At 50.5% G+C, this 121,896-nt stretch overlaps 5 protein-coding genes across 15 annotated transcripts; 2 read left to right on the top strand and 3 right to left on the bottom strand.

Annotated features, from left to right (window-relative positions):
* Positions 1-38,148: 38,148 nt before the first annotated feature.
* CUEDC2 (CUE domain containing 2) lies at positions 38,149-49,164 on the top strand. 4 transcript variants are annotated; one of them, XM_071563527.1, is made up of 10 exons: positions 38,149-38,233; positions 38,959-39,077; positions 42,164-42,257; positions 43,082-43,225; positions 43,543-43,604; positions 45,050-45,183; positions 46,009-46,179; positions 46,523-46,584; positions 48,226-48,286; positions 48,652-49,164. In XM_071563527.1, the coding sequence occupies exons 3-10, from the start codon at positions 42,184-42,186 to the stop codon at positions 48,796-48,798; spliced, it is 855 nt and encodes a 284-aa protein (XP_071419628.1). In that variant the 5' UTR covers positions 38,149-38,233; positions 38,959-39,077; positions 42,164-42,183; the 3' UTR covers positions 48,799-49,164. The 4 variants fall into 4 exon arrangements, with proteins under 4 accessions (XP_071419628.1, XP_071419625.1, XP_071419626.1 ...); XM_071563524.1 differs by lacking the exon at positions 48,652-49,164 and having other exon boundaries at positions 48,226-48,569; XM_071563525.1 differs by lacking the exon at positions 48,652-49,164 and having other exon boundaries at positions 38,166-38,233; positions 38,977-39,077; positions 48,226-48,569.
* Positions 47,479-53,624, bottom strand: FBXL15 (F-box and leucine rich repeat protein 15). Of its 3 annotated transcripts, none has more exons than XM_071563531.1 (4): positions 53,545-53,624; positions 52,009-52,251; positions 50,802-51,304; positions 47,479-50,434 (listed from the first exon to the last, which is right to left on the bottom strand). In XM_071563531.1, the coding sequence occupies exons 2-4, from the start codon at positions 52,186-52,188 to the stop codon at positions 50,245-50,247; spliced, it is 873 nt and encodes a 290-aa protein (XP_071419632.1). In that variant the 5' UTR covers positions 52,189-52,251; positions 53,545-53,624; the 3' UTR covers positions 47,479-50,244. The 3 variants fall into 3 exon arrangements, with proteins under 3 accessions (XP_071419632.1, XP_071419629.1, XP_071419630.1); XM_071563528.1 differs by lacking the exon at positions 53,545-53,624 and adding an exon at positions 52,994-53,075; XM_071563529.1 differs by lacking the exon at positions 53,545-53,624 and adding an exon at positions 52,363-52,713.
* Positions 53,625-53,868: 244 nt separating this feature from the next.
* On the top strand, positions 53,869-100,583 carry PSD (pleckstrin and Sec7 domain containing). The gene is made up of 18 exons (XM_071563832.1): positions 53,869-53,913; positions 56,420-56,536; positions 65,616-66,514; positions 66,596-66,698; positions 67,327-67,795; positions 73,367-73,810; positions 82,057-82,251; positions 82,778-82,858; positions 83,430-83,542; positions 84,347-84,405; positions 84,960-85,049; positions 94,223-94,266; positions 95,507-95,685; positions 96,466-96,536; positions 97,101-97,258; positions 97,579-97,723; positions 98,329-98,472; positions 98,744-100,583. Exons 3-18 carry the CDS (start codon positions 65,741-65,743, stop codon positions 98,981-98,983), a joined length of 3,309 nt encoding a protein of 1,102 aa, XP_071419933.1. The 5' UTR covers positions 53,869-53,913; positions 56,420-56,536; positions 65,616-65,740; the 3' UTR covers positions 98,984-100,583.
* A 175-nt stretch (positions 100,584-100,758) lies between these two features.
* Positions 100,759-108,660, bottom strand: NFKB2 (nuclear factor kappa B subunit 2). Of its 4 annotated transcripts, none has more exons than XM_071564472.1 (23): positions 108,577-108,660; positions 107,460-107,504; positions 106,979-107,057; positions 106,487-106,527; positions 106,295-106,393; positions 105,907-106,058; positions 105,192-105,298; positions 104,884-105,042; positions 104,687-104,791; positions 104,459-104,544; positions 104,196-104,334; positions 103,995-104,114; positions 103,711-103,893; positions 103,414-103,555; positions 103,162-103,276; positions 102,754-102,961; positions 102,496-102,665; positions 102,233-102,335; positions 101,871-102,100; positions 101,607-101,676; positions 101,333-101,505; positions 101,144-101,255; positions 100,759-101,051 (listed from the first exon to the last, which is right to left on the bottom strand). In XM_071564472.1, the coding sequence occupies exons 1-23, from the start codon at positions 108,619-108,621 to the stop codon at positions 100,936-100,938; spliced, it is 2,799 nt and encodes a 932-aa protein (XP_071420573.1). In that variant the 5' UTR covers positions 108,622-108,660; the 3' UTR covers positions 100,759-100,935. The 4 variants fall into 4 exon arrangements, with proteins under 4 accessions (XP_071420573.1, XP_071420572.1, XP_071420571.1 ...); XM_071564471.1 differs by having other exon boundaries at positions 107,460-107,570; positions 108,577-108,654; XM_071564470.1 differs by lacking the exon at positions 108,577-108,660 and adding an exon at positions 108,327-108,570.
* A 4,716-nt stretch (positions 108,661-113,376) lies between these two features.
* On the bottom strand, positions 113,377-121,598 carry TMEM150A (transmembrane protein 150A). Of its 3 annotated transcripts, none has more exons than XM_071564473.1 (8): positions 121,293-121,598; positions 120,839-121,027; positions 119,251-119,298; positions 116,949-117,020; positions 116,732-116,799; positions 116,465-116,592; positions 115,404-115,581; positions 113,377-113,621 (listed from the first exon to the last, which is right to left on the bottom strand). In XM_071564473.1, the coding sequence occupies exons 1-8, from the start codon at positions 121,370-121,372 to the stop codon at positions 113,377-113,379; spliced, it is 1,008 nt and encodes a 335-aa protein (XP_071420574.1). In that variant the 5' UTR covers positions 121,373-121,598. The 3 variants fall into 3 exon arrangements, with proteins under 3 accessions (XP_071420574.1, XP_071420576.1, XP_071420575.1); XM_071564475.1 differs by having other exon boundaries at positions 120,839-121,045; positions 121,293-121,591; XM_071564474.1 differs by lacking the exon at positions 120,839-121,027 and having other exon boundaries at positions 121,293-121,594.
* Between the last annotated feature and the right edge of the window lie 298 nt (positions 121,599-121,896).

Here is a 121,896-nt window from a genome sequence, read left to right on the forward strand (position 1 = left end):
TTCAAAACAACCCTACTTGTCACAGGGCAAGCTGTATGGGAGTGTGTCTGGACCAGTAGGAATGGCTCTGTGTTTGTATCAGCATTAATGAAACTGCTTTTAAAAAGTTTTTGAAAGGAAACCAAGGCTGGCAATAAGTGAAAAATATTGAAGTCTACAGTGGTACAATTGCACTGTTTCTATTAGAGGATTTCAAAGTGCTTTACAAGTTATTATTGTTCTGCTGTTGTTGCATTAGATGTTAGCCCCAGTGAATTTAATCAGAAAACAGTATCTCCCCAAGCTGGGCTTAACAAGAATGCTTCCCCCACACTCTATACCCTAGCCAGAGGTTATAATCTGATCATGCTAGAAAGCAGCTTAAAAACTGTAGTATATTTAAACATAAAGATCCTGAGATGCTGCATGTTTGCTTCCTTACTCGTTTGCTTTTATCCTCAACCAAATAGTCAATTACATACTTCTATGTAAAAGCCTTTTAAGATCACTACTTGGTTGACTTTCATAATAGTTTGGCTGCAGATCATATTCAGGTCATACCAAATTATAGGAGGAGCTAAAAACGAAACATGAAGGCAGAGCCTCTAGATGATCCAAGACATTGATATAACTATGCAGTCCACATAACCACCAAGTTTTATAGCCATCATGTCTCTGACCTGGAAACTTGCCGTGCCTTTCTGCAATGTTACTGCACAGTTGACCTTCCCAGCCTACATGTTAGAACAGCTGCCCTCCCTTCATCCCTCTCCACTGTGTTTTCTTTCTTTAACACAGCAATCAGAAGCTACTTGTCTTCCCTCTCGAGGACTTCACTGCTACCTATACTCAACATCTTTTATTTTAGGCAAGAAAACAGAGCCCTACCTCTTACCCACTCTACTCCCATACCTACTGTTAGTTGCTGGATCTCCAAATCAGTGTCCTTGTGTGCTCCCAGATTTGCCCTTTATGAAGGAATACAGCTCCTTACAGATGCCCTTAGATCATTTAATCAGTGTCTACCAGAAGTCCATCTGCAAGCTTCTTTATAATGATATTTTCAAAAAACCATCCCATTTGTTCATGGCTACTTCAGACAATCTCCATACTTTGCCCTAGCCATATCTTATTACCTGTTGTCTTTTATCTTAAAGTTCCTCTCTGCATCTACAGAGCAAAGACTGCCTTTTCTTCCCTGTTTTCAGGAGCTATTCAAGCAAAACATTGAGAGTTTATGGAATCACCTTGGAAATAAGGAGAATGCTACTGCTGGTTTCTGACTCTGCTCTTTCACTTGGTAGCCTTTGCTTCCCTCTCGAGTAATGGAACTGCTTACCTCCAGGAGCATCCATCATACGTGTAAAGTGTTATGAATTAAAGATCAGGTCCCACGGGTCTGATCCAGTTTATACTCAAGCAAAATTCCCTCTACCATCAGAGAACACTGCAGTGTGTGATTTAATCCCAACAATCACACACAGATTATTATTCCAGAGAACGAGGCTGCCTATTTGGATTCTTATACCTCCACTGTCATCGTGCAGTCAGACCAGATCAGCAGACTACAGATGATACAAAAGTACAAAGTCCCTTTGAGTAACTATCTGACCACCTCTGGCAGTAAATGGGCAAAACACCAAAGGCCATCACCCTGTTACAGCCTCTACTAAAAAGCTTCATCATCTAGCTCAGGACTTAAAAGATCCAAGTAAGAGCCAAAAGATCCACTGGCAGCTGACAACACATCGTCAGTATGGCATTGTATCAGCTGCATTAAACTATGTTTGTGGAAGTGCAAGAACCGCAGGATATTGAAGTGACTGGGAAAATGTAACAGCATTTCCCCTAATTTCAGGCACATGGCCCAATCCTGTAGATATTTCGCCTTAAGGTTTTTTATCTACTGAGATGGGTTAGAACTGTGCTGGCTCTCTCTTCAACTTTCTATCTGCTGGCTCTGCTTGCTAGATAAATAGCTATACTCATATAGAAAAACCTGCACTAATAAAAATGTAGACAGCCAGAAATCTGCTGCCAACAAGCAAAATATCCCATATTTCAGTGCTCTGCCATGGGAGAGTCATATCTCATTGAACAAATATTCATTCCCAAACATTGTGCTAATGCATAAAAGTCTCCAAAATATCTTGGAAAAATTATGGAAAAACAAGGCAGTTTGAGCTTCAGTTTCTCTCTGCTTTGTTTTGCCTCTCTCCTCTTTCCTACCCATACAGTCAAGACCATTTGAAGAGATTATTTTAGATTTTTCCGTGGGCTTCTGTTCTTTAACTCTTCCCTCTCTACAGATAGGTTGAGTGGATCAGTATTTTGACCTGGTGTTTTGTTGGGGGTTTTTTATTTATTCATTTTGGGATTTTTTGTTGGTTGTTGGGTTTGGTGTTTTTTGGTTTGGGGTTTGGTTTTTTTTTTGGTTTTTTTTTGTTTTGTTTTGGTTTTTTTGCCAAGTTTAATCAGAAGCAGAAGCACTGGCTTCTCTGATGTCAATTATAATCATATGGCCAGGTCATAATCTTCTGTCTTAGACTGCTAAAGCTTTAAAAGCATGGAATCATCTTTTGTTTTTTTCTGTGTTTGTATATTGCCTAGAACAGCAATGCCTTCACAGGTAATGTGGATCTTCAGCATTCCAGCAATACAAATATATAGTAAGTGATGCTTGCAGCACTGAATGGGTGGTTTCCCTGATTTAAATCATCAAAATCAGAAATTTTTTCCCAAGTCATGCTTGGACTTAAAGCTCTCTGGGACTGTGTTTTGTGACTGCAAGGCTCTTAAGCACATGGACATCCCCCAGTATAAATTAATACATGGAAACAAGTAAACTCCCGGATTGTGAAGGATCAGGAGGCCACCTCTGTCAAATTAATGATAAAGTCGTGCCCTTACATAATTTTTATAGCTTGGGACAAGCAAAAAGTTTTCTTTAGAATGACTAAGTTACAAGGCAACTATATTCCTAAATTCCTTTTCTGATTTATAACAAATAGATAATACTTTTCTGCTTGCTCACTAAAACATTTGTGTAATTCTATTGCAAACCCAAGCAACTTCCATCTTCTAGGCCAGCAGAGGCTACATTTCTGAATAAAAATCTCTCAGTATTTACTGATGACAAAGTCATATATTTGCATTTGTTCTCATAATTCAGGATGACTGTGTGCTTTGAGATCCTTCAGAATGACAGGACCTACACTGGTAATGCAATTAGTTATTATTTCCTATCTGGAAAGCATGAGCAAATACTGGAAGTAAAACATTTCTTAAAAAGCAACTGTTATTCTTTCACTTTCAAATCTCATGCTCCTGGCTGCATAGAGCTTTGGTAGGTGTTACCATGGTAAATAAAAAATGAAAAAAGAAAAAAATATATGAACAGAACCACTTGGTATGTAACAGAAGATAAAAGATGGAAACACTGACACGAATAGAAAAGGACACACACTGTTTATCTGTACCTCCCTCAGCTTCTCACTGGGCCCCTAAAGAGCTCAAGCTTTGCCTGAACATGGCAGACAGGGACCACTGTGTAACAGTCTCTCTGGAAACAGTCCCCATCTTATCCCAGCCTGTGTATGCAGCTGACACTGAGATATTTTGGGCAGCATTAAGAAGGTTGAGTCTAGCTTCTGTAGCTATCTGTGTATAGCAAATAGATACCAATCTTAGATACATTACAAGTAATAATGAAAATATCATTGCTGGGAAAGAATCAAAAACTTCCTTTTCATAATTCAGTTTTTCTAGTTGGAGTTAAGGATGAAAATCAAGTTCTCTTCCAGTTCCAAACATAATTCCACTAAGAAACACGTTTCACATCAACAAACGCTAATAGAAAATGTTCCCCACTGCTCACATGGAAGTGTTATGCAGATGAAACATGTTTCCTGCCAATAACGACGAGTTACCTACAGTTAAAACAGCAGCTAATCAGCTTTACTCACCATTAACGTGAAATGAACATGGTGCTAAGTCTACAAAATGTTGGATCAAAACCGCCATGGTGGTAAGTTGGCTACACCAAATGAGAGGTGGTCCTTAGCATGTTCTCTCAGCACTGCATAAGCACAAGTCTTTGAAGACTGTTTTGTTACACTAAGGCATCAACACTGGAAGATGCTTATTTGTAGTATGAGGCAGGAAAAGAGTTATCTGTGGTTTTCCCTTGCTTTCCTGCATTTCCTTTCCCTTTACCTTCAAGTAGCATCAGAAGCCCACAGGGTTGCCCTACCCAAAATCTGTTGGTGACCAACAGCCTCTCCCACTCAAGCCTGACTGCCTACTTGAAAATGAAATGGAAGTCATTTCATTCAAAAGTGAACAAGCAAATTAATGTTCAGTTTCTTAATTCAACATTTTGGTCCAAAATTCATGTACATCAGGTGGCATTTTGCCAAAAACGATGACATTTAATCTCAAAATTTAACAGTAGGAGTCCTGTGCAAAATCTAATTCCAGTGCCCCAAGTTCCGTGCTATGGCCATTCATGTCACCAATGGAATCAGCAGCACTGGAATAGGTCATGATCTGACATGTCAATGCCACTATATTTGATATTGAATTAAAAATAGGGAGATTTGCAGTTGCTCCTTCAGCTCCTCCAAGCACCATGACTCCCCACCTTGTTCTCCAGCTGCTGTTTCCACGTGCTAGCTCACACCCTTTGGCCTGAATAAAACATACACAAGCCTAGGAGAGGAATGGGATACAGACAACAGTACATATTGTTTACAGACCATTCTCAATTTTACTCAGCAAGGCTCTACACACATTTTTTTATAAAAGCACAAGGATCCTTTAAGCCTCCAAGCAGCATTATGTACTTTCTCTGGTAATGATCGATATGTACCAGACCAGAACTATCAACTAGCATAAATCAGCATCAGCTCCCCTTGAATACACAGAAATTAGATTATTTATTCACCACTCAAGGTGTGAAATCACTCACTTTTGGAAAACTGAATTTCCAGCTCTCTGTACTCAAATCATTGAATACACAGATTATCCACACCAGAGTCACTCAGACAGCTTGGGTTAAGTAGGGTCATATCTCAGGTGCAAGACTCTCCCTTGACCATGCAAACACAGCGCTCTGGTGTCAGCAGACGCAAATGTCTTATTCCTAATTTTGAAGTAAGGGAAAAGTGTTTGGTCTGTAGCAAAGGCTGGCGTTTTTGTCAGAAACAATATTAAAGAGCTGGACAGAGAGCTGGATATGTGCTGAATTCTGCAAAATAAAATAAGGCTAGACCAAGTGGATTCACATTGTCTGGTGGCAATGAGAGTATAAAGTATAATGCTTCTATGTTTGGGATTTTGAGTTACAATTAGGGACAGCAGGATCTGAAGAACCAAATTGATTACTGACCTCTGTCAGACCTGTAGAGGAAAGCCAAGGTCTGATACCACCAGATGAGAATGCCAAATTCTGGGTTTCTAAGCTGCCATCAAAAGTAGGATTAGAGTTGGGGATAGAGTCTGGAACAAGAGAGATTAGAAGAGCAAATTAATTGTCTAAATTTTTAAGACTCACAAAAGTGGATGAAAGTCAGTGTTGTTACAGTCAAATATTTATTCTTTATTTTTCAAATGATGGCAAGTGTCTGGGCAGAGGTCAGAGCAGGGTTAGGATTACAATTAGGCTCTAGCTTAGAATTCCAGAAATGAGGCTCTGCTGAACAACTTTTGGTGCTCAATTCTGCCAAACCTGCTCAGGGATAAGTAGATTAAAATGTATCATTTTTAATTGTCAGACAGAATGGGGTTACTGAGCCAGAATAGCATCATTGCTTGAGGTAAGATAAGTGGCAAAATCAGTATCAGCATATTTAAGCATCTTCTGATTAACTTTTGGACATAACTGAATTTTTGGGCCATCATTTGTGCCAGGAATAAACTGAGGACTAAAACGAAGATTTAACTTAGAGTTCTGTGCAGTCAGGTTTACTGATGAATTCTGTCCAGCCTGGAGCAGGATTGCAGCCTGCATCGGTGCATTTGAATTTTTCATAGTTAATGTTCAGAGATCAACAAGTTCTTTAGCCATAAATGATACTGCAAGTAGCTGACACAGGGCTTGGGACAAGAGGCTCTGCAGCACCATTGCACAACCCTCACAGCTCCTCAGTGGTAAGATAAAAGTCTGATAAGCTTCAAAGGCATGTTTAATTTCTGGGTAGCTTTATGTCCCTGTGTTGCAATGATCAGTAAGGTTATGGTTTGGCTTAGCTGCAGGATTCATCTTGGGTTTGGTTTTTGTACTTATTTTTCTGGTCCTTGAAGAAAAGTTAAAGGTAGCTGTCAGAATGTTTAAATATGTTATGCTAAATTATTAGAAAGTCATGACTCTGGACAACCCTAGGGTTATAGATGGCATGAGGGTTTAGATCTGGAGTTGAAGGCCATGGAAAGACAAGTTTATTGCTACATTTTACTAGATTCATAGATAAAAAAGAAGAGCCAATATCAATAAATTCATACACCTCATCCCTAAATTTCAGACAGAACTGAAATTCCACATTATCATAAAATCTTTCAGGATGGAAAAGACCTTTCAGATCATCAAGTCCTGCCTACTCTATCAGACACGAGTGTTTGGAAAAGCTTCAGAAGACAACTTTGGATAGGCAGGTGTGCAAAACAAGCCTTGTGACACAAACATCAGGGGTGTACTGCTTCAGTATGTGTAGCCTGGGGAAGTAAAAATGAGTGGTGACGTCAGAAGATTTGACTAAGCTTAATTTCCAAGCCACACAGGCTATGAAAAACACTACAGTAGGTTTCATATGGATTACTGTTTGGGATAGGATGCTCAGCACTGCACAGGAAAATACTAAATTCTGCCTTGTCTGCTGCAGCAATTTCACAGTGAAATATGAAAACCTGCCTTCAAAAACAACACTAAACCAACAAACAGCAAAAAACAAACCCTGCCGTTTTCTGTTCCCAGTGCCAATCATTTTGTTGTATTTGCCAAAATTTCTACCATTTTCTTTGGTGATGCATTTCTGCTTATCCATTTCATATCAACCTTAGCAATCACTCCACAAAATCACTTCTCTTTAAAACATAAATATACGTTCATGCTTCTGTATTCCCTTCTTGAGTGTACAATTGTTGCATGTGACACTTTGTGAAGGTCTTGTGAAGGTTTCACATATTTCACTGTGATGAGGCATTAGAGGACAGATCTATGCAGGGATCAATAACAGTCTGGCTTACTGCTAGTGTAAACCTTGTCTTGCTGAGACATAGAACTCATTTTTGTCTCGCACCCTTAAGCTTTGTTGGTTTTCAGGTTAGGCTTTTCTTCCTGAGCGACTTGCCCGTGACGCGGTACGTAACGGGACCGCGAGTTAGCGCGGGTTTGGGGTCTGGGCTGAGCCGGCGCCGGGTTGACCGTACCTGGCTGTGGGCGGGCAGCGGGCTGCGTTCCTTGGAGCGGACAGCGTGCCCACGGGCCGCACTGCGCGGCTCCCTCCATCCCCCGTCCCTCCCTCGCTCCGGGATCCCGGCGGACCCGCCGCAAAACGCGGGCTGCAGCGCCCCCTGCTGGCCCCGCCGACCGGACCCGCCCCCGGCCGGGACAGCGCCGCTCTCCGCGGGGCAGCCCTGCTCTAAGGGGGACCGGGTGCCCCACACTGCCTCCATTCCCCCTCCCCACCCGCCCCCACCGCCCTCGCAGTGCTAAAACAGCAAGTTTGCATGCAAAACCCCACCTGGTCCCATTTCACCAGATGCACATTCATTTCTATTCCTTTTCATTCTTCACAGAACATGTTATAATCTTTGATCATCATTTGTTTAAATTGTATAAGTAATCTGCCCGGTTTTAATAGGATTTTTCTATGAATCGGCAACAAACCATGAAATGTGATATTTTCACCATGACCGACCCAGGAAATTAGTCAACTTTGTCCTTGATTTACATGGGACCTGGCCAACTCCTCACACATCACAGTGGCAGCAGCTCACTGCCTGCTCCTCCTACATTTCATATTTCCATTCTTTCTTTCTTTCCTTCCTCTTTATAAGCAGGGTTATAAATACCACAGATGCCCAGATTTGCCACCCATAAACAGAGCCTGAATTCAGCAATGTTTCCATGGATGCCCAAATTAATGAGCAATGCCCCACAAAACAGAGATTGGAGAAGAGCACCAGAGATTATTATTATAAACAATACATGTGGGAGATTCTTGCTTTCAACCTCTGATTCTGATCCTTTTGAGGGAAATAACACCATTTCTTCAAGTTTTATGCAGCCAGTATAAAAACAGCAGCCTTCCTCAAAGAAAGCTAAAATTCCCCATTACAATAATTCATTCAAGGAGCTGGGGTTTACAGGAAAAAACAATTATTGTAGTACTCAAAATAAAATGACTTGACATTGTTGAACTGCTTTAGGGGCAGTGTCTGTTTGAGCCAATCCTTCCGTCTGTCCATCCATCCCTCTGACTGTTTTGCTTTATTTTAAATAATGTCCAGTTTCTATCCTAGTCTACATGAAAATCACTTTCATTTCATCCTAATTTCAGAGTCTGTATTTGTTTCTTCATTCCATTATTTGACAGTGTATGCACATACGAGCTTTTAATAGAAAGTGAAGCTGCAAGGAAGTAATTTGGCATAAAAACTGTAATGCAAAAACACTCAACATAATCTCTGCTTGGGTGGCAAGTTCCTCAGTTTGGGCACACAAGTTCCATCCACCCCATGAGGACAGATTTCCTGTTCCCATGCAGTTCTGTTCTTCTGGAGATTATGGCTGTATGGAGAACCATGATCTTCTGAAACGCTCAAGGCTCGTGAGCTACTTTCCCTTTCCAGAGATTGTGAAGACACTGAAAGGCAGTGTCTGCAAACACAATCTGCAAGAGTCCACTGGTAGCTATTTAAATAGGTGAGAGAAAGAAGAAAGCAGTTCTTACTGCATCCCCAAGGCAGCCACGGAACAGACAGCACATCTATATTGAGAGAACATGGGGACACATTGCCACTCAGGCTCAATACTGCTCAGCCTCTGCGATCCCACCCCAACAGGCATCCTGTGTGAACGGGCAAATGCTGAGAATGTCACCAGCTGCAACAGGTAAATATGATCACATTACAGAACGTACTACGGTTATATTCAAAGTCTTATCCCATCTATCCACACAGGCACAGTCCCCATGGGCATGTTCCCACACAGCATTTGTTCTGGATTCCCCAGTGCAGTGTCTAAGCCATTATGGCAGCTGTATCTGTGGTCTGGTAAATAGCTCATACAGCACTGGGGGAGTCAGGGTTCTGGGCCACACTTTGTTCCTAAACCACCTTCTGGCACCAAATCATCCATTTCCCCCCACTGTCTATTTCAGGTTTAAATCTCTTGCAGACAGGAGCTGTCTCTCACTGCATGTGTATTTGTTACACAGCAGGGTAAAGACTGTCCATCAGCTGGCTCTTGGGGTGCTTCTCTTATTCCTGAGCTTTTCTCATCTCACCCAAAAAAGCTACCATACTCCACATCAAACCACACCAAGATAGCTGCTGCCCCTTTCTTCCCAAGTTCAGCCTTGGCTCCTCAGGGCAACTAGATTCTCTGTCCTGGAGGCATTTATGCCAGACTTTCCAATCCAGGCCTCCCTGCCCCCACATCCCGTGCACTCCCCTGTACATCACCCCTCTCCACTCCCTGGCCTGTGAACAGCCCCTAAGGTTAGGTTTTATATTTCTTACTCACTGGCCCCTCCACTCCCACCAAGTCAAACTTCAACCAAACAAAAAAGAAAACAGAGGGAGAGAAAGGAAGAAAGAAAGGCCCCAAGAGGCTCCCGGTCGTTCCAATCAGGTCACTGTTTCCATACCAATTAGGACAGATGCAAAGCACATTATTAAAAATAGGTCTGCAGACCCATCTATGTTGATTATTGTCCTCCGTTTCCGTCCCCAGCCAACTCCGTTAATTAATAAAGAAACTGCCAGAGAAGGAGGGGGAGAAAGGGTGGCAGGGATTCCCCTGACTGGAGCCTCCTGTTCAGAGAGTTCAAGAGAGAAATTGGACACTTGAGCCTCTCTGCCATTTTCCATTGTGTGTTTTTCCTAATGAACGGTTTAGTGATGCAGGGCTGGAAGTCAGCTTTACCCCACCCCCACTAACTACCATCCATCATTAAGTGACCCAGTAAAAGGTATTTGGTACTTAACCCTCTCTAGAAGTCAGATTGTTGTATGGCTGGCTTTTCCCTCTCCAACCACCCCTTTGCTCCTCATCAGTTTGTCTGCCTTTGAAAACATCTCTGCACTTTTTGGAGGGGACTGTTCTTCCTCAGAGGAACAGTGGAAAGAAATAGCGGTAGCCACCCCATTGCCAGCCTTTGTACAGAAGAGGAAGTACCTGTGTTGGAAAACCAGGGATGAGATCCTGGCTTTGTTGACATTGTCGAGACCAGGATTTCGCTCTCACAACTGTAAAACCACCTGTCTCTGAGAGGGCAAAGAAGTTGATGGAGAGGTGGCTCTGTAGTCTGTGCAAGGGATATTGCTGATCAATATACACGTTGGTGATTTGCAAGAGGAGAAAGAATACACAGTCAGTAAAAGTTAAGGAGGGCTGAGAGAAACACAAGTGATAGATAATACTTGCAACAGAGAGCACGCTTGTCTCCTTCCAATTCTGCTAGCCCTGCAGGACTCTTCTCCAGCCAAAACTAATTTATCTTCATAACCCTTCCTCAAAAAGCAGGACAGTGTTATTAGTGCCATTTTGACAGTAGGGAAACTGAGTCAAGGACAAACTAACCTGACCAAATCATTAAATGAGTCAGAGCTAAAAATGGAACTGTGTAGTCCAAGGTTTCTCAGCCAGTGTGCCTTTGCTTTAGAGTGGAAGTTAGGGGGAGGCAGAGAGGTTAAATGAACCATTATCATAATTAGACTTGATGAAAGCAAATCTGGGGTTTGGCCCAAGATGGCAGATCACGTTTACCTTGAATGAATGTATGTCAGTGCATCTCCTAAAAATTCTCTATTAAAATGCCCTCGTGAGCTCTGAACCTGTGAGGTAGAAGTCCCAGATATAATTTAAGAGTGCAAAAGGCCCTGCATGATCTTGGTCACATCACTTATCTCTAATGACCTCTAAAGACTCTCTCCATCTCTAAAACAATGGCTGTCACACCCATTTGGACTGTAAGCTATTTTTTGCAGTGTCTGTTTCTTACTAACACACTTTTACAACACTCATTTATGTGATATTGGGAACTGCTGATACTTCTGGAAAAGGAACAGCCACAAATTGCAGCCATCTCTGCACCTCTGAGCTGACAGGCAGAACACATTCACAAGCACAAGCAGGAAGGAGAACTGTAAAGCATAAGCAAAACACCCACCTGCAGATGCCAGCAAGGCTGTTCATCTGCAGACTGACTGCAATTTCCAATTAAATACCAAGTTACTTTCGCACAGTCTGTTCTTTCGTTAGACTGAAGGGTTTTGTTTTCCTTTTCCTGAGTCACTCTTTACTAGAGACTTTCCACATCACATGTTTTATTTTTCACAAGGGCTCTAATGCACTGCATAATAAAAACTCATGTCATGAGTCCAGAAAATCCACTGCAGCCTTCAAAAATACACACACACACACACACACACAAAAAAAAAAAAAAACCAAAACCAAAACACAGGCTTGGATAGAAAAGAAGTTTGGGATTTTTTTTCAGCCTAATAATTTTTATTATATCCTCCAGCCCTGCAAATTGAACTGCTAGAAATATCAGATGATTGATATAACAAGAAGGTGTGAAAACATGCTTTCCTACACAACAAGAACTTCTGCGGTAGTATCAAGCCTACTGTCATGAAGGGAAGAGGCCATGAACATAGAACTCCTTAGTATATCCCCATTTCTCTAAGCATCACTAATAACTCAGGAGGTCAATCATTAAAAGCCAGAATAGATACATTTCAAGTTCATCACAGGAAAAAATATTGTGAGAAATAAGGCACTCCTAGAAATACAGAGCATCACCAGGATGCTAGGGAAGTCATCTGAGAACTGACTGCTGCAATGGACTGTACACTGGAAGCAAAATCCACCTGTGTATAATGAGACACCGTGTACAAAGGAAATGAATGAAACAAAAACTACAGGAGGTGTTATGTGGCAAGAAGCAGTCCTTTGATCCTACTGTAGTAGGAACACTGTATTTTCATGATTTTGGTTTCTGCAGAATACAAAATACATGAGGCCAGGTACTGTATGTTTAGGGACTACACTGGAAATGTGCCAGCTGGGCTGCACACCTGTGACTGAACCAAAGATACCCAGAATTAGAAATAGGACCTGTATTCTTCACAGGTCAAGTACAGAGACAAAAATCATCTCTAACACAGAGGGGCCACAGAAATACAGACTCAAACAAAAACTCAATCTCACCTGAAACATCCCAGCATTCCGCAAGTACCTTTTGCTCCTCCAAACCTATGAATCTGGATAGTGGGAACAAAGAATGTATCTGACCCACTCTCTTACCAGTGGCTCGTTGTATTCTGACAATGGAGAGAATACCCTTTTCCTTTTTCTCCATGCCACTGGTAGAGCCCTTGTACTGCAAGTGGGACACATGTGTTGACTTTTTGTTGGCTATCCACAAGGAGCAGGTCTATCAGAACCTCTTCTTCCTTGGGAAAACTTTGTATTTCATGTCACTTTTCCTGAAGCTGAGGCTCAGAGTAACCAAAATAGGACCTTAAATGAGTCAATGGGACACCCCATCAGCTGAGGAAATGGCATCATCCTGCCTCACATTTATCTTGTGGAGCCAATTTCAGAGGCACTTCATTTCTGAAGCACTTTCAGGCCCTGGTACAATTTACGCAGGGCACACTCTGCTCTCCAGCTAAGCAAACATTGCTTTGTTTTCTTTAGCCCTTGAGAGCTCTTGCCTCCAGCATCCCCCCAAGGGGAAAGGAATAGAGCCTCTTGTGTCGGTTGAGTGCTCACATGAGAGGCTAGTAAAGCAAGTGGTCCCTCTTGGCTCATGTACAGAGGAAACACAACCCATGATGCAGCACTAGATGAGGAGCTTATCCTGTATCTGGACCTGCTCACTGTCTGTTTGCTCCCCTCCTCCTTTACCAATTTGTGAGCAAGTTTCTGACCCAATTGGAACAAACCCTTGAGCAGATGCTTCCCTAACTTCCTGAGAGGCATGTTGGTGGCTCCTTAGATCAGGCTGAGAGCATCCAAGTGAGTCTGAAGCATGCAGGAGGGCCCTTCATCCACAGAGAGCCCAGCCATCCTCCAGCTGCTAAATAAACATAAGCAGCAATGACAGAAAGTCAGCACTCCACAGAATTGTTTATGACATTTGCCAAAGAAACTTAATACCAGCAAGACCAATGTAGAGCTGAGGGGGAAGGAAACTACTAGTAAAGGGCAAGGGAATGCTGGGAGTGAGCAGTGGTATTATCGAGAGGCAAGCCAGTGCTGAAGGGGCAAAAGCTGGCAAGAGCAGAGATTTGATAATATTGAATTTGCCTCTTCTCTGTCAGCAATTTGTACACCAACCACCAAAGAAAGACTGATGATAGAAAATAGTGAGAGTGCTAGAAAACAAATAAAATAATCAAAGTCAATGCAAATAGAGACCATTCAGACTTCACCTAAGATAGATCTGGTTAGTGCTGCATTCCAGAACAAGGAAAGTCAGAGCAGGAGAAAAGTCGAGCTGGAGAACTAGTCGGCATCTAATCCAATGACTAGCACCTCAACAAAAAACAGGGTACAACTCAAAAAGCATGTGAACCATGTTCAGTGAGATACGGGTAGGGCTGAACATGCATCATTCCCAAGATGCATCTTGCTCAGCACATGGAAGAGACAAGATGACCAAACATAGATCCCATTAACTGTTATATAACATGTAAATAGCTATTCATCACGGATTTCTCCTGTTCTGTGAGTTTGCCCTTCCTTCAGCCCAGCAACTTCTATAGCCTTTGGCCTACAGTGCAAGTCTACTGTTGTCTCCACAATATTTGATTATTTATAAAAAGTGGAAGACTCTTGCCAGAAGCCACACCATGGAAACATTCGACCACCAAGGATTTATGGCCTGCATCCAGTTTTGAGTCCTGTATTCATACAGGGGGAGCAGACCTAAACAAGGACATGTTTACAACTGTGAACCATACCTAAAGGCAGGTATCTTTCTCTCTAGGCAAGAGGCAAGTGCCCACCTGCCAGACTTGATATCCCGCCCTGCTCTTCAGCACTTCTCACTTCACCCACTAGCTTACACAGTTCCCCATTCCCATGTACTTACATCTACATGTGCCCATATTTAACTCAGATGTCTGGATTTCACTGCAAACAAGCTGCCTGGAAACCAAGCAGTACAAGGTCTAAGCTCATTTGTGGATTCCACCACTAAACTTTGTGTTTTGTTTCCCCATCTCTGAAATGGGAATAGCAGCAAAGAAAGATGGTGAAGTGCTCAGGTACTGTTATAATGCAATGAAACTGAGTAATTGAGCTACCAAGTGTAAGAAGGGAAAAATCAAAATCTCTATAAAAGCAGTTAGAGGAAAAATATTTCCTGATTATTCAACCACACCACAGCCTTTAGAGTTTACAGTCAAATCCCAGTTATATTCTCTCCAGCACTGCCTCTGCCATATACAAAGAACCACACAGTTTCCCACACTACTCTAGTGAAATTTTAATGATAAGACAAAATAGATGGGAAGCCAGAAGCTTTACTGAATGGTGCATTATGGCATTGACTCATGACTCATTTTACTACTCCAGTCCATAGAAATCTCTAAAGGCAGGTGCTTTCCCAACACATTCACGTTTTCACAGAATCCAGCAGTCTTAATGCCACCTATATCCCTAGCACATTCTGTCCTGTGTGTAAAGGATATTCATCCCTAATTTTTTAATACAATTTGAAAAATCCAAACCCTTTCTCTTCTTAATATACACAAGAAACATATGAATGAAATTGGCCTTGCAGTTATGTCCTGGACAGGATTGATTTTAGAGCCCTGATTCGGACACCCTCTGTAATACCAGGCAGATGATCAAGTTTCAAAGCTCCCCAGAGTTAACAGAGATCCTACTATTGTTTCAGTGGTCTTTGAATGAGACTCCTAAGTGTTTTTTTCCACTCAATCTGCACTGTGTATTTACACTGTAAGCTCCCCAAGGCAGAGACCGTTTCTCATTTAACTGTGCCTTTTGTCACAACTAAGATTTAAGTGACACTCTAACAATTATACCCTGGTCCTGCTAGAGCATATGACTTGGGGATGGGGAAGGGACCAGAAGAGCCCCCTCATGTTCAGTACACTTCCTGCCTTGAGTTGTAGAGTCCTTTTTTTTTTTTGTAACACATTAAACAAATACACATGAAAAGCAAGTTTCAAAGTGAGAGACAGAATTCTAGCACTCTAAGATCTACTTTCTGTGCTCAGAGCTTTAGATCCATAACTTCCAAAAGAAATCTGGGCTTGACATTGCTGCTCAGGAACTTCAGAAAAGACTTGGAAGTGTCTACTGTCAAAACTTGCAGGCCACAAATATACAATGGCCTTTTATTACTGGTGATTACAATGCTGATTCACTGCTCAAAACATAAGTCCATCCCTTGAAGGAAAACAGTTTTTGACCCTGTATCTGCATCTTTCCTCTCTGTTCTTGTCAAAAGCATGTGCTGTATCCAAGAATTAGCTTCAGCACACATCACCCCCAAGTTTATTTCAAGTATTCATGACTTCCTTCCTGTCCCAGTGTTACATCTTTTCCTCCAGAATTTTCCCTGTGTTTTGCTCTCCTTCCCACAAAGATCCCCACAAACACAGCTCCTGAAGTACTGCCAGGAGACACCAGGCTCAGCAAAGCATGGCCCACACAGCAAATCCCCTGAATAACTCCTAGGCTTCTTGCCACCAGCACCTGCCCCTGTGGCCCTAGCAAAGCTGGTGACATAAAAGCTGGAACATCCCCTAAATCTTCACTAATTATCCTAAGAGACTTCAATGTCCTCCAGAACCATGTGAAGGATCTTCCTAATTACTAGCCAGACAATGGAGAATGGAGTCGGGTCCCCCAGGATCCTCCAGCTTGCCAGCCCCAGCCATGCACGTTCCTGTTTGGCCTCTGGGGCTGACTGCTCCATATGGAGACCACCACCCCACACTTCCTCTCCTCCATCTCCACCCAGCTCCCTCCCTGCCTCCATCACCACCACCCCCAGCATGTGGATTTTATGAATGAAACTTTCTGACAGTTATGAGGTTGGCAGAGGCCTATTCAGCAAGCTGGGGAATGTGTGAACATCAGGCTTCATTAGAGACTTCTCCCAGTCAGCTGATAGCTCATTAACTTAAAGTGGCCTCTTGTTTTAAAACCTCAGAGACCAGGAGGTGGGGTGTAGGGAAGAGGGGGATGGTTCTCATTGTTCCTCTTGCCTCTCTCCCCCTCTGCCCCCTGTGAGATTAGGCGCCCTTGGAGGGGAGAGAGGGAGGCTAAAACAACTTTAATTAGTTATTTTCAAAGATTTTTCTCCCCCTTTCTTCCTTTTTTTGTGTATGTGTGGAGCAGGGGGGGTCTCTCAGCTGGGTTTTTCTGCATGGAGGAGCTCACGTCATTATGCTTAAATCCAGCTCCTCCGTCCTTTGTCTCCTGGCCAACAATAGAAGAAGGCTTGTAAAAAGCTCCTTCCAAAACTCCTGGAGACTGTCTGAAAAGGAAGATGGGGTGAGGACTACTCTCTTTCCTCCCTCAGTCACAAAAGTGACAGTCTGGTGCCTGTGCCAGCAGCTTTCCTGTGTTAGAAGCTGGTACCGGTGTAAGTAGGGCAAACAGAGTGCTGATTCCTAAACTGCTGCTGTGTCAGATGAAAAGTGGAGCCCAGACTCACTTCACAAATTGTCTGGTAGTAACTGTTCTCTGTGAATTTAAGGTCAGGATAGAGCTCTGGACATTGAGGTCAGTCTTAGGACTTTATCCCAAGACCTAATCCTCTTCTTTCTTTTAAAGAGACCATAAAGTAAGTGTAGCAACAAGACAAACCCTTCTTCATGACTCCACTTCAGAAGAACCTGAAATAAGCAATTAAAGCACCATTATTGTCACCCATAGGAAAATAGGTTGAGACCAGCACATTTATTACTTATAGGCAAACAAACTACAAACCACACTGGCTTTCAGCACCTCATGCTAGATGAAGTTTGGCAGAACAGAGAAGGTGTTATCCCCTTAGTTGTGGTATAAGAAGCAACAACAACCCCCCAAATGTCAAACAAACAAAAAAATCCAACAGACTACTTGTTCTTTGCTAGCACCAAAACCCAGAACAGTACCCTAGAGCAGCAGTTGCTACAGTGCCAATCTCCAGCTGCTCTTATAGTTCTTCTTTCAGTATTGCAAAGAAACATTTCTTTCCATAGATTTTTTTGCACCCATCCACAAAAGAGACATGTCTCTGAAGATGGTGTAAACTGAAGTTTCAGTGAGTAAATGAGTTCATGTGCGAGACAGAAAAATCAACCATTAATTGACTTTAACAGTACATTTAAATACTCTGTAAATCATACTTCCCAGCATCTCCTTTGCCTGTTTAAATCAGGAGTTCCCAAGAATTTGGAATAATAGACTGGTAGTTCTCAAACATTATTCTTACATTCCAGCACAACTGAGGCCTTGGTGGATGCTACAGTTGAAAGGTACACCAAGGAGTAGGTGCAAATTGTCTGCCGTAGCTTCATGAATCATATTCAAAAGCAACAATTTGGACTAAAGGCTTTTCAGGGTAAGGATTTCAACTGCAGTTTAAGCACTTAGTACCTGATTTGGTCAGCTTCCTTACATGAAACTAAATAGCTTCTGCAAGTTTTTAGAAACAAGGACCATTACTCCCTTCTACCTTCTGCAAAATCAGAGCATAAACCTGTTCCCTTCCAAGTCTCTGGCATTCACCTATTGCCTTTCTGAGGAAACAGAGGGTAGGATTTTGCCCCTGTTAAACATTGACAAGCCAAGCAGAGCAGTTTGGAGTCATTTGTGCTGTGATCCTGTCAGTTCTCACAAGAAAGTCAGCCTGGCTGGCTCGGTGCTCCGCAGTCCTCCAAGGAGTTGTGCTGAGCACCGCAGTGGTGGTGCTCCCAGCGCCACCATCCTGCAGGACAAACACTTTCCTCTAAGGCTTCAAACCAGAGGCTCTTGCAACATTTTTGTTGCAGGACTTTACAAGACTGTTCTTTTTGGCAGTGGTTGTAAGGATAACAACTCTTTCCCTCTGCTGCATCCCTCCACTTCTATTTTTCCTGTCCTAATTTGACCTCCATGGTTGGTGGGGATTTTTGGAAGTTAAACATCTCCAATACCTCAGTCTAGAAGTGACTGTATTTTGAAAGTAGTAAACATGATTCTTATGAACCAGTAAGAGTCAGAATCATGTTCTATCACCACTAGTCTAATGAGCCTGGCATTTTTGAATTAAATAAACTCTGCAAGTATTACTTTTTATTATCCTTTCATTAAAGTAAAGAAGTTTCTTCCCTTGCTGATTGCAAGGATTGTAAAACAGATTCATTTGCATTTGTGAAAATTTCTAATTCTTTGCCCTCTGCATCAAAGAATACATTACTTTTTGTGATGAGTCACAACTTTGACCTACCATGAACTAGCAGGTCCCAATGTTTCTAGACAAGGCCACTCCTCAGATTTTGTTATATCATTCTTGACTTTAAAACAAGAAAGCCTTAAAGCTCTTTGCTGCAGTTATCACCAGAAATGGCTGCACCCATCAAAATATTGGGTTTTCCCTGCAGGAAAGCTTCAGAATTACTCACAGGACATTCATCAATAGAATGAAGCCAAATTTATAACAAGAAAGCAAAGACAGTATTACAATAAAGGTAAACAAAAGGAGAGTGCTACAATACTATGTTTTGTTTATCCCTCAGTGATACAGAAGCATATGAGTATCACAATGCACCAAGTACTATCCATCTGCAGTTAAAAGATAAGCTAAAGAGATGCTTGAATAGGAGTTGCTTTCCAGCCTTTGGGTCTAAACCCAGAAGCCTGCACAGAAAAGCCTAACAGAGACAAGAGTAGCTCATCAAGTGAGGTTGTGGCTCACTGACTAGAAAGGGACACTGCACCAGCTAAGTCTACATTAGACAAGACAGAAAAGAATGCAAGAAGGAATTATTGTCTTCCTCACTTTACAGCTGGATAACAGAAAGGCAGAGCATGTTAACCCACAATCCAAATGCACATTTGGAACAGAACCAGAAATAAAAGCCACATTGCCAGACTACTACCCCACAGACTTAATTTAAAAAATAAAATCTTGTAATAAAACAAGACAAGGTAGCAAAAACTCCTTGCTTTCAGACCAATGGATATTTTGACAGTATTTCAACCTACAAACTTTGTCTATATATTTAGAGTGTTGCAACTGTAAAAAAATACTGTTTCATGGAAAACTGCATTAATCATTGCTTTTGGAACATTTTCCATTACAAAATGGAAGCTGGGAAGAATCTGCATAGCAGTCTGACAGCTCCTATGAGGCCAGCATTTCGAAAAGACTGAGCAAAAGATGGGTCAGAGTATTCCAACCACAGCAGCGGCAGTGGGCAGAAGCAGTTTTGTGCATAGCAATGGCATTCAAATAGAAATTTTCCAAAGACATACAGCAGTGACATTTTAAACTTCTTTCCCAGCATGAAGGCTGCATCATGACATGAACCAAATTTAACCTCGATAGGCTCTCTGCGCTCACAGCTGGGATGATCCCAGTACCCAAGGTAGCTAATGCAGGCTTTCCTGAATTGATTTATTTCTTGGCACCAGTCAGAAGCCCAAAGCACCTTTTACTTCTCAGTCTAATACACAATTCCTGCCATATGGAAGGAAGGCATAGGGTGCTGCATTACTGTAGAGTACCAACTCCCTAGCTGGATGCACATAAGAAGCAACACTTCTTTCTCAAGTTTGTGATAGGAATGGACTAAACAGGAAAAGTCTAGACAAATGAAGAGATTAAACAACTTGCCAAGATTGCTGGCAAGGACAATGTTTCATCTTGGATAGGGCTTGGTTTCCTGGTGTTTCTGCTTCTGTATTAAAGTGCCCTATGGAATGGAGTAACTTGGTGTGCACAAACTACTTGCACACTTGAAGATCTTTTCCCTTTATTCTTGTATAGAACAGTGTGGCACAATCATCTCCTCCATGTACATGGAACAGACTCCATGATTAGTACACTGCAACATCACAGGCTGTGTGTTATTGCTGTGTAGTGTAGTGTTATGCCAGATAAATTCACTTAGGTACTTAGGGTAGCTTTCTTAGGGTATGTTCGGTAAAAATATGCTAAAAATTTCCTACCAGCATCTCCCAGGACATTAGACTTCACTATAAGCACTTCTTTTTTCTCCCCCAACTTTTCAATTTCAAATCCCAAGTCAGAAGATATGAAGCAGGGAAAGTAAATTTAACAGCTGATCCAAAATGAATGGTCTTGTATGAGCTGTTAGCTGTCCTGTCACTTGCTAAGGCTACAAGTATTTGATTTTCAGTTCTCTGCTTTCACTGAGGCTCTGAAAGTGCCCCAGCAGATGCTGGTCTTTGGCTTACAGATACTGTCCCACATGTCTAAATAGGAAACTTAGGGCACTGAGTATTGCAGCTGACTTTTGTCTTTTATACCAAGATGTGACACAATCTCTACCTTCTTTTCCCCTCCCCTCTCATTCAGTAATGCCCAAAAAATAAGCATGGTACCAATTAGTGTGAATCCTGTTATCTCAGACAGTGCAATGTATTCATATACCCTAAAGATTAAAAAGTATATCTCTTCCCAGAACTGTCTGGAGGAGGAAGATGCTCTGCTCAGTGGAATACCTCCTGGCTGGTGAGAAATGACTTACACTCTCTGTACCCAAAACTACATTAGGATGAACTTTTGACTTCAACTCCTGCCAGGACCAAAGGACTTAAAACATCTTTGTCTTCTCTCCCTGTAAAACAATCCCTTTTTACTGTGATGCCTGTGTGAAGGTGGCAACTAAGACTCGGCCTTCTGTCATGGCCAATATCATTCCATATTCACCCTGACATCATCAAAGTTCATGCTGAATGGCCAACTTCTCTCCTCGTTTTCATAAATTTGGTGCTTTTTTTCTAAACATATCCATATGTCACAATTCCAACGGCATGCCTTTTCTAGCTGTCTTTTCCTACTCCACTGTCACTATTTCATTTATGTATATAAAGATTCCTAGATCAAATACAGATCACTCAACATCCTGACATTCTCAAGAGCTAGCTATGAATTCTGATTATCACAGAAATTTTTCCTAAAACAAATATCAAACAGTCTATTTTCTCTTCTCGGTGAAACCTCAGCCAGCGTAATCCTGAACTGATTGTGGAACTTCCACATGCTTAGCCACTGGACAATACTATGAAATAAGGAGACGGTGAGTCATTGCTCAGACCTTCAAGTTTCTGCAGGTGTGCTACACTGGCAGGGAAAGTCGACGTCATAGCTAAAAGAATGATATGTCACCAAAAATGATACTCAATTGTGACAGAAGACGACAGTGAAGCATTGCAAAATCTGGCCCACTAGTAAAATGCAAATAAATGCTATGTTCTCACTCCTCAAAAGTGATTTTGGTGAGCTGAGAACATTTCAGAGAACAGAGAAACCCAACAGCACAGCCCTTCAAGAACAGAACTAGTGGCAACTGCCACTAGAACAACAATAACAATAAGAGTGGTCATATAATGAAGGACTTACTTGTATTCCAGCAGCTAATATCAAGGTAGAGTGGAATGCTTTTTATTTTAGACCAACCCAGGCAGATTCACAGAACATTTCGATAGTTATAAAATTCTATTAGGCAAGAGGAATAACAAGTCTGTCACCAAAGACAGCATAAGAACAAAAAGGTTGCCATGAGGGGGGCACTGAAAGAAGGCACTAGCACTGCAACTGGGGAAAGGATTCTTGCAGAAATATCATGATGAGGGATCAGGAAGAAAAGGCCATCTACTTGATGCCTGTGCTGAAGGATGTAATGTTGTCAAGGAATAAAGCAGAGAAGGAAAGAAAGGAATAAATCAATATGAAGTTCCTTCAGGAATGCAATGAACACAGGGGGTGCCTCTATTTGGCAGCCCCAGGACACTGCAGCCCTGGCTCAGATTGTGTGGATATGTTTTTGACTTGTCCCGGTCAGCAGATTAATGGCATTAACGAAGTTTCCATTAGCATCGGAGATTGGGGAGGAGGGTGAAGAGACAGAGGCGTCCAAGCGGAAAGCCACATGACTGCAGAATTGATAAGGCTAAAGATGAAACGGAGCTTCATTGGCATAAGAGAGGCCAGGAAATGCCACTACAAATTAGCCCCAGGCCTCATTTCTTTTCCCTTCATTATCCAAACCCCTTCAGGAGAAGAATGGAGGAGGTTATGACCCTCTCCCAACACACACATACACAGATATTGAGTGAGTGTCTCTCAATGAACATAGACATGGGTATATCTGTGTGTGTCTAAGGGTCTGTGTGTGTGGTATATTTGTGTCTAGGCAAATATGTATTAATATATTAAGTAAAAGAAGAAATGTATCTGTATTTGCATCAGTATGTATCCACCTATCTGTATATGTAAGATATGTGTTCTCATATCTACAATCTTTGCTGCTCAACCATGTAATTTTTTATCATATTAGTGAGCTTTTCCTGAAAGTAACACCATTGAAAGCAAAATCCTTACACAATTCAGTCAGAGTTCCAGCACCTGAACATGCTAGATGTGTCCACAGTAGCTTGTACATTACTTACTGAGTTACTGGTCGTAAGTTTCTACATTCGTGTTTTCCTGCAGCCTTGTCCTTGTACCTGTTTCTGAATGTCTACATACAGGGTGTTTTCTGAGGGCAACTATGCTCTTCCACATGTATTAATTTTTTCTTTTGTGTGTGCACATCCTCTGTGTGCTTCTGCATTCTGCCAATTATGTGGTTGCTTGTGCGTGTGTCCCAGCTCTCTTTTCTGTGCATGAGTGCCTTTTTCAGAAGCCTGCGTACTTCAAATAAGTTCTGGTCTGTGCATACACGTCTGTGTGTCTTTCTGTTTGTGTATCTTTGAATATGTGTGCATGGGAGTACACAGCTGCATTTGTGAAAATTTATCTTTAAATTACATGTAAACTACTCTGTGTAAAACTATGGACAAGTTCTTCTGTCTTTTCCTGTGCATATGATTCTTGAAAATAAATTATATTTGTTGCTATTGACTACTTATTGCACCTGAAGATTAATGAATACACGTAAATACAAAGGTGAACAATAAAAAGTATTTGTCATAAAGAAAACACAAATTCCCCTATACAGGTATGAGAACCAGCTAAGGAGAATGGAACAGAGAATAAGATCCACTTTAGCCAGTCATTCATATCCAGTAAATTTAAGGTGAGGAAGACTATTTCCTACATAGATTTAAAAATAACATTTTTCCAAGTCTAATGACATGTCTGTTGTTAGTAAGAAAGGTAGGTTCTCTTCAAAGAGACTGTTAGCCACAGGCTACTAACATGAGAAACAACTTTGCCTAGGGGTAAACAAGAAAACAGCCTCCTTCTGAAAACAAAAAATAAAGGAGAGGAAAAAAGCCGGAGAAGGATGTGTAAATGGAGCTTTGTGCGATGGTGCTCTGTTATGTGAGCTGTATGTGACAATAGCCCTGAAACCCTACGCGAGCAAACTCATAAAAGAGGTCACTGTCTCTTTAATTAAAGCTCCCTGGTTTGAGGTTAAAAACAAACCCAGTGTTTTATGACCAGGTGTGCGTGTGAAAGAGATGGGAACCCGATCCCCAGCCCAGTGGCACAGCAGCAGAGAGGAGATAAGGGAGGAAAGCCTTTTATTAAGGTGTTGGTTGAATGCTGCACCAGGCAAGGCAAACGCTGGTGAGGCAGGACACACAAGCCCCCAGGGACCAAGGCTGCAAGAGGGCAGCACCAGGAAGGGGAATGATCCAGAGGCAGGACAAGCTCCCAAGACCAAACCTTCCAAACCATCAGAAACAGGAGAGGGGGATCTAGGAGTAACAGCTCAAGAGAGATCAGGAAAAGCACCAAAAAAGTACGGGGAAAATAGCAATCGTTACCAATCCCTAAGGCCTACGGAGGCAAAGACCGCAGTGATTGTGTAGTATCACTCAGTTGGCAAATAACAGGGGAAGGAGAGCAACTACAGAGCACTTGTTGGCATGCCTTGAGAGGGGGCACCCTTCCCAAAGCAGTCTGCAGGCAAGAGCCCCATATTGTTTGTGGGAACAATAGGGACTAGACTGATCCTAGCATCTAATAAAATGCTAAACCAAGATAAGAAGCAGAGAGGTTGCACCCTCTTCCTGAGCCTTTCTTGTCAGTGATATATATATTGTTCAAGACATTCATGCCCGTGACACCATTACTGACAGCAAATCACACCTGGAAACTGAGGCTTCCACCACTTGCTGTATAATCCAATCTTTAGATCTCACTTCTAAGGTACCTGCCACTATAATAATATTGAACTCTAATGAAGTGCCTATATCCCATGGGTAGATTTGGTTATGAGTCCTTTCTTTACAAAGACTCCAGTCCCTGTCCCTACAACTTAGAAACAAGGAAAACATCAGTTATCTTCTCTACTTGCATAGAGAGCTACAAATGTTCAGCTTGAAAGAGAAGACAATTCAGAACCAAGTTCCTGGGTTGCAGGACAGCTTCTCCTGGGTAGAAACATAACACAAGCCTTATATACCACTGTCTCTGGGCACTTGAAACCATGTGTTTTGAGACACAAAATCTGAAATCCAACTTCAGTATGGCATGAATATCCCAAAGGTTGGAATCACACAACTATGAGATCCTCAACAAGCAGATTTGCTACAGTAATTACTAAAACAAAGATGAATTGCGATATGAAATTAAAAAAAAAAGTGAACCTCCTATCTCATTACACAGCTATGTAAATAATTACAATACATGTTCTTGAAGAGGTGTATTACGAAAAAATGCAAGGCTAACCTGGTATTTTCTCTATTTGAATGCATGTGATTTTAGAGAAAATTGGTTTAATTTGTATTTTTCTTTAAGAAAACGTAGATAAAATTTTAAGTAGGTACAATCAAAAGGTAGTAGAAGGTGAGCTCCTCATTTACTGCACTCAGTAAAAACATCAGAGACCTATGGATGGAAAAAAGCAAAATGAGAAATGCAGAAGAACAAAAGGGATAGAGGAGAGAGCTGACTACAATCACCGAGTGTTGTTTTACTTGCATTTATCAGTCTTCTGCTGTGGCATTTATTTCCAGATGAGATTAAATATCCTATCTCCAAGTTATAGGCAGGGAAATTAGAGCATGGAAAGGAAGTTTGACTGCCAGAGAATTAGAAACAGAACCAAAATCTCAGCCTTGTCTAAGAAAAAGAACAATTGATCCCCTTTCCAACTACCCAACAGCACTTCCTACATTCCTTGAGATTCTTCACTGCAGAAAGACGCCTTTTTTCAAAACATATCCGTTAGCAGGTTTGATGCTGAAAAATTGGGTGAAATTGTGCAGCTTGTGGCATGCAACAGGCCACAGTATACAAACTAATAGTCCTTCTGGGCTTGAAGACTATGAAAATTGAAGATTAAAGTAATCCCTGGTGTAAACCCACTGGAATCAACTAAATTTTGCCAAGGATGGGTTTAAACCAGCTATGGTAACCTATTTGCTAACAGAAGACAAACAAGGTCCTAAACTACAGTTCTATCATGTTCATTCCCTTGTAATGCACACATTTCCCCTACATAATGTTTAACAGTCATGACTGCCCCTCTTCTTTTACACCCACTATTAAGTCTGACTTCTAATTTCCAAAGTAGTGGGGCAAATTCCTTGGTAGTGTAACTGTCTCACTATCAGTAATTTCCCCTTTCCAGTTTCACGATCTGTCTTTATTCAATAGTCTGTGAATAGTGGTCCACGTTTACAAGTATTCTCTACATGAAACAGTTCAGCAATAAGAACATAGATGATGTAAAGCAAAGATTTGTTTGTCTAAGGTGGAATGACTGAGCATGCCCTGAAAATGCAGATTTACATTGCCAGCAAATCTCTTCCAGAATTGTTTAGCTATTTCAACCTGGGCAAGCGTTCTGAAAGTCCGGATCATTCAGTTTGATATGCTGAATATGAAATATTTACCCCTTTAAATTCAAAATTTAGTTCAATGTGGTTTCTTGTGAAAAGAGCGGGGGAGAGGGGAGGGAGTAAACCACACTAAATGCAACTATTCCAGGCATAAGAAAAAAATGGTGGTTTTAAACTAACAGAATTATCCTAAAACAAGATCGTAATGGTAAGGGCATGTAACTTCTTTGCTGGGTTTGGGGTGGGGGTTTGGGTTAGCTTTGTTTTCCTTTTTGCTCACATCCCAGCTTTGCTTCTTGCCTCTCTCGCTTTCCTTCCCATGCTTGAGGAAAATACCATCTCCTGTCAGTACAATGTATTAATTTATGCATAATATTTGTACTTTTTTTTGTTTCAGAAAAAGAAAAGTATTTTGGTGGCACAGTTAGGAGCAGATTGCCAGACAGAGCTCACTGATTTCAATGCAGCGATGCTGATTTACACCAACAACAGTTACCAAACTGTCTGCAAAAAAGCATACAAGTCTTCTTTTTTTCCCCTTACATTATTAAAGTGATTAAAACTGTAATGCAGGCTGTGAAGGACCCATCCACAAAAAGCTGTGGCTTCTCTCTACTTGCTTTGCCAGGAACTACAGCTACTTGGATTTTTGACATGTTTTTCAGGCTGAAATGTAGATTCAGCAAAACAAAACATTTTTTCTCAACCACTTTTGACAAACTACCCTAATTAAAACATTATTGTATGAAAAATTCCGGGTTTCATATTTAACATTATTCCCAATACTAAGCTGTTTTTATAAAGATAGTAGTTTCCATTTGACAGTTTAAGATCATCAAAATCTTAAATTCTCTCCACAGATCCAAACTAGTGCTGGAGGGTTTGTCTCATTGTAGTTCATAAAAAGTGCTCACAATTTTAATTTCTCATCCTTGCACTACAAGGAACAATTTCTCAGAATTCAGAGCTTTTCCATAGAACAAGAAGAGTGGTTTTCATCCAGATTTACCATAACTTTGTTGTACCACTCCCCAGTAAATATTATTACTGTCTTTTGCCTCACTTCATTATCTGTACAACTGAAATAACAATGTTCCTCACTTTCTAAGGTCTTGCAAACCATGAATGTTTCTTGAGATACTTAGATATTGTAGGCTTGGAGGCACGAAACTCCTGTAAAGATGTCCCCAAAGTTATAGTTAGCCAATCTTGTATCTAGGGGGACAAAAAAGGTGTACAAATTCACTAACTGAATCATAGGGACCCAATAGTGTAATAGACTAAAACTGAATTGGATACCAGAGACTGACTGAAACTTCATCTTCACTATCACTTAACCTTTCATTATTCACTCCAGCATTATCCTAGAACAGAAGGGTCGTGCTTAGATATTCTTTGCTTAAGGCTCCAAGAAGGAAAGACATATCCTTGTGACTAAAAGTATCCACATGAGACTGTGCAATATAAATTCAATTTCCAACTCAGCTACAGCTCTTTGACTGTAAATAAACCATTTGCTCCATTATTAATTTCCCTTACTCATCTCAGTTTATCAATCCTACCCAATCATTTTCAATTCTTGTGAAGATCTTGTCATGTGCTTCTCAAATCCAGCACTCTGTGTTTGTATGTATCATTCTAGATGCTTCCATGAACTAACTAAGAATAATAATAAAATTTAGAAAGACAAACATACAGAGCTTCCTGAATCAGAAGTAGTTATAAAATTAGATAGTCTGGTGAAGGAGGCGTGGTCAGAAACATACAAACAAACAAAAAAAATTATATGAAAAAAAGAGATGAAGAGAACGAATAACAGGCTGAATGTATGTCTCTCATAAAAGCAAAAAAGTTTAGGCTCCTACAAAATATCCCTAATTAAGAAGATGTGTAGGATAACTCCAGTTAGAGGGAATCTTTGCATGAAAATAATTCTCATTTTTTATTGCAAACTCTGTTAACATATATGCACTCTGGGGTAAGATGGTTGAGAATTTTTCTAATACTGCTTTCACACAGTTCACCAAACAATTGGTGGAAGTGCCAAGACAAAACAGCAGTGAAATATCCTTCCAATTGAGGAGAGTGAGATAATGAAAGAAAAAGTATTAGAGAAGACCTTTGCTGATAAAAAGTGATATACATGTATGGATGCATTTTGATGGTTTGCTATTTTTCCTATACTGCTTTGTAGGACTGAAAAAGATTAAGATGAAAAGAAGGTAGAAACTGGATAAGAAACCAACAATCTCTTACACACAAATACATAGAAGCTACACCCTGCTGACTGAAACTACAGACCAAGAAAGATCCAGTGGAAGAATTCCTCCAGGGAACTCTGCATACTCTGAAAAGGAAAGCTAGAACAGGAGACTGGCTGCATGTACTCTAAGCAAGGGGTTCCTGCTGCGATGCTCCCCAGGCTCCCCATCCTCCTGTGTGCCACAGCTCCATCCCTATTGATGGCCCACCTGCCACTGCAGAGAAACTACAGGGAACTCGTGTGGACTCAGGCCTCTTGCCTCCCTTCCCATATGGAACAGAGACACAAACAAGACATTGGGAATGAGAAGCATTCCTGGGTTCTCCTAGTTGCACATATTCATAGCAATCAAAACTGAGCTGTGACAGAGTGGTTCAGAGACAATTGTGGAAAAAGTCACAAAAGAAACATTAGTGGTTCACAAAAGACCTTTCCAAAATACCAGCATCACTTTGGTCGTAGAAAGGAAATTACCTTAACTTCAGCCAACATTAGTTTCAAACCCAGCAAGTTCCCTTCCTCATTGTTTTTTCCGACAAAATAAACTTAATATAGTGCCCCACAGATTCTTCTTCCAAAAGCCTGACACAACATCTCTTTCTTGCACAAAACTTTTACCCTGTAAATGGGATTGAAAAAGTTTCCCTCTACATTTTGTCCTAGAAAGGGAAACAAGATTAAAGTAAAAGCAGAGGCTCTGAATGCCTATGAAATTATAGGCCTTCAGGTACTCTGTGCTACAGCTCACACACAACACTGATACCCTGAAACTCTTCAGAGCTAGATAACAACCTGGAGCAGTCACTGTAGAGATTCCATCCTGCCCACAAGGGAAAGAATGGCTGATCTAATACCCCCTTTCACATTTCATTCCCTGCTCCTTGCCTCACCCCATTTTTCCTCTGTTCTTTCATTATTTCATTTTACAAACTATGAAACTGAGTAAAAGAGAAAAAAATAGACAATAAAATAGAAATTAAAGGTAACACTGCATGAACTTTCAAGAGAGCTAGGCTCTCACTCCTAATGTCCACCACCACTGACTTTTTGATAATACTTCAAAGAAAGTAGAGGCTAACAGTTCTTATCCTTTCTAGTACGTGTCCTAACAAGCCAGCTCTCTTCATATTTCTTACCCCACTCCTACCTCTTTCAAAAAGAGGACGGAATGCTGTTATTCTTCACTCTGACTTTTGCTCATTCCTCCGTTTCTGTTGCCCCTCTCCCCCATTTCCATTCCAAAAGTTCTCAGTTAAAAGCATTGCCTGAAGCAAGATCACATCTACAACGAGAGAGGCAACTTCATTACAGTTTAACATAAAAAGATCAGCTGATATTGATCCATAATTTGGACAAGTGCCATGCTATTGACAGGAAGACAAAATAAGTTAGAATAGCTATGTTTCAAAAATTCTGTATGTACACTCAATCACTAGAACAGAAATTGCAGTCAGGTATATAATAACACAGCCGTGTTCTCTATTTCCCCTGTAGATCAATGCTAATATGAGGAGGGCCGCAAAAGATGGATGTTGCCGACAGAAAACCTTGAAATTTCAGCTTAGGACTTGGGTGGCTTCACAGATAAAAGTATGTGTGTGTGTTTGCAATGGCTGTGTAATTTAAATACAAAATACCAAACTTCTTTCTTAATACCTGAGAATGGTTTACTTCAACGTAGTCGCTTCTACATTTAAATTCAAGTTATGGAAAACAGAACATGACCAACATCCTGCATTATGAAAGTATCAAGGCTTTAGCTCACACACCTAAGGGACCCCAGATTGATTATTCAGTGGGCTTAGACAACCATGGGACAATGTACCTTAACATACTCATACATAGATACACAGATGAAATACATATGGGCTTTCTGTTCATTACTGAACAACCACTCTGCCAGGAGGCAATTTTTCCAGAAGGTAGGTGGTGTCAGGAAAGATAGAATGTTTCTTTTGCTAGAAATTGGCTGCTGAACCACCACCAAATTTCTAAAGCATGCTGGCTGTTTCACTAGTAGGGTTTATGACCCAAATGTAACAGATGTTTAAACTGGACAACAAGAAGCAAATTAGGAACTTCAGCACCACAAATACAATCATCTACCATTTGAGCTAACTTTAATAGATGCTTACTGTAACAGGTATCTATTCTTTGTACAGACCAACTGGTATAGAGAATAAAACAGCTAGACAAGATATTAAACTTGCACTTTGCCAGGAGCTGTTATTTTTGAGTACTTACTCTGTTTATGTCAAATTCACACATACACACACACCTTTATCTCAGTAGGGTTGGATCTAATCACAGTTCATATGGGAGGGTTGCAGAAAACTACAGACCCCCAAAGCAATGCTAGTTTCCCCAGGAAGTCAGCACTCCAAAAATACTCAGCTGTGAGACATGTACCTCCATCATTTCCACCTAAAAATCTCCTGCAGCTAATAGCAGTGAAAATCTTATTTTCTGAATAAGCCTACTATTTGAGACCAACATACCTCACTTAGCAATGCACTGCACACTGTTTCTGATTATGTAGGAATACCAAGTAATTGAAGAGAAATAATACGCATCAGTGACTAGGATTTTTACCAGAATTCATCCCTTCCTGTTTCCTCCAGATTGACATGTATTCATCTGGAAGGCTGAAGACTATAAGCCATACAGTTAACCCAAAACCATGATGTTGCATTGGTAAATCCTTCCATATCAACAGAAATATAGATACATATATTTCTCTGCTTTCACTGCACCTTCAGTACTTCACAGCTGCTTCTGTACTTTGAAGCAATGTGTTTGTGTTGCCAACGTTACACTGCATTAATTGGGAGTACTTTTTAGAAGATGTATAGTATGGGTCATTCACAGAAAGTGTTCACTTTCAAATTGTTTAGTAAAGCAGACTCACTTCCCAGAAAATATGTTGCCCCATCAAAACTACATTTCAGCCTTGATCTGAATCCAAACTGCTCAACTAGCTTTTACCTTGACAACAAGCCAAACCTTTCTTCAGATACTCCTGCATTTTCTGAGCTGCACAAACCCCATGCTGAGGTTCATGACTCATGCCTATTATTAGTTTAGTCAGATTATAGACAGTTTTGATGCCTGGTTCTCAGCACAATGCTGCAATGTTTAGGATATGTATGGAAAGGAGGGGGTTATTAGCTGTATTTCTATTGAACAGAGACTCTCACAGACCTACCTGCAGAGTGCCCATACTAGCAGAAATACTGTAAGAACCACGGGTCTTCAGATCATCATTAAACTCTCATGAAATCCCATCCAGTGAGCTATAACTGCCCTTTCACCTTGATCGTCCTCCTTCCTTCTGAGCCCATCTGGCTAATAGGTCAGAAGTGGGGACACCTGTGCACAAAGCCATTGAAGCCAGGAGATTTTTTTCTGACTCTGGAGGTTCAGTTCCCATCCGAAGCACCTGTGGTTGGCCCTGACTCTCATGGGGCCTGAATGCACTACCGGTGGCCCCTGATTCACCTTTTCACTGTTTGTTCTCTTAGCGTCATCGGAGGGGTATGCAAGGAGTTCGTCCTGTCTCCCTCCCACACGGGGCTTTCCCAGAGCTCTCGCTCTCAGTCTTCGCCGGGATGCTGCGAAGTTGCAAAGCTCCTACTGTGGCCTCAGAGTGGCATCTAGTGCTCAGCTGCCGCACTGCCCCTTCCCCAGCGCTGTCCCTGCCCACACTGCTCCTCCCCAGCATTGCCACTCCCCGCGCTGCCCCTGCCCACACTGCCCCCGCCCAGCGCTGCCCCTACCCGGCGCTGCTCCGCCATTCTCGCAGATCAGTCCACTTGTTTTCCAAACCCCGGGATCAAGGACTTGGTCTTAGACAACAAGCAAAATAACTGGGCTACTTCAAGGAAATGAGTGCCCTTCTCTCATGAACTGCAGGGCTAACTGATTCCATGGGAAGCAATCAGTAGTACAGTAAAATATAAAAGGGAGTAAATTCATCCTTCTGGTTACCCAGGCTGTGCCGTATGAAAAGGGTAATTTCTATACAGCCCAAACTAGAATACGGCAAGTTTTATTCAACTATATACCCCCTCCACTTCACACTTGTTACAGTGGTTTTACTAATATGCACCTATGGAAATCTACCTGAAATTACCAAGCCTTCCTTCAAAGGCAATGCCTGTTCTCAGGTACTGCAATGTTTGTTCACTGCTGCTCACAACAAATTTGTCTCCTAACTTAAATTTTTCAAACTCATTTTTCCTCTTCTTTTATGTGCCAGTCAAATCTAAAATGCAGAACTCTCCCAACAGCAGGACATCAAAAGAAGAAGAACTGAACGCACTTCCAGAGAGTATATTCCATGTATCAGAATGAGCAGCCATCAGAATCAAAAACCCCCACAAATTACCTAGAGCTCTTGAGGGAACTATTGAAAGAAGCATCCTTTTATTATTACTATTATTATTTTTTTTACTACATGACCAAGCCAAGTATAATTTTATGGGGTATAATTTCATCAGAATGCTCTGCAGGCAGGTACATTATCCCAGCTGAGTGTTTCCTTTTTTCAGTCTGCCTAAGATGAAGTAGTTGGATATGTTAAAGAAAAGCTACATAACTGTATAAGAAGTGTGTAGCTTTTTCATACACTTCTCAGTGTTTTAAGAAAAAAGGTCACATGTTGCTTGCTTCACTTTGTCCACCTGTGAAATGAGGATAATACCTGAAGACAGAGGGAGGTGATGATCAGAACCCATGTCCTGAGCTCTTTCCAGTACTAAATAGATATTTTTTCCCATTACATCTGAACAAAAGAAACCAATCTGAACAAAAGAAGTGAGAGATAGCAGTAAGACAGAGTGCTTAAATCGTGTTCTGATCCTCTCCATATTTTATTTCTGATAACTGCAAAAGTCAGGCATTTATTATGTAAATTCAGAGAGGTGTTCAAATATAGCTAGTTACGTAGCATAAATTTTCCAGCTCTTAAAATTCCTCTAAATTAGGAAAAGCCTTCACACTTGAATTCTGGCTGAATTAGCTTCTACAAAAAATAGAAGGCAAAAATTACTTTCACATACAAATGCAACAGAACAGACCCTGTCAATACTTTGTTGATAATACACATAACAAATTAACAAGCTTTCAATAATTAAATTTCAAACAATTTGGCCTTGACTTGGCAAACTGTGCAGTATCTACATTGCCACATGGCTGAGAAGTATGGAAGGGTCAGAAAGTTGTTCATGGCAGCAGGGCTTCAATTCACAGGCAGAATGCAAGAAATCACAACAGCATTGATGCCAAAAATGTCAGTTTCTTCAGAATAACACGAGATCCATTGGTAGCAGTCTGTCGTCAAGGCTAGAAATAAGTACTGAGAAGGATCTTTATCACTTGCCAAAACAAAAAACAAACAAACCAAAACAAACCAAAAAACCTGAAAACAAACAAAAACAGGGTGCCTTGTGAGAGCCGTACACAATGACATCCAGCCTACAGAACTCTAACCACACCTACAAGAAGCTCAGAAGAGCTACATAATCTGCACCCAGGACAGCATGTCCAAATATTTTGTGGTCTAAAAGCTCCTCCTAGCTGTGAGACCATCTGACATTGTTAGCTGGGAAATTATTTGTTATAATACCACCAACTTTGGAGTTACCTTTTCCACTGGCTTAAGTACATCACCATCCTACATAAGAGCATCCATGGCTTCTTGCAGCACAAAAGCCTCCTCAAGGCTCCTCAGGATCGTATTCTTACTGCTCCCTTAGAGTTGGCCAAATTGAAGGAACAGCTCCAGACACACCATCCTGCTGCAGACCAGCTTTGCACAATGTGTTGTAATCAGAGACTGGAAAAACTTCTGATCACTGATTATTTTGTTTTTTCACATCCTCAAAAATGCCTGTAAGTAGCACACTTATACCTTAGGATGAGTCAGTGAACACGAATTCCTGGTTCCTTTCTCAGACTGCCACAGACTCAATACTGAGACTTCTGGAAACACATGTCATGTGCTCCAGCCTACTGCATATAAAATTGTAAGACACAAATGCAAAGCACAGTGAGCTCCCTGACAGAAAGATGACAGACAAAGTATTCATTTACTTATTCTTCACGTACTTCGCTGTATATTTTTAGATAAATTGCTCATTTCACTGTCACACACACAATAAAAGGTCTTCAAACATGTGAACACTAAAAAGCTAAATAAGTCCCAATACAGGATTGAAACAGATCCATTTGTCACACAAAGCTACAGAATTGTGTCTTATTTGACTATAAGACCTTTGTAACCATGATAAGAGGTACTTGTAAGAGTAAATAAGAGGAGCCAAAGAGTGACAAAATACCCAAGGAAATATTCACATAGAATTCCCCTGTTACCACGGGAGACTCGTCTCAAATAAACCTAATTATAACTTCTAGATGCAGATTAATTTGCCTGTAATGCTCTGAAATTGCAACATGAGTTTTCCCAGGAGCAACCGAAAGAAACATCTTTTGGAATGCCAAATTAAGCACGCTGGTAACCAGCCACGCAGGACTCCCTGGAATGCGGCAACAGCGCTTCCAGAGGAACGCCTGACGTTGGGAAGCGTGCTCAGCAGAGGGCGCACGGCCCACATTCCGCTCGCTGCCCGGGAAGCAGCGCTCCTCGAACGTCTGGGAAACCGCCGATGGAAAGCTGGACTCTCCTTTGGCTGCAGCAGAAAATCGGGGACCGGTGGGCGCTTTCCAAGGGCTGTGAATAAATTGTTTAAATTTCTATAGAGCTCTGAGCTTGAGCACTCATTTTTGTCTTAAAAAAAAAAAAAAGAAAAAACCCAAGAACTTGGTTCTCAAAATACACCTTTTCTAAATTGCAAAAGAGGGGCTCTGTAGAGGACTGAAGATAAATCACAATTAAGATGTGGTTTGATTTAATAAAAATAAAAGCAGTAGACAAAAAATTAAAATGAGGCACTGATATTCTAGGCTTAGCAACAGGAAAGTATTTTGAAGTCTCAAGGACACATATGGATGTGTGATAGGAGTGACGAAAACAATGGGAAATAAAGCCAGAATATCAGGAAACACATCCCAGTAATCTGCTCGCTTCTTCTGATTAAGTCCCATTACCAGAGCCTTTCAAAGCTAGAGTTTACAGAAATGGCAGACTACCTATTGTAGGGAACAGATCTGCATTAAGCAGAGGGCAAAACCAGGTGGAAAGGGTACTTTTTTGTTGTCTCATTTCAAGTCAAATATAAAGAAAAACACATGTAACAGTTAATATTGCTCACACACAAATATCATCCACTCACTCATTAAAATGCAGCAGAACAAACCCATTTTGGGTGGCATTCCTGCCCATCATGGGGGGCTGGAACTTGATGATCTTTAAGGTCCTTCCCACCCAATACCATTCTACGATTTCAAGTATGTTATACCACAAGGAGTTAATAATAGGCCAAAGAGTGAACAATTTTCCTCTGGCTTGATTCAACACACTTGCATTATTCATCACATTTGTGAAGGAATATGAATCCCATCAAATAATTAGATGGTGTGTTAACCTTTCTGGTTTGCAGCAGCCTGTGACTGACAAGTAGAAGGGTTCTCCAAGAACAATTTCCTGTGCTGTCGCTCCTTTCTGCCTGGACTCTCAATGAAGGGTATGTTTTGTGTGTTTGTATAGGGAATCCCTGTGGAGTTTTTGTTGAGCTTTAGGTCAAAACCCTGTGAATTTAAATTTGGGAGCTATTAAATGCCATATTTGTTCCAGTTATCTATTACCAGTACTACAACACTGGTCCTCTTTCATTACTGTAACTAAAAAAAAAAAAAACCCTCTTACATGAGTTTGGATTAGAGTAAGGTGTGAAGGTGAAATATCAAATTGAAGTACAATAAAAGAAGTCACTACTTACTAGTGTACTCAAAGTACACTACTAAGAAGTCTAAGTAGTTATAGGAGAATTTCAATGGCATTTAAACTTACTTAGATTTTCTCAGACCTTCTACTTTGAAGTCCAGTGTGGTTTTCTCCTCCCTTAATTCTTCCCAGGACAGACTACCCTGGCTGATGATGAACTTCAAAGTCTTTTTGGTAGAAAGAAAACAGAGGTCCTGTCTGTTGTTGTTCTGAAATTCGTGATATAAAAATCATAGGATTTGTAAGACTTTACAAATTGTTTGAACTGACAGCATCTAAGAACACTCAACATTTCTTATCAGCTTCAAGGTTTTCAAGCAAGTCAAGGAAACTACAAAGCAGACTGAGGCTAAATGAATCCTTAAATTCTGCTGATGAATAGGATGCCATGAACTACCAGTGGAAAAAGCTGGTAGAACCTCGTAACATAAATTAGTTCAGGAAGTTCGTTCTTATTCAGTCAAGAATTGATGAGGGAATCTAGCTCAAACAAGCCAACTGCAATTGTTTGTCATAGCTTTAAAGAATGTTAGTTTCTAGGGGCTTTACATATACTACTTCATTTTCTTCAAAAATTCCCCTTTCACTTCATTGTAATGAGCCCATCCCGGAAGCAGCTGCATTTTCAGTGTATCCTTTGTACAATGGGTCACACAAGTTGAAAGCCATCCTAGAAACAGCAGGCTTGCTAGGGGATTTTCAAACTGTTTACCAAACTAAGGGAAAAACACAGATGGGAAGAGAGGAAATGCAGCATAATTGATTACTTTCGGGTAATGTGTGGGTAAGTGTAGCTAAACACAGTCAAAAGCAGAAGAAATGAAAGGCAGTGAATACTCCTACAATGAAGTACATTCAGTGTCATTGTATATATACAGTGTCGATGGAGGAATGTATGTACATTTAAAGAGAAATAAACCATGGAAACTGCTCTTAATGACACTGGAGTGAGTGTGATGTTCCCTACCCAGGTGCTATTACTCTGGAATGTTTTGGTACTGCCACAGGCAGAATCAGGCTTGGTATTTAGCAACACATGACTGAGGAGCATGAGTCAGAGAACAACTACACCTCGCTGCTTCGGGATTTTTCTGAAGCAGCAGGAGGGATAACTGAGTTCCTCCGCCAAAGCTGCTGCAGGAGGCAATCACGGTGTCAGCACCAAGCCAACCCGGAGAGCTGCGCTGCCGGGGAAGGAAGGACTGCAGCAGCAGCAGCAGCAGCAGCGAACGGGACAGGAGCTGCGCCCCGGCCCTGCTGCCCCTTGCCCGCCCGGTGGTGCTCGCTCACGGGAGGGACCCGGTGACCGTGTCCAACATAATGGGTTCTGGGATTGAGGAGCCTGAGGATGCCCTAACACGCAGACTGAGCGATCACACAGCAGCTCATCCGCCTGGGTGTGCTAGCGGACTTTTGGTGGCGATGGCACAGCCATGGAGTGCTGGCAGCGCCCAAGCTCCGCGCCGGCAGCGCGGGGCGCGTCCCTGACGCAGCTGGGGAGAACCGACCCGAGGGCACGGTAGCTCAGCCCAAGCACTTGAAAGTGTGCTGCCTCCTTGAGGGAACGTGTCTCTTGCACTTGGCGAGGAGGAGCGTTCCCCGCGAGCCTTCCCCGGGTGGTTCCGCCAAGGGCCACCCGGTTCCCAGCGCTCACAAAGGCGCTCCCAGCCCGCGCCCGCCCAGCCCCTGCCCACAGCCAACATGGCGGCGCGGGGATCGGGAACGTGCCGGCGCGCAGCCGCTCTGCCCTCCCGCGCGTGCCTCCGTGTCTGGCGGCGGGCGCGGCCACGTGACGCGTTCAAGCGCGCCGCGCGAGCCCCGCGCGGAGGGGACGGCGCGGCGGGAGCGCGCGGGACATCAGGTGACCCCAGCGGCGCGCGGGGCCCCCCCGCCCGCGGGAACAGGGACGGGACACGGGACGGGGACAGGGACAGGGACACGGCCGGGGCAGCCCGAGAGCCCGGCAGGGAGTGGGGCTCATCCGCGGGGGCCGCAGCGCGGGGGCCGGCCCGGGCAGAGTAACGCGCACCGATGCGGTGCGGGATGAGCCCGCGGCCGGGGGGCTCGGTCCGAGCACCGCGTGTTTCGGGCATGCTGCGGCCTCGCCGTCAAGCTCCGCTGCGGGAATCGCTGTCCCAGCGGCAGCGAACGCCGTGCCCGCTTCACGGGCGGCAGCCGCGGGTCCCGCCCCGCGAGGGGCGAGGGGCACGGCAGGGACACCCACCCAGCGCTGTCTGCCCTGGCTCCTTAAAGCCTCCACGAACAGCTGCTGCTTCGCCGCGGCGATGAGGCCACCGGCGCCTTTGGAATACTCGGGTGATGCGCAGGGACCGCTGCTGGCCTCGCTGCAGAACCTGTCATGTTGAACAGCATCACGCTGCGTCAGTAAATTTGAAGGCTAACAAGTACGCTGTTCTCACAACCAAGTTAGCTTTCCACAGATTACATTTTATTCCAAAAAATTAAAGCTGTACCATCTGCATTAGGGGAAACAGTCAAAAGTTATATAAAGCATAAAGACACCAGTATGCAGAACAATCCTGTTGTGCTCCTGCTGCAGCTAATTCAGCTTTCCTTTCCCGTAAGGGGCTTCTTCCTTCATAGCTTGGGCCAGGCAGTTGTAGGATGGACCATTGCCTCTCCTGCAGGCACTGAAGTGACTTCACAAACACCAGCCGTGAGCCGAGGTCCTCGCACAGGCTCAGGTAAGGGCCCCAAGTCATCAGAGCACCCCAGTGCAGCTGTGCATTGCAGATCTAGAGAGGAGGGAAGAGTTTGGCCACTGCCATTACTATCTTCTATTACTGTAATTTACTGGGACTAAGTTATTAACAAAAGCCTTATTTTCATTTTAGAGCATTAAGCAGTTAATTGTGCTATCAAGCACAATGACCTCAGCTGGCTTTCCCATAGGAACCACACTGTGAAAGTCCTTTTAGAGACTTCTTGAGCAAGACAAACAAAAAATGGAAGCACTGGAATTAATGTCTGTGAGGTGTTAGTTTTCTTTTAGGCCAGCAAAGTTCGAGGAGGTAAGTAGTTTAGTGGAATATAGCCATGGCTATTTCTCTGTCCTGCTGATCTGGCTTTGAAAAATTTCCTCTGAGGCTGTATGTCACAGGCTGCACTGAGAGGGCGTTATATGCCAGAGAAACACAATTCCCCAAGCACAGATACACTGAGCAGCATCAGACACATTGTGCTTTCTCAGAACAAGTTTTCAGAGAGAGCACAGTGAAGCATCCCTTTTCTTACTCACTTAAGAATAATCACTGAGACTTGAGCTAAATGAACCTTCAAAAGGTGTTTTAATCAGTCCCTCAGCCAGATCAGATTAACCTAAACTTTAACCTGTTCTGAGAAATGTCCAAAGCATGCAACACCCATTTCCTTCCACTTGCAGAAACCTCTAGTCACTGGTAGGCAAATTAACAGTCTGATAACAGTTGATATAGATCCAAATGTCAGTTCCTCTTAGCTCAGAAACATTTTCCTAAATTGCTCTCCTCAAGTCTACCTTGTTAATACAAAGTCCAAGGCACAATCAGTCATTCCCTCCCACCACACTGACTATTTGAGAATCATTACTGAAGTGTGAGTTGAAAGAACCATCCAAAACGATCTAGCTCTGCAAACATTTCAGATTTTCACCCTTTTCTTTTTGAGAATGGTAGACTCACAAATTGTAAGCCAACTTTTCTTGAATATAGCGTAAGTATTTTATACGACACAAGGATAATGGTACTTTTAGAGATAGATTATTTCTATGTCTATTTTACGAAACCCCCTACATTTGACATTAACATGTTATGAAGGAGAATGCAAAGGTGATGGGAATTGCAAGGTTCTCAAGACTTAACAATAGTGTGGGAAACTCTGTTGAGCTGCTGGCCAAAGCATCTAGTACAGAAAATTAATAATTTTCACATTCACATTTTGAGAACTGATACCACTTTTCTCTGCCTGAGGTGAGAAAATACATATGCCACGCAATGTTATGTGGATCAAGTAACAGTCCTGGTGTTTCAAATTAAGCCTGTTTTAATGAGATGACATATAGGGCTCCACTGCTCACTCTTTAATAATAAACCCCAGTCTTTAAAGACTGTCAGAAAAGTAACAGGGATTTCCAAGAGCTGAAGGTCTCGTTCTGACAGTGCAAAAGTGTGAGGCTGTAGCTGTGAACAAAGCAATAGGAATATAATTTCTTTATCATATGCTTTTAAAAATAGATTCCATGCAACGTGTTACACAAAGCCCACATTATAACAACAAGAAATGCAGAAGGACTTTCATAGATATATTTGAATCAGCTGACAACTACTGTAGTGATCTTAAAATCCACATTGCAATTACACCTGGAAGTTTAAAACTACAGTAGGACTTTTTCAGGAAAATTGAGCTCTCAGGAGAGTGATTTCTCGTGCCTTTGGGTTTTACATCATTTTGTGCATTGCAAATCACTGCCACACAAAACTCGGCACATAGAATAAACCTTTCTAGTGAATCTCCCCTTTAATTATTGCAGGTCACCACTAGAAAAACTGTGGCATTTGAAGGTACACTGCATAAGGTGTTTTGGTGTCCCGAGTTATGCAATTCTAAACTTAATCTGAGTGCCATGGGGTGGTTTTGTTTATATCCTGCGAGCTCTGAAAGTCTCATGTCAGGAAATGCCAAACCTTTTTTATTCCCATCACAGCATGGGAATTGTCTGTCAGCAACCGACACAACTGCTGCATGAGTTCTGTGTCAAACAAACCTGGACAGGTCCTCATGTGGTTGAAATGAGGGAGCTGCACTGGTAGGAGCATGATGACTTTTGGAAGCTCTCTGGCCAATGACCACATCAGTTTTTCTGTATGCAGGACTGGTTTCCTTCCTCAGAAGAACTCAGTGCCTGTACCAGGAGTCTCCCCACCCAGCAGCTCTGTAGGCCCCATGGGGAAGGAATGGTTAAGGAATAGCTTTTCTCCACCCAGTTAAGTCCAGGCTCAGTGCTGATAGCTGAAGGAGGGCTGTGGGCAGCCCCCTTCTGCCACTGCTTCTGTAGAAGCTCTGTGATTCTTAGAACTCCCTTGAGTTTTGGGTTATGAAGTGCCCCTTGTTGCAGCTGCATCAACTGTAGAATGGTCCATTTACCGAGCACAACAACGGGATCCTGTTTGGGCAGGATTCCACTGGCAATCTCTGCTTGACCTGGAGACCTTTGATATTTTGGCTGGCAGACTAGTTGTCTGTGCCCTGCTTGGTATTTCCCTGTGAAGTATGTTCTAGGTTGTCCGTTCTTTAGGAGACATTACGCTTCCTCCCACTCATTCCTGAGTCAAGTCCAAGCATCACTGCAAATGCTCTTAGTTGGGAGGTCCACCCCTTTCTGCACTGAGTGTGCAAATCCACTACCCATTGCTTCCTCACCAGAGAGCACAGTGTTCCAGCTCAGAAGGTGTCCCTGAGGTCCTGCAGCTGGACACATCTACATCTCCAGGTTTGCTTCCTGGAGGGGGCATTCTAAATTTATAGTACAGCTGCATACCTACAGCATCAACACAATCAGGAGAGGCCTGAGACACTGGGCTGCTTTGGGCTGGTGTTCCCAGTGGATCCTCATACTGCTGCTTTTAAGGATGACTGCATGCTGTTATCCAGAGATGACAAGACACTGGAGAAGATTGTGAATTGTTCTGATTGGAAGAGCACACTTAACCAATACCATACCTGCGTTTTAATCTTGATATTTTGATCTCCTTCTTGCCTTTTACATAGGTTTCTTTTCCTTCTCTTTTTTTAGAGAAAAAGGTTTAGAGAGAAATGGATCTTGAAAGAATCATTCAAGATACACTGACACACTTCATCCAGTCCCACATCCCTGCAGCAGACCTCAGGTATGTTGAAATGGGGAGATCCAATGTCATTGTTCTAGCTCGAACTCTCCATTAATTGTCCCTCTGTGCACTATATTGAACTCCGTAGCTTTCGCATACTTTGTGTTGCTTTTCTTTAGGCCAAATCCAGGATGCAGGTAATTTGCACAGGCTCTGTGAGAGGAATGCTTGAACAGCTGTAGTTTAGCATTGCAATCCAGTAATGTAATTTCTTTGATGACCAAGATGATTAATTTCCTGTCCAGTAATACTCATTGAAATATGGGATTTCCTTCATTCCACAGTGCTCTCAAACAGCTTTCTGAGCAGGATAATGCTGTATCAGGGCTCTCTTATTTTGAACTGCCTGCATGCAGCAATACAGCTGCCTCAAGCCTGGGACACAGCAGTTGGTTTTGCAGCTGGTGGCAGCAGTGACACAAGTTTGGAGAGCAGCAAGCAGAGAATACTGCATCCCTGAGAAAGTGTAACTTGAAGAATATGGTGACCTCACCTGAAGCACCAGTCAGCATAGAAAAGTCCAGGGTTTGAGCCTTTGGAGAAGCAGTTACAGGAGCCTCTGGACACACTTTGGGGCTTTCATTTAATGCTGCCCTGGAGGCAGGACTGGCGTGCATGATTTTGTCTGTTAATGCTTTCCACTCAACCACTGGCCACCTGCTACCTGGCTTTACTGGTGGTATGTGTCCATAAGATGCAGTCCACATAGGTCCTTCTGCTGTCATATTAAGACAACACAAGATTAGGGGGAATGGGGATGTTGAGAGAGGAAAAATTGGGCTTGTTGACCCTGCTGCCATGTCCTGTGTTCTCTCTGTCTCCAGTGGGATGGATGATGTTTTCTTCTCTTATATCACGGGTATCCTGGAAGAGCTGGGCTCACCAGAGTCCTCTGAGGAGATTTTTGACATGGACACCTTTGTGGAAATGATGGAAGCGTATATCCCTGGTTTTGCAAAAATCCACAGGTATGTGATTGCTGCCACTTTGTACATGCATGCCATGCACTGGGGGCCTGGACCCAGGCCCCTCAGTACCATAAATACTTTTGTTATACCCAGTTGTTCATGTATTAGTATCAAACCCATGCCATTAAGTCAGTCTTTGCCTGAATACACGGATACTCATTCCAGTATAGTTTGCAAGTAGGTCCTTGGCCACTTGAAATACCAGCTGATTTTACTGGGATTCCCATCATGCCTTCTCTTTCTATAAAAGGTTGCCAAGTAGGATAGGCTAATGCTTTTATTCCTTACACTAATAATACAGCTTCTGTCTCTTGCAGTGGGGATGTTTGTGAGATGATGTTCTCCCTCTCAGAAAGGCTTGGTGAAGCCCGCAACAAAGGTGAGTTACAATGTCAGCACGAAAAGGTATATTCTGTACGTTTTCAGTCTTAGTATTTGGAGTTGAGCAATGTCACAGGATAAAATACAATCTTGTTTGCCACAGTTAAGATGTCATAAGGTAGCCAGAATTGATTGATGGGGTTTTTTTCAGTGTTCAGTCAGGTTTTTGATATCAACACATGGGAGGTTGGAGTCATAGGGAATACTATCCAAAACATACTGGAGTGAAAAACACATGATATCAGTTGTCCAAATACCTCTGCTGAGACCAATTCCAGAGTAATAAGGAAGAAATAGCAGATACAAGACTTCTTATTGAAATTCTGCTGTAGGTTAATTCTGAAAGCGAGGATTTCTGCCTGCCTCTGATACCCATCTGCCTAAGTTGCATTACCACTGAGCAGCTTTTATCAGGTGCATCATCAAACAGAGTATCCAGCTGAATACATGTATCATATCTAGACTTAGCATCCTCAAAGCTCACTTCCCATTCATCCACGGACCCTGGCTCAGATGCAAAATGAGCGATGTGTGCTGGCCTGCACTGTGCAGGACTGCAGAAGTCTACAGTATGCCAATGGTCTTTTCTAATCTCAGCATTCACAGATGAGATGGACTGCTCTATCACTCAGCCCCACTGGTACTTCCCACTAAAGAAAAGACAGGTTGAAGTGCCTGGATATTAAACCTTCCAGGACATACCTGTCTGGGTTTCACTCATCTAGTAGCATCACTGCTGTCTTGCCAGAAGGCTACACAGTATAGAACAGACAGTCCTGTCTTTTATCTTACTTGCTGCTTTCTTGAACTTGACAAAATCTACTGCTCTGCTCTTGTACCCTGCATCCTATCCTTTGAGGATCCTGATGTAGCCGGAGTGTGGAAGGAAAGCAACATCCCAGTCTTAGATATGACAGAACAAAGGTGAAATGATTCTTCTTACAGTGATACAAAAAGAGCCTGTAAAAAAGGGATGCATCTGAGTAACCTGAGCACAGGATCTGCTGGCTTGCATGCAGCCTGGGAACTACCACAGTGTATTCCCACATTTAAAATCGAAATCACACCTTATTTCAAATATAGAGCAAACACCAAGGAATTCTTAGAAACATAAGAAAAATCTTAAGTATCCCCAACCAAAGCACTAGAGAACTGAGAACTGAAAGGTAGAATTGAATTTGCAAGCAGCCCATGCCCAGTACAGCCTGGAAATGCAAAACTCAGGCACTCCAGTGTGTGCTAGCACTTTGTTCCTGCAGGTCAGTGTGAGCAGAGCTGCAGCTGTCTCCACTGAGGGCAGAAGGAACAGTAGTGCTTTCAAGTCTTGTCACTTAAGAAGAGATTTGCTTTGGCACATGAAGCCCTAGCAATCCAATGCCAACAAAGCACAGAGCTCTAGCCTTAGTGGGACTGTTCCTCAGGAGATATCACTGTGTCTTTAAGAAAAACCTGGCCAAAAGGCTGTGGAAAGCAGAAGTGAAGCGCCCTCTGAAGACCTCACCAAGGGCCAGGAGTCTGGAGCTGGAGCCTGCAACGGGGAAAGGCTGTGCACTGTAACAGACGGAGCCAGGGCCCAGGTATGAGTACCCTGCAGAGGAGCAGGAACACTGGGGACAGTCACACAGCTCTAGGCTGCCAGCATTTTTTAAGGGCATTTTCTAGCTATGGAAGGAACTACAGCATAGGCTGTGATACAGCATCACTGTGATCTCCTCCATTGTATCACCTGAACAAGACTGTGTGAGAAAATCATGTGTTGACAAAAGACTGAGCCAATGCTCTGGCTCATCGTTTCCAGCCACCAGAAGGGATGAGCCAGAGCAATAACAGAGGGCCCCAGTGCCCTCAGGGATCCTACAGCAGCCACAGGCACTGCATCACCTGCCAGATCCCCCCACCTTCCTCCCCTATGCTCTTGTTTGCTGTTTCTCCAGTACTGATCCATTCCTGTTCTACAGCATAATCATTCTGTGCCCACAGCCTTCTAGCAAATGCTGCTATGGCGATGCCTTCTGATGTAGCCTCAGGTCAGTGTTTAGCAGCTCCTTCCCTTTCCAATCAAAGCACATACAATTTCATAAGGTGTACAGGAGTTCAGGCATTTGCATCACAGTATCCAGAAAACTCACTCCTAAGGAGACACATAGTGTGGCCACACAGATGAATCAGTTCACAGCAGCCCTACTTAAAAGCGAGTTGAAATACAGAGGGAGGAGATTAAGGAAGAGTAATGGTTTGTCTTTCCAAGGATACAGTTCCCTGTTACCTTCAGGAATGGGATTTAGTAAGGAGAGAGAGCCTTTAGCCAAAGGCAAGCTGAATTTCCTGGCAATAAAAAAACAGAAGCCCTAGTCCTCTCCTCACTGCATCCTCAACTTATCTCTGTCTCTTGCTCCAACTAGGAAGGCAATGACTTGAAGGATGGGTTGGAGCTGCTACTGGAGATGTTCCCAGCCTGTACCCTGAGCCAGGCAGAGAAGGCTCTCGCCATGGCCTTGGGAAACTTGGAAGAGGCAGTGCAGTTAATTGTGGAGGAGAAGGTGGAAATTGGCCCAGCAGGTGTGAGTGTGAAGGTACTGTACTCTGACCTGGGTGGCAGTGGGCCAAGGAGCAGGGCAGAGCTTAGGGACACAGGCATCACAGCTGTCTGCTATAAGCAGAAGCTTTGACTGCAGAAACTTTTCTGTACAATGAGCCAGCAGGATCACCCAGAATAACACCCCCTCTCCCTCCCCTGACTCTCTTAGTATAGGCTGTGCTCACAACCAAGCCAGCCCCGCAGCGAAGCTGTGGCTGGCACCCCTTTCCCACGGGCTGGAGTGCTGGAGTGAGCACTGGAGGGCTCACCAGGCTAGCATGGGGGAAGCTGTATGCCCCATGTTGTGCTATTCATACATCCACCTTGTCTTCTCCCAGGAACTGGCACGACCCCGCAGAACACCCAATCACGAGGAACTAAAACAAGTTATCCTACAAAAGTAAGTACCCAACAGCAAAGAACCCCTTATGTTCCTCCCAGTAAAGGAGGACATGGCAGTTTGGGGAACAATGTGGTCTATAAAGAACTTAGGCTGCAAGATGCTTCATAAGGATGCTGTGAAGCTGACTTGAGTATAACTGAACATATCTAAGCACAAATACAGTCATCACCTGGAGGGACAAAAACAACCAAACAACAAAAACCAACAAAACAGGTTTGGTTTTTTTTAGAGCTCTGGCACAGAAACAGGTTACTTGTACCAGCAGGGTCACAGCACTGGCCATGTGTGAGGTTACAGCTTCCTAAAACTATACTGTAAATCACAGCACTGTTAGCTGAGGTCCTGGTTAAAGTTTCAAGGCAAAAACATCATTCTGCAGCTCAGGTAACAAACACATGGTGACTTGCAGAACTACAGCAACTCATTCATACCTCTATCCTTGGAAACAGTCCAAACAAGGCTAAAGATTATCTTTAAGAGACTGTCTGTACAACAACACTGAGAAGATTAAATCTCAGTTGCTGAGGGTAGAAATGCAATGCATTTAAAGAAACCTCTCTGAAGTCCTCCTATGGACTTCTTGGGAATGAAAGAATCTTTAGATTGGTTTACCTACATTAATTTCTAAAAGCATTTAATTCTCAGTAAGAAAACCCACAGTGGTTTCATCAATCTGCTTTAAGATCTCTGTTTTCATGAGTATCCTCATGCAGGCGTGCAGCTTCCACACATCCATCCAGCCACATCTTTTCCACTACTTTACATTCTCCCCAGCGACAGAATAAGCAGTCGATGGGCTAGGAAAGATAAAGCAAGGGCAGAACAGCATCCAGGCAGAAGTAGCAATCCCTGTCCTTGCACATCTGTGGAGGCTCCTTTCAGAGTGACAGGTGCGGGAACAAAAAAGCACGAGCTGCTTGTTATGTTTCTGAGAACTTCAGTTTAATGACATTTTGGCAACATCCTGTACTTTAAACATCACTCAAGCACAGGTACAGAGAGCAGATCGCCATAGCAGAAGATACACATGAGCAAATATACTAACTACTGAGGGAGCGGTCATGGTCAGCTGTTGTAAACCAGCACCAAAATCTCAGAGTAGTAATTCAGCAGTACAGCAAGCAAATGCTTGGACCCTGATGTTTCAGTCACATAGCAAATGAGGTGATGCTTTTATGAAGTTGCTTCCAGCACAGACCTGTTTCACAGTCAAGTAGTAGGTGGCATGTGAAAGGAACACCATCCTTCAGGGCAGCAGATTGGTCCTCTAATTTCACCTCTGTCTTCTTTGGCTGCCATCACTTGGACTGAGAAGGAGCAAAGCTGCCCTAACGGCAGAGCACACTGGACCTCAGCATCTCTCAGTTGGGCAGTGGCTGGCACCATTCTCAACCATCTGAGTTTTCAGTACCTTTCACATATAACCAAGGATGCTACTCTAGGAGAATCCTGCTGGACTCTTACCAGAAGGATGACACTTCTTGCCTGTTTTCATCCAGAGGGGAACATCAGTGCTCCTTGATGCAATCTGGTCACATAGGACATGTTGCACAGCCACAAACCAGCCAGGGGAGAAGGCTGAGAGTAATCCCAGGCAATGTATGTTATAGTGTTCACTAAATGCTTCTTGTGTTTCAGATACATGATGGTGGACAGTGCAGATGATCAGAAAACACATCGGCCAGCTCCACCCAAAGAGGTAAACAGAGCAGTCCCAGCTCACCAGCAGTTTGAATGTCCTTTGTTTAAAAAAATCAGGCTGCAAGTCCAAAATCAAGAGGGCAGGCCAAATGCAGTATCGTTCACAGAAGCTCTTAGTCAAAGAGAGATTAGCTTAGATAAGGTGCTTGCTGCAGGCTCTGTCATTTCCTACCATTCCTGACTACCATGGCTATTGCTCCACCCCATCAGGCAGCATCCTTTCCAGTTTTGGCCAATATTCCCAGCACAATGATGGTAAAGCAGCCCACCCACCCACCTCCCAGAGTGCAGATCTTCTGCTTGCCCCCTCCTTTCTCAAGCAGTGTGGCTGTCCATCCACTTGTTAATATCTGTCTTCTTCAGGCTCCCAAGAAGTTGATCCGCTATATCGATAACCAGGTGGTGAGTACAAAAGGAGAGAGGTATAAAGACATCAAGAAGCCTGAGAGTGAAGAGATGAAGAGAACCTACATCAGCCTAAAACCAGCCAGGAAGTACAAGTTTCACTGACAGCCAGGTCCTTCTGCCTTCCACCTCACTGCCCAGGCATGGCAGGATGGATGTGTGGTGCAAGGAATGAGGGGACTCCTCCACCTGCCAGTAACTTGAACTAACCTGGGAGCCAGGACACTGTCTTCAGCTTCCTCAACTAACCTGGTTGACAGGGAAGAGATTTCTCTCCTTATGTGGCTATCCCTCTGCCCTCAGGGGCACACTGCAGTGGCTCTCTGGGCCCTGGGCATTCTCTGCTATTCCTTGCATGGGACATTTTTAGATCTAAGATGTGACTTGTGCTTTTGCAGCAACCTTTTTAACAAGTCTGTGTGCACTGTTATTTAGAGTGCCAGTATTAATAAAGATGTGAGTTGGTGTGTAGTTCTGCCAGAGCACACATATGCTTTACAGACACTGCCTCCAATTCCTCCTAAGGCCAAAGATAGAAGCAGGGTCCCCTCTCTTCCTCGAATTACTCTCTTCATCACGTTTACCACAAGATGTGGCTGCTGTTTGATTAACTGCCTAGTGGATACAAAGGCTGAGGCTGAACTCCAGAGCTAGACTCCCTGCCAACATAACCTGCAGCTCTCCATAAACTCCAGCTGACAGTAGAGCCAGTGGTCCTGCCATTTCTCACCACTGTTGAGTGCCAAAGCTCCAGTCATGCCACAGGGAGCAGGATACAGTAGCAGGCCCGGGCACTACTAAAATGTTAAGTCAGAAGCTGGAAGAAACAAATGACAAACTGCTTTCAGTGACAGCACAGCTAGGTTTGGTGTCTTTCTGTCAGTTAAATTTCAGTTAGAACTGGAGTGTGTTCCCCCTGAAAACATCTCTCACCTTGCCCCAGCCTAAACCAGCATCCCTAGGCCTGGACAGACACACTGCCTGTGCTGGGGTCACACCAGTCCTTTGGTGCCAGGCTGGCCAGTGGCTGTGGGCTGGAGCTAGGCTTATTGCCCTCCTCCCAGAGCCCAGAGGGGCCTGCCCTCTCCCAAGAGGAGGGCTGCTAGCTGTTCTTTTTGCTTCAGCTGGTCTGGTTTGTTCCACAGCTCTGCTGACATGCCCTGTACACCCACCCCAGGGGACAGTCCCCATCAAACGGTCCCCTGCTCTCTGGACAGCTGCCACTTAGAGATTTAAAATACAACAAATAGTAAATCCTGTCTATTAGATGGCCTGGCCAAGGCCTGTTCAGCACCATGGTGTTCCTGCAAGTCACTCGCTCTCTCCACACCACTGCAGAGGGGGTTACTTTCCCCAGAGGCATCAACGAAGCCTACTCATGAATACTGAGTGGCTGCTAAACAGCCCCAGAGGAAAGAGTGAGTCCCACTCAGGCCAGCCTCAACAGTGGGACGGACTTCTCCCTCTGCACATCTCCACACCAGCCAGTTCTGGCATCCTTCTGGGATCCCAGCGTTGTGTCAGTCCCCCCCCTCCCCAGCAGCAGCAGTTCTAGATCTGAAGGTTGATGAAAGGGGCGAAGCCAACCACGTCCTGCAGGAGAACAAGAGCCCTCTGCAGCGGAGGCTCCACATCCAGCTCCACCCCACGGCTTCGTAGGACACTCAAGCTGGACTCAGCCACGTTGTGGCAATGCTTGACCTTCAGTGAGCGCAACTTGGGACAGTACTCAGCCAGGACCCTGCCATGAAAGAGAGCACATGCAAGTTGCAAGTCAGGATTCCTAAGTGCACCATTCACACTCTACTCCCAGCAGCCCAGAGCTCATGACTGTACCATGCATGCACCATCCTTTGGGAGCAGCACCCTGACAGTCTGAGAGAAAGTCAAGAACATGGTTGGATCCCAGACCTACCCTCCATGACATGCTGGGAAATTCGCTGTCAACAGCACAGTGTCTCTCCTGAAGGGCCTGCGAGTGGCTTTTCTCCCAGACTGAGTCTTACTGCTTTCAGGATAGAGACATCTGACTTTCCTGTCTGGTCCTCTTCCTTTCCCCATCCCAGTCACCTGTCATCCCCACCCTGGCTCCCCACATTGCTCAGTACCTGATGGAGTCATTCTTGACTCGCAGACATCCTGTGAGGTCCAAGTGCTCCAGCTCAGGGCAGCACTTGGCAGTCTCCTCGACTGCCACGTCACCCACGTTCGCATTGACAGCCAGTGACAGAGACTTGAGCCTGCTGCACTTCTGCACCAGGTAGCAGATGGCCTCGTCCTTCAGCTGGCGACAGGCCGTCAGGTCCACAGCCTCCAGGGCCTTGCAGTGGTCAGCCAGGCTGCGCAGGGACAGGCTGTCCACCCAGTCGCAGTGAGCCAGGGACAGCTGGCGCAGGCTGGGGCAGCTCAGCGAGATGGTGACCAATGCATGACGGCTGAGCTGGGCACAGCCCTTCAGCTGGATCTGGTGCAGGTGGTGGTTCTGCTCGATGACTGGGAGCAGCTCGCAGTCCGTCAGCCAGTCGGAGCAGTTCTGGAGCGCCAGCTGCTGCAGCACTTTGTTGTCTTTCAACAGGTTAACAAAAGCAGCTCGAGGGATGGCAGGTCTGATCTGTGTGGGGAACCCAGGAAGAATGAGGCATTTCCCCAGGACTGCACATCAGACTGATCCTCACCAAATACCCTTTCCTCTCCTTTCTTCAACTGTGCCAGTGGTGACCAAAGCCACCTCCTGTCCTCATCTCCAGACACACCCTACCATCACTCGCCTCACCTCATGCCAAGGTTACTGCTACAAGCTAGAAGATGCTCTAGCTTCTCCATCCCACATAATCTCCAAAAATGTCTTTGCTAGACCACTCTGTGTCCTCACAGAACAGCAGCCACTCCAGTAATTCCCACTCCTAGGCCATGTCTCGTACAGCCAGCACAAGCTTTCCTTGATGACCAGGCACAGAGTTACCTCCCATCAGACCCACCCTATTGCACAACCTCTGTGAGGACCAACAGGCCACGCCACTCCAGAGCTGGCTTGTGTTTCTGCCAGCCAGTGCCCCATAATGACCAGGGTGGAGCTTTCACGCTTACTCCTCCCAGGGCCTCTTGCTAAAGTCACTGGCATTGCCAGACCCTGAATCACTGCCTCTCCTCCCTGAGCCCATCTGTCCAGCCTAACACCTGAGCCATTAACCCAACCTCCTGAGCAGTAACCACCCTCCTTGCCAGGGGTTTCTTTTCCCCACACAAATGCTCCCGTGTTAGTTCCAGAGCAGGAAGACACCTGTGTCCTCCCCCAGGCTCAGAGTCATCCAATACCTGGCTTGAATCAAAGCAGCGCATGTTGGCCAGGTAAAGCTGGATGAGGGACTGGAATGACTTGCTGACCCTCTGCAGACTCAGGAGCTGCTGCAGTGGCAGATGACAGAGAATATGTGGAAGCAAGACGTCTTCCCAGGGCAGGTCCAGGAGGCATCCCCTGGTGGGGGTCAAACTCATCCTCAGACACCAGAGAGCCAGGCTACTGCAGGAGCCAGGCTAGATCACTGCTGCCGGGTGCCTCTAGGAGGAACAGCCAGAAAGGAAGACTCAGCGATGTTTCCCACAACTGGCCCACAGGGTAAAGCCCTTTGGCCAGCCATCAGCAGGGCATGTGTCTGACACCTGCGTCACCTCCTCCCCAGCCTGGGACGTTCACTGCTCAGGTATTCAAGTCCACCTGCCCGCACTGCCCTTCAGGAGACCTCGGGTAGGGCTTTCCACCAGCCGCTGAAGGAGTCCCTCTCCCTCAGCGAAGAAGCAAGCGGCTGCTGCAGCATTACCGCACCGCTCGCGGGGTAGCTGTGCCAGGCTTTCATGTCTGAGCATCGCTCCTACCTGGCAGCTGGTCCCCTGCATCCAGTGCCGGGCCATTCGGGCACCCTGCGAAGGGGAGAGACCAGGCACCTGCTCCTTCCCGCCCGGAGCACCCAGGCTCCGGGTTCCCCACCGGGCGACCCCCCGAGGAGCGGGGCCGCGGCACCTCTGCGGCGATGGGGCCTCGGGTCGCGAGGGGTCTCGGCAGCCCGGAGCCTCCCGAGGCCGCGGTCAGACCCAACCCCAGCAGCACCCGCAGCTGGGAGCGCCTCGCCCGCGGCCGTTCCTGCCCCGCCACCCGGCTCGGCCCCAGAGCCGCCCCCGGGCTGCCCCACCGCCGGAGCGGGGCGGCGGCGGGAGACGCGCCGGGGCCTGGACACCGCTCCGCTCCCCGCCGCAGGGCCCTGTGACGAGGCGGCAGCAGCAGCCCAACTCGGTCCCTCAGTACCTGCGGGCCCACCGAGACTCCCCCCGCCGCTCCATCGCGCCGAACCCGACCTGGACACCGGCGGCCGGCCGTGACGTCACGCCGCCGGGCGGAAGTGCGCGCGCCCGGTTGCCGCGGCCCCGCCCCCGGCCGCGCCCCCGCGGCGCGCGCGCTACCGGAGGGGCCGGAGGGGGCAGCGCTCGGGGCCGCCGGGCAGGGATGGGGGAGCGCTCGGGGCCGCCGGGCAGGGATGGGGGAGCGCCCGGGACCGCCGGGCAGGGATGGGGGAGCGCCCGGGGCCGCCGGGCAGGGATGGGGGAGCGCCCGGGGCCGCCGGGCAGGGATGGGGGAGCGCTCGGGGCCGCCGGGCAGGAATGGGGGAGCGCTCGGGGCCGCCGGGCCGGGCACCGAGCGGCCGCGGATCCCACCGGTGTCCCAGCGGCTCCCACAGGTTGCTCCCAGCGGCGCGGCGCGCACACCGGCCCTGGTGCCCCAGCTCCACGGGCGCTCCTGCTCCCGAGGGCGCACCGCCAGTCCCAGTTCCTCAGTTATCCCAGTTCCCCAGCACACACCAGGTCCCCACGGTCCCAGCTCGCCGGCGCACACTGGTGGCTGCAGCCCCGTAGCTATCCCGGTTCCCCGGTGCACACCGGCTGTCCCAGTTCCTCAGTTATCCCGTTTCCCCAGCGCACACCAGGTCCCCGTGCACACCGGCTGTCCCCATGGCCCCTGTCCCCGTGCACACCGGCTGTCCCCATGGCCCCTGTCCCCGTTCCACACCGGCTGTCCCCATGGCCCCTGTCCCCGTTCCACACCGGCTGTCCCCGTTCCGCGGGTCGCGCGCACGCCACTGCCCCGCAGGGTGGCCGCGCATGCGCAGCGTGGCGGCGCTGTCCGTTCAGCACCACGCGGAGCCGGACCCGTCGGACCCGCCGCTGCCGGTGAGCGACGGCCCCAGTCCCATCAGACCCTCCGACCCTGCCAGAACCTCCCGGACACCTGCCCTGCTCCGCTGCTCTCCGAGCGGGCTATGCCACCCCTTGCCGCCCGGCAGGGCGGAAAGACCGGTCCCTGGGGCTTACGGTTCTCACAGCACCCCCAACCGGCAGCTGCTGGGCCCAGCTGCTGCGCCGGAACGGGGCAGCCCTCCCGGGGCCGCCCGCGGCCCGCCGCTCCCAGCCCACATCCTCCCACTTTGCCAGCCATCTCCTCCCGCCCGCTCCCTGCCGGTGCCCCGCCTGCCTCCGCGGCCCCGGGAAGCGAGCGGGGTCCGGCCCCTCGTCCGCAGCCCCCGAAGAGCAGCGGCCGGGCCCCTGCCCGCGCAGTTGCCATAACGACTCTGCGAAAAGAGACTTTGCTCGTTCCTGCCCTCTGCCGATTTGCGGGGCAGGCAACTCCCCGTTGGTGCGGCACTCAAACACCACCCCCGCACCCCCACCCCCACCCCCCCCTCCGAGGTGGCCCTGGGAGTGTGACCCAACCTCTAGCTCGGATCTGAGCACTGCCGTCTTGAGCAGCACCAAGCTGCTGATCACTGCTGGGAGAGGCACTATGAAAAATTCATCTGGCAAATGCACAGGGACAACATACAGCAAACGAGTCCTTGATCCTCCGTCCCAAGTTCCCTGGAAAGCAGTAACCTGCCCACACAACCTGGTCTGCTCATTCTCTCACAGGGTGAAAGCTGGTGGTCTGCTCATTCTCTCACAGGGTGAAAGCTGGTTTGGAGAAAGGTTTTCTTTCCCCAGGGTCTGTCCTCTGGGGGAAGCTACTGACACTGTCAGCTCCTCGGCACGTGCCTGTCTGAGTCAGCACAGTGCATTTCTCATTTGCAGTAGAACAAGTGATGCAGGGATTTTAAGTTTTCCTTGGGAGTTGAATATGCCCCGGCCATGTCCTGGGACAGCTCTTCCTTCCCTTGGGGTGGAAGATCCCTATTCTTGAGTTCCTGATGTGAAAAGCAATGTCCCACCTGCCAGAGTCCCCTAATATTCCCCCTGTAAGTGAATTACTATGACTGAAAGATGGTTTTTCAAAATTATGGTCTTGGTCTGGAGAGGAGGTGAGGAAGCACAAGCGAGTGAGGGATTGCAACATTCAGTTACATCAGGCCTTTGCTAAAGGCTTTCTGTGCCAAAACAGAACTGGCTGGGAGCCCCCAGCTTGTGTTGAGTCCTTGCTAAAAGGAGCTGTGCTGTGAAATGCTTGTTCTCCTTCCTGAGCAATATGTGTGGCATGTGGGACCTGTTCTGCTCCCATACTCACCTCTGTTTATGTTTTTCATTTCATCAGATGCAGCTGGGCTGGCTGAGTCACTTCCGCAGCAGCCTGCTGCCAGCAGGGCTCAGAGGTGGGCAGTGTCAGTCCAGGCTGGGTACCACAATGAGGTGGGGAGGCACTGTTATTTTAGAGGCAGAAGTGAGACATGTTTGTATTTGTTTCACCTCTGTGGCATCCCAACCTTTTCCTGGCTTGTGCTGCACATGCAGAAGGTGAAGACTCTCCTATCTTTAAGACCTGGCACCAAGGGTTTGGTTAGTACAGAGCCGTCTTCACTGACACACTCACAGCAGCACTGAGGGATCACACTTAATCCAGCTCACTTCAGCCTGTTTGCAGGACAGTAGTCACTGTGCCAGGGCTTCCAGACTGCTGCTTCTCAGGCAGTACTGACTTTTTTTCAGGTGCAGCTCTCAGGGTCAGCATTGCCCTGGGAAACAATGAACAGATTTTGTATCCTGCAACCTGAAAACAGATTACCTAACTCACCACCACAGCAAGTGTAGTGGGGTGCTTGCTCTGACAAACCTCTTTAGCCCCCGAGTTCAGTGCAGCCCTGATTTTGTTTTATCAATAGTTAGGAGAGTGCAAGCAGGATGGGGAACAGAAGGGTAAACATGCCAGCTGTGTCAGAGCATAGCAAGGGTGCCTGCCTCTAAAAGGGCAGAGCTTCCCCAGACACAAACCAGTCACTCAATATCTACCCAATAGGGGCAACTGAGTCAGGCCCAGCCTCATGATCAACCAGCAGAGTCATGATGATGGGGCAGGGCTGAGGTCCACCTAGGACATCAACCAACAGGGGAGGGTCCAAATCAACAGTGCCCAAAGCCTAGCATAATAACAACTTAGCTAGGCTAAGATGGAGACCAGTGTCTCTGTAACTGTTAACAAAAGCTAAGAGCCCCAGACTGATCTCAAATAGAGCCACTGGACCTATGGGCAGGAGTGGTGGAGGCTCCAGGCAGGTCTGGTTAGGGCCACTAAAGTTTCATAGTGCCCCAAGGACCTTGACAACTGTTGGCCTTTGGGAGACTTGGTAGGCAGGCAGACAGGTTATGACTACAGCTATAGCTACTGAGAGGTATGTGCTAGGTACTAGAAATTATGGATGCTTTCCAACTGTGAAATGTGAAATGTTTAGATTGTTCTCTTTCTTCTCTGCAGGTTGTTTGCAGATGTAGAAAGAGTATCAGAGACTGTTACAGTACTGTGGAGGTGTGTGCTGAAACACAACTACACAATCAGGATGTCCTGTGAAGTCAGCAGCCTAGGACTACAATGGTAAGGATCCCAAAATAGTACTGGTTTTGTGCTCACATCTGTGAAATTTTCCTAGATGCAGAGTGATTGTGATATGGTTGTACAGCATCTGCAGTATGGGGAACAAGTGGTGTAGCTTTGCAGTGAAGGGACAGCTCCAAGCAGACAAGTTTGAAGAGCCAGAGCTTTGTTCTGCTCTGTTCAGTCAAGATTTGCAGAAAGGTCTTGCCCTTCTGATGGCATATGCTCTGCCTAAAGTGGGTCTGCATTTTTCTTGAGAGATGTCTGTAAGTCTTCTTATTAAGCTTCAGCTATATGCACATTTTTATTTGAGCCATAATATCTCAAACTGGTCTACCAAAACAACTTTGAGTTGCCCCTGATGAGTGGTGGGCTGTGACACCTGCAGTTCTTGCTGGACAGCTGGGGAACTGTATTGCAGAGATACCTTCAACAAGCAGGGGACACATCAGTTCCATGGCTTTCCTGTTATCCCAGTGACCACTGATGTCCTGTGAGGGAAAGCAGGGCTCCTGTGTTAGGCCTTGAGCTGATCCATAGTAATGAGAGACCAAGCTGAGCCCTGGGGGAGGAAACATTAGCTCACAACAACTGCTGCTGCAGCTTTCTTGTGTATTGCTTGGAAACATATGGTACTAGCTGCTCTCAGAGCCAGGGCATGACATCTTTATCTGCATGAACATCCCCTGAAGTGAGCAGAGACTTCAGTCAGCCTCACTGCTGAGAAGCAGTGCTGGTGCCTAGCTGTGCTTCTGAAAGAGTCTAGAGAAGTTTGCTCTTTACCTCGTCCTTTGGGAAGCAGAGGTGAGATTTAGGAAATTGGGCCCTGAAGGGAGGGGAGTCTTTTGCTTGGAAGAGCTGACCCAAAGTCAGGAATCCCAGCCTTTGGTTTCTAGAGATGCTCCTGAATTTCTGGCTATCGTGGGCAAGTCATCCTCAGTCACGCCCCTTGACTTTTCCCTGGCATTGAAAATGCAGTTATTCTCATGTCAGAGGTGTTGTAAGAGGTTGGCTGGGTTTCCCAAACCCTGGTGGGTTCTCTGGAAGCTGATGCTGTCAAAGAGTACATGACTTATTTTTAGGAGTTTAGTATGGTGCTAAGCCAATACTATTCTGACACGCTAAGATCTATCACCTCATATATGATGGTTTGGCACCTTGCTGGCTAAACACCTTTAGCCTTGCAAAGACTTTGGGAGCATTTCCTTTACAGTTTTCTACTAGTCTCAAGTGGGACAAAAGATAAGATCTTTTCAAGGATACAATAATTCTGCAATGTTCATTCCTCTAAGATGTGAGCTAGATGAATGCAGCATCACAGAAGTTCAGTAAAGCCTCTCAACACTGTTTTTCCTTGAACTCTAACCAGGTTCTTTCAAAGGATCTGTCTCCATCTTTTCTCTGGCTGCAGGATAAATCTGACAGCCTCCAATCACTCTCAGGGTTGGCGTGGACCACAGCTGGACTTCTTGGTTGCGTGGGAGAAGATGTTGAGCTCACAGGGCAGGTTCTGCTGTCAGTGAGCGCTGAGATTGCACAGTGACACCAGAAGCCACTTTTAAGCTGGTGAAGCAAGAACATATGATGACTTCTGTTCAGCTCTTCCCTGCACATGCCATCTTCCTCCTTCTCTTATTGAGAAAAGAATCTGACAATACAGCCAAGTCTAAAAAAGAATAAACAGAAGTAAAGCAAGGCTAAGTTCTGCAAGTCCAGGCTGAAAGAGGAACATGCATGAGGAGCTACACACAAATGCAAGGCTGTTCCGCAGCATCCCCCTCATGAATCCACTGCATTCAAGCTTTCAGCGTGTTCTTTGCGTGTGTCTCCACACATCTCCATAATGGCAGGTTTTGCTCAGTTTTCTGAATATATTTGTAATTACTCCTCCACAATGATCTTCTAGGATTTTCATGCCTTTTACACAATTCTGTATGTGCCTGTGCTGACCTGTGAGAGGGTCAGGCTGTGTGTCTGAGGCTTACTGTCTCTTCTTGCATAGAATGCTCTTACTTTACACCTTTTCACCTTTCTCCATTTGAATCTTGAGGCTGAAGGTGTGGGGAAGGGATTGCATCTTACTGCTGCAGAGATTAGCTGGAAAGCAGCTCCAGAGATCTGTGCTGCAGCACAAGCATGTCCTGGAAGGCTACACCAGAGAACTGTGATTTGGGTTTCTTCAGACTAAATTTGTCTCTTTGATGCAGTGACTCATCATGGTGAGGTGGGTCTGGTGAATGACCTGCTGGCACCCAGGAAGCTCTGTCTTCAGTGGAGAGCCCACCTCACCAGTCAGAAATCTCCTGCTTTCCTTCAAGACCATCTTTCCCTGAGCATCTTTTTGCCAAGTGATACTCCCACACAATTGTTCCCCTAACTGCTGTGTAGGGAGATTATTTATGGCTCAAGTTGTGCTGAGGCCCCACCTCCCACATCTCCAGGACAGGTTTTATCATGCTGTCATTTCTGCCTTCATCTTGACAGAGTCATGTCATGTCGGTGCAGGAGAAAGCCCGCTCACTGTGTAGGTGCTGCCCATCACTGGGACAGAGTCTGAGGGTATTTCTGCAATAGCAGATGTTCCTGGGGCATTACAGAAATATTTTGTTACAGCTCACTCTGAGCACCAGCACATAGCTTATGACACCACCTTTCTACACTTCCACTCTTTCAAGTCTGTGCTCCTTCTGCAAGAGGGAGAGCACCAGGTAGTGAGCTGGGACACTTAGTAAGGCAATGACAGTCAGGCAGACAGTAATTATCCTTTACACAGATTGTAGTCTGCACTAGTTCATCTCTCTGGCAAGACGTTTTGCAGTCTGTCTTCTTCTAGAGTGCCTTTCACCCTGAAAAATCCCACTGTGGTCCCACATGACTGCCCCATGCAGGAAAGCTGCAAGAGGCACAGAACAGTGCGGGTGTGCTCTCCCAAGTTCAGGCAGGATCTCCAGTGCTAGCTTTTTGCCCTGACTAAGCTGTAAAGTAGCATTTGTATAACAGACTGTCAAGGGAGGGTTTTTTCACCGTTTATCCTTAACCACCAGTCTGGTGGAATAATAGATAAGTGCATCAGCCCATTAAAGACTTGGCTTATGCTGCAGTGGTCTTTTTAATATACGTCTAGGATGTGGTTGGGTGTTGGCACCAGAGGCAGAAGGCATTAATTAGAGCCATGTAGTTAAGTCTAGGCCCTGAGGGAACACATGCAACCTAATTGGTTGCCCTGGAGCCCTCAATGCAGAGAAGAGGGGAGTTCATCTTCCCTTGCTGTCACTGGGGCTCATCTCCTGCAGGGCTGGAGTTGCTATTTCCATGATGCTTCCAGTGAACTGGGTGAGGAGGATCTATCTGCTGATGGAATGACTGTCCCCACTTGGTGGGCTACACTGTGCCCTGAGTCTACAGTACAACCACACTGACTTTGGCAGCAGTGAGGCAGAATACACCCTTGTGCCTTTTGCAGTGCCTTAAGCACAAACTGTGCCAAAGGAAACAGCTCTGACAGCCCCCCTAGCCTCAGAGGAGCAGTGCCAGGGTGTACTGGAGTGTTTACCCCAAGCGGAGCTCAAGCTGCAGCTGCAGGAGAGGAGACTGATCTGTGTGCTTCAGGACATGCTGAGCTTCAGCCTCTTCTGGGGCCATCTGGGGGAAAGAGCTCTCGTCTATCCCCTCTTCACCCAAATTTTATCTAGATCTGTACAGTTGCTGGTACACTATGACATCTCAGGTTGATGTCTTCCAAGCAAGAAATTCATCATTAAAGACACCCACACCCTTCTGACCTTTGGAATAGAAAACTGTATTTCAGGCTTACAAAGAAGAGCAAGGGCAATGCTGGCAACAGTTAGAAAACTCCTGGAAGCTGCCTATTGCAGAGCCCAGGAGACTGAAAAGGATGACATGGAGCTGAGGGGACTCTAATGCAGGAAGGATGTGGTACCTGCAGGCAAGGACTCAAGTTGTTGAAGTACCCAAGTGACAATAAAGAAGCTTCCCAGGGCACGGCACTCCTGGCTCTCTAGCTAAGTCCTCTGTTTTGGGGCTGTGGGGTAGAGTGTGGGAGACTCTTTGTCCCTTTCTGTTATCTGCCAGAGGGGTACCCTGCTCCCTCCTGTCCTGCATCAGCTGGGGAAGGATTTGTAACAGGGAGGGATCAGGAGAGCCAGGGCTAAATCCGTATCCAAGCAGGGCTTTCTTATGGCAGTGCTGGCCAGACCCATGTATGTGGGCACATCTTTCCAGAGTTACAGGGCTATGGGAAGGTGAGGGAGAAATGGAGCAGGATGTGGTACGGAGAGAAACAGCTACTGCTACTATGGGGGAAATGGATGTTTTAGACAAAGATGTGTTTTCAGCAGATGGTCTGGATCTCAACTCAGAGTGGTAGGAAAGGACCTCTCTCTTACCTTCTGCAGCTCTCAGCAGGGTTGCCTGCCAGGGAAGGCATAAACCTGCCTTGTCCTGGTATGGTGACACTGGGAAAGCTCTGAGCTCTTCCACTTGGTTAAATTTGTCACTCTGGCTGTGGCTTAGAGAAAAGCCTTTCCTCTCCCCGCCCTTCTGCCATCAAGAAGCTGCTGAAGGAATCAGGTCGTTGATCCCACAGCAGCAAGGCCCCTAATTAGCCCAGCTTCTTGGAGTCTGCCAGGAAAGCTCGCTGTGTGTGAGGGAGCTCTGAGACCCACGGTCCTCAGTGTGGGGGAGATGGGCCCTGTGCAGGCAGAAGCCTGGAGAAGGGAGAAAATGGCAGCACTTTGATGCATTAAATATGAGGAGAGCCTGCCCAGCCTGATGCTTTCTCCCCATGTTCCCACGTCTGGAAAGGAAGAAAGAGACCCACTTTCTGGGTGACAGCAGGCCCAGGTGGGCATGTAGCTGGGCTTGCAGCAGGCAGGGAAAGCAGCAAGGAGGGGCAGCTTTTCCCAAATTCCTTTTGCAGGCATGATGTGCACATGAAGCCCCAGCTCCCCTGGGCTTCTCCTCTCACACACATTTAATCATGATTGCTGGGCAGGATAATAAAGTGCTGTTTAATAGCAAATCGATCTGGCAACTGTGAGAGCACAGAGTGCTGACTGCCAGTCCCAGTGGCTGCCACATGCAGAGCCAGCACGCTGGCAGCACGGTGGCCTGGAGCCCAGCCACAGCACCCCTCACCTTGGTACCCAGCTGTTCTGTATGAACTCTGCTCACACACACTGCTGGTACCAGTGGAGCACCCATGGCTAAGCAGGATACAAATGACGGGCTTTTTTTCCCCCTTTGTAGCTAGGAGTGGTTTCCAGAGACTGGCATGGCATTTATACCATCCTTGGGGTGCCTAGTGACTCTGTGATATCAAGTCCCTGGTGGCCTTAAACACCTTGGCACCCACGGCTGTGGTGTGCTTAGGGTGATGAACTTTGGAGAGGTAAGTCCGGGGACCAGCAGCCTGGGGATGTTGGCCAGTGGTGTAGGCCCCATGGCAGCTTTTGTCTTCTTCTCATGGTTCCTAAGCAGTGGTGGGGCAGAGGGCACAACATACAGGGCTCTGCATACTCGTGCACGAGGACAAGTGCCAGTGGTCCAATAACTTGCATGATGCTGAGTAGGAATGAGCAGGGCCACGCTCAGCCCTGCATGGCGATGTGCACACTGATGAATGGCATGTGCACATGGGGGCACCCGAACATGCATACGGGGTCGCACCACCAGCGCACGAGGCCAGGTTTGCACCGGCACGCGGGGGTGTGCACAGCGGGACCCGGGGTCGTGGAGGATGCTACATGGGGCGGGGACCCACCCCGGGGACCCACCCTGCCGCACACGGGGACACGCACCCGACGGCGGCGTGAATTCGGCATCTCCTCGTGTGCCGGTGCCACCGCGCGGGGCGGGGCGCGGCGCCCGGCGGGGCTTTCCATTGGCTGTCGGGGCTGTCAGCGGGGCGGAGTGACAGGCCCCGGACCGGGATTAGCGCGGCAGGGAGCGGCGTGTTGCGGCCAGCGGTACCGTACCGTACCGTACCGTACCGTACCGTACCGTACCGTACCGTACCGTACCGTACCGCACCGCACCGCACCGCACCGCACCGCGCCGCGCCGCGCCGCGCCCGACGGGGCGAGCCGTGCCGTGCCGGCTGCAGCGCGGAGCAGCGGAGCGCAGGATGCGGCGGCAGCATTGCCGGTAAGACGCGGGGAGCGGAGCGGGGCGGGGCACGGAGGGGACCGGAGACCGGAGCGGGGCATCAGGGGAGTGGGGAAAGTTGAAGCAGTTGTTGCGGATACCGGGTAGGCTCTGCGTCCCTCCGGCAGCGGTGACCGGCGGGCGGCGGCACGGGGCTGCGGTGGCACTGGTGGCACCCTGTGGGGCCGAGACACCCCCACGGAGCAGCCCCGGTGTGCCGGTGCGGCGGGACGGGCGCGGGGCCGCTGCACGGGCAGGGAGAGCGCGGCCGGCGGCTCCGCGGGGGGAGCGAGCGGGCGGCTCTCCCGGCCCCCCTGGCCGGGGGGCCTCCCTCCTCATCCGGATGGATGTCACATCCACTCAAAGCTGATCCCGCCGAGACGGGAGGTGCCGAGCGAGAGAGGCCGGGCGGGGAGGCGACCGAGGAGTGAAGAGCACGCTCAGCCTCAGCTCAAAGAGGGAGAGCACGTCCCCTGCCTAGACACCACGTTAGGAAGGGGGGTCCTCTCTTTGCCCCATAGCTCCCGGACTGACAGGGACCCCGCTTCGGTCACCACTGCATCCCTCGAAACTGCTCCGCGTCCCTCCGGAGGGCAGACTCATCTCCCCGGGGCCATCCTGTCCTAGCCCCTTCAGGTGGCCCGGCAGCCACAGCCTGGTTTCCCCAATTCCCTGCCATGGGTTTCATGTGCGGCCCCAAGCTCTGCATCTCTTGCTTCTGTCCCATCATTGTCCCGTTCTTTGCCCAATCTCCTCTCATCCTCCCCCACCTCCTGTGCGTTGTCCCCACACTCCCGTGGCGTGGGTGTGCTCTTCCCCAGCAGCATAAGCAGTTCCTGCTGCCTGCTGCCTTCCCTCTGCATCACTGCCAGGCAAGCGCCTGCATGGGGACCATCCATCCCCTGTTGCACTGGATACAGCTCAAAGTGAGGGCCAGGAGATATCTCTGGACATCCTTTTGGCCGCTAAGAAGGGACAGTCAGGAAGAACAAGTTTGTTGTGAGATCTTTTATTGAACAAATTAAATCCCTCACCGATGTGCTGCTCCCAGCTATGCCAATACAGCTCCTGAATTTTTCTCTTTGAATGCGTGCCCAGGGTTTCCCAGACAGACACCCTGTAAGCTTTGATTTGCAGGACTTCTCATGCCTTTAGGCAGCAGGACCAGCAAGGCTTCCTCCAGCCCACTGATGCTTTACAGCCTAACCCATTCATTACAGTGATTTACAGAGCACAACTGAAATCACAAAACGTGAAGCCTTAGTTCCATTACTGGGTTTTTCATCTCAGTTGCATTTGTGCTTTTTACCTTTCATTATTAAATAAAAGCTCACTCCACAGGATTGTGTAGCCATCTGGCCTTGGTAGGTCAAAGGCAGGCATGACCTTTACTCTGATTTTGATAATTCTTTAATAACCAGAAGGACACTCTGGTTATCCTGTTTATTCTAGTATTAACTCACATGTATTGAGATAGGCTGGGTTTTTTAGATTTGCTATGTTACAGTGAATACAAACTATTCCTAGTGATAATTTTTTTCCTTGGCATGTGTGTCAGTCTATATTCAGATAAAAAGTGGAATTTCATTTGAAATATATAAACCCCACATCTTTATTATTTATCAGTTAACTTTGGCAGCCTTGAATGTGAACACAACCATAACAGGAGAAAAAGATTTTAAAAAACAGTAACTGATAAATTAAACACGAGAGTATACTTTTGCAGTTGGGTGAATTAAAAGATTGCTGCTGCTAAGCAGAAGACAGATTTTTAGCAATGCGATAGTGCAGATAAGTGGGTGCCTGCCCGACAGGTGTCATTTGGGCTATTTTATTAAGAGTTATGTCTCTGCATCTCTGGAGCCTAAACACTGTGAAAAATCCAGCCCCATGTCCTTTAGGAATTTAATCCTGTCTGGTTTGCACTCAGAAACAGGGAGAAGAAATCATTCTTTCATATTTGCAGCTGGCATTTGGTTTCTCACTTTCTAATGGTGAGAGTGAGGGACTTAGTATCTTGGCATCTGCCAGAAGGCAAAAGCAGACAAGACAGAGTCTTCTCTGCATATTAGGAATTCGAAGAAACTCTGGGAAGGATAAGTACAAGTTTTAGCTCCAGTGGGAGAAAGAAAAATGTCAGCAGTGGGGCTGATGGGGGCTTCGGGTCCTGCCTTCCCCTGCAGTCACCCACCTGCTGCTGTAGGATGTCTGGTCCTACTTCTGGGTAAATGGTCTCTGCAGAGACAGGCAGGCAAGTGAGCTGTATGCAGAACAGGCATGCCTTGTTCCCCCAGGCTAGGATTGTCTGTAACCACTGCTTTTTGGATCTACTGGTGATGACAGCTCTGTCTGCACCACCAGTAGTGGCTGCGGCATGTGCTGGTGTGACACAGTATAAAACCCAGGCTGACCTCCAAAGAGAGAGGCTCCTTGCCCTTGCTGCTTATGTTAAACTCATTGAGTAAGTGAAATTGGAGGATGTCTCAGTGATCCAGTATATAATTTCCCCCCTCCTTACTGAAATTATTTTAGTGTGCTGTAGGCTATGGGTAGTAAATATATTCAACCTAAAGCAGGATAAATGAAACCCATTTTATAGTGTGCTCTCACTGTGTCTGGGGTGCTGGTCTTAGGGGGAAGTGCCTAATCATCCTGGCACCCTGGGGAGAAAGCAAACACTCTGGGTGCCTGGGGACCAAGCAAGGGGCTGCCAGCGTCCCTGCAGTGGTGCTTGTGTGATGCCCTCAATGAACCTTGCCTGTTTCTTGCAGTAGGAGGGGTTTGGATGGAGGCTGTCTCATCTGGAGCATCCCTTTCTCCTGTTGCAGGGGCAGGGCCACTTTGGCCTGCCCTCCCCATGGCCCCTTTCTCGTGCCTTCTCTTCCCTAACCAGCTCTCCTTGCTCTTGTTTCAGGGCTGCCTGAGGATGCATTGCCTCTCGACTAAGGCATCTCAGGGGTGCCAGGAACCTGCCTTGCTGGGCCTGTGCTGCCCTGCTGGGCTCTGGACCTGACACCTCTGTGCCCCTCTTCTGGCAGGATGGCCCAAGCAGGGGGACCTGTCCGCTTCCACCCCGAGGAGGGCTGTTCTGCCTCGCCCCCACCATTTGCCCACAGGGTGAGCCGAAGGTCCTGGCTGGCAGGGGGGAGCCCTGAGGCTGAACGGCAGAGCCCCCCACCCTGCCTCACCCCCAACCTCAATGCTGGCCGCCTCCATCTGCTGCGCAGGGGCCTGGCGCCTGATGCCCGCCGCTGCCCCCTCGGGCTGTACAGCAGCACGGGCTCCTTGGCTCGCAGACCATCTGATACGGCATCCTTTGGCAATGGGAGCTGCCTGGGCACAGGGCGACTGACTGCCCCCTGCACCCCACGGCGGGGCCGGCCTGGCCCAGCCATTGCCTCCCTGGGCAGCCGCAGCCCACCAGCGATGGCAGCCCCAGAGGGACACAGCTCTGTCGTCACCTTCCGCTTCATTGAGAAGGCCAGTGTGCGGACCCTGGGGAGCCCGACAACACCCCATGTCCGCTGGGAGAATGGTCCCTACAGCCTCAGCGGCAGCCTGGAGCTTGGTGGGAATATGGGAGCCTCTCAGCCCCAGCCCCTGCCCCAGGAGCGTCTCCTGCACACGGTGAAACTGGAGGCCTCCGCATCTGACCCGCTCCTGTCTGGGGGCAGAACCCCAGGGGCAACACATCCCTGTGGGAAGGAGCTCTGTGCCATCAACACCAACTGCCTCTACAGATCCCTCACCAATGGGCCAGAGGAGTTCCCCACCTTCTCCAGGAGTCCCCTGAAGCCAGAGCCCCGTCCCCAAGTAGGTACCAGGGTACTCCACACCCCGCATGGGCCTCTGCCCTGGGGATTCCTTGCACACTCATCATTCTTTCATCTGCAGGGTAACGCCTGGCTGTACCCCCGGCAGAGCTCAGCCCATGCCCAGCGCATCGCCAAGGCCAAATGGGAATTCTTCTATGGCTCCTTGGATGCCCCAAAGACAGGTAAGATGTTAGAAGCGGATGCCCTGGGTTGTGCCAGCCCCTCCTTTGCAAGTCTGTATTGCTGCCAGGACTCTCCCTGGAGCTACCCATCCCTTGGGGCTTCTCAGTGCCCACTGGACAGCTGAGCTCCCCCCAAGGCTGGTCAGTTTGTGTCCTCCTGGGGCCAGATCCTGCACGCACCAACCTCCCCGCAGAGTCCTCTGTGGCTGTGCAAAGAGGAATAACACAGAGTCCATGGCTGCCTCTGCAGAAGGTCTTTTGGGTTCAGATGGGTGCTTAAGGCTGGCTCTGGAGGCACTAGGCCTGACAGCAGCCTGTCTCTGCCTCTCACACTGTTTTGCCTTCTGTCTCCCCATCACCACTGCTCAGTGCCCATCACATAGTGGAGTCACCATCCCTGGAGGTGTTCAAGAAATGAGTGTACATGGCACTTATTGCTGTGGTTAATTGACATGCTGGTGTTTGATCAAATGTTGGATTTGATGATCTTGGAGGTCTTTTCCAACCTTAACAATTCTATGACACATGACCAAGCTCTTGATGTGTGTGTGTGGTGCTGTAGGAGTGGCTCCTTAGAGCTCCTCAGTGCAGCTCTCCATGACTCTGAACACTTGGACCTTCCTTGCAGGATCTTCTGCCCCTGAATCCACACCCCTGGCTGAGACCCCCCAGAAGCCTGTCTCCCCACTGCCCACCAAGCCACCACTGTTGGTACCTGAGCACAGCCTGAGCCATGTGGAAGTGGAGATAGAAGTGTCTCCTCTGGGCAGCCAGAAGCCTGGCTCTTGTGAAACTGGGATTATAAGGAGGACAGTGAAGTACTCTGAGACAGACCTGGACACTGTTCCACTGAGGTGCTATCGTGAAACCAACATTGACGATATCCTGGCTGAGAAGGAAGAGGTGGATTCAGCAATTGAGAGCCAGAAGGACAGTGAGAGCAATCCAAGCTTTGGGGGCACCCCAGGCAGGAGGAACAGCACACCAGAGGAGCTCCCCACCCCAGGCACCGGCTGCTTGAAGGATGGGTTGAGGGACAGGGATGTTGACGAGGACAATGAGGTGTTTGAGGTGATGAAGAAGGAGGACAGGGAAAGGTGAGGCTCCGTGCGTGAGGGCAAAAAGCTCCTCTTACCCTCCTTATTGTACCTTACATGGCAAAACAGGCTCTGCCAAAAAGTATCTGAGCCAAAAATCCCATTAGCTCCATGTAAGCTATGTGTGGGGGTGAGATGGGAGTCGTGGATTTCACCACAGGACTGGGATTGGGGCTGGGGCTGGAAGGGGGCCCTCACTGCCCTATGGAAGGAGTAAGGCAGCACAGGTGATCCAGCCCTGGACACTGAGCCATGGGCCTCGCTCCCCTGGGGTGAGGCCTTGCAGCTCAGGTTGCCTGGCTGAGTCGAGGCTTTCTGCCATGAGTCCTGACAGGTTAATTACATCCTGCCCCAATGCAGGTCATGTCCTGCAGCTGCCCTGGGCTGGCAAGGTGCTACTGGACTACCCTACTCTCTGCATATGACTGTGCTTCAGTGGCGGGAGCAGTCACATTTGCTTGGCCTCAATAGGTATGCTGTGTTTGGGAAAGAGGAGGCGATACATTCGGATGGAAAAAGCCTTTTCTTGCCATTGGTATGATTTTTCATGTCTGGCAAAACTGTGTGCTGGGAGGCTGATGGAGTGGGCGACACCAAGGTTATCATTCAGTTGTGCAGCCCTGAGCAGCAAGTGTGGTCCAAGCTGCCATCTGTCCACTGCCAGGCACTGGCAATTAGGAGCTATGAGAGGTGGCCCTTTGGCCTTGTGGCGTGAGACTCTGCCCATGGAGTTTTGTCTGGAGTGATGGCTTGACCAAGAGAAGTGATGGCATCATCAGGTGGATACCTGCTCCACAGCACTGTGTGGGACAGCCATGTGGAAAGGAAAGGCCCTGCCAGGAAGCAGGAGATACCTGTGCAGGCAGCCACAGTCATCTCCTAACGTGTATTGTCAGAGAGTCTTGAGTAAAGTGAGGAGACTCAGCATCATCAGCAAGTGCTCCATGAGAGTGGAGAGTGGTTTGATTTGGGAAGCACAAAACCAGGCTGATGCCTGGGATGCCGTGTGGCAGTATGCACTTACATAGCTGTGTAAAAGGTAGGTGGGGAGCATGTAAGGGATGAAAAGGAAAAGGGAAGTTTTGATGTTGTCAGGAGTAAACAATAATGAAAATACAACCCTCAGTGGTGCCCCTGCACTGGGAATAAAGAAAATGAAGCCACTGGGCTGACGAGAAGGGAAAGTGTACATTGGAAGGGGAGCTGGGTTCCTGTCAGTTTGTCCAGCCCTTGCATCTCTGTTGGAAGGGACAGAATCATCTCTTCCTGCTGCCTGTCCTGTCCTCAAAAAATTTGAGTTCTAGAGAAAAACTGAAAATAAGCCATTGGTAATGTATTTTTTTCCCAAAAGAAGTTTTGAGTAAGATGTAAAGTTATTACCACTGGAAGCAAGTTCTTCAAGTTGCTGTAACAATTATCTTGAATGGTGGTATTTTGTTTCCAAATATGTACTAGGCTACTATAAGTTGTATCAGCTGTAAGCCTAGACCTGCTTTTTGTCCTCTGAGACAATCTACTGTAGCTCCCCGGGCAGTTCTGAAAGCTTGGATGTGCCCTTAAATGTATTGTTGCTCCTAAAAGATGGTGCTCCTGATATAATTACCAATGTGTGTATAGGGACATCATGTTTATTTTGCACAGCTTCTTTGTAGACCAGTGAGGTTTTTTTTGCTCTGCATCCCACTGAATATTCCCCTGGTAGGTGAAGACCCTGTGGGCAGTGTCTTGCAAATCAGCTTTTTCAGTCCCTGCATCACAGCCCTGTGTTTTTACTTACACACTGTTTTGCGCTTTACAGCTGCAGTCCTCATCCATGTTTACCAGTCACCAGTATTGATACTTTTTATTTTAAGCTTTCTGCTTTGCCTGCTCACAGGAGCAGTGAAGCTGGGGGGATGAAAAAGCCTCCCTGACTCCTCAGACCTGTCACCATTCTGCTGCTGCAGGAGCTGCTGAACCCCAGGCCTGTCTTGGTAGTTGAGAAGGACCAGCCTTACAAAATTACTGAAGCACCTTTGGATGCTTATTTTCAGCTTTTAGATATGTACATCCATTTGAATATATAGCTTTAAGTGTTTAGCACTTTCTCCAATGGGAACTTTGGCTTGGTTACTATCTGATTGTGCTTAGTATTCTAGCCAAAGGTCAGAATCTTTGGTGGTTTACCCTCCCAAAATAAGAAAGCATGCTGATAGCAAAAATAATCCAACACCAAATCAAACAAGGCATGAAAAACAATGGAGGAAATGGTGTCTTCTTCCAGCAAATCCACTCCTTGAATATATTTAGTGTTGAACCTACTGATGCTAATGACTAGTCTAAGTCTTTACTGTCTTTATTCCCATTAGTCCTAGAGAGCCAAGACCTGTCAGTGAGAGCAGGCTCAGTTCCCTTCCTCCCTGAGCAACAGCAGACGTGTTGGCTAAACTGTAGGAAGAGCCTGGCTTGGCCTGCAGTGTGGGTGCCTGGGCTGATAAAAGAGAAGAAGCTTTGCTAGCAGGATGGCCCAGCCTCCTGAGAGCACAGAGGGCTGATGGGAGGCAGTGATGCTTTTTCTTCCTGCAAGTAGAGCAGCTTTGCCCAGGAAAGCCCTTAGATCTGCTAATTGGGGAGCCTTTGTGTTCACTGCTTAGTGGCAAGAAAATAGCTGGAGGGAAAGCCTTGTTGGGGATTAAAAAAGTGGTTATGGCCTCAGTTTCATCAGATATTTAAGCATGTGTTTAACCTGCTGCAGTAGCTGCTGTGATGTGTTTTGCTGAGGCTGAGCCTCTGTTCCAGAACCCAGAGTGGCCACAGAGCCACTGCCCGGAGTGATGCTTCTGGATCCCACCCACTTGGTTTGGAGAGGGGATGCTTAAGGTGATGCTGGCAGGCACCTGCCAATGAGCAGGAGAGGCACCTGTTGCTCTTGAGGAAGGACTGGAGACAGTGTAATGACGTGGACATGGCAGGGTAGTGTGGACAGTCAGGGGGAGACTGCAGTGCCTGTGGTCAGTACCTGTGCCTGAGTGTGGGTCAGAGTTAGGACACTGAGCCCTAAGAGCAGGCTGCTGCCTCATTGGAGAAGTGCAAAGGAGCCTGGAGGGAGTGCAAGGAGCAGCTGGGGCTGATCTGTACAAGAGCTTTGTTCAGAGAGGAATAAAGCAAGGTACTGGATGGTGGTCTACAGTCTCACCTACTTTGAACTGAGCTAGGATCCTCACACAGTGCCTGCTGTGCCTGTGCAGACTGGAGGAGTGGGGTATAGCTGGGGCAGTCAGGCATCTGGAGGGTCACAGGAGCATTTGGCAGAGAGTGAAAAACACTGAGTGCCAGAGGAGAGATTTTCCCCTCTTCTTCCCCCTGCCAGGAATGGCACAGCTCTGCAGCACCAGCTGGGGAGAGCAGAGTGAGCCCTTTCCCCTCCATCAACCATCAGATGCAGCTGTAGAAACCCAGTTGCTCAGATCCCTGCGGTCCCCATATGCAAACCTTTGTCTCAGGTGCTGCTGGCTTTGGCACTTACATGCAATGCAGTGTGACCATCAGCTCCCAGCATCCGCTTCCCCTCTGTATCTGCCTGGCCCTCTTCTAAGAAAGGCTCGCTACCCCTCCCACACCAGCTCAAGGCTGGAAACATATTTGATTTCCCACTGCCTGTCACCCTTGCACGGACACTTGATTACAGCTTCTGTATCTCCTTTTCTCCTCTGCTCCTCCCAGCTGTGTTTGTCTGGTTTGGTCTCAGTGGACCTGGGGGACCAGGGCAGAGTTTGGAGGGGCTGGGCAGCTCAACAGGGGCTAATGAAGCATCTCAGTCTGAGCAGGGGGCATTGCATGTATGCTGCTGTGACTAGATCCTTCTGGAGCTGAACAGCTTTGTGCTTGATATTTTGGAATGGAAAGATTGCTTCCAGAGCTTGGATGGTGTAGACAAAACCAGCTGTGTTTTTTCTGTGACTTGGTGGTGCTATACTTGATTACAGGAATGAGCCCAGCTCCCTCTCCTGGGAATAAGGTTCCTTCCACCTGCTGGCATTTTTTCCCTTTGCACAGCCCTTTCACCTTCCTTGCGGATTTGAGGTGCAAAACAGTCAGCAGCATTAGCTTGGTTTAGTAACATGCAGCGGATGGGGGGGGGGGGGGGTGAGGATGGTGAATGCACATTCACATCTGTAAAACACATCTGCAGATGTTAAAGAGACCTCTTCTGCCTTGTCCTCGCCAGAAAGCTGTCCCAGAGGTGGCTGCTCCTGGGGCTCCTACAAGAATGGTAAGAGCATCAAGTGATGCTGCACAGCCAGGGAAATGCTGGTGGATGGGCGAAATCAGCCTGCACCCTGCCTTGCTTACCTGTGTCTGGCTTTGCTGCACTCCTCTTGAAGCCAGCTGGCACTCTGGAGAAGTCAAGCTGCCAGGTCTTGGCCTGCTGAAGTAATCAGGGTGAAATTTTTGAGCGGCATGTGAAGGCTAATGAATGAAAATCATTTGGTGTGTTTAACAGCAACACATCTTCCTAGCCCTCTGTACAAAGCTGTTTGTTCCCAACAAGTGTTGTGACAGGCTGGAGCAATTCCTCTCCTTTAATCAGAGGAGAGAGTGGCATAACAAGTGCTTTTCCACAGCTTTAATATAATGATAGCGGCTTATGAGTAAAATAGGCTCTTAGGGCTGTGTTTGTGCTTGTACAGCTGAAGCATTGATGTTCCCTGTGTTGGAAATATCCCTGTTGTCACATGCTCAGATGGATGGGCAGGCTGCATTTCACCTCATTTAGAGGACAAAACACTCAAGGCTTCAGGGTTTAGAGACACCTGTGTTGGGCTGGACCCAGAACAGCACTGGAGACAGGCTGGGTCTTTCTGTGAGGCTTATCCCTGACAAGATGACTAAGCCTGGCATCTGGTACATGGGCCAGCTCAGATCCCCAAGTTCAGAGATGAGTGTGAGGCTCTGTACTGCCTGGGGAAATCTGTGGCTCAGTATCACTTTGTGTTCAGTCCCAAATGTCTCCTGGGGCTCAAAATCCCCTTATGATGGGTCCAAGACATCATCTGGAACCACCCAGCAGACCTTGCAGATGGACGTTGGTCATGCTCTGAGCATGGTACTCAGTGACCACAGTGCAGTGTTCATGGAAGAAGGCATCACACTGTGCTGAGCAACTTCAGGAGGAGCCTTCTGGGTGGTGGAAGCTCTGAAGGCTCATTAAAAATTCACTCACTTCCAGATTTGGTTGGAAATTGAGCTGAACCACATCCTGCTTCTGGTATTTGAGCCCTTTATTGGATCTAAGCTCAAGTCTAGTGATTGGGAGCAGTAGCCATCTCATAAGCTTCTTATGAGGATGAGCCACTAAAGGAACAAAAGTCTGTGATACATTAAAGGAGCAGCATATGTCTGGAGGGAGGCCATCCCAGTCCCTCTTCCCATGATGTCTTGGGCAGGTGAGGCATTTCCTTGGTGGTCTACAGATGTTCAGAAGAGATTTCTGCCCTCCTCAGTTTCCTTCTGGAGCAGCATGTGGGCTTTTGTTTCAGGGCTTTGATCCCTTGCTTCTCAATGATCAGTTTTCACTTTTTTTCCCTCTAGGATCATGGATCGAGACACACAGGGTATGCTCAAGTCTCCAGTGCCCTTCCTACTAGGGCACAGCCTCTCCAAGGATGGCATGGACTCTTTCAGCAAGCATTTTGAGACCATCATGGAGTCCCATCGAGCCAAAGGCACATCTTACACCAGCCTGGACTCCATTGATATCCTTTCCTCCCCAGCCCGCACCCAGGGGACCTTTTTCACTTTTGACCTCCCAGCCCTCACCCCAGAAATACAGGGACAAATCCGAGACAGCGCCAAACTCATTGAGGAGAACTTTGCTCCTCTGGCTCACTTGGAGCCAGACTCTGGGACCAGTTCGGCCACAGATGCCCCCTGGACAGAGAGAGAGGAGGATCAGGGGAGAAGAAGGAAGGGTGCTCGGCACAGCCCTTGCCACTCAGAGGACAGCTTTGGTACTCCCTTGGCCTCCAGCACGAGGTGAGTGACCAAAATTGCTTGCTGTCCAGCTCGACCACCAAGGCTTGATGTGGAGTTTTAACTCTGTGAGGTCTGTTTTGCAGCCAGAGCTTCACCTGTGTTCCTGGGGAAGTGTCAGGACTGTGCATGCTGGATTTTCTGGGCAGTGGCTGATCAGGCCAGGGATCACTGTGGTGTTGTGGTAGATGTGTTGGTGGGAGCACAACTCCTTTTTCATCTTTGCCACTGTTTAGGTGCTAGAGAGCATTGAGGTTTCCTTAAGCCAAGCAAGCAGGGAGTCCCAGGACTTCAACCCTGTGGAGGTTTCCGTTGCGGGACAATCCAACATCCCTGGTGGCTGTGAGGAGAGACCAGTTAGAAGTTAACTACCAGTAGAAATTTCACAGCCTTTCTCTACCATGTGTCCCTCACATCTAAGTAGCAGCCTCTTGTTTCTTGAGGGCAGGAGTCCCATGACCTTGTACCTATTGTTCTGGCCTCCTGAATCTCCTAAGCCTTGTTTATGTTGGGAAGTGGAGGGCAGAGATGAGTACAGCCCACCGAAGGCTCCCTTGATCCAAGCCTTGATCCAAGCCTGCCTGCACCTGGGCTCAGGGTGGCTCGTACCTGGGGAGATCTCTGGTGGAGTGGGCTGGGGGAGCTCAGTCCCACCACTTCCAAACTGTCCCTATGTGAGTCAATGTCCAGGCTGAGCACCTTTCTGCACTCCTCCCTCTTCCAGCAAGGTCTTATGCTGAGGCACTTGTGATGTGGCAGTTTGACAGGCTGTGTCTTTTCCCTTTTCCAGGGTGTCCACCTCTGGATGTGGACAGGTCTGGTTTGGATGTCAGATCTGGTACAGTGGTTCAGCTGCAGAGCTGGTAGCTCTTGGAGTACCTCTCATTCATGCCAGTGCTGACCTTCCTGTTTTCATTGCCTCCCTACAAAGTCTCTCTGCCCAGCGACCTCTGCAATACTGAATCCCTCATCTACTTTCTAGGCTTAGACTTTGGTCTTTTCCACACCAAACCTATGTTGCTTCTGATCACAGTCTGTGCTATCCTTGTAGACTTGACTTGGGGTGGCCAGGTGGAGATCTAAGATCTGTGTCCTCTCTGGTGTCTGCAGTTAAGAGAGGAGAGTGGGATGTCACATCTGCCCTGTGTTACTTGGATCACTCCAAGGGCATTTTGAGGCAGAGAGACACTGGGTTAGGCTTTTTCTTTCTTTGGGACACAGAAGCCAGGGACATGGTGGCACAGAGGCCAGGCTAGGTTTGTGCTGTAAAACTGGTGTTGGGAGATAAAAGGCAGTGAAGGGTGGCAGTATCCAGCCATGGTTGGTGTTTTTTGCAGGAAGAATTGGCTTCCTATTCCTTTGCCAAGGCAAGGGACCTAAACAGAGCACCCTGGAGACACTTAGTCAAGTATCTGACTTACTGCCTGTGGGATGTCAGTGTACCACAGCAACAGTGCCACAAGGGGCACAGGGAGGTGTGAGGGTGCGAAGATACAGATGGCAACAGGAATGACAATGAGGTGGCTTAACAGAGATTATTCCTCACTGGTTTTAATCAGTGGAGCACAGAGTGTGCTGGCAGTGTGAGGACACTGCAGCACTGTGCTCCCCTCCTGGCTCAGGTTTCAAAGCAGTGCTGGTCTGTGAGACAGGCTATGGAGGGGTGTTGTGTATCCCCCAAGCTGCTTTAGATCTTTTCTGAGTTCACCTCTGCTGAGCCTCTTGTCTTCTCCCTTTCCAGCAGGAGTACCTCTGCTTTAGTGGCAGGGGAGTGCAGGGGAAACCCAGCTGCAGCTCCCACTGTGCTCCCTAGACTGGGGGACCCTGAGACTTGGGTACCCCATAGTACCATAAGCTCCAACATCACTTCTGTTACACACGCACACACAGAGTCACAAGCAACTATCTTTCTCCATTTAGAAACAATTCCCTTAGTTATCAGTAGGGATCCTACATAGCTCTTCTTTTTGTCCAGTTCAGGCCCTGTTTCTTGCCCATCTCCTGGGCTGCAGGTGATGTTTAGACCTGACATACTGCTCTGCAGCAGGTGAGCAGGTGCCCTGGCTCCAGTAGTAACCTAAAGCAGGAGCTGCAGGAAAGACAATGAGAAATGAGGCATGGAAGAAGGAACTAGTCTGGGAAGGCATGTGGCACCAGGGTCTGAGGCAGCCCATCCTTTGCAGGGTCAGTACTCAAGAGGCAAGGCCTTCTGGCAAGGGAGAGGTCCAAAACGTTTCCTCTTCCACATCACTGGTACCATCAACTCTCTAGACTCTGAGTGGAGCTGATCACAAAGCTGAAACTTCCCATGTAGTTTGAGGAAGAAGTATCTGGGCTGATTGCTCAAAGGTTCTCTTGAGCTGGAACCAATGGATCCTGATGCCTGGCAAGGCTGATCTTCTTGAGCAGAGGGTATCCTTGTAACGCTCCCGCTAAGGAGTAGTTAATGGAAATTGCTGAGGAAAGGAGCTAAGGAACCTCTGCAGCCACTGTAATGCAACATCACCTGTGCCAGCAGGGCCAGAGCAAGGCATTCACCACTGCCCAGGGACACTTCAGTGTCACAAGCAGTACAGACTGAATGCCACCAGTGCAAATGGACTGAGGACTCCAGGCAGGGGGACTCTGCAGTGGAGACTGCTTTACACTGTCTGTCAGTCTCGGGGTTGGCAGCAGTGACCTCAGGCTGCAGAGCTTTGGTGTGAGTGATATGGTGACTGGTGATGAACACCAGTGGGTCTGGACCAGTGCTGCCCTGTGGTTGTCCTCCTGGTGGTCCCAAAATTTTTGGTGTTAATTGTTGCAATGCCTGGGGTTGGGGATGGCCCTGCAGCCTGTGACTTTCCACCTATCTTGGTGTCAGGGATGGCCAAGTTGGTGATGCCCCTGCATTGCTGAGGAGATGTAGCATCCCCTGCAGTCAGTGGCCTTGGTTCATGCAGCCTTGTTGCTCACACCAAGGCTCTGGTGTTCTTCAGCACATGATAGTCTGAGACCACACTTTTATCTTGACCTTGTATGTGGAAAGTGTGTCTAAGTGCAGACCTAGAGAGGCCTCCCTGAGTACTGGGGTGCATGCACCTACTGCAGTGGGCTAGGCTGAAAGGGAGGCAGCAGTGGCTGAATCCTCTTCCTGCCCACCCACATCAAGACACCCTACAGTGGTGGACGCAGCCCAGCATGGATCAGAGGCTCTGTGAGTGGTTTATCATCCCACTTGGGCAGGAGGTGTAGGTGTGCAGGTCCCCCACTCTAGCTGAGCAGAGGGCTGCAGTTAAAGCAGTCTGTCCCTGTTGCTATGACATTGACCCACAGAGCATGTGTGGAGGCAGAGCCCCCCAGGGCTGGGATGTCCCTCTGGATAGGCCAGGCCAGCCACGAACAGATCCAGTGCTGCCGAGATGTCAAGGCAGGAGCTGGGATAGCCCTGGCGTCTGCAAGGAGTCGCTTCTCTGGTGGCAGCCACACTTCTGCAACTGCAGGTCCAAATTGCAAGACTTGGCCAAGCTGCTGGGTGCAAGCTGGTGCCCAGAGGATCACTTGGCTTGCCCAGTCCCGTACATGGGCAGCCAGGGCTGCCGGCCTGCAGGCAGACAGTGCAGGCTCTGGGACATCAGCCCCAGAGAAATGTAAATGGGCAAACTGCATCTCTCTAGGGGTGCAAGCTCTCTGAAATCCAGCTGTCCAACTTCTCTTGCATCCCACACCCCTGGAGCCATTCTTGGCTGCGGGCACAGCCATGCAGGCCCCTGAGGGGTGCCCGGGGAGGGAGGGGACATGACTCGCCCCCCGGGCGATGCATCCTCCGCTGAGACCTCATCGTGGCACGCCTGCAGTGGGACAGGAAGAAGGGGACACAGGAGAAACATCAAAGACGGGGCTGCAAACCGCCTGGTGGAAAGGGCCAGACATCATGGCGAGGGGCAGCACGCCCAGAGTCTCGCTAGAGGGAGAGCTCAGCCCTGGAGCTGCGGCTGCGTGGGAGGAGCGGGGAGCCTGTGGGGCTGGCGGCCGCCTCGGGCGGAGGATGCGCCGGCAGTCAGGGATGCGTCCCTGCCAGACCGCGGCTGCTGCCGAGTGCTGGAGCGCAGGGCCTGCCAGAGAGCTCCGCTGCCGTTCTTTATAAGCTCCCTTTTGTTACTGGAGCGGTCGGGGAACCGGTGCCCTTCCCGGGGCCAGCGCAGGTCTGTCAGCTGGCCTGAGCTCCCAGGTGACAAAACTGGTGAGATGATGCCTTGAAGAGCTGTGCCCAGGTTGGGGCCCCGTGGGTTGGATTCGGGGTGTGATGCGGGAGGTTAAGGGTGAAAGCTGAGCAGAGGAAGGAGAGCAATGAAGAAAGGATGGAGACAGGGGAAAGGAGGTATGGGGAGGGCTGGGATAGGAGCACAGCAGGAGGGTAAGGCTAGGGCACAGGATGCAGAGGTCTCCCCACAAGCATTGATGCAGCAAGAAACGAAGCACAAGCCTGGGGGAGATTTTCCCCTGTGCATTTCCATGTCGAGCCATGAAGGGCAGCAGGAGCCAGGACATAGGATGCATCAACCCTCCCTGGCATGGAGGATGGGGGAAGAGAATCCCAGGGGTGGCAGCTCCGTCTGCAGAGGCTTGAGCAGCAGCACACAGCTGCAGGATGCAGCCCTGTGTGTCAGGTGTTGATTCAAGTTCTTGGATCTGACTCAGAGCCTGTAGGCTGGGCTTGGCCCAAGAGTCAGAGACCCAGGCTTTCCTGTGCTGACCCCATGACATCTGTGTCTCTGAAGAAGACAACCCTCCACCCAGCAGGTGAGTAAATGGACTTTAAGGCTCTCAGCTGGCTCCAGAAATTTAGTGGGATTGCAGTGTCAGTCGCTGTCCTCTGCAGGAGTGGCTGTGCCCCTAACAAGAGGAGCTGGTGGGATGGAGTGATGGAGAACAGGTAGATATCTCCAGAGAGGGTGGGTGTTGCAGGGTAGGTTCTGGAATTCTGCAGAGAAACAGGACTGAGGAGGAGCACAGCTGGCAAAAGTTTGGTTCAACCTGGATCAGTCAGCAGTAATGCTGGCAAGTATTGCTGTGGCTGGGTGATTTGAGGACCATGTTGCACTCCAGAGCTGCCAGAAAGCAGTACCAGCCCCGCCTGTGGTTACTGGCTGGCTTGGCTGACCTTCAAGTGTCCTCCTAGCCCTAACTTCAATTCTGCAAGGAATGAACCAGCCCAGATCTTGGCTGTCATAAATCAAAGTCACTCCACTGAGACCGATGGAGGGAGCTGCGTTCATTTAGCTCAGCCAAAGATCCGGTCTGGTACATTCTTAGCAGCAGCATTAGGCAGGCTGGGTTTGCTTGGTGGAGGCATTGGGCATCTAGCCATGCATGTGGGGCTTCAGAAACTGAGAGCAGAGTGCCACTCTGCCCCATGCATATGTCCCTTGTGGACTCATACCAGGCTCCTTGCCATGTTCCTTCATGGTGCAAGATAAAACCAGACTCGTGGGGAGCAAGAGGCACTTGGATTGTGGATGAAGGTCTTGAGTTTCCTACAGCAGGTGTCTCACCAGGCAGGACCTGGACAGTCCAGGAGCTTAGCCAAGCACACCCCCAGCTGAAACTAATGGCCACTGGTCCCAACCTGGCAGTCTCTCCTCCTCAGCTCCTGGGGAACAGGTCGTTGGTGCAGAAAAGGTCCCACCATACAGGTACAGTATGGGAAGGGTTCCACCATGCAGATACATCCCTCTGGGAGCTGGAAGTCAGACCCCAGGCCTGGCTTTGCAGAGCTAGTGCCTTATTGCTGCTCCACACCCAGGAGAGAAGATTTTCTCCTGATTGCTGGCAGCCAAAGAGAGAACATGATGCAAGTGAGTTTAGTTGATGGTGGCAAGGTGGACATGACATCAGGAGTCCTTCAGTGGCACACTGCATTGCAGCCAGGGAACGTGCTGTGGTCTCTGCTGCTGGGCTCCAGGATGTTGGCCAGAGAAGGAGTATTGGGGTGAGATGATGATCCAGCTCCAGGAAAGGAATGTTTGGCCCTGAGAAGGAACATTTGGGCCCTGGAGAAGCATCTGACCTAGGAGAAGGAGCATGTGTAGTGTGATGACCCTGAGCAGGACCATGGTCTTGCAGCAGCTACCCAGGGCTGGTAGCACAACACAGTCCTTCTGCTGAGCTGAGGTGGAAGGTGGTCAGTGAAAAGCTTCTGTCCTGGGCCAAGCCCTGATCTAGATCACATGCCTTCCTTGGAGAGATGCTCAGAAGTGCCTTGCTATGGCTGACACAGGTACTGGGGACCTGGGCTCTCTAACAAATACCTCTGAGGGACAGGGGGACCTGTATTCCTGATGACAAGAGTGGTGGCAGTGGAAGAGGGGTGAGCTAGCACTGGATGTGCTTTGGGATGACTTGTTTCAGGCACACTGAGGATTCTTGCACAATACCGAATTTGGTCTTTATTCCTTAAGTGTGTACCTAATGTAAAAACTATTATCTCAGTGTTTCTTCAAGGCAAACTAAAATGTCACTTTACAAAGTAAGCTAAAAAAAACTCCCTGAGATATTAGCTTGTTGGCAAGAAAATTATCATCACCTTAATTGCCTCAGACATGGACATATCTGTTGCTCTGCTCTCTGTTTGCTAGAGGATTGGCCTCTTGACTTTCTCTCTTTTAAGCTGCACATTCTCTAAGCCAGCTGGGGCTTTGAGTGGTGACAGACAAGTGCCACAAGGGGGACACTCTGAGTTTTTTGAGGCTGATTGTCCATGTTTTAACAGTATGAGAGTGGCTTGAGTGCGGGAAGAAAACGCATTTGATGGCATGGTTGGATAGTGCCTCACCCTGAGAGCAGGGTTATGCTTTGCTAATGTAAAACCCCAAATCAGTGTGAGGAGGGGGACAGCAGATCCTGCTGGTAGAGCTACTTTGAGACCCAAGCTTTCAGATCACTGCATGCCCATCACAAGAAGCCACTCTTGTGGCTGCTTCCCCCAGAATGGCATGTGGTGATGGATAAGCTCCCTGGGGAGGACTGAAGCCAAGTGGGCACAGATCTGCCCTGGGCCACCCACCAAGGTCTTACATCAATTACCACCTGGCACTTCTGAGCTCAGCGCTGGTCTGAGCAAAGTAAAAATTGCATCTCCCCAAGGACTTGCAGAATGTTGGAGCTACTTTTGCCAAGGAAGTTCCTGACCCATGGGTTTGAGTGCAGAGCAGCTTCCCCTGCTGCACACCGGCTGGGGGAGCCCCCCAGGACACTGACACGCCTGTCAGTGCTGCACAGGGCTCCCCTGGGACAGGCAGCTCTGAGCACAAAGGAGGCTTGTCCTTCTTGAAAGAAGCGGAGCCGCAAGGAGATTGGCCTGGGTAATTGGCTCAGGAGAGGAGGCCTCTTAAAACTCAATTAGAGACTTTTAAAAATAAATCAGACTGGAACATTGCAAGGGCTGCCAGAAAATTTGGGCGAGGTCAGAGTTGCTTAACGTTCCTTGTTGATTAGATTCAACCAACTTTTAGTTGGGATAACTTCTGTGTAGCTGAGTCAGATTGCTTCGGGGGCCAAGCCAAGAGAGTCTCCTAACATGGCCATTTAAGGCATGGTGGGCTGAGAGCTGATGGGCAGCGTGGAGGAGACAGTACACTCCACTTTGAGCTGGGAGGCATGGGTGGTTTTCCTTCATCTTCACCATCTGCCTCATCTTTCTGTCTGTGTAGGGCTTTGAAATGACTGAGTGGGAAAAGGTGAATGATGAAATTGCAGTTGTCTGGTCTTGGGTAGAAACTGCACTTCACAGCAGCACATGGAGTTTGTCCAGATCAAAAAATAAGTGTGGATCTGTAGGACAACATGTGGTATGCACATGTTTCTGCTCCAAGTCACCACTATGGCTGAGCTTGGCAGAACCTGAGCCCACACATACAGTTTCACAGGCTTAGGGTAGGGGACTTTGGAGCAGTTGTACTTCCCTCCTGCATCCAGTTTGGAGAAGTTGGACTTTCCCCCTGTGTCCAGTTTGGATGTGGATTTGGGTGCCCTGGTCCTTTCATTTATCATTGGAGCTGTCCTGTCATCCCACCTCCAGCTGCATCCCCAAACCTTCCCTTAGCTCCCAGACCCGACCTTGGAGTGTCTCTGACCAGTGTTATTCATCCTGGGTCCCAGCAGTGAGTAGCTAGTCTCCAAAGCAGGGTGAGAAGCTTGTGTTTCCTGAGAAGCTTAACAAGGACAGGATCTGTAGACAGACTAATATGGAGTGCCCCTTCACATTGCAGCAACCACCCCCAGAGCCTGCTGGTTTTGGACTCGGAGTCGGAGATGGACAGCGTGGAGCAGCTGGTTCTGGGCAGCACAGATACCCTTTCCAATGGGCACAAGGCTGACCTGGAGGCCGCCAAACGCCTGGCCAAGAGGCTCTACAACCTGGATGGCTTTAAAAAAGCAGATGTGGCTCGCCACTTGGGGAAGAAGTACGTGTGGGTATTAGAAAGGAATGTTCCATTCTGCAAGGGGCTCACCTGTACCTGCGGTGCACCCACAGCTGAGGTGGGGCACCAGGCTGGCAGGGAACAGCTGGCAGGCCCTCACAGCCTCCAGTAACTGGAGCGACTGGTAACAGCCTCCAGTGACTCCCTGTGACTGGTACATCTGCACCAGGTGTTACCTCTAAAGGCCTTAAGATACATCTAGATTTTTGTACCTTCCTACCATGACTGCATCTTGCATGCTTCAGTAAGGTGTTGATGCAGGGGGGTGGCTAGCTGGCACTTCCAGCTCTAGCTTCTCCATTTTCTCTTACATGCCCAGTATTCTGATTGGATTTGTGGATGACATCTCTGAGTTTCAAGGGAGTGTGAGGTGTTTCTGTCCTCAGCACACCTCCAACAAAACCTGGGGAGCTCCCAGCCTTCTAGAATCTGCCCAACCCCTGTGTGCTTTTGGCTGTCTCCACAGTCTGGTCAATCCCGCTCTCACCTTCCCCTTTTTGTATTTCAGCAATGAGTTCAGCAGAATGGTGGCAGGGGAATATCTGAAGTTCTTTGTGTTCACGGGGATGAGCCTAGATCAGGCTCTCAGGTCAGAGCTAAGTGTGTGTACATGTGCATGTGTGTGATGGCCACCAGAGTGGGGTTCAAAGAGACCATGCCCTCTGCAGCTTTGCAACCACACAGAGATCTGCAGGAGCAGGCAGACTCCATGACTCCCACCTGGTGATCCTCTTACCTCTTAAATAGGAGAGGGTGATATTTCTCACATTCCCAAGGTGATCTCTCAGCCACACAATCAAGAAAGAGCATCCTTGGTCTTAACTCAATGGTCAGTGCAGTTGGATGACAGTTAGGTTCACCTAGGCCTGACTTTCCAGGTCTTGAACTGAAATCCTTCTGTTGTTACTCCCACCTCCTTTCCCCGTGTAGCTCCTGGGACTGGCCTTGGGTTTCCGCAATGTGCCAGTAGGATATAGTGCTGTGGGCTTGGAGGAGAGCCCTGCAGTGGGTTGGGAGGGAGGGATGTGCAACAGCAGGGCTTCGTCCAGCTCAAAGGGGTGTCTCCAAATCAGAAAGCACAGCTCAATTCTTGAACAAGGTGGGTTGGAGAAACTGCTGTTGGGCTTCATGTGTGACCAACACTGCTGCTGTTTTTTCAGGTCCTTTCTGAAAGAGCTGGCCTTGATGGGAGAGACACAAGAACGAGAGCGAGTGCTGGCTCATTTTTCCCAGCGCTATTATGAGTGTAATCCCAATGCCATCTCTTCAGAAGGTAAAAAACTGTGCATGTCTGTGTGTTTGTGTGTGTGTGTTTCAAGGGAGCCTATGTGTCCATCAGCTCTGTGAAGGTGCTCAGACTGACACTGGAGAGCAGACTGAGAGCCTATACTGACATCTTAGAGGATAGCCCTGCTTATGGATATGTTGTTTCCCTCAAATGACAGACACTTTTAGATTTTTTTTAAGCCTGCTTTGGTTGGATGATGCATAATTAGGACTCAGCCCCTCCTTACTTCTGACTTTGAGCAGATTAGCACAAGAGGCAAGAGATGGCCCTCCTCACCAATTAGACCCCAGCTCTCAGACCCTCAGCTCAGGGAATATCCAAGTGAGAAAACCTGTGTGCCTGACACTCAGGGAGCACAGACACACACTTTACCATTTCACATCTTTGCACCCCTGCTGGGTGTGTTCACGTGCTGGGTGTGTTCACATGCTGGGTGTGCTCTGAGCTGGCTCTGGTACAGGTGAGGTTTGGGCTTCCTGGATGGCAGAAGGCTGTGCTAGTCCTATCTTGCCATGATAGGAGCTTTGCAAGATTAGCTACAGCATCACTGCCTGGCTGTAGGGGCTGCAGGGTTGGAAGGGAATTTGTATGCTCAGGTTTGGGACCAGCTTTAGTTCTCTGACCTACTTGCGTGCTGTCAGCACTGCACTGTCTGCTGTGTGCCCTTGTGCCTGGGGTGGGAGGAGGGTGCTCAAGGCTGTCTTGGAGGCCTGAGATGCCAAGGGTCCAGAGCACCAGCTGCAGGGCTGAGCTGGGGCCTCTAATTCCTGTCCTGTGCTTGTGCTGCAGATGGAGCCCACACCCTCACCTGCGCCTTGATGCTGTTAAACACAGATCTCCATGGACACGTAAGTTACCACTGCCATTGTCCCTGTCTGTCCCTTGTCTAACCCCACCACCTGGAACTGTAGGTGCTGGGGCAAGAGTGAGGACTTGCAAGGACAGAGCCACATGAGCAGGAGGCATGGGACCCTGGGTCCACAAGCACTGCTCACCCTTAACGTGTTTGGTGAGGGGAAAGGAGAAAGGCTGAATGAGAGGAGGAGCTGGTGAAGGAGAGAGGGTGGCTTTGGAGGAGACTTGCTGAGCTGGGAAATATAGAGGTGGGATGAGGACAGAAGAGGAAAGTGGACAGGGAGAAAAGGTGGACATGAGACTCCAAAACCAGCTGCCATTGGAAGCGGAGAGCATCCAACACTGAAAAAGGAGACTAAAACTCCTGGAGTCTATGTAGAGCCAGCAGCTTCCCCATATCTGCAAGCAGCCTCCTTGAGACCCAACTGGTCCCTGAACCCACTGCAGAAATGGGATGTCTGTTCCTGGGCTGTGGGACCTGATTCAGCCACCACTGACCTCTATCCCAAAGGTAATTCCTATGTTTCTCTCCCTCTGGCTACCCCAGAACATTGGGAAGAGAATGTCCTGCTCTGACTTCATTGGCAACTTGGAGGGACTCAATGGAGGCACTGACTTCCCCAAGGATTTGCTCAAGGTAAAGTCAATTGTTCTCCCTGGCCAGCTAAGCAGCAGCAGCAAAAATGAGAGCTTTGGGCTGGATCCCACAGAGATGCTATGAATCACACTGAGATCCCACTGGGATGCTATGAATGCAAGATGCATTAACATGCAAGAACAGTGATGTTCCCTGGACCTACAGTTTTTCTCCTGCCTTGCTGAGGGAAACATAGGCTGCCCTGTTCCCTCAGGAGGACACTGTAACTCTGGCTAGGATCCTGAGTCTCTCACTACTTTTGCTGTGCCAGTATCACAGGCAAGAGAGGACACGTGGGGCAGCTTACTAGGGTTGGTTTTGCCCAGTTGCAGCCAGAGACTTCATGGCATCAACATAATGCTAGTCAGCTCTCCCTGACTCCCTGAAGCACTGAGGCCCAAAGCTTTGGCCAGGCCCTGGGATTAGAGCCATCTCTGGTGGCAGAAGTGATACGGGCAAGGCATGGTGGTGGAGAGGGTGGGCTGCAGGTTAAAGTCTCAGAGCTGGGAACTCAGCACACTGGTGTGACTGGGGGACTCCTGCCTTCTTCCTGCCTAACCCTGTTCCAAGAGGGACTTGGCCAAGGAGGGCAGTATTCAGCAAGCACCTCTGACCTTGGTCTGCCCCGCTTCTCTGGCATCACCTGTTCTCAGGATGGTTTTCTGAGCTGCTGTCTCCCTGTCTTAAACACTGGGAATAGGCTTAGCTCCCATCGGGTCTGCCAGGCAGAAACCATTGCTGTTGGTGAAGCGCTACAGTTGGCAAATACTCATGATGTGGAAAATGGGTTCCCACAGGGTGCTGGAGCCACAACAGGGGGAAGGTGGTTGATGATAAAAGACAACAGAGACTGAAAAGTTGAGCTCCCTTTTCAGCCTCCATGGGTCTATTCCTGACTGTGTTGCTCACCCCATCATTAAGGGGTTACCAGCAGTTCTCAATAGGGCTGTCCTCCCTCTCAGCCCACACTTTGCCAGTAAAAGGAGTTACTCAGGAAGAATTCTCTAATTTTAAACTCAGCTCCAGAAAAGGCTTTAAGCACCCAAAATGGATGGAAACATCAAAAATGTGGACCCTGAACACCTGTCCTTCAGTGCTGCTGCACTTCAGAGTATCCAAGCTCCACAGACTCCTCAGTGCACCTCCTTTGCAGCCTCTGGTGTCCCACAGTTGGGTACCTGCACTTGAGGCATTGCCCTATTCCTGTTAAACTTCACCCCTGAAAGTATCAGCAATTTAAACATCTGAGATCAAGTTCTCCCATCAGATCCCAGACAGGGGGAAATAGGACAGCAAGGAAGTGTCACAAAGCTACAGGCTTTCTCTCATGGGCAGGGGCCATGAGAGGGCTTTGTTGAGTGTAAGGGATTGGAGGAGGCTGCAGTGCTGCAGCACAGCCCTGCACAGCTCTGCTCTCAGCCCAGCACAGCTGCGAGGCTGCTCTGCTAAAAATGGTCTGTTCCCTCTGCAGCTGCGGTGCTTCCCACCGTCACTTTTGAGCCGCCTCTGTACGGGAGCCATGCTGGGGAGGGTGAGTGAAAGGCAGTGTGAGAAACCTCATGTGGGGCAGGCTGCAGCTCCACACCTGAAACGCTGCTGCACTTAGGGGATCCCCTGCCTGTGCAAGGGGGAGTGGCATCCTGGAGCAGGTGAGATGAGGAAAGTGCTGTTGGCTTGTGCTGGGGGGAGGACTGGCCAGTGGGCCTTGTGCCTCTTCTGGGCAGCCTTTGCCAGGCTCAACCAGAGAAGATCCTCTTTCCTTTGTGCCCACAGGTTTTGGCTACACCAGCTTGGTGCTTTGGTCCCCACACAGGCTCACGGGGCAGACAAATGGGGACAGGCCCACTAGCCCTGTTACCCTGGGTAAGATGCTGCCTCCTTGGCTGACCTGGCTGGTGGGCTGTGCCTGGGGACTGAGGCTCCCGTGTAAGCCATGCCCCACAGCTGTCTGGCTAGTTTTAGTACTCCAGGAGCACACACATTTCATAAGGGTCACAAGAGAGGGGACGACTGGCAGACTTTACAGGAGCTTCCCAAAGCTCAAGGCCAGATCTTGGGCAGCTCCAGCCCCACATAAGAAAGGTCCTGGGGGCTCTTTCAAGCCTGTCTGGGTGGATAGTGCAGGCTGTTATTGCACAGACTTCAGAGCTGGAGGGCTGGAGGTGGCTGTCACCCACAGCACTCGCTGCCAGGAAACGAGGGCAGTGGGGTAGGCCCTAGGTGGCTGCAGGGGCACAAGGCCACCATCTTCTGTGACTCTGGGGACACCATCAGGAACAGACCCACAGGGAGCCTGAGCTCTGTCTCTGGCTGGCAGGGAGTCCCAAGACAAACACAGCATGATGCCTGAGAGCTTGTGGCAGCTTGAGTCAGATGAGAACTTTATCTGCTACTAGCTAATACATGTAAACAATCCCAGTTTTGTGCAGAAGCAATGAAAACACATGAAGAGCTTTCACAGCTGAGCACCACATCCCCCTCACTGACTGTGCTTCACCATACCCTGCACAATATTGCTGCTGGAGCTAAGGCTGTGATGCCTTACTGGCAGTGCTGTGGAAACTGTTTCCTCTGGCTCTGGAAGCTCCCCTGGAGAACTATACTCTACAGACGGGGCTGCTCGGCTCTCTTATTTGGGTGTGCCCTCCATCAGGCATGGAGCCATGCCAGGGATATAAGAACTCCTGTAATGCCATGCCTGAAGATGCCTACATCTGCTGCCTTGGACCTGAACTCCTGTGGCCGTATAAAGGCACTGCCCATGCAGCAAGGAAGGAGGTGAAGCAGGTCACCCTGGAGTTGGTGGCATTTTGGTTAGCTCTTGAGATGTTGCTTTTCTCTTGACAGTGTGATTTTAGCCCAGGCCCCCTGGGATTTTACTCACTGTTGCTGGTTGTCTATTTCAGATGTGGATTTGACCTTTACAGGATTGATCATTTTGTGGAGCCTTAGCTCATCCCCATCTTCCTTACTCTTTTAGCTTAACCTTGTGCTTCACTGCCTGGCAGAAAACCAGTAGGGCTAAATCAGACCCCATTTCTCCCTGTCACTGCTTAGCAATTGCAGGAGTGAGGCAAATCTGTGCTGTGTTCCAGCCTAGGAGCCCAGAGCACGTCACAGATGTTAATGAATTAAGCCTGACAATGCAGTCGGGTCCTTGGGGGAGGAAGGTAGGATTGGCCCCCACCTTTCAGCTTGGAGGCACAACAGCAGGGCTCAGACGCTCAGAGTGCTGGGTAAGTGATTAGCAATGTGGGAAGAAAGCCCTGGCTTCCACCTCTGAGCTATAATCACAGGAATGCTTGCTCAGTCTAATCCTTCGGCCTATTTTTTTTCCTGTTTCCCCTGGGAGCAATATGCTGCCCTGCCTCTGTCTCCCTTGACTCCCCCCAGCCTCAGGGGCAGCCCAAGACATCTGATGTGCCAGACACCCATACCTCCTTCCTCACAAGTTGTGCCCAGTGATCACTATGCCAAGTAGTTAGGATAGAGTGGAAAATTTCCTTCTCTCCACTGGCTGCATCTCCTGCTCAGTCAAGCCTAACTAAATTACGCATCGATCCTTGCCTTCTGCAAAGGGGCTCAGCAATTTGCTTCTTCACGGGAGCAGCTGCTGAACCATCGCTGTCCTCCCTGTAATCAGCTGGGTGGCTGTAGCTACTGATGTTTCTGGCCTGACCTGGGAGGGACAGGCAGGAGGCTTAAGCTTGGGGTGGGCACTGAACATGGAAGGTCTTAGCACATCTCCACTGGACCCATCTCCTACCAGTTTTATAGGTCCCTGGGGTGGACTGGGCTGCAACAGCAGCTCTGAAGCCCTCCCAGCTGGAACCGAGTGGAGGTGCCACCCGGCCTCTGGAGCCCAGGAGAGGTCACCACTGCGACCCCTCAAGAGCCCAGGAGGGTTCAGCCACTGCTCCCACTCTCCGCGGAGAGGAGACAGGGACGGCCAGCTGATGCAGCGGGTGCAGCTCCGGCAACTCGCGTGGCATCAACGTCAGGGATGCTGTCCCTGCGGGCGGGATGCTGCCCCACGGGTGGGATGCCCGCCGCCGGCCCCTATGCCCGGCCGGGCTCCGCGAGTCGCCATTGGCTGCGGCGGGCGGGGCGGGGCGGGGCGGCCCCGCCTCTGTCGGGCGCCGCCGCCGAGCCCGGCCCGGCCCGGCCCCGCTTCAACAGGCGGCGGCGGAGCGGCCGCGGCGGGCAGGGCAGGGCTGGGCAAGGCAGGCAGGGCCGCCGGGCGCCCCGCCGCCCCCCCGCCGCCGGCGGCAGGATGATCGGCGTCAACAGCATCAACAGCAGCGCGGGGCGCATGCGGTCCCGTTCCATGTGCTCGGTGCGCTACGGACGCAACTACCGCGGCGTGGAGACCTTCTGCTACGGCTGGCCCCAGCGCTCCCGCACCCTCAAGCCGGTGCTCTACACCGACCTGGTGGTCAGCCGCCTCCAGAACCGCCGCAAGAAGAAGCCGGTAAGCGGGGTGCTCCGTGGAGGGTTGCGCAGCGCCCTGCGCCTCGGCGGGGGGAAACAGGCAGGGGGACATGCTCGAACAGCCACCGTCCCGCCCGCTGCAAGAGCCTCAGCCCCGGTATGAATATAGCGGTCAGCCAGCCCTGTCTCCCTTTCCTGTCCGCTTTCTGCGGAGCCGGGTCCCCACCAGACCCACTCCGCCCGAGGATCCCCAGCCCCAGCCCTGCCTGCCTTCCCACATCCGACCCTGATCCCAGGGGTTGCGGGAGCGCGGCAAGACCTGGATGACATTGCGCCGCTTACCGTGGTCTGACAGCAACGCTTTCTCGAAAACATCGCTGCGAGAGGAATCCAGGACAGAGCTGTACCGCTGGGACCAGCCCTCCAGCTTAGCATAAGTGACAAGCTCTGCGGGCTCTCTGCCAAGGGTTGAGCTGCGCCGTGCCGTGCCGTGCAGTGCCGTGCCGTGTCAGCCTGGCCAGGTCAAAGTGGCAGTCAGCTGGGCGGCGGGGAGAGGCGCAAGGCAGCGCCGCAGTCCCGACTCCCAGCCGAGTGGAGCTGGAGAGGAAGGAGTGGCAGCCTGGACTAAAAAGGGCTTTTTACTGCCAGGAGCTTGCTCGCTGTGAGCCGGCATCCGTTTTGGAGGTGTTAGGCTGGTGTGCATCGGTCCTGGGTGGGAAGAAGCGAACAGGCTGTCTCTGGGCGCGTCCTGCCTCGGTCGGGTGCCTGCCTTCGGTGTAGCAGAGGGAGAAGAGTCTACACGGGCCCCCTCCTCGCAGGAAGGCGGGGCAGAGCAGGCAGGGGTACCCCAGAGCCACTTAGGCTGCCCCTGTGGCCAGAGCAAGCTCAGTGGGGCCATCGGGGCCGTGCCAATCCGCGATGCTGTCATAGCGCAGTACGGTCTGGGGGCAGCATTAAGTTGTGACGCACTCGGATGGAAACAAGCAGTTGAGAGATGCTCGGTTGCTGCTTCCCGCGCTATGGGTCTGTGCTGGGAGGGATAGAGGGTTCTGCTTTTCTGCCGTTAATAGTTGCCTGGGCAAGGAATGTTGTAAATGTTTTAAAAGAGTTTGGTGCAGCTTACGATGTTACTGAGTCGAAAGTGTGGGGCTGGAATGGGTAGCTGTCGATTGCTGACTGCAGCAGGGTGGAAGGTGATGCACAGGACACTGTCCCCGTGGCAACCCGTTCTACAGGGAAAAAAGTCTGTCCCCAAGTCACTCTGTTCAGTGTGCACACTGGAGCCCCTCTGCAGTGGAGGGGAGGAGGGACACACAGGGTGTGTGCAGCAGGGCTGATGTGTGCCAGGTGATGAGGCAGTGGAGGTGCAGGGGGAGGCTGTCAAGGTGAATTAGGGACCTGACATGGGTACCATTGCATCTGACATACAGCACTGATCTCACTATGATGTTTGTATCTGCACAGCTGGAGGAGTCTGTGTGCCTGGGGGACCTCACAGAGCTTTGTGGCTGGGAGAAGATATTTTGCTAAGGAAAAGTTGGGGAAAGCCAGCAAGTGAGATCTTGTATTGAAATGCTGCCAGGCACAGAGAGAAGGAGAGTGACTGCAGGGAGGGCACTTGGTGGCTGTGAAGTCTGTGTTGATGAATGTCACACACCCATGGCTGGTCAGAATGGTCTGGCAAGAGGCAGGGGAGCCTTGACGTGCACAGGGCATCTTGCTAAGCAGAGAGCTGAGCACTGTGTCATTTAGCAGAGGAACTAGCAGAGTCGAAAGGGGATGTGTCCGTAAGAGTTATGATGCATAAAGGAGGCACTCCAGAAAAGGTTAAACCCCTTACAGAGATGCTTAAATTTGTGCCTTAACGTTCATCTGCTACTTGAGTGCTGGGCTACAGCCTCCAGTACAATCTTGTGCCAAAACTGTGTCCAGGCCAGCTTGTTGCCCAGCTCCCCAAACTAGTGCTGGATCTCACCTCTGGTTTGATCTGAGCTGAGTAGCTGAGGGGAAGTGTTTTCTCCCTTCCTTGCTTGCGTAGGGCTGTCCCCAGATTGGCTGGCACTATGACTGGGCTGGAGCATCAGAACCACCTGCCTTTTGCCCCGTGCAGCCCCTCACCTCTCCTTGAGACATTTGTTATAGCAAGACTTGGGGACACCCTCTCAGCATGCTTTTGGGAGAGAGGGAGGGAGGGCACCAAAGAAAGATGTTGTTGATTCAGTTAGAAATCCCACTGGGACAGTATATTCCTAGGTCTCTATTGTGCTGTGCATGTCTAGGGCAGAGCTGCTTGACTGGCCTGGCATGCTGCAGCAGTGAGCTCATAACCCAGCGATGGCAAAAAACCTCAACCATGCTTGGGGTTGTCCATAGTGGCATTTGGCCAGCACCCAGCTTTCTCTTGGGCAGTGCTTGCAAGCTGAAAGATACCAAGAGGTACTGTCCTTTTGACCCAGAGGGAATGAAACCACAGAGCAAAGAGAACCTGGAGAGAGGAACCTGCTGAGCAGTGAACCTGGTGTCTTTAGTCTCTGCCGACATGGTTATGAGTTAGGCTTCAGAAGCCTGTGTATCCTGTGCTTCCCTGGCAGAAATGGTCTGTATACCAAAGGGCCCAGAGTTGAGTGGACTGACAGGCATTCGTTCTGCTACAGAACCAGAACTGCAGGGTGGGCATTGTGTAGCTGGAGTGCATCTTCTCAGCTAAGACTTGAGCTGAGTCCACCAGCTTTGTTCGGAGATTGGGATTGGCTGGGGTTGGCATTTAGCCAGGCAGAGTCTTGGCAGGATTTAAGTGTAGACATAAAGCCTTACAATGCCCTCTCAATCCCCACAATCTCCCTATTTGCCTCTCACTGTCCCCCTTCATAGGAGTGCAGAGCAACCCCTGCTTCCTAACTCTGAGTTGGGGTACTTGGCAGCCCCTGCTGACAACAGGCTTGGTGGGATGCTTGTTGAGGCTTGTAACAGGGCAGCTGGAGCTCTTGAAGCCACAAGGTAGTTCAACCTTTGAATTACCTTGCCAACAGAGCCCAGGGTTTGGTAATGCAGTACTCTGCCAGTCTGTTACCCGGCACTGTGCCATCTAGAATTACTCCTTGAGTGTTTTCTGGTATCAGTTCATTCACAGTGCATTTAATAGCAATCCTCCTCCAAGCCCTGTAGGGTGCTGGGGTCCTTTCCAGTGTTGCACCTTGCCCTGCCCTCCAAACTCTCTGCTCAGCTCTCTCACATCTCACTTCCTTGGGGACAGGGGAGCTGACACCTCTCTGTATTGCCACTGAGCCTGGTATAAGCCAAGCCATGTGTCCCATTCTGCCCGCTCTTTCCAAGGTGCTTTTCTGCTGTTTCCAGTCCCCATTTCTTTGTGCCACTTTTTTTAGTCTCCTTTTTGTGTCTGTTCATTCTCAGCATTTTTCAGCTACATCCCTGGCAGTGAGTAAGATCCCTTCCCTTCTGTTTCCCATGGTGACTCCTTATCATCTACATCACTCTGAGATGCCTGCTTATTTCCCTTCCTCTGCTCCCGGGTTATGTTCTGCAGGGCTTTGCATTGTTTATTTTCCCCCAGGCTCTTTTTTATGTCTCTTTTCTCCTCTCACTGCCAGCCCACTGATGGATACCTCCTGTATATTATTTAGCATCCTGCCCCTCCAGCACTGGGGCTGCATGAGTGGGGCTGGGGTCAAATCTTCTCTCAGGCTCTAAGACCATAACCCCTCTGTAGTCCTCCTGTCTTCCCAGGAGACAGCTGAACCCTACTTTCTGCCTGCTAGACTGGGACGATCCCTTTCCTCCTCTGAGAAACAAGCTGATGCTATGGCAGCATTTCCCTAACACGAAAGTGTGGGAGGAGCTGGGTTCCGGCTCCGTCCAGACTGCTGTGCCTCTCGGGAGTGATGGATGTCCCTTCCCCAGACACTGCTGGGGCCTGTCTACTGGCCAGCAGTCCCGTGCCCCTGCATGCCTCCAGTTGTACTTTCTCAGCCACCAGCAAGATCTCTCAGCAGCAGTCTCCGACCCAGTGATGGATGTTGACAGCTGCACAAACAGCCTGTGCAAGACTTGATTATTTTCCTCCGAGGACGAGGCCTTCCAGATTCTTGCTCCAAAGCCCTCTGTGACCACTGTGTTGAAACCCTCTCTGGAGCCTCCCTGATTGCAGAGCAGTGCTGAGCACTGCTGAGCACTGCTGGCTTGCACCCAGCTTGGACCAGACAAATACTCGGGAGTGGGGCCCTGGAGCATCCTGCTGCAGGCAGGCTTGGCTTGTACCTATTCTGAAATACAAGCAGTGGGTTTTACCTTGCTCCACTTGGTGGTGTTTGGGTTCCCAAGGAGGGAAAGACACTTGGGGGTGCTGAAGAGGGGGTAGGGACAGGCCACAGCCACTCCAAGCAGCAAAAACCCACCCTCCCTTGACCAGAAACAAGGTCCTTTGAGGGTTTCATGTATGAAACCCTCTGCCATTGCTGTGCCAGCACCATGCTGAAGTCTCTCTCAAAGCCAAAATGTGCTCTTGGAACAGCAGTGTATTGCTGGGTAGTGCTGGGTGCTGCCATGAGCCCATCTCTGCCAGCCCAGGGCAGGTGGCCAATGGCAGTGAGATTGCTCGGTATGGTGGGTTATAGTATGGTACCTCCAGTACCCCTGAGCCAGTCTGGTGTGACTCCTCTGTTTTCTGGAGCAGCACCCTGATATGACAGAACTCTCCTGCTGACCCCCCACTCTTCTCTCTGCAGGCTCTGTACGGCTCCATCAAGAATGAGAAGCTGCAGTGGGCCATGTAAGTACCTCCACAGGAGATGCTGCTGCCCAGCACTGGGCAGACAGCGAGGCCACCCAGCCCCTGAGGCCGCACAAGCCATGATGCTGCAGTGCAGGTGCCCCTGTGAGGATGTGGGAGGGAAGGGCAGCTCATAGTGGGCAGGGCTGGGGCTGCAGGCAACATGTCCCTGGCTGCCCTCAGCACCAAATGGGGACCCTTACCCAGCATGCTGGGGGAAAGCCACCTGGGGCCAGTTTCCTGTGGCTTTGGCATGGATTTATGCCTTGGTGGCTGTGCCCGTGGTGGGAGTAGGCAGGCTTTGTGGGTGCTGTGGCTGTGGCTGTGCTGGGGCCCCACCGGGTGCCCGCACCCTCGCCCACATCTGCCATCTCCAGCAGCAGAAGCGGCAGCGCCTGCACTGCAGGGATTAATCAGCCCAGTGGTACCCAGCGCTGAGCGATGCACTCGGCCGCTGCCATGGAGACGCCGGCAGATGCTGAGGGGTTTAATTAGCACCAAGCAGCTGAGGGAGGGGGAAGGCAGCAGCTCTGGGCTCCCACATTTTTGTGCGGGCTGGGGGGAGCAGCACCAGTGCAGCCTGCCCACAGTGAGGGGCCGTGACCCGGTGGGAGAGGGCTGCCTACATCTTGCCCACATCTGCTCCTGCCCTCAACTGGTACTGCCCAAGGCCTTTCCACCACAGTCTCCCTGCATCCCTTGCTTCTGGCTCTGGGCCCCATAGTCTGGCTGCCACCCTGAAGGTGTGGGGGCCACAGCCTGGGTCTCTCTTTGTGGAGGAGTTCCATTCTAGACCCTCCATCTGACCAGCTGATTACCTGTGAGCCTGTATACCATGGTCTCTCAGGGGCCATGGTAGTGCCAAGCCCTGGGGTGCAGCTCCTCCATGGCTCCTGGCCCATCAGCCTGGCTGGTGTCAGTCCCAGCTGTGTCCAAAAGAAAGGCTCCTTGCTCCCTGGGGCAGGCAGGAGTCCCACCCTGAATCAGCAGCAGATACCCTGATGTCTTGTCTTTTGAAGAGCTAGGCAGCACCTCAGCTGCCTAGAGGGACAGGGGCACATGGGCATGGCTGGATTTGGGATGCTTGCCAGTGGTGATGGGAGGATGCTCATCCTGGCTTGCTCCCAGACTCCCTTTCAGAAGCCAGACCTAAAAGTTGGACCAGCCAGTGGGGAGCTTGATATTTGCTGTCCCCAGCAAGGTAACAAACCCTTTCCTCACGCAAATCTGTGATTGGCAGAGATGAGGAGGAGCTGAGAAAGTCCCTCTCAGAGCTTGCAGACCCCAACCCGAAGTCCATCAAGCGCATCAGCAGCTGCGGTAACCCCTTTCTGGACTTCTCCCAGGACTCCAGCATCGCCACCTACAAGCATGGGCTATTAGTCCGCAAGATACATGCTGATCCTGACTGCAAGAAAAGTAGGTGCCAGGGGAGCCCATGGGATGCGTTCAGGACAAGAGGGCACCAGTGAGCTCCAGAAACAAAACAGGAAGCAGGCAGGAGTCACTGTGTGGTGTCTAATGGTAGCAGGTAACATTGTGCCAGGCACCAGCATCAGTCCCCTGTGCCCTCTGCCTGATGATCCGGCCCCATCGTCAGGGCCAGGCAGAGGCTGGGCAGGCAGGCAGTGCAGGCCCTGCCTACAACACTGGGAAAAGAGCAGGCAGAAAGATGGGGTGGTATCCCTGGGGACTGGACCCCTGCCACAGGATTGCGGGGATGAAGGAAGGTGGACTGTTCCGTGATAAACAAGGCACACAGCAGGCTGCTGCTGGTTGGGGACTGCCAGGCATGTTCACCGTATTCCCTATAAAATCCCCTCTAAGCCCTGGCCATCTGATGCTGCCTAGATCTGATTAGATGCAGCTGCCTCCCAAAGCCAGCATTACCTGGCAAGCAGCACCGCCTCGTCCCCGTCCCTGAGCAGGGAGGCAGTGCTGCAGCCGAGCACAAGCAGCGAGGCGGGAGTGCAGCGACGCTGGCCCCGGGAGGCGGCAGGCAGCCCCTGCCAGCAGCACCATCTGCCAGCCACGCGGCCGGCACGGGCTCAGGTGCACGGGGACAGGCCTGGCATGCTGCCAGTCCCGGGGGTGGGGTGACGTGCGTAGTGGCAGGGCTGGCTGGAGGAGAATGGAGGGGTGCCTTACCCCCACTTGGTGCTGAGGCTGATGTCTAATCTGCTGTCTCCTCCTCCGCAGCACCCCGAGGGAAGCGCGGCTGGAAGCCTTTCCATGCCATCCTGAAGGGGATGATTCTCTACCTGCAGAAGGTAGGCAGCAGCAGGGCCACCTGTGTCTGCACCAGAGAGGGGTGGTTCACCGCAGTCTCCACAGCAAATGAGAGTGGCTCCAGCAAATGGCATTGCAAAGCCTGTCCTAAGCAGACTTGGCACCATGCATGCTTGAACCATAGCTTGAAGAACTGGTGGGATCCCTGTTCCCAGGGTGCTTGGGCTCAGCCTGCACTGTAAAAGCAGCTGCTAACTGAGAGCCCTGCATGTGGGGAGCTTGGGTTGGGAGACAGGAGACACCGGGGTCTTTGCCTTGTGTGGGAGGTTGGGCTGCACATCCTGTTCCTTGCAGGCATGCATGCTGTCCAGCTGCAGGCAGTGGGGAACAGCCTCTGTGCTGTTGCCAAGCCAATACACCCAAGTTTTACAGCCTCTCCCCAGGGGCGTAGAATGAGCTGGAAGCAGAGTCCACAGCTGGCTGGTGGAGGGTGATCTCCAAGCCCTGCTACTGCCAGCACTAGACTGCAGTACCTGAACCTCACATAGCTGACTCATAGTGGGGTGCATCCCTGAACTGGCTCTGAAACACCCCATGGTTTGCAGGAGGAGTATAAGCCAGGGAAGGCACTGGCAGAAGAGGAGCTTAAGAATGCTATTAGCATCCACCATTCGCTTGCCACGCGGGCATCTGACTACAGCAAGCGACCCAATGTCTTCTACCTCAGGACAGCTGACTGGAGGGTCTTCCTCTTTCAAGCACAGTGAGTCCCCCAGGAGCACTGGCTGGGCCCCACACTGGGATGCAGGGGCTCATCTGATGCGGTGTAAGGTGGAGTGGGGCTTAGGCCATATTGCTCTTTCCTGTCCTGGCCCTTTTGGGAAGGAGATGGACCCAGTGTCAGTGCTGAGCTTAGCCCAACTCCTCTTCTTACCCTGATGGGTAAGAAGGACTGCTGGGGACAGAGCCCCAGCTGCCATGGCTGGCCAGGGCCGGGCCTGGGGGACCTGAATCGTATCTGCCAGGCAGATGCCTCTGCCTTGGACACAAGTAGCCCATCTGTGGTATGGTCTTTTTTCTCAGGAACCCTGAACAGATGCACTCATGGATCACGCGCATCAATGTGGTGGCAGCCATGTTCTCTGCACCCCCCTTCCCCGCAGCCATTGGCTCCCAGAAGAAGTTCAGCCGCCCACTGCTGCCCAGCTCATGCACCAGGCTATCCCAGGTGGGCCATGATGTAGGGGCAGCCATGAGTATGGGAAACCCCCTGGATCTGCCATTGGCACTTTCCCCTGTGGAGGGACCTGTGTGGTGCCACGCTTCCCACTACCTCCCAGCAAGCTGCGGTGCCAAGGAAGACAGAGAAAAGGGGTACTGAGGTTGGGACCAGACAGTGAGGTCTTGTTCCTGGCAGTGGAGACCAGAGTCAAGCAGTGGTTAGACCATGGAAGAGAAGATGGTCCTACACCACAACTTGCAGGGTCCTGTCAGGGACTTTGCAAGGCAGTTGACTGGGGGGATTAGCTGGCACTCATGCATGCCAGGACAGATATTCATAGAGTAGAAAGGATTTAAAAAAAACCTCCAGCCTAGTTTTAGAGAGATTAAATTCTTCTGCTTTAAGACTGCAGTCCGTCTCTCCACAAGGTGGGAGCAGACTGCCCCCAACAGCCTGTGATTTTGCCTGCCATTCAAAAAAAAAAACCCAACCCAGGAGCAGAAGCTGAGATCTTGGCTGGACCTAGAAGGAGAAAAACCTCTTCTGTCCCTAGGCAGGTCACACTACTGGGGGACAGAGCAAGACACTGATGTGGTGTCAATCTTCCCCAGGAGGAGCAGGTGAAGAACCATGAGACGAAGTTCAAGACTATGTCAGCAGAGCTTCTGGAGCATCGCTCTTCACTGCCTGAGAAGAAGGTGAAGGGCAAGGAGTATGAGGAGCTGAAGCAGAAGGAAGAGTACTTGGAGTTTGAGGTGAGCTGGGAGATATCCCTCTCTGCCCTCAAGTCCTCTGCCTCTGCCTGGTTGGCCATCCTGAGTGATGGATCCAACCCATCCCTGTCAGCTGAATTGCACTGTGCCACTGCCATGGTCATGAGCATTCCCCTGCCCTGGGATGCTGGCTGAGGGGGGGGGGGTGGGGGGGGTGGGGGGGTGGGACCACAAACACCTCTGACATGGGGATGCTGTGTAGGGGCAGTAACCAGCTTGCCAACCTTTCTCTCTGCTGCACTGTGCCCTCCAGAAATCCCGCTATGGCACCTATGCCATGCTGCTGCGGGCCAAGCTGAAGGCTGGCTCCGAGGACCTGGCAGCATTCGAGTCCACCCTCTTTGACACCACGGGTGGGGAGGATGATGGCCTGAAAAAGTCCCACTCCAGCCCCTCGCTCAACGCAGACCCCTCCAGCACGGCCACCAAGGTGAAGCGCAACATCTCAGAGCGCACTGGCCGCCAGACCCCTGGCCACCCACAGAAGTCCTAAGTGAGGGGCATCAGCCACCTGCGCTGCAGCTCCATTCCTGTCCCCTCCAGCATAGGGGTGGAGGCCGTGTGCCTGCCGAGACCCTGCATGTGTCCGTCTGTCTGCGGCACGAGCTAGAAGGGGTGACAGCCCTTCTGCAGCCGCCAGCACCAGCCATGCAGGGCCACGGCTTTTCCACCGGAGACAGTGACAGAGCAGGGCAGTGCCTGGTGCCTGCAGGAGCTGCCTGCACCATCAGCCCCATCAGACTTGTTCCTGCTCCTCCTTCTCCTGCACTTGACTGCAGGACCTACCTACTCTTGCTGCCCCAGGAAAGGGGAAAACTAAAACCCACTCACGGGGTGGGTTCAATGTTTAAAAAAAAAAAAGACAAAACCACAGCAAAACAAAGCCAGCGGCTGCTTCTTCTCCTGCTCCATCGTGCCATGGGGGTAGATGGGAGGGGGCCAGTCCTAACCTGTCCCCTCTTCCAGGGCTGGTGGCCAGGGAAGCTAGGGCAATGGCACCTGGTCCCCTCCCTGCCACTTCAGTCACCTCTCCACCCTCCCCGCTTTCTTACAACTTTTGAACAGTTTTTGTGATACAGTTTTGCACTTTTTAGTACCAGATTGAGCTGACCACCAGGGACGTTTTTTTGGGGCTACTTTTGATGCTTTTTGGGAACTGTTTAAAAAAAAAAAAACAACAAAAAAACCAGAAACTCAGCCATGTCCTGTAGACACTGCATTTTGGGGGAAAGAGCTTTTTTCAAGGACTTGAGGAGATCCAGCTCCCTCCTGCCCTGCAGCGAGCTGAGCATGGGCTCCTGTGTGTGCTGCTGCTGCCTGCTCCCCAGCTCCACTTTGGCACCAGCAACCCTTCGGGGAAATGGCCCTGTGGCTGCCAGCACCAAGGAGGCAGCCTTGTGATGGCAGCACCCATTGCTGCACTTGTGGCTGCACGGGAGGCTGATGGGCCGGTGCTTCATGACCCCCATTCCCCTGTCCCCCTCCAACAGTCTGGAGAGGCCCTGTTTGCATCACATGGATGTGAGCATCATAGCCAGGGCATGTTGGGCAGCAGTGTGTAAGTATTCCCAGTGGGGCAGTGACCCCTGTAGCCAGGGTTGACACTGCCCTATGGGTCTGGCACAGGCTGAAGCCAGCTTTCCTTCTCCAACACATGGCCAGAGCCTGAGACTGCTAGCAAAGCCTGGTCTGCAGCACTGCAATGTCCTCAGGCTGCAGCAGCAGTGGTGCAGCCCCTTCCTCAGCCATTAGCTCCCTCCTTCCCCACCACTCCAGTGTGGGCTGAAGCATGCTTGTCCAGAGCAAGGTGCAGGTGATGGAACATAGCTGCAGAATTGCCCAGAAAGCAGTCTGGAGACAGCAAAAGGGCTGTGAGCAGGAGCACACATGCAGTTCTCGGCTGCCTGGGACCTGGCTGGTTTCAGCACTGACTTTGCGAATGTGTCAAAGTTTTTATTCTGCTCTTTTGAGTCTATTGCAAAAAGAGAAAAAAAAAAGAAACAAATCCACCCTTGCCCCAGGTGGCTTGGGAGAGAAAATACCTTTGTACAGCTTCTTCTCTCAGTTACTGAAGTAAAACTCGCTCTTCACTTCTTGTGTGTGCTGTGGTTTCTTCCCCACAGTTGGGGGCAGCCCCAGCACGGAGAGATGCTGAGGAAGGGCTGGCAGCTGGTCTGGATGCCAAACTCCCAGAAACAGGCAGAGTTCAGGTGGGTTAGTGCCCACTGCCTCATGGCTGGGGCGAGAGAGAGGGAGGACAAAGGCTAGTGGAAACAGTGTATTTTTATTCAGAAGAGGGACCATTAAATAAGAGCAGAGGGGCAGGAGCTGGCTGAGTCTTGTGCCCTTGAGTCCAGGCAGCCAGGACCCCAAGTCCAGAAGGCACTTGTGTGGTGAAGGCAGAGGGCAGTGCAGCCCCATGTGGGCACAGGGGCTGTTGGCTCCTCAGTGCACCTGTGGCTGCTGGCTGGGGGGCATTTCACTCCCCGGCTTCAGGGCCAGCGTGGGTACCTGCTCCTCTTCCACCGACTCACTGCCATAGGCGCTGTCTTCCTTCAGCTCTGCAAAGGGAATTCCCAGGTACTCTTAGTGATGAGGTGTCAGGGGGCAGCAGACACACGCCCTGCCCCCACCAGCTTTCGCTCTCCATTACCTGTGCTTTGCAGCTTCTCCAGTGCCTCAGTTTTGTGGAGCATCCTCACAGCGTTGTGGAGCCCCATAGAGTCCAGCGCCTCCAGCAGTCCCCCCAGGCTGCCACCTGCCAGCTGTGGAGAGAGGGCACTGAGCAGGGCCAGTGGCTGGACAGGCAGGTGGGACAGGGGCACCCCACCCAGGCACTGACCTCGTAACTGCGCAGGAGGCTGACGCTGGGCGAGGGGGTGTCCTTATAGGTCTCCACCAGGCTGCAGAGCCCCAGGCGCTTGGCCAGCTCTATCCAGTCTGAACCTCTGCAGTCCTGGTTCAGCAGCTGCTCCAGCCCCTGCAGTGTCTCACTGTCCAGCGACAGGATCTTCCCTGTGCAGGAGAGGTGCCTCCATCAGTGCTGCCCATCCTTGCTGCTGAGAGGGTGCTGCCCTGCTCGTATGTGGTGCTTTTGGGAGGAAAGGGGTACTAACCTGACTGGGGGGCAGTGGGCACCTCTGCCTCAGGCCCCTGCTGGGAGGCCTGCAGCAGGATTTCCCGCACCTGCAGACAGACACAGAGATGTCAGCATCCCCCAGAGAACTGCCCAGATCCCTCATCACCTCATACTATGCACCTCCCCAGGATAGGGAGGGGCACAGGCATCCTCAAAGGAGCATCTCCTGGAGCTCTGCTCCATCCATGCCAGGGCCCCCACAGAAATGCTCCCAGGGAGTTTGTCCTGCCGCACCACACACCTTCTGGCTCCGAGTCAGGTCCAGGGACGTGTGGCAGCGGCGCTGCCTGTGCCCTGCCTGCCAGTGCCCCCGCATGGGGAGCTTGGGGCTGGTGCTGTGCTCTGCAGCCAGTGCTGGCTCGCTCAGCTCCATGGCCAGCTCCTGCTCCTCAGGGTCAGTGTCCGTGTCACTGCTGGCCTCCGACGAGGACAGGCTCATGGGCTCATCATTCTCACACAGAACATCTGCTCCTGTCAGAGAAGGGTGGAATGAGCCCCCAAAAGGGAAGGTGGGCCCAGGAATCTGCCCTGTGCCTGGCATCCCCTAGACACGCAGTCAGGGCTAAGGAGAGGGAAGGAAAATGAGGAAGGGCAGTGCATTACCAGCTTTGAGGAGCAGTTTGGTGAGGGTAGGGGAGCCAAGGCCAGCAGCCAGGTGCAGAGGGGTGTTCCCGGCAAAAGTCCGGCTGTTGACATCTGCTCCCAGCTAACAAGAAAGACATCAGGCTGTGAGGATGGACTGCCTGGGCACCGCTTCTACACCCTGTTACCTGAAGACCTCAGCAGAGCCCCCACTTCTCAGGGCTCTGTAGGAGGCTTCACCACATCTCTGTCCCACAGCCACCACCACACCAGCCACCCTGTACCTTTTTCACCAGGTGAGTAGCCATGTTGAGGTTCTCCATCTCCACAGCCAGGTGCAGTGGGGTCCTCCCGCTTTGCCTCTCCACGGCATTAACATCTGCTCCTTTCCTGACCAGCAGGTCCAGGCAGGACAAACTTTTTGCCTTCACAGCCAAGTGCACAGGTAGAAGGCCTGCAAGATGGGGGGAGGCTCAGCAGACTTGTGGCAGAGCTGATGATGGCACTGATGGTTCTGCCCATTGTCCCCCAACCCCACTCACCATGGAAATTCGGTAGATGGAGCAGGTAAGGGGCAGCTGAACCCAGGTGGCTCAGCAGTGTCTTTAGCATTTCTTCATCACCAGCTTGGAGTGCCAGATGCAGCAGGGAATTGCCATAGCGGTCCAGCAAGGTTGGGTCAGCACGGGCTTGCAGCAGGAGCTGGACCACCTGGGGCTGCTTGGTGATGACTGCCAGATGCAGCGGTGTCTGCAAGACAGCAGGACACTCTCAGCAGTGCTCAGAAGAGGAGCCAAGTCCTGCATCATTGTTCTTTCAGCATAGCTGCACCTTGGTCAGATCTGCAGCCTCCCTTCAGCAGGAGCAACAATGGAAGCCCCCAGAGTTGGGAAACATGAGTGAGGAACTACTCCCAGGCAGAGGAGAACTGACTGCTCTGGGACATGTACCTGTTGCAGGTTATTGGAGATGTTGATGATCTGCTGGCTGGGGATGCTAACAATGACCTCCATCAGCTGCTTGATCACAGCTGTCTGCTCATGGATAATAGCAAGGTGCAAAGGCCTGTAGAGAGAGTGGGATGGCCCCTAGCTCAGTTCCATGCTTCTCCAGGTACTCCCTACCACACCCAGAGCCCACATAATGGCTCTGATGACCAACAAGGCCCCCGCGCCCTCCCTCCAAACCCCTTGTGTGCTCACGTGTCTCCATTCTCATCCTGTGATGCGGCCAGGTGCCTCTGAACTGCCAGGAGCATGCGGGGGTCGGCAGTGACTGAGTAGTCGAGCAGGGCATGGGCATTGCGACGGGCTAGCGCCAGCATCCAGAGCTGACACAGCTGGGCTGGGGGCAAAGCAGATGTCATCTCCAGAGCAGCAGCACCATCCATGCTCCTGCATCCTCCAGGTGTGAAGAGCAGCACCCCAAAAGGCCCCCAATCCATGCCTCCTCTCCTGAGCGATGTCCCCCAGCCCTCCCTCTAGCTCAGCCCCTCCTACCATGCTTCTGCAGCTCCTTGCAGTATGTGCTCTCTGCAGGTGCCTGCCTGTCGCTCCCAGGCCCCTCTGCTTCAGGGCCCTTCATCTGCACACCCCCCTGGTAGCTCCCCACAGGGTGGGGGCCAGGTGAGTAGATGCTGTTGTAGGTCAGCCCAGGGGAGTAGGGGAAGCTGACGTTCCCACCTACAGAGCAAGAGGGAGGACGGGTGAGCAGAGGGCAGCAGGGATGCCCCAGGGCCGGGCTTTAGCCACCCAAGCAGGGAGGAAGAGGCATCCCCACTCACCACCTCCAGAGCCAAAGCCTCCAGCTCCCCCGCCGGCACCCCCCATGTGCGAGCCCCCACCAAAGTGCTGCGGAAACTGAGGCAGGATTTTCTTGCGCTTCCTCTCCACTTCTTCCTTATCTGCAGGGAGAGAGGGGCAGCAGGGTGAGAAGGGCAGCCCTGGCAGCAGGGGACATGCCAGCCTGTTTGGGGGGTGCTCACCTTCCACGACTGGGTAGTAGGTGAACTGCTTGGAGTCGCTCACATCTCCTCCCCTCTTCCGCTTCAGCTGCAGGAAGACGGTGACAGGACGGTCAATCTTGGGCTTGTGGTAGGGAGGTGTGCGGAAGACGATGGCATACTGTGGGCAGGACAGACAGACATGAGGTCCAGCTCATCCCCAAAGCTGGTGACAGAACTCCCTTACCCCACAGGGCACCTGTCTGCCTTGGAGCACAGCAGGACACTCCCTGTCTCCTCTATACCTGCTTGTGCACATCAGTGGGGGAAAAGTCCCCAAAAGCCTGCCAGCCGTTCTCATCATCCTCGTAGAAACGCACCTCGATGTCATCTGGGGAGAGAAGGGGGTGGCACTGCCTGTCTCTTTGCCCCAGTTAGGCTCCAAAGACACAGACTCCTGGCCATCCAGGGGGTACGGATCTCTCCTGACACAACCCCCCCAGAAGGTTTTGACTGGAGAAAATTGCTTTTACCTTTCTGAACTTTATCACACAGCAAGTAGACTTCATCTCCTCCCCGAACAGAGCCTGCTGTCTTATCCATCCGTGAGATTTTCAGGTTGGAAGCTCCTGGGGACTCTGCAGAGCAAAAGGAGTGTTGGGAGCCACTGTGCAGACAGCATCCCTCACTTCCATGCCCCATCCCCTCCCCAGGCTGGCCCCACACTCACTGCTGTCGTGGATGGGGTCCGAGATGACAGGCTGGAGGGCCAGTGTGAAGTTCCCACTGCTGTCACGGAGGTAGGCAGTGAAGCGCAACCGCACAATGCTCAGATCCATCACCTTCTTCAGCTCCTTCGCCTCCAGTTCGATCTCACGCAGCTCCGCTTCTGCAAGAGCAAGGGGAATACCACCAGGCTGGGCAGGAGGATGGTGCTCCAGGTGCCCCCCCCAACACACTGCAGCCCCATGCTAACCCCAGCCTCCCAGCTGTCACCCCATCGGGCTAAGTCCGGCTGAGTCCCCAGGCTGCCCTCACCCGTCAGCAGATGGCTCCTGTTGCGCATTTTCTGCTGCTTCAGCTTTTCCTTCATGATCTCCATCATATTCTTCTTGGTGACATGGAGTACACCCAGGTTGCTGAACCTGAAGAAAAGGGAAACCTCTGGGATCTGGGAGTGTCAGGGCTGGGAGCAGCCAGTGCAAAGGGGTAGTCTCCTGCAGCTATGAAGGAGCTCAGCAAAGCACAGAGTGGTGCCACTCAGGCACCAGGGAGTCAATGTGCATGGGGCAGAGGAGTAAAAACCACAAAGAGGAAAGGAGCCAGGAAATTCTGGGCTCCCACTGGGGACAAGTCCAAAGGGCTGTCAAAGACAAGACCAGGAGAACTGAAGGCCAGAGGGATGAAAGGACCAAGCAGAGCCAGGGCTGGATATGCAAGAGCAACTGCAGCAGTTGCTGAATAACCCAGTGAGCCAGGCTGGCTTCAAAAGTCATCTACAAAGCTGGGGAGCTCCAACCCCAAGGACAGGAGCCCAAAATAAGGTGCATGTGCCAAAACTCAGAGCTGGGCAAAATGCTCAGGGGACAGAGCTGTAACAATGAACTTGTCTAAACACACTCCTAAGCCCATCCAGTAAACCCAGCCCCAGCGTGCAGTAACCCCCACCTTCTTTCCACCTCACAAGCTGCAAGGAGTACCCACAGCCACCTCACATAGGCAAGAGGCCACCCTAGGTCCCCCTTGCACATACTGAGCTGTCATGTCCTTGGGTCCCACGATTGTGACACAGTTGCCAGCCTCGTTGCACTGCTTTCCCACCAGGCTGTGGGCATGTACACGGGGAGGGTCACTGTGCGTCACCAGGTCTACCTCGATCCGGGCCATCCCTGTGTAGTTGCAGATCTGTGGGGAGAGAGGAGATGGGAGTCATGTACTATGTACTATGAGTTTGCAGGACTCCCCACAAATCCCTGCTATCCCTCCCCATGGCCACCACCCCTCCTGCCATAGCCCTCTCATCCCTCCAGCACTGTGAGACACACAGAGCTTATTATAAATTTCCTACCCTTCCTTCAAGGCTCCCTCCTAGTGCCCAAGCACTCCTGGCTGCTCTATCCCCTCCCCAGGGCAGCACTCACCTTGACAGTGGGATAGGTCTTGCGCCCCTTCTCGCTGGATGCTCCTGGCAGCCCCCCATGTGAAGGGCCCTCGCAGCCGTACCGAAACCGGAAACCCCGCTGCAAAGGCAAAGAGGGGGTCAACCAAGGGTGGCCAAAACCTGATGCCATGAGAGCAGGGAGTGACAGTTACTGCCTGGGTGACATCCTTACCTGCTTTGGCTGCTCGATAATGACAAGGTAGGGACCTTCTACTGGAGGACAGAAAGGAGATGTACTGATGAGAAACGGGAATAACCAAAATGCATGTTCCCAGTAAGGATGCTGGTGGTATGGGGACAGTACTGAAGGTGAGGTGACCCTTGTCTGTCCCACGAGGGTCCTCAGGGTCCCCGGCCCCTGTGCTGTCACAGCTAGAAGCAGCAATCAGAGCAGCAGGGAGAGGAGGGGAGGGCCAGAGGATGCTCTGTCATATGGAGAGGAGGCACCCCTGGGAGGTCACAGCCCAAACTGGTAGTCCCTGGTAGACTGAGCAGCAGGGCCCATCCTGATGGCACAGGGCAGGGATTCCCAGCCAGCCCACAGTAGGGACAGTAAGGATAAAGCCTTTGGTGCTGCTGGGAACTAAGAGGTGTGAGTCATCCTGCTGGGAAACTCCATTGCAAATGGGGACCCCTACAAGGGCACAGCCAGAGAGGCCCTTACCCGTTTCCATCAGAGGCTCCTTCTGCTCCATCATGTGGGAGCCAAAACTGAAGTCATCATAGTCAATCCCATCCAGGCACTGGGTGATGGGAGGGAAGATGAGGGTGATGAGTGTGTTGGGACTGGTAATCCCAACTGATCTGGGGGGTTGGTACAGACCACCATCTCCCACCCTGGGTGGCTGATGGCAGTCTGGAACAGACCCCCCTCAGGGCATGCACAGTTCCTCTGTCCCTCTCTGCAAAGAGGAGTGGGCAGGTGCAGACCCCTTACTGCTCATCTTTGGAGGCTGACACAGATCTCCCAACTCCTACCCCAGAGGCAGACACAGACCCTTCCACCTCCCACCTCGGAGGCAGGCACAGACTCCCACCTCCCACCCCACCCGGGGGTCGGGCACTGCTCCGTGCCCAGCTCCGGGGCCGGAACCGGGCAGCGACACCCCCCTGTGCCGATCCGATCCGATCCGTGCAGCACTCACGGGCTGGAACTGCTCGTCCATGTCGGCGCGGGGCCGGCCGCCGGCCTGCGGGGAGAGGAGGGCTGAGCGGGGACCGCGGCTGCAGGAAGGCACCTCCGCTCCGGAAAGTCCCTAGAAACCCCGCCGAGCCGGGAAATGACGGGCCCGCGCGTCAGCGCCCCGCCCCGCCGCGGCCCGGGACAGGGGGCACGGTTCGGGCACGGGGCACGAGATCGGGGGCTCGGCCCGGGCACGGCTCGGCACGGCGCGGGGCACGGCTCGGAGCGGGGCTCCGCTCGGCCCGGCCGCTCCTGCGGTGGCCGCCCAGGGCGGTGGGACGAGCCGTCCCTTCGCTGCCTGGGGATTTTGGACGCGGAGCCCCAAGCGGGCTGGAAATCCCGCAGCACGCCCGCCCGCCTCCCCCGTCCATTCTCGCCCGGGCGCTGCCTGGCAGCCCCGGAGCGCCAGATCTCCCGAGTTTTCCCCCCAGGAGCACGGATGGATTTGCTCCCCGCCGTCCCGGCCGCCTGCTCCCCTACGAGCGCCAGTCCCCGCCGCGCAGCCATCGGCCCTTCCCCGGCAAGACCCGCAGTGCAGCACGGCTGAAACCATTCGCCCGCGCCATAAAGCCCGGCAGCAGCCCAGGCTCCCCCAGAGTCCCAATCCCGCAACATCCCACGCCGATGATGTGCCTCCCGCACACGGATGTCTCCTCCAAGCCCCTCTGCGCTCAAACAGGAGCAGCCATCCCCAAGCGATGCCCCCAAGCCTTGCTGGCTCTCCCCCTGGCCGGGGAAGCTCTCCAGAGTCCTGCAGACCGAAGCCAGCGTGCAGCACCCCCTTCCAGGCATTCAAAGGGGTGCTTTCCCTCTCCCCGTTTCCACTTACATGGCAGCCCCTGCATCCTTCCCACAGAGGTGGCCTGAGAGAAGCATTCACTATCCCGAGTTCCCATTCCCTCCTTCCTGCTTGGGAACATCTGGCTTCAAAGTGGAAGCAGCAGGCCCAGAGCTCCCGGTGGGAACATCTCCCACCGCCCAGCATTCAGCACTGCACGCGTCCCGCCGACCCCAGCAAGGCACCACCAGCAGCACAGGCCCTTCCCTGCCGCCCACAACGCTCGCACCCTCCTACTCACCGGGGAGGAAGAGGCTGGTCTCAACAACCCGTCCAGCCCCAGCATCGCCGCAGGGACTGCCAGTACCGAAGACAAGGGGTTCCGCTGGGGTCAAGGTCTGCCTGACCAGGAAAAACCACTGGTGACTTCTAGCAAAGGGACAGGATCAGGGCAGAGCCTCCGGGCACACTCTCTTGCTTCACATTTCTTCTCACTAACCAATGAAAAGAAATAAAAAAGCAAAAAACCCCTGTATCTGACTCCGTGGTGCCCTCATACCATGAATTTCTGAATCAGTGGTTGCTGCAGGTCCCACTCAGGGGATTTTGGGTGTGTGGGAGAAGAGGGGAAGGAAGGAGATTGTTCAACCCATGCATGACTCATATTCTTCAGAAGCTTCAGAAGCTGAACAGAACCTTTTCAAGGAGATTTTTCAGCCACTCAAGTCCTCCAAAGGGGCTGTCCTGTGACCCCAGGCCTGAAGTTTCCCCTGGCTGGCCTGCCACCTGAGCCCTGATACACTCTGACAGCTCCTGCTCCGCCTTGCCTGTGGGATGCATCCCAGACAGCAGTCTGACTTGGAGTCTGAGGGACCCACAGGTGCAGTGAAGGGTTCAAGGAGGGAAAAGGTAGAGATCCAGCACCACAAAATGAGGGCAGACTTTCATCCTGCCATTATGCAGGGACTTCCAAAGGCCTAGGAACAAGGACACAACCACCTGCTGGCCTGTGGGAAGCAGCACCCACTGCCTGCTGTTGGGATCCCACCTGTCATCCTGCCTGGGCAGCTTCAGCCTGCCACCGTCAGCCAGCCACCCCATTTGCTGGCATAGATTTTTCACAGAGTTGAAGAAAGGACAAACATCCTTCCTCAGTGTGCTAGAAAAAGCCACCTCAAACCCTACCTGCCAAGCCCGGCTGGGGGAGCCCAGGCCCAAAGATGCTGGATACGAACAAACTCTGCCCGTTGGATAGCACAGCTCCCCCCTTCCAGTGCCATCAACCCCATCTGCTCTTGAGGAGTTTTCACTGCTCAGTCGTTGCTGGCCAGGATACTTCCACTTGTTGCAACAAACAGCATGGCTAAGTAATGTCATGGAGTTGTGCCTGCATTTCCCTAGCCCGCACAGCCTTGGCTCTCTCAGGAGGTTGCTGGCCATATCCCTGTACATTTACACAGTGCATGCTGGAGGAAGCCCACCTTGTTTGCCAAGCAGAGATGGTGTCACCACCTGCTTTCTTGTTCTGGAAAACCAACCTCAGATCTGCTCTCAAGGTAAGTCCTGCCTCCTGTGCCAAACAACCATGCCTCCTTCTGGCCCCCAGGACTCAGGGTTTCCCCTAGGAGTTTAGCACACCCAGCTTTTATCCCTCACATCCCAGAAGGGACCTCATCTTTCCTGCTTCCATCAGTAACATCCCCTGCTCTGACCTGGACCATGGGCTTGTACTGCAGCCCCCATTTGCTTGGCTGATTCCTCCCCATCCTCACACCTTCCTAGGGGCTCAGGAAGGATTCTCTGGACATTGCTGGGAATGGGGGAAAAGAGCAGCAACCCAGCTGCAAGGCACTGCCCAGCCCTGTGAGGCACAGCACCAGTTCCCAGCCCTGGAGCACAGCTGTGCCCCAGCACCCTTGCCAGATGGCAGAGCCTCCCTTGTGCCACCCAGACTGCTTCAATTAAGGGCCAGCCGCTGGCAAGTGGTGTGAGTTAAAGCCATTCTTTCATGCCTGCAGCTCCTTGAACGTGACCTAGTAATGCAGGTGCTATTTTCTTTCCTCCCATGACAGTCTGCTGACTTGCAGAGCTGATGCCCTGCAGGCAGTAGGGAAATATATGTCAGCCTATCTGAGGCGGGAGTGTTTAGTAGCCATGGGAATGGGCACTCCAGAAATGCAGGAGGCAGCACAAGCACAGCCCTGCTCCAAACTGCCCTAGTGTACAGCTGACATGTTCCAGACACCCAGTTGGCTGGGCCTCTACCATACTATTCCCTGTGCATTTTGTTTCCCTCAGAGTCTGCTAACACCTGCAATCAATGGCCCTAAATACCTGACCTTGCTTTGTGCACAAATCCTGTGCTCTCCTCCGTCCCAGGACTCCCAACAGCAAGGGTCTGGCAAGAGGCTGGTGAGTCTCTCGTACAGTTCTCAAGGATTGTGCTCGGAGACCCTTACTGGAAACCAAGTCCATGACCTGCAAGCATGGCAAGGAGAAAACCCCTCTCCCTGAAAGCTGTCCAAGCCTTCCCCTCCTGACAGCCTGCCTTTGAGCTCTGAAGCCATTTGTATCTCTCATTGTGGCTATCAAGTTGGTTTTGGCAAACCCCAGCCACCCACTGATCTAGTTTTCTCCTCTAGGGCCTGTAAATCAGCTTCTTTGCTGTTGTGTTATGAACCATCGCTCCAGTTGCATTCCCGTGTGCCCTCAGAGAACCCCTCTCAGTAACAACCCGGCGTTTGCTGTCTCTCACTCCCTCTGGTTTCCACTCTACCCACAATATAACGACCGTGCTGGCATTTACGACTCCATTTGGGGTAGAGCTTGCTGAGCCTGCGGGTATGGATGTCTTTCCCTCGGTGCCGGCACCAAGCCAACCTTGCTCCAGAGCAAGCAGGGTTCAGCATGCAAGAGGGAGAGCTGCAGGACAGGGCAGAACCCACTGGCAACACAGGAACAGGAAAATAAGCAACTTCCCCACCGAACGGGATCCGTGTGTAAGCGACATCGCTGGGACTTGCTGCCTCCTCCCCACTCCAAAAGAGCAGCTGTTTCTTCCCAACATCGCCTACCGCTGCTAGCCCTATGGCCAGTCCAGAGGCAGCCAAGGACCGGTGGCCCTCCGCAAGGGTGGGCAGCCCCGGCATGGGAACTTTAAATCTCTGGACCGCTCAGCTCCCTTTCCGTGGGAACCCTTTTCCCTCTGGCGCACGCAGCCCTGCCGACCGCCGCTCGGGCGCATCCCCTCGACACCCCGACTACCGCACCCCGGGTACCCGCACCCCGGCCCGGCCGCTTACCTTCCGCCCAGCCCCGGCACCAGCGCGGCCGCCGCGCTCCGGCCGCGGTACCGGGAAAGTCCCGTCCTGACTCCGCCTCCCGGGGCTTCCCGGACCCGGCTCCGCCTGGCGGGACAGCGGCAGAGCGGGCAGGGAGGGGGACCCCCGAAGGGACAGGCAACTCCAGGCTGCTGCATCCCGGAGAAACCGACTGTCTCCGACACGCCTGGCACTCGGGTCAGGGAACCGAGCCCTGGGCTCACGGCGTCCCCCAAGATCGCCAGGGCCATTCACCCAGTTCCCGTTCCCAAAGCCAGCTGCTACCCCAGTGTGGAAGGACCATCTGCCTTGCCCATGGCTGATTTTCACTTTTATTATTGTAAAATCACGGTTGTCTTTATATATATATATATATTAAAAATATATTAGATATAAAAGTCAGAAATGCTCCTCTGGAAACTACATAGATTGGCGGATGTACAGGCCAGTTTGGAAGGGTGGGCAAATGGGGAAGCCCAACCTGATCAATGCACAAAGCAGCAGCAGCAGCAAATTGCCCCTCTGCAGGGACAAGGGATAATTTCTACATATATATGTGGGGGGGTATATATATATATATATATATACATATATATATATATATATATATATATATATATATATATATATATTTAGATCTACACACACACACACACACACACACATCCCTTGACACCTCACTGCCCTGCTCAGGACACCCCAGCCTGCAGCTCTGCCTAAGGATGCTGGGGCTGAGCAGGTCAGGCTTCCACCAGGCAGGCGCTTGCCAAGGCACCAGAGGACGGATTTGGGAGTCTCAGCAGAACCGGGCACGTGCTTTTGCGTGTTCCTACAGAAACGCATTCCCTTTATATGCCTGCACTCCCCGGGTAGGAAGGCTGGCAGCAGCCTAGCCCCGGACTGCGAGGCTCCCCAAGGGACAGCTTCGGTTGGCAGAGATACAGAGGGGAAATCCACTGCTCTGCAGGCATTGTGCCTGCAGGACATCCTCGGTATGATGGTAAATTCAGAGACTCATTTCCCAAATTAGCTAGGGAGCACAGGAATGCCATGGTCCAGGAGGTGAAACCTGCCTCAGCAATTCTCAAAGCTCAAAAAATTAGGGGAAAGTAATCAACTGAAGGTATGGAAAGCCCTGAGCAGCAAAAGCCCTGGCTTGGTGCGGTCAGCCCAGTCCAGCTGGGGCTGGGTATGTCATCCTGTAGCAGTGTGAGGCACTGCCTCCACTCTGGAGGGAAGGCAGGGAGACGCCCTGCTGCCATCCTCACTGGGTGTGCAGACAGACTGCCACTGCCATCACTTCCCAAGGAAGGGAAAAGGCACTGTTACTCCCATGGAGAAGGGAAAAAGAGATCTCCCAGTATACCAGGCTTGTGCAGTGAGGGGAGAGCGAGCCCCCTGTTCCTCCACATCCCTTATGAAAGGGGGCCTCTGTATGATTGCCTTCAGCAGCCCCCAACACAGTCAAGGCTAGCCCAGAGGCTCAAGAGCAGATCCTGGCTCTGTTTATAGCACAAGGTTGGCATCCCTGCAGCCCAGCAGTGACTCTAAACCCTGTAGGCAGTGAGGCGGCAGCTCCTGCAGGGGCACCAGCTGCCAAAGAAGCCCTGGACACAGCTCCCACCAAGAGTGGAGGGCACCTCATGCCCACGCATGCACACACACACACATAAACACAGAAAGCACCCCAAGGCAGCTGGGGTTTCAGAGATATTCAAGATAGGGAGTTACTGTCAGAACCCAGTTTGGGAGTCTCCACTGTGAGCTGCCTCCTGTGGGGGTCAAGCCATGGCCAAGCCCTCCACGTGGCTGTGGATGTGGGCCATACTGGACACACCACTCTCGCCTTTGTAACTTTTGGGGGCCCGGCTGGCTTTCAGCAGGACCAGGAAGGTGTCTGTGGAGATGGCCCCAAACTCAAAGGTGAATGTGCCATAGAAGACCAGGACATCGATGATGAACATCCACTCGCACAGGGCAGCCACGTGCTGCAGCACAAAGCTCTCCTGGATGAAGAACACACCAGCTGGGGGTATCCCAGTCAAGGAAAGCACAGCTGGACCCCAACCACCTCATGGAGGACTCTGTCCTACTGCCACCACATGCTGGGGTCGCCACGAGGATCCACCCTCTACAGGAAATACACTGCCACTCCTAATACCCGGAAACCTCACATACTGAGGCCCTGGCATGGGTGACGCGGTGGCACACATGCCCAAACCAGTCTCAGTAAATCACAGGACTCATGCCAGACTGGGATTTTCTTAAGAGGCCAGGGCAGGAGGAACTCAGACTGCAGCTCTCAATGCAAGCCAGGTGTCCGTATGCCACACCCTTCCCACACCTGCTTCCTGTTCCTCAAGCCAGGCTGACACTCATCTTCCTGCAGGATGCGGTCAAAGATGATAAAACTCATCAGCACTCCATCCCCCTGGTAACAAGGTTTGAGCTGCTGCATCCCAGCCCTGCAGCACCTCCTGTCCCTCTGCACTGCAGGCTGGCCCACCCCAGGGAGAGCACCTGCTTCCACTTCTCCAGGTCCTACCACTGCCAGAGCTTCTTTATCCTTCTCTCATCCTCACCAAGAAACTTACTGCCAGAGCCACTGTGGGTGAGAGAAGAAGGCATGCACATCCCCTAGCCCTCCAGGTGAAGCCTCCAGCAGTACCGGGCCTTCCACCACTGAGAACAGTATCTGGGAGAGCCACAGAGGCAGAGACCTGACCCATACAGCACAGAGCCCTCTGCTCACTCCCTGCATCCCATCAGGAGAGATCCCAGGCCTTTCCCCACTGTCCACACCACAGCTTGCTGCTTTCCCACTGCCAGTCCCCAATGCTTACAGAGCAGGATGGCCATGGCAGATGGGCACCAATCCTACCTCCCTTGTCCTTACATGACCTTCCTCTCCCTCCCAGCTGGCATGGCCCTGCAGCACTACTGCCCTTCCCAGCTCCCTGCCTGACTCCCAGCCTGCCTGCCTGCTGTGGCGACAGAGCAGGACCCTCTGATGTGTGCCAGGCCTGTCAGCACCCCCAGGCTCCTCGTTGTGCTGCTCAACTCAGCCAGACCTCAGCTGGCTTTTTGGAACCTGTGGACACTGGATATTTTTGACCCTTCCTGCCCAAAAACGAGCACCTTGTTTGCCAATTTATTCCTAACCTCAGTCCCAAATAAGCTCCTGGCTCTTCTGCCACACACTCAGGACCATTCTTCGAGCTCCAGTCCACTGGATACCATGTCCTCCCTCCCTGGGAACAGTGTTTGCAGACCCCGCTGTCTGCTCACTGAGCCTTCCCTCATCCCATGGGCAGATTGGCCAGTGGGTGCCAAAGAACCCTGGCTAGCAGAGGCACTGCCATGTGCCCACTGGACACCTGCACAGACCACTTTCATACTCAGATTTGGTCATATAGGTAATCCAGATGGACTTTGCATTGCCAAGGGCTCAACATACCTTTGTCTCATTAAAGAAACCCCATCAATTAACCAGCCCTGGATGGTGAGGGACTGGAGCCTGCAGGGGTGGTTGGACTGCAGCAGCCAGTCCAGGGCTGGTTTAGGGCATCCCAACAACCCAAGAAATGCCTACCAGCATCCCTTCCCCTCCTTGGCCCCTCCCCAGTCATCATCTCATCATCCTACATCTGCAGGGAGCTGCCCACCCTCACTCCTCTGCCCAGCCCCTCTCCTGGCACCGTGCCTCACTCCCAGATGAAAGCACAGAGAATACGGGGTGCATATCCCACCATGAGGTCCACCTTTCACCAGCCTATCCCCAATCTTCTTCCCACATCCTTCAGGATACTGAAGACGAGGGTGAAGAAGGCCACAGCGGTGAGGATGCTTCGTAAGTGGCCAGTCCAGTACTGCCCTCGGGTTTTGGCCACGCGGTAGGTGAGGATGGACTGCAGGAGCAGGAACAGCATACTGGTGGGAAAAGCCACCCCTGCCCCAATGTAGTGCAGCACCTTGGCATGATCCACCTGTGGGGAAGACACCATCATTGCCAGCACCCTGGGACACTCCCTGGCACAGCACGGCTCTGCCCCAGGGTTTGGGTTCCTGCCCAGGTAGGGCTGCAGGCAGTGCCAGGAGCAGGTCCAGACAGCTTACTCTGTGCCTGACTCCTGGCTGAAGAGCAGATTTGGGCCCAATATCTGTTGCTGGGATCTCAAAGCACATTGTTTCTCTCATCTGTGAGCCAGCAGCCCTGCTGTGCTGCGGGGCAGGGGCTGCCCTCTACCCTGAGTAGCGCCTGGGGCCACCCACACCCCACCCTGAGGGTCATAGCCCAGCACTGCTGAGCCACAGATGAGGCACAGGGTGGGGCATCGGGGCCAGCAAAGCTTCTCCTGTGGTGGGCACCAGCAGCAGTCTGCCACCAAGCAGGAGGGGCTGGCTGCTGCAGGCAGCAGGCAGGCAGCTACTGGGAGACTGGTGCCTGGCACTCCAGGCAGGGGCTGAGTGCTGCCATGTGCTGCCAAGCCTGGGTTCACTCTGGTCCCTTCCTGCAGACTCTGCCCCAAGAGTGACCTGGTGTCACCCCCTGAACAGGAACACCAGCAGCTTGCCCTGGTCCTCAGCCTGACTGGCGTGTCCCTGGCCCTGCACGTGCCCACGGAGGGGACAGATTGTGCAGAGGGTATCAGGTAAGGGTTAAACCACGTCCAGCAGCTTAATCTAGACCTGAACTCCCCGCAACCTGGGAAGCACCGCACTGACTCAGCAGAGGGGAAAGACTGCACAGATGAGAGGCTGGACCAAATCACCCCAAATCCTACCCTGCTGAGCACAGCCACTGCCCTGCTCCAGCCAAGGCCCTCCCCTGTCCCCCTGTCCCTGGGGACTCCTAAGAAGATGCCTTACCTGGAAGTTGCCAACCATGGTGAGGCCAGCAGCACAGACCCAGCCAGTGGCCAGACCCAGGGTGTTGAGGAGGGACGGCCCTAAGCGCTCCAGGAGGTGGGCATAGCGCAGCAATCCCACGAGGATGACTGTGGGAAGGAGACGCAGCCCCATCACATGCTGCTGTCTGCAGCCCCCTTCATTGCCCTTCTGCCCTGTGCTGGGGCTGGTGCTGGTGCTGCAGGGCAGCCCACTCCCAGCCCCACTCTCCTGACAGCCAGCACTTACCCATGAAGGAGCCTAGGCTGCAGATGAGGCTGAAGAAGCAGCTCTCAGGAGGCAGAGTGCCACACTTGCTGTAGGGACAAAGCAAGACCCAGAGAGCCCTCAGACAGGGGACACTGGGGTGTGCACTTGGCCCACCCACTCCAAAACACCCTCTTGGGTTGACCTGGAGGGGTCTCAGAGGGGCTCTGTCCTGTGCTCCCACCCTGCAGCTGCTCACCTGACGAGGGGGATGTGATCGAGTGTGCAGCAGGAGCTGGGGCCGTCCATATCACAGGACTGGTTGTAATTCCTGCCAGGAGCAAAGGGACAGTTGAGGAGAGCTGAGATGCTGCCTGGGACCCTCCTGTCTCCTGCCCACTGGTCCTGCAAGAGCAGCAGAGCTGTTTCCCACTGAGCACAGCTTCACCCTAAGGATGTGCCTGCACCCTGGGGTCAAGTCCCTCCAGGGAGTGGCCCACTACCCAAGAGAGTTCACCAGTAGCATCAAGCCAAGATTTCCACAGCCTGTCCCCTGTCCCTGGCTCTGCTGTCCACTCAGAGCCCCTGCCTGTGAGGGAGAAGCCATACTGGGGCAGAGGGCTGCACACCCCTCTGAGTGTACAGGCCAGGGTGCTGGGCTCAGGGCGTTCTGACAGCCCCAAGCCCAAGCAGGAATGGGAGCACCCATCTGTCAGCCCCATCACACATCTCTGGGGTGGGAGCTGTTGGTGACACTGGGCACGCAGGGGACGGGTGGGAATGCTGAGCTGTGTGGGGAAACAGTCCCCACAGCCACAAACACTCCTGGGGCAGTGCCACTGCACCTGGCAGGGAGGAAGCTGCCAGAGAAGCTGGGAGGTGTTGCCTGAGGGAGGACATGTGCCCTGGGAGCCCAACAAACCAGCAGGGCATCTCCTCAGGGGCCTATTAGCAGTCCCAAGTGCTGCTGGGCTGGGGCAGGGCTCTGGTACCTGCACTCACTGCAGCTCCCTGGGAGTGCCTCCTGAGCCCACAGACTCTGTGAGCCTGGGGACCCTGAGCTCTTTATCAGCCCCAAACACCTTCCTGTACCACAGCTGCTGCCTGCAACCCTAACCAAATTCCCACCATGGGGGTACATGCTCCCTCACCCTCACAGCTCTCCCAGGAGCTGGCACACACTGTCAGTGGGTTTTTGGGTGCCCCTTTGCTGCAGCATCACCCTGTCATCCAGCACCTCTACCTGGCATGCCTGAGTGGGACCCCCTCTTCACACCACAGGGAGGGAGCCCAAAGTCCTGTGTTCCAAAGGGCCCTTTCAGACTCCCCCAGCCCAGTTGCAGGGATGGGAGTTGTGGGGAGCCAGCACTTCCCATCCCTGGCCCAGGCTGACCATCCACCACCTCTGGCCGTGTAGCAAATGCACAGTTAAAAACGACTTTTTGGAAAGGGCCGGGCTAGGCTCTGATGTTTTTTCAGTCTCCTCGGTTTACTGGTGGCTTTGTTTTCCAACCACTAAACCCAGGCGAGGCATGGAGCCCCACGGCCTCCTCAAAGGCTGCACTTGGAGCTGTGTTTGGTTTGGGAGGGTTTTTTTATTATTATTTTGTTTAAAGGAGCAGCCTGAGGCTGGGAAGCATTATTCATCATTAAGGGCTGGCTGTGTGGTGGAGACAACCCGACACACGCATTCTTCCCAGGGCAGAATCAGCCATCAGACAGGAAATGGCAGCAGGTTTTTTTTTCGTTTCTTCAAACACTCCAGCAAGAATTAAACTAACATGGATCTTTCTGGCCAGATTTTTAAGTCGACACAGCAAGCCAAAAACCCTGCAGAAGAAGTTGCCAAGAGAACAAACAGGATTTCTTTTCCCAGTCCCTGCCTCCTCCATGCCTTGTCCCCCATCTGGGGGAGCTGCAGGCAGTTCTGCCCGTGAAGTGCCCAGGCGCCGAAGGGCTGTCCCATCCCCCTGGCACTGCCAGATTTAGCCTCAAGCAAGCAAGCTGCAACCTTTTCCATGGAGACACGCAACCCTCTGTAATTCCCTGACCACTCATTTTCATACTTTCTCTTTGCTGTGCTTTTTCAATGACCTCCTTCTCTCTGCCTGGTTTGCAGCAGGGCTGGACTGTTCACTGGAGCAGCTGTAACTGCGTGTGAACCTGGGCAGGGGAGGGAGGGCAGCCCAACCCTGACAGCAGCTAGTCCCCCCAGACAGTTCTGCTCACAAAAGCCACTCCTGTGCCAGACAGGAGGCACGTGCCCTGGGGCATTTGTGTCCCATCACTGTCACCACCATGTCTGCTGAGGGAGAAGGTGACTCTGAGCTGCCTGCAATGATCTCACATCTGCTGTCATCCCCAGCCCTGTCCCAGGGCCAGCCTGATCCTCAATCCACCTTTCAGCACAGTGGTGGTGAAAGGGGTGCCTCAGCTAGCCAGTGGTCTGGCACAGAGTGGCACAGTTCAAGCAGGACAGGTATGGAGAGGGACCTGGCATCATGAAGTCTTTAACCAAGACAGTGTGTGCCGAAAAGCCCCTGGCTCCCCTCAGGCCTTACCAGTTGTGGACAGGACAGATGTGGTTGTTGGAGAGTGCCATGGCATATCTGGGGAAGAGACAACAACAGGGTTACTGCAGCCACCTCCCTCTCTGCATCCCCACTCCCTGCCAGCACCCAGACCAGCCTCAGAGACCAATTGCCAGAGCAGAGGACACAAACCCTCACAACCTGCCAGGGGACAGCACTCATCCTGTGGCATCTCCCAGCTTTACAAAGCAGGAAAAACAAAAACAAGTGCAAGAGACCAGCACACACTCTGCAGAGAGCAGGTCCCCCTGCCTTGTACACCCATCCCTGCAGAGAGCCAGCTCCCGCTCCAGGTGCTTCTGTGGGGCGAGCCTCTTTTCCTCTGTGCTGCTGTGCTCTTGGGGACTGACTGCTCTGCTTCAGAGCCCCCCTGCCCTGGTATCAGGGCTCTCCACCAGCCCACAGCTGCACCAGCTGTCACCTGATGGCTCAGCCCCTGGCTGGCCAGCAATGGAGTTGCTATAGGTCTGGATAAGTACCTGGTGTGACAGCAGGGCATTCTGGCCAGATCAGCTCCATCAAACACTGCACTGTGAAGTCACCCCCGCGTCTTGGTCAGTGTAACAAGGGGTTCATGAAATGTATCCTGCTCTGCTTCAGGAGTGCTCAGCCCCGTGGCCCCCTCAGCCATCAAGGAGCCCTCCTGCCTGGAAGCCACAGCAGTCGGTGGCACTATACTGTTCAAATCACAGCCATAGGCAGCTCAGCTTAAAAATAAGCCCCAACATCAATATGAAAACCACTCTCCTGCCTGAGCTGGCCACATAAAGCTGGGTTGCAAAAAGGATGATCACAGGAGAGAGGCAAAGAGCAGGAAAGCTGGGGGGTTCCAAGGGGGAGCACCCTCTAGCAGACCTGTCACCCAGCCACTTCCCTGCACAGCTCTCTCCCAAGCACCCAGATTCCATCCTAGATCTCCATTCCCTTTGGAGGGGGCAATAAGCCAGGAGAAGCACAAACAGCACTGTCCTCCCCCAGTGGGATGTGCCCCTGCCTGCCCAGTCTGCTTCCGTGGCTCTGCATCCCAGGCACAGCTGGTGGGCCACCGAATGGACCGTGCACTCCTCAGCCAACTGCCTGACCTCATGCTGGCACTGTGTTCATGAGGCACGCAGTGTTCCCGAGGGGCTGCATGACCTGTTTGGTGCCAGGAAAAGGGCCCAAGAGGGCCACTCCCAGGGCAGCTCTGGCTATGAGGGCCATAAAGCAGCAACTCCCACCTGTGCTGCTCCAGGTTGGAGGGGCATCTGCCCCCCAGGGTCACTTATGGTAAACAGTCAATGCTTTGTGCTGTGTTCAAGGGAAAAACATGGAGCACAAGTTCCTTGCACCAATGTCAGCATTTGTCTTTGTTGTGGAGGAGGGCAGGGGATACCAAAGGTGGAAGCTCTTGAAGGAACCTGGAGGGTTATGGGATGCATTTACTGCATCCCACAGTCAGGGAAGTATCACCATCAATACTGAGGCTCCCTGTGCCTTTGGGAAAAGTCCCTCATCCATTGGCCATCGATGCTAAGGCCCGAGAAAGGGACTGGAGGGGTGGACTAGTGTTGCTCACCCAGGTGACACAGCCCCTGCCGCCAGCACAAGGACCTTCCATTCATCCACCACATGGATGGGTGCCCATGTGCTGGCTACAGCCCTGGCGCTGCAGGAGCTGGGCTGGTGGCACAGCTCCCAAAGCCGGTCCGGCGACACTCGAGCGTTGCCACACTCACTCCGGGACAGAGGCGCACGGTTCCGCGGGCTGTCAGGGATATAAAGGCTGGGGAGACACATGCCAAAGCTGCTGCAGGGGACGCGGGGACCACACAGGGCGGCTGTGGGGCTTCAGGGAGAAGTTAAGAGTCAGGGGTGTCCCGAAGTGCCCCAACAAGACGGCGGCCAGCGGCGCCCCGCAATGTCCTGCCCCGCAGCATCCCACCCTGAAATATCCTCCAGTCCCCCGGCCCGTTGAATCTCGGCCCCGCCGCCCATGGGTGGGGGGCTGGCGGCGGCCCCGCGGCACTCACACGATCCACATGCCGGTGATGGTGAAGGCAGGCAGCGTGACGGGCAAGATCCCCCACGCCGGCATCCTGGGGCCGGGCATGTCCCGTCGGGCTACGTGCGAGCGGGGCCGCCGGGAGAGCCTCCCCGCTGCCTCCTGCTGCCGGGCCGCCGCCGGGCCGCGCTCCCCATGGGCGCCGGGGCCGGGGCCGGGCTGGCGGGCGGAGCGGGGTCCGGCCGTGCGGAGCGGCGCCGGGACAGCCCAGGCCGGCCCCGCCCCGGGCAGCGCTGCTCCCGCTCGGCGGCAGCGCAGGGTCGGGCCCGCCCCGTCCGGCGGCGGCGGCAGCGGCAGCGGCAGCGGGACGGGCCGGCGCTACCCCGGGCGCCACGTGGCGGCGCCGGCCCGGGGGAGGAGGGCAGAGCTGGGCAGCCGAGCACGGGGCAAGGCAGCCGGCGAGCAGGACGACACGGAGCCGAGAACGCCGCGCTCCGCGGGGCGGGCAGCTCCAGGGTGAGGGACAGACTCGCGTAGAGCCGAGGACAGGGCAGGCACCGCTCGGCAGCGAACACCCCTCTCGCAACGGCCGCCGGCAAGGCGGGCTCGGGCAGCACAGGCGGCTGCAGGGT

This window comes from Pithys albifrons, chromosome 9 (assembly GCF_047495875.1).
Source record: "Pithys albifrons albifrons isolate INPA30051 chromosome 9, PitAlb_v1, whole genome shotgun sequence".
In the NCBI taxonomy this organism is placed as follows: domain Eukaryota; kingdom Metazoa; phylum Chordata; class Aves; order Passeriformes; family Thamnophilidae; genus Pithys; species Pithys albifrons.

Coding starts and splice junctions, on each gene's coding strand:
- CUEDC2 (XM_071563524.1), top strand. CDS start 42,184: ATGGATCTTGAAAGAATCATTCAAGATACACTGACACACTTCATCCAG. Junction 43,605..45,049: donor TGGTGAAGCCCGCAACAAAG/GTGAGTTACAAT, acceptor TGTGTCTTTAAG/AAAAACCTGGCCAAAAGGCT. Junction 45,184..46,008: donor CAGACGGAGCCAGGGCCCAG/GTATGAGTACCC, acceptor TGCTCCAACTAG/GAAGGCAATGACTTGAAGGA.
- FBXL15 (XM_071563531.1), bottom strand. CDS start 52,188: ATGAGTTTGACCCCCACCAGGGGATGCCTCCTGGACCTGCCCTGGGAA. Junction 51,305..52,008: donor GCTGCTTTGATTCAAGCCAG/GTATTGGATGAC, acceptor TTCCCCACACAG/ATCAGACCTGCCATCCCTCG. Junction 50,435..50,801: donor GTCAAGAATGACTCCATCAG/GTACTGAGCAAT, acceptor CTTTCATGGCAG/GGTCCTGGCTGAGTACTGTC.
- PSD (XM_071563832.1), top strand. CDS start 65,741: ATGGCCCAAGCAGGGGGACCTGTCCGCTTCCACCCCGAGGAGGGCTGT. Junction 73,811..82,056: donor CCCTTGGCCTCCAGCACGAG/GTGAGTGACCAA, acceptor TTCACATTGCAG/CAACCACCCCCAGAGCCTGC. Junction 97,259..97,578: donor GTCTTCCTCTTTCAAGCACA/GTGAGTCCCCCA, acceptor CTTTTTTCTCAG/GAACCCTGAACAGATGCACT.
- NFKB2 (XM_071564470.1), bottom strand. CDS start 108,482: ATGCTGGGCGGTGGGAGATGTTCCCACCGGGAGCTCTGGGCCTGCTGC. Junction 103,556..103,710: donor CAAGGAGCTGCAGAAGCATG/GTAGGAGGGGCT, acceptor CTTTGCCCCCAG/CCCAGCTGTGTCAGCTCTGG. Junction 101,506..101,606: donor GCCCACTGCCCCCCAGTCAG/GTTAGTACCCCT, acceptor TCTCCTGCACAG/GGAAGATCCTGTCGCTGGAC.
- TMEM150A (XM_071564475.1), bottom strand. CDS start 121,372: ATGCCCGGCCCCAGGATGCCGGCGTGGGGGATCTTGCCCGTCACGCTG. Junction 119,299..120,838: donor GCAGGGGCTGTGTCACCTGG/GTGAGCAACACT, acceptor TCTCTTCCCCAG/ATATGCCATGGCACTCTCCA. Junction 113,622..115,403: donor CTTCTTCACCCTCGTCTTCA/GTATCCTGAAGG, acceptor GGATACCCCCAG/CTGGTGTGTTCTTCATCCAG.